The following is a 110,658-nucleotide window of genomic DNA, read 5'->3' as shown; positions in this document are numbered from 1 at the left end:
TCCTGGCTCTCAGGCCAGACAGAGGCTGAGGAACAGTGACCAGGACCACAGATGGACTCTTTAGGAGAGCAACCACTATTCGTGGTTAGGCTAGCATGGGGGGGGGGGGGGTCTAGATGCCCACATTCCTCACACTCAGCAGATGGGCTGGGAGTTCCCGCCCTGTCATTCACCCTGTGCGTTTTGATCTTTGCTCTTTACTGGGTATGGTTACCTAGCTGGGGTCAGGAGGGAAGAGCGGGCACACAGAGGGAGGGGGAGAGTGGAAGACTCTGCTGCGGCTGTTGAGGGCGGCACATCTGTTACTCTGTGATCTCTGTGCTCCTTCCTTCGTGCCCGCCTTTCTGCGGTTCTGATTCTATTTAGCTGGGCTTTTCTTCTTCATACGACCCTTGAGCAGTGAAACACTGAAATGGCACAGTGCACATCCAAGTCTTTTCCTGCCCGGAATATGCCTGCTTCCCTCCTCTTCTGCTCTATGACGTACTCTTATTATTTTTAATTATTATTTTTAATTCTATGTATATGTGTGTGTGTGTGTGTGTGTGTGTGTGTGTGTGTAAATATGAACACATGAGTGCAGGTCCTAGGAGGCCAGTGGCATCGGATCCCTTTGCAGCTAGTGTCAGGAGCCCTCCGACACCGGAGCTGGGAACGGAACTCAGATCCTTTGGAAGAGCAATGAGCACTGCTCTTAACCACTGAGCCATCTCTCTAGTCTCTCCCCTTCCCCCTTCTAGATAGAATTTCTACATTTAGTTCAGACAGGCTGGAACTCCCTGTGATGAAGCCCAGGCTGGCCTCAAGTTCATGATGATCCTCCCGGGACACCCTCTAGGTTCCCACCCGACCTTTTTGAGACAGAGCATCAATCAATCCACGGCCCTGGCTGGCCTAGAACTCACCACGCACTCTGTGATGACCTTCAGCTCACAGAGATTCATCTACCTCTGCCTCCTGGGTGCTGGTATTAAAAGTAGTTAATTAGCTGGGTGGTGGTGACGCATGCCTTTAATTCCAGTGCTCAGGAGGCAGAATTCTGTGAGTTCAAGGCCAGCCTGAGCTACCAAGAGTTTGGGAACAGCTGAGATTACAGAGAAACCCCCGTTAAATAACAAGCAAACAAACAAGCAACAACAAAAAAAACAATAAAAGAGAGAGAGAGAGATTAAAGGAGGCTGGAGCGATGGCTTCGTGGTTATGAGCATACACTGTTCTTCAGAGTTTGCATCTCAACACCCACACTGAGGGCTGATAGCAGCCTGCAACTATAGCTCCAGGAGATCTTGGCTCCCTCTCCTGGCCTCCCACTGCAACTGCACCCATATGCGCATGCCTCCCACCCTCCATACACATGTAATTAAAAATTAAAACTAGGGGCTGGAGAGATGGCTCAGGGGCTAAGAGCACTGACTGCTCTTCCAGAGGACTCAGGGTCAATTCCCACCAGCCACATGGTCACCCAATGCCATCTCATGCTGTATCTGAAGACATCGACAATATAACCACATATATGAAATAAATAAATCTTTAAAAAATAAAAAATAAAATTAAGTCTTTGAAAGCAATTAAAGGCAGAGCCACCATGCCCAGTACAGTACTCACATTTATATTTCCTTCCCTCAACTCCTTGCCCCTCACTTTATCTTTTTCCAAATAGATTCTCTTGAAACCAGGTATGGTGGTTTATGCCTGAAATGCCGGCACTTGAGAGTCTGCGGTGGAAGGATTGCTGCAAGTTTGAGGCCAGCAGGGGCTACTGAGGGAGTTCCAGGCCAGCCTGGGCTAGAGCGTGAGATCCTGTCAACCATCATCACCAAATAAACAACCTCCCCTTCCTACAGAGCTCCACCTTACTTCTATGCTCCTTCCTCATACTGCTCATTTCCACGTCCGTCCTCCCTGCGCCTGCGCCTGCGCTCTGGCATCCTTATCCCTCTCTCCACCTTTGCCTCTCTTCCCCTCCACACTTTCATCTATACTGAAGCCCATTTTGGCAAGCGAAGGCCGTGATAAAATATGAATGAGCTGTCTATGCGTGGCAGGCTTTCTCACCAGGAGAGACAGAGTTGGTGGGACAGCTGCGGAAAAGATGCCACGCAGAGCTGTTGGGAAAGCGGGATGCACTGCACCATGTCAGGTCGCCACACACACCAAAAAGGATCTCCTACCAAAAAGGCTCAGGGTGGAAACGAGAGAGCTGGCAACCCCTGAAAGTGAGGAGATTTGGTGCTCTTCTGTCTTAGTACCGACACAAATAAAAGAATGGTTTAAAGAGGGAAAGAGAACGAGGCATATGATTTGCATCCCCAGTAGCATGGGTGGATCAACCATCCTGGGCGTTACTCACCGGGTTGAGCAGTGGGGCTCCATCTACCCCAGTCAGAGTGCATCCTGGAAGGCGCGCATCTCTCTGGGGGGCTGCGAAGAAGCCCAAGGGCCCCTGGCCCACGGTGGAGGCAGCCCCCAGCTGCCGCAGCTCCTCGATCACCACCTGCACACCACTGCCCACGCTATCACACTCCTCCTCCGTGGCAGGCAGAGTCTTGCAGGCTTCTCCTGGACTCCCCTTGAGCACTCCGGGCTCTTCGGGTGGTGGGCTGCGGGCCCGGCTCTCCCCATCTTCATCAGGGGTGCACACTTTGCCCTGCCGTAGCTCACCCACTTCTTCCTGGAGCTGTTTTAACAACTCATTGTTGGCCCGTGCGAGCCCCAGAGCAGCCTCAGCCAGACCCACTGCCTTGTCCACCCGCTGGTAGATAATGTGCAGGAGCTGTTCAGAGCTTTGGACCGCCAGGCCATGTCCAGTCACTGTGATGGGAGTACCAGCAGGAGGATTCCCGCCCTGAGAACCCGTGCTGCCCTGGCTGGTCTCACTCTTACACGCACAGCAGCAGCATCTGGCTTCACTGCCACTGGGAGGGGAGAAAAGAATGGTGGCACTGAAGGACATCTTGGACGGGCGGGCGCAGGTTAACTGCACACACTGACAGACGGCTTCACAAGTGCTCCAGAGATAACTGGCCTTCACGAGGCAAGCGCTTGCCTCGAGATTCACTTTCCTTTCTCAGAGAAAGGTGGTCAGAAGAGCTGCGGCTCCAGGCTGTGGGTTCTGTGGAGGCGTAGGCTAGCAGGTGAAGACACGCAGTCCATGGCTGCTCCTCTTCAGCTTTTCCACTGGCAAGTCCTGTGCTCCCTAAGCACACAGCACAGTGGTGTCCCAAGGCCTTCACTGAAAGAGTAAAAAACAAAACCAAAGGTCTTCCTGATGTGTCGTGTGAGGGGATTCAAGGGCCAGAGAAGAGAAGTGCAGGGACGTTGTAGACCCTTTTTATGGTAAAAGAAGAAAGCAGAACCTGGTTATTGCTGTTCTGTCTCACACACATTTAAGCGGATACCTGTAAATGCCCCTTGTTTCCCCTGATGAGGTGAGGAGAAGGGAGCCAGACCCCAGGCTGTGCTGATACACGGCCCAGAGTGTTTCCTTCTCTGTCCTAACTAGCCCTGGGCCTAGGCCGGAAGCCTCTCACCTCGGAACAATTCAATCTTCCAGGCTGACTGATGACCCAGTTTCTCGCAGCTTCTGGCCCCACTGCTCTGCCTGACCTCACACTGCACACCTTTTCTCTATTTTCTCTTACATAGCCTCTTTCCTGCACTCTCATGAGAGTCGGACATACCCTGTTTCTGACTCATCCTATCAAATCTTTCCCTGATTTGTCACTTTGTCTGCCCCTCAATTAGATGTCACTTCCTTCTACGAACTAACAAACTGTTACCTTCTTTGTTAGGAATTAAAGGTATGTACTAAAGGTGTGTCTAAATTCCAGACAGACCTACTGGAATCTAGGGCTAGATCTCTGACTTAGAGACCAGCCTGATCTACAAAGTGAGTTCCAGGGCAGCCAAGACTACACAGAGAAACCTTGCCTCAAAACAAAACAAAAAATTCATTGTAACAGGAGCTGTTCTTAAACATAGGATAACTCTTGCCTCTACCTCCCAAAGGCTGGGATTATAGGTATTTGCCACCACACCCCTACTCTGTTTAATTAGTAGTTTGAGATAAGGTCTCACTACAATAGACCAGGCTGGCCTCAGTCTTATAGAGATCTATCTTTCTCTGCCTCCTTTCTTTGCCACTGGGATTAAAGGCGTGGCCACAATGCTGGTCTGCTTCTGTTTTGCTATGCGGTCCTGGCTAGCCAGGTACTCATCAGGAAGTCAATCCTCCTGCCTCAGACTCTTGGGTGTGTTGGGATCATAGGAACATGGCGCCACCTCCAGTCAACCTCACAGTATTGCATGTTCAACGCTAAGGGGTGGGATAGGGAAATGAACTTCAGTATAGGTCTAGGAATTGGGGCTGGGCTGTCCTTAGAGCACTCTCAGAACTACAATCCTGGAACTAGGCCCAGGGCAAAAGAAGCTAGATGTCAGCAAGCCCTAGAAGTCACTTCTGCCATCCCTCATCTCCATTTCTTGGGATCCGTAAAGGAAGAGGTGGTGCCCAACAGAAAGAAATAGGGATGGACAGCCAGGCGGTGGTGGCGCACGCCTTTAATCCCAGCACTTGAGAGGCAGAGGCAGGCAGATTTCTGAGTTCGAGGCCAGCCTGGTCTACAGAGTGAGTTCCAGGACAGCCAGGAATATACAAAGAAACCCTGTCTCGGAAAAAAACAAAAAAACAGGAAGAAAAGAGAAAGAAAGAAAGAAAGAAAGAAAGAAAGAAAGAAAGAAAGAAAGAAAGAAAGAAAGAAAGAAAGAAAGAAAGAAAGAAAGAAAGAAAGAAAGAAAGAAAGGAAGGAAGGAAGGAAGGAAGGAAGGAAGGAAGGAAGAAAGGAAGAAAGAAAGAAAGAAGTAGGGATGGCAGTAGTAGACCACACTGCCTCTCTTTGGAATTACTCTATTTAAGTAACTAAACTTCTATAGGAGCAGAGGGCTGGGAGCTAGGAGGTTCTGAGTCACTGAGAACACGCCAAGGAACTTAAATATTGTTATTTTCTAAATGATGTTTGATTACAGAAAAAGAATGTTTCAGCCTGAAGCTCTGTAAATGACAAAATCTTAAGTGTGTTTACACTTCCCTGACAAATACATTTCCATTTTACACTGTAATTTATCATAACATCATAATTAAAATGAACTTTCTACATATTGAGTTTTGGGATTTTTTTTTTAAATCAGCCCACTCACTTTAGTTTATTAGTTCTAGTTTTCTTATTATTATTTTCTTCTATGTGTATGGGTGTTTTGCCTGCATGTAGGTCTGTGTCTTGGGAGGGCACTGGATCATCTGGTGTTACAGAAGGCTGTGAGTCTCCATGTGCGTGACAGGAACCAAGCCTGGGCCCTCTGCAAGAACAGCCAGTGTTCTTGACCAATGAGCCACCACCACAGCACGTTTTTGTTTAAGACTGGGTCTTGCTATGTAGCCATGGATGTCCTGAATTCACTTGCCCAGTCTGACCGTGAGCTCATCCTAGCCTTTGAGTACTGGGATTATAAATCAGGTAGCAAGTGCCACTTAAGAAACAAGAACTGGGCTGACAGTGCCTCTGAGATACTAAAACACAACTGACAATGCATTTTAACTATATTTAGTTACTAAATAGGCCACGTCTAGGCCAGACGTGGTAAAGCAGCCAGATCTCTGTGAGTTCAAGGCCAGCCTGGCCTATATAATGAATTTCAGGGCATCCAGGGCTATGTAGTGAGACCCTGTCTCAAACAAACAAAATAATAATTAAAAAGTTTTAAATTTGCTCTCCCTTGGGGGCTGTTGAGATGGCTCAGTGGTTAAGAGCACTGACTGCTCTTCCAGAGGTCCTGAGTTCAATTCCCAGCAACCACATGGTGGCTCACAACCATCTGTAATGGGATCCAATGCCATCTTCTGTTGTGTCTGAAGAGAATGACAGTGTACTCCAATACATAAAATAAATAAATAGATCTTAAAAAAAAACAAAAAAAAATTTGCTCTCCCTTTATATTGAAAAAGTAGCTTTCCTTGACTACATATTCACTATAAAAACTTCAGGGGCTGGAGAGATTGTGTATCCATTAAGAGCATGGGCAGCTCCTCCAGAGGTCGTGAGTTCAACTCCCAGCACCCACATAGCACTCACAACGGTCTATAACTGAACTCCCATGGGATGCAAAGGCCTCTTCTGGTGTGCAGATACACATGCAGACCAAGCAACCATATACATAAAATACATAAATAGTCAATTTAAAGGGGAAAAAGAAAGAAGGTGAATCCATTTACAGCTTTCCTGCCATCAGAGTCCCTAGAAAGCCCAGATAAGGCTGAAGGCTAGACCAAATTAAAGCTAAAGGAGACCGAGAAGCAAATCCACTGACACTGGTGGACGGATCATCTACCCAACGTATTCTTTCTCAAGATCTATCCTGGGTGTGCATTCGTGAGTGTGGTTTATGCGTGGTGTTCCGGGGACCAGAGGAAGACGGCCAGCCCGGCTCCAACATACTCCATCTTTTTGTTTGTTTTTTTGTTTTTGAGGCAGAGTCTCTCCCTGCAACTGCACCAGCTAGGGTGTCAGATAGCAAGTAAGGCAATCTTCCTGTCTCTGCCAGTCTCTTCACTCCTGAGGCGCTTGTTTGCTTGTTTGTTTAGTTAGTTAAATTTTTTTTTGTTTTTTTGTTCTTGTTTTTTGAGAGAGAGGGTTTCTCTATGTAACAGCACTGGCTGTTCTGGAACTTGGAACTCCTTATGTAGACCAGGCTGGCCTTGAACTCATAGAAATTCCCCTGCTTCTGCCTCTAGAGTACTGGGATCAAAGGCATGTGCCACCAGGTCCTATGAGATTTTTTTTTTTTTTAAAGCCAACATGCTGCAAAGATGTTAAATGTGGATCTTGTGAGAAAAAGAAAGTTATAAGGTTTTGTTTGTTTTGAGAGGTTCTTGGTCTAACCAGGAAGCCCTGGCTGGTTGGCTTGGTACTTGCCATTTAACCCTCCACGTACAGCAATTCTCCTGCCTCAGCCTCCTCAGGGCTAGGGTTATAGGCATACACCAGCATGTCTGAATTGTAGGGTGTTGATTAGTAGGCTGTCTTGAAGTCAGTCTCACTTTCCGTTCCCAGGCTAATTTCAGAGCCGCTCTGTGGTCTCGGGTACCTGGACCAGGCTCCTCCTGCCTCAGCCTCCCTAGGTGAGGGTGCACGGGCGCACCACCAAGCTAAGACTGCACGGGCACACCACCCAGCTGATCTAAAGGTTCCAAACCCCAGTTTTCTCATCTCTGCCTGCGTTATTTGTATAAAGATCATCTCTCACAGGGACTGAAGAGGGCTCAGAGGTGAAGCGCTTGGTGCTCTTCCAGAGGACCCAAGTTCACATCCCAGCACCCGGTCAGGCAGTTCACAACTAACTCAGCTCTGAGGGTTCCAACGCTCTCTTCTGGTTTCCAACATACACACGTACACATAAAAATAAGAAGTTTAAAACGATTGTCCCTCTATAGAGTCCTATAAAATACTGACACCGGGTCAGTGCTCCACAAATAGCAGCTGATTATTATTTATTATACTCATTACTAAGAATTGTAGGCCTACCATGAACACCCCCCTCTAAATATGTATATATATATATATATATATATATATATATATATATATATGTGATATATATATATATATATATATATCACTTGCGAGCATACACACAGTGAACATAAACCCTTGCAAGCACAACATGTGAAAATAAAAACTCTTTTTTTCTTTTTCTTTTTTCTTTTTTTTCTTTTTTTTTTTTTAGGAGGGGCTGCAGACAGGATCTCTCTATGTAGTCCTGGCTATCCTGGAACTCTGGTTACAAAGCTCTAGCTATTTAGACCAGGCTAGCCTATTTAGACCAGGCTAGCCTTGAACACACAGAGATCTGCCTACGCCTCCAGTGTGCTGTAATTAAAGTTGTGCACCACCAAGTCCAGTCAAAGTGATAAATCTTATGACCAACCAACCAACAAAAAACCCCAATCTAACGAAGAGTCAACGACATGAATGACAAATGTCAAAATGAGGCTTTACTAAGCACATTTAGGAGTGACTTCACTATCGTCTGATCTTATGTGTTTTGTTCTTTTATGCGACAAGATGTCATGAAGCCGGGGCTGGCTTTGAACTTGCTATGTGACTTTGTGCTGACTGATCTTCCTTCTTCCATTTCTCCAACACCCAGATTACAAGCATTTGCTGTCACACCTGATAGTCTAATCTTAATACATATGAAACGAATTTGGAAACTGTACTTTTCAGCTAGGCATAGGGACTCACACCTGTCACCCTAGCACTCCCAAGTCTGAGGCAGAGCAACTACTACTGGCTGGAGAACAGCTTTAGCTTTAGCTGTTCGAGTTTGAGGCTGGAGTGATGTACACAGCAAAACTCTAACACAAAAAAATTAAGGCTGGTCATGTGGCTCAGTGAGCGGATACTTGTCTAACGTCCCCGGGGCCCAGTCCTCAGCACTACATAAGACTACTCTTAGCCCCAGTTAACCCAGAACCTAGGGGTGGAGGCAGAAGGATCACAGTAAGGTGAAGTCCAGACAGAATAAAAAACGACACACACATAAACACACCACCAACAACAACAACTATAATAACCATCAAGACCACCACCACCAATAACCACCACCACCAAAACCAAAACCTACAAAAAAAAGAAAGTTCCATCTTCAGGGACAGGCTGTCCATAATCTAAACTATCCTGCTTCTCCTAAGTCACACTTTTTTCCCCAAGACTAAATACATCATTTTCTTGGCAGTTTCTTTTCTTGCTTTCAAGCATTCTGAGTGAATTTTCTGCATGACTGAGTTTACCTCTAAAGTATGAAAAATACGTTTTCTTATAGTTTACTAGATAGGTGTGATACGGTATTCTTCAGATGTGTGTTCTCACAATGGGCCTTTGACTCTTTAGGGTCAGGATAGAAATTCTTTACTGTAATAGGCAATTCCTATCTTCCTTGGAAATAAAAAGAAAATAGTCCCTTAAAGCTCCCAACTCAGCCGCTCAGCCCTGTTTCCTCCATTTCAAGGTACAAAATGGCTCGCTTGTTAGAAAGTCTTAAAACCTATTTCGATCAGAAATGAGTTATCACACAACAGCAAGTGAGCAGTTACCATAAAATATGCTTTCCCTATATTGCAGGAGTGACCGGTCTAGGCTGGGCAATGATGGTAAATGCCTTTAATCCCAGCACTCTGAAGGCAGAGCCCCTAGGATCTCAGCCAGTTCAAGACCAACCTGGTCTACAGGGCTAATTCCAGGACAGCCAAGTCTACACAAAGAAAGCCTGTCTTAAAAATCAAAAAGAGTGACCTCATGATCTGCAGAACACCTAAGACCTCATTATCAGGTATAAAGCAGAACTGCCCAGACACTGGGCAGAGTGGGCTCGTGAACAAATGCCTTCCCTGTAATCAGAAAATTACACTCCCTTCCTTTCTTCCCTCCTAGGAATAGGGATGTGTGCCTTCCCCCTCCCCCCTTTGTGACAGTTCAGCATGTAATTCTTTTTAGTTTTTTTTTTCTTTTTTTGAAGATTCCTTTTTTACATATATGGATATTTGCTTGTATGCATGTTAGTGCAACTCAGGCAAGTGTGCAGTTGCCATGCCTGGTGCCCAAGGAAGTCAGAAGTGGTTCCCGTGTGAGACTGGAGTTATGGAAGGCTATGAGCCACCATGTGGGCACTGGGAACTGAATCTGGGTCCTCTACTACTGAGCCAACTCTCCAGCCCTCCCAGACCTGGAACTATGTAGCCACGGCCGGCCTCAAAAATCGTGGCAATCCTCCTGCATTAGCCTCGGAGAACCAGAATTACACGTGTACACCACCATGCTCTATTTGTAACAGGTTTTCGGGGCAATATGGCAGTATTTTTAAAAATTAACTTGCTAAAGTGCAGCTCGGTAAGATTAAGATTTCTGTTTTCCCAGACTATACCTGATATACTGCATTTGTGAAGACACGGGAATATGTAAAACTAAATCCCAGGGCTTTTATCACACGTGCACGGCGCCCCCAGTTAAGGTTGATTATTACTCTAAGGTGACTCAGATGGGCGCCAGGGACTGCATCGCATTCCCAGTGAGATGGCTGCTCTCCGTCTACAGGCGGCGCAGCTGCAGGCTGGCCCCTGCCCTCCCTCGAGGCCGCGTCCCACCGAGCAGGAAGGGGCCCGGGTCCTCACGAGTGGACTTCAAGCACAGCCGCTCGAGCCCACCCGGAGCAAAGACAGCCGCACCCGTGTGCCGCAGCCGCGCGAGAACACGGCGCCCGTGTACCCGGCGGCGCGCGCAAAGGGAGCGGCACCGCCCCGCTTGCCCTCTGGCTCGTGCTGATAGGCGGTTGAACCAAAAGGATGCAGGGCCAGCGACGCTATTGGCGTCCGCTCCCAGTCACTCAACGAAGCGGGAAGGGAGGGGCCTCCTCAGGGAGGGACACGACCAAGGGAGGCTTTTTCAAGGACGCCGGGCGCCATGTTGGTTTCCTGTTTACTCGCCTTTGTGACCTGGCGCTCTACAGTCGTGTGTACACGACTATAAGTACAGAGGCCACAAAGCGCGTTCATATATTTGGTTGGGCTGATTTTACCTCAGTTACCGAGCTTTCGGGTACTAGTTGCAAAGTAGCAGTTCCTCCTTAATTCAGTTTGCATCATTTACTTTTGGATTCTCAGCAAAATCAACTCAGTATTATAGATTTGCTCCTCTTTGGAAAAACTGTCAAACCAACCGAGACAATTCATGGGATGGACTCCTCTATCACAAAATAAGGCGACCTTTCCGACGAGCCTAGATTGTGAGACTTAGTCTAAGCTAGCTGGCAACTAACTACTCTTGAGGGTGCTTTCTGTTGTCCTAGGACTTAGAAATTGTGTTAGTTAACAGCCTACAATGGTGCCTGAGGCTTCAAAAGGATAGCAAAAATTGCCATCACTACTGGGATCACTGAAGTCGCTAGAATATAACTACATTTCAAAGATAGGCTTTATCTAAACTTGTGGAAGGTCCACCCTGGAGCCAGTATTCATGTGCACCAATCTGGCTTGTATTGTTGGGAAATAAAAATTCACTTACTATAAATAAGAAGTCTAGCGAACCCGAGCCAGGGCATTTTCCTTATTAGTACAAATTATACTGCGAGTGTTGTTTATGTGTCTTTAAACGCTGTCTCTACACAACACTGAACTAAGGAGCACACAGGTTTGGTTGTAGTGAAACCTTGCACTTTTCTCTCCCGGTTACAACACTGTGACCGACCCTGATGGCCATCCACATACACTAACGTTTTCACTGAGTCTTCAAACACAGACTGGATACAGGTAAATCCTGTCTAACTCCTAACCCAGCTCCCACAGGTAGGGGAGTCTCGGCCCCAGGCGGCAGTGCTTCAATGCACGCACTCTTTCCCAGAAATTTGACCATATGGGGGGAACGTTTGCATTTACAGAATGCAAAATAACAGTCACGTTGTATTTCTTATCCCTCCAGAGGTCTGCGTTTGCCTCCTCTTGGCACTATGCCAAATTCAATAACCCAATACTCCAGTTCAATAACTGGACTAGAATATTTTCACGCACACTCTCCCAGATGTGGAGTTTTCCAAACAAATCCCAACCAATAAAAGACCATTTTCTCAAAATGCCAGAAAATTCCCTTCTTGTACCTCCCCCAAAAACTACTCATAGAGGCTAAAATATACACAGCTGCACATTTAAGAAGGAAAAACAAAAACAAACAAACAAACAAAAAAAACCAAAAGCACTTAAAAGTCACTAACAGAAGCTCTGGACACACATTCATTACCCCCTCCCCCCACTTTCATTTGCCAAGCACACTGACTGCAGGCTTTGGGATAATTATTTAATTATTCACTAATCTGATATCAAAAGAAGCAGAAAATAAGGTAAGCTCCAATAGGATGAAAGTTCTGAAGTGCAGGATTTCCTCTAGGCTTTACTTTGCATTTGAAATCCTGTTTTGATCACATTTGGGAACACAGAGTGGAAAAAACGACATCCTAAGGTCTATTTTACACACATAAAATCAAAGGAAAACACTTTAAAAATAAAATTTGATACAACACATATACACATACTTTACATATACACAAAGAATAAACCCCAGGATGAATCCATACGAGATGGTTATGTCTTAAGCGCACAAACACATAAATGTCCTCATGAAACTGTGTGTGCAAGACACTGTGAGAAGGCTTGCCTTCTCTCCAGGGAAACGAGTGTCCCAATTAAAATAACCCAGGACATTTAATCTACTGGCCGAGCACACCTGCCACATCCGCAGCACTTGGTTTTGGTTCTGAGGGAGTGTGTCTAAAACGCACGCCAAAGGCTTTGTGAGGGCGCCTCAAATCTCTGTTGCCTGTGGTAGAAATTCACATTATCGCTTTAACCCGATTAAAAACAAATCTATACTTCCCCAAGCGACTAAAATTTAAATCCTTCAACCACAAAATTTACCAATTCTTAAAATGTGATCCAAAAAGAAAAAAAAATAACTCTGTAAATTGGTCTGGGAACAGTTGCACACGGCTTCTCAACTTGGTATATTTTTAAAACCTCGACCAGGAAAAAGAAAGAGAAAGAGAGACAGGAAAAGAAATGGGGAAAAGAGCAAATTCCCCTTAGCAACAGTTTCCTCACCCCAGCACTGCCACAGATCTCTATTTTTAAAAAAAATTGGAAAACGCACACAAGATGAAGGAGGAAAAAAAAAAATGGAAAAAGGATACCCGAAGGTCGTATGGCTCTTTGTATTCGTGTGTGTGCAAAAAAGGAGGACTCGCGGAGCCCGAGCTCGCAAGCCCCGCCCCTTCCCGGCCGCCCGCCCGGATTGGCCGCCGGCCGCCCCGCCCGCCAGCACACGCGCCGCGCCCGAGGCGTCCGTCGGGGGGGCCCCCGAGGGCCGCAGGCTCCCGGACCCGGCCGCTGCGCCCACTGCCTTCCCTTTCTCGCTGTCCGCTCATCTTTCCCGTCTCGTTTTTTTCCCCTAAAGCCAGGCTCAGAAGAACAGCCCTGTGAGTGAGCGCCCTCTGACTTTGACAAACTGGGCGAAATAGCGCGCTTAGGACATGCTAGACTGGGGTTGAGCGCCAAGATTGGGGGGGCATAGGCCCCAACCCTTGGCTTCCCAGGGTTGTATCTCTGGGTCACACATGTTGCCTAGCAGCCCACCTTTACATGAGCATTTATGAGTGTAACATTGTCTAAGTGAATGGCCAAGTAGCCTTACAGTTTGCGCTTGTTTTTGCATGGCCTGAGCCAGCACCCCCTCCCCCCAGGCTAAAACCACATTCTGAAGAAACCAAAATGTCTCCCTGGCACCCCCTACATATAGACCATTGCTTAAACCTGGGTTTTAAGCAGCCCATAAACTGGTGTCACTGCACCTTTTTATTATAAAATGTGCTCTCGTGAACACACACACACACCATATATCTTTTGGTGGGGGCACTTGTGCAATAACGCAAGTGTTGCAGTTAGGAGACAGCTTCTAGGAGATTCTCTCCACTTTGAAGGTTTGAAGGACCAAACTCAAGTCCACAGGTTTGGCAGCCTTCACCAGTGTCCCTGCTGGACACTTAAGTTCTGTGTGTGTATATGTGTGTGTGTGTGTGGTTTTCCAAAACAGGATAACTGTGTATAACTCTGGTTTTCCTGGAACTCACTCAGTAGTCCAAGCTGGTGTGACAACTCAGAGATCCACCTGTCTCTGCCTCCCTGGTGCTAGGATTGGGATTAAAGGTGTGTGCACCACCCCAGTACCTCCTTGATCTTGATCTCCAAAGAGAACATAAAATCCTACTTATACCTATTTATTTCATTTTTTAGTATCTGAAACCCATGACCCTTTCCAAGTCTTCCAGGGATTTCCTGGCTTTCCCTCTTCACTCGAACCCCTGACCAATGAGTTTATAAAAAAAACCCTCTAATGATGGTGATGCATGCTTTAGCCATATTTAAAAAAAAAAAAAGGATATGTTTCCGTCTCTTTTTCCCTCATTCTGGAAGCAGTTTCCGTATGATTCTGTGGCCTGGCTGTGTTGAAGAGACTGCAGACCTTTTCAGCTTTGCACAAGCAATGTTGACACCACTTCTTACAGAGGGTAAGCGGCTGTGACAGTACAGGGGCACAGCACACAGAGGCATGTGTCACGATGTGTGGCCGGAGGATGGATCTGTCTGCAGGGGAACAAGCTTCGCTTCGCTGTGCATTAGCTTTCGCTCCCGGTCACCTCGGTCTCCTTACGCCTCCCCAAAGCCTCCTGGTCCAGCTCTGCCTGTCAGCGTCTCTGTCTGTCTTTCCCTGCTACATCCAGGTCCCCCCCTACCCCTCCACGTGACTTTCCTGTTCCTCTCTCTGGTCTGTCCCTCAATCTTTGTAGCGTAGTGCCCTTTCTCACACTTATTGCCTCTGTGATACCAGCTTTCTGGGTACCTGACAGCAAGTGATAACTTCTCCTTGTTACATGAAAATCCATAAGCAGCACATGGTTTATTGATTGGGTTTTTAATTATTATTATTTAACGTTTGTGAAGTGGGCCTGGGAAAATAGCTCACTCAGTAAAGGGCTTGCTGCATGAAGGAGAGGCCCTGAGCTCCATCCTTAGCACCCAACACAAAGCTGGACATGGCCTTGTATGTATAACCCTGGCTTTTTGAAGGTGGAGGCATGCAGATTCCAGGGTTGCTGGCCAGCCCCAGGGACCTAATCTCTGAAATACTAGTAAGAGAGGGCCAGTCTCAAAAAAACCAAAACAAAACCCAAAAAACCCCAAAAACACCATCACCACCACCACCAACAACAAAAACCCCACCAAAATGGCCGGCTCCTGAGGGATAGCAGCTGATGTTGACCAAACATTCTGTGAACTAAAGAAAACTTTTTTTTTCTTTCTCATGGCCTCGTTCACACTAAGCAAGTACACTCTCTCTGACTGAATTACACACTTCCAGGGCACAAAGAGGATTTTCTTTTCTTTTCTTTTTTCTTTTCTTTTCTTTTTTTTTCCGAGACAGGGTTTCTCTGTGTAGCCCTGGCTGTCCTGGAACTCACTCTGTAGACCAGGCTGGCCTCGAACTCAGAAATCCACCTGCCTCTGCCTCCCAGAGTGCTAGGATTACAGGTGTGCACCACCACCGCCCGGCCGAGGATTTTATTTTCAACTGGGGGGGGGGGGAAGAGTAGTGTGGAGAGGTGGCTCAGCAGGTAAAGGAACCTGTCAGTAAGCCTGATGACCCAAGTTCTATCCTCAGGACCCAGATGCTGAAGGACCAAACCAACTTCCCAGCTGTCCTCTGACCAAGTTGTTCTCTGATCGCCACATGTGCACTTTGATTCTGGAACACACACACACAAAGGCCTGCAAGTTGCCCTCTGACTTGAAAACACACACACACACAAGCACAAAAACACAAATAGGTAAAGAGATACTTTATATTTATTCTTGATTATTTATTGTATGTATGCAGAGAGTTGGTGTGGAGGTAAAGTTATTTTTATTTGGGGGGAGGACAGATCCCCTGGAACTCCCACATGCATGTCTGTAAGCTACCATCTAGGGAATGAAACCTGGATCCTGTATAAGAACAAGTGCTCTTAACTACTGGGCCTTCTTTCTGCCCCTGAACCCATGGTATCTTATTTCTCTTAAATAAACCAAATCGGCAATTCACATGTAGTGACATATTAACCTGAATTATGAAGGGTTAAGTACTGAGTTATGTTAAGCGCCTAACTCAAAGGCAATGGCTTTTGGGAGAAATGAGTTGAGTTAAATAAACCCAAGAAGCTGACATGAGTAGAACTTCTTCTGCCTGACCTATTAACAAATGCAGAGCAGATATTTTAGGATTTTTTTGTTTAAGCTTAGGTTGGGCATAGCCCCTGGAAACCAGAGCTTGGCTGGGAGGCCGAGCCTGGCGAGCCCTGAGGGATGAGGACAGTCAGCAGGCTAAGAGAAAGGAGGGGCAGCCTGGGTCAGAGAGGAGGCCGCAGCTGCTCCTGGGGGCGGCTCTGGTTGCTGTGTCTGCGATTTCTTCTTGCCCACTGTAATTAAAGCTTTCCCAATATGATCCTGGCTTCCTGAGGAAAGTAGAATTTATTAAAACAAGCAAGAAACAAACACAAAACAGTGGTGATGCTTGTTGCAAGATTAGTATATTTTAGAGCATAAAGCCCTTGTGTCTTAAGGTCAGTGCTTGCTGGCCACTTTTCTTCTTGTATTATGGCCCTAGCAGGAGGGGAATCTTCTAAGAAAACAGCAACAGAAGAGGAAAAAGAAAAGACCCCAAGCGTGTACACTAAGATACATTCTGACTGGCCCACCAAGTCCTCTTCCTTTTTTTTTTTTTTTTTTTTTGGTTTTTCGAGACAGGGTTTCTCTGTGTAGCCCTGGCTGTCCGGGACCTCACTCTGTAGACCAGGTTGACCCCGAACTCAGAAATCCGCCTGCCTCTGCCTCTCAAGTGACTGGTCTTTGTTTTGTTTTTTAAGATTCATTTATTTTGCCTACAGCACTCTGCCTGCATGTATGCCTCAGGCCAGGAGAGGGCAGCAGATCTCATTACAGATGCTTATGAGCCCCTGTATGGTTGCTGGGATTTGAACTCAGGACCTTTGGAAGAACTGACAGTGCTCTTAACCTCTGAGCCATCTCTCCAGCCCTTGTTTTGTTTGTTTTGCTTTGGTTTTTGTGTTTTGTTTTGACTAGTACCCAGGCTGGCCTCAAAACTGCTACAGAGACAAGAATGGCCTTGAACTCCTAATCCTACTGCTACCTCCTTTACCTGTTTGGTTTTTCCAGACAGGTTTTCCCCTAGTTCCCTGGGAATAGCTCTATAGATCAGGCTGGCCTGGAACTCAGAGATCTACCAGTCTCTGCCCTACAGTGATGAGACTTGAGGCCTGTGCCACCACCTCCAGGGGGGTTATGGTGGGGTGGGGTGCACAGTGGTTCCAGGACCTGGGGGTGGGGAGGGTTATGGGGGTACAGCGTTTCCAGGCTTCATCTCACCTCTTAATTTTTTCCAACCTGCCACATGGAGTCTATAGGCCAGAATAAATCAGTTGCTTCATTTCCCCTCAAAAGCTGTGACCTTCCTTTCCCCACATGGCTTTGACAGTTTTCTCATTTGCTAGCTGAGGATGATATTGAAGAGACAGGGACCTTCTGGTCTTGCCTAAGAGGGAACACTGAGTAACTATCCTGCTTCAGCCTCTGATGTGCTCAACTGTCCTCTCCCCCTCCCCCTCCCCTTCATGCCCCACCTACCTCTTCCATCTCTTCACAAACATTCTGCTCACCCCGCAGCACTTTCTACCCCCATAGCCCCCCCCCCCCCACCTGTCACATATGGAGATGCCTTCTGGCACTGGCCTTTACCCACAGTGCTCTCTGCCCGCAGGAGAACTCAAAGCCTCCAGGAGCGCTTGCTTTTTTTTTTTTTTTTAAATCCCTATTAGTCCCCAGAGCAGAGGAGTCAGATTCTGGTGAGTCTGAGCTGTACATGGAGGGAGGGAAAATGTCAGTCCTCCCTTCAAGAGCCTGGTCTCTTGGAAACGTGAACCACCACGAGAAATCAATCTTTCAGCTATTTAAGGCAATTTCTTTTCCATCATCCTTTGTCAAGACCACTGTATTAGGAATGAATCTGGAGAGTCCCTGACCGGGTACATGCCACTCAGGGGCTGCCTCCCCACCACCTGGCATCCATCATCACCTTCCCGAGGTTTGCTGCCGCAAAGTCATCCCCCACCAGTGAGAACTTACAAACACAGGGCAGCTACTGATGGCCTTCCAAGTCGCAGGTTTTTGCTTTTTGGTTTTTTTTTTTTTTTTTTACATTTATTTTATGTGTGTGACTGTTCTGCCTACATATGTTAAGTGCAGGTGCTGGCAGGGGTCAGGGGCTGGGTCTCCTGGAACTGGTATTGCAGATGCTTGGTGGTTTTTTGTTTGTTTGTTTTTTGTTTTTTTTTGAGACAGGGTTTTTCTGTGTAGCCCTGGCTGTCCTGGATCTCACTCTGTAGACCAGGCAGGCTGGCCTCAAACCCAGAAATCCACCTGCCTCTGCCTCCCAAGTCCTGGCATTAAAGGCGTGCGCCACCACTGCCCAGCGCAAATGCTTGTGATCCCCCGCATGGGTGCTGAGATTTGAACCCAGGTCCTCAGCAAGAGCAACCAGTGCTCTTTAATACTGAGCCATCTCTCCAGCTCAGACACTAACGACCAAAAAAATATTTCTATTCTTTTTTGGTTTGGCTGGTTTTGTTTTCAAAACAGGGTTGTTCTGTGTAGCCCTGGCTGTCCTGGGACTCACTCTGTAAACCAGGCTAGCCTCAAACTTGCAGAGATTCACCTGTCTCAGCCTCCCAAATACTTCGCTAAAATGGATAAATGACCACACCTGGCTAATATTTTTTGTATATTTGTGTCTATGTGCATGTAAGTTTAGGAGCCCTCAGGGCCAGAGGCACTGGACTCTCTGCAGTAAGCTGTGAGCTGCCTGCTGTGGGTGCTGGGAACTGAACTGGGGTCCTCAGGGGGAACTGCAAACTGCAAGTCTTCTTAATCCAAGTTCTATCTCTAGCCTCACAGACACTAGCAACCTTTCCTTACCTTTATCCTAATTTTTTTTTCCAGAAAACCCATCACACGTTGAACCTTATTAAATGGCTTTTGTACCACAGACGCAGGTTAGATGAATAGGAATATACCAGAAAATTATAGGTCTGCGGGAGTCACATCTTCTCTCCTACAGGACTGCAGAGATTAGGTGTTTAAACAGACCACTGCTGAAGCCGTGTGAGGAGGAACTGCGGCGAGCCCATCATCCCAGCTTACATTCAGAGGCCCGGGAGTTCCATGCTCTCTGGAGAGATGAATCTGTACTTTCTGCCTTCAAGGCACAGAGCTTTCAAATAGTGTTCGTTCTTTGGGGTCCCAGGGAATGTTACAGAGGCTGTAAAAGGACAATGGTGGGGGCTCTGCACCCCAAAACTCCACTTCAGTCTCTTATCTGGTTTCTATCAGGTATAGAGATTTCTCCTTAAGAGTGAATCTGTCTGTCCGTCTATCTATGCAATCATTTTTTTCTTTTTTTCTTTTTTTTTGGTTTTTTGAGTCAGGGTTTCTCTGTGTAGTCCTGGCTGTCCTGGAACTCACTCTGTAGACCAGGCTGTCCTTGAACTCAGAAATCCACCTGCCTCTGCCTCCCAAGTGCTGGGATTACAGGTGTGCGCCACCACTGCCCGGGCCGCAATCATTTTTCAAAACAGGGTTTCTCTGGCTGTCCTAGAATTCACTTTTTAGATCAGGCTAGCCACAAAACACAGAGATCCACCTGCCTCTGTCTCCTGAGTGCTTGGATTAAAGGCCTGTGCCACCACCACCCAGCCAAATTGATTTATTTTTACACATTCTAAATTTATTTTTAAGACTGGGTCTCAGGACTGGAGAGATGGCTCAGCTTTTAAAAGCATTAAAAAACTCAGCCTGACTTCCAATTTATTATGTAGCTGAGAATGGCTTTGGTTTGAACCTAGGGCTTCCTAAATACTAGATATGTACTCTGCCATTTGAGCTATATTCCAGCCAGCCAAAAATATTCTAATTTTTAAAATGTACAGTCTGTTGGGTCCCTGCTAATGGGTCCCTGGCTCCAGAGCGTTACAACAAAATGAATCTCCTGAGGCAAAAGAGTAATTTGTTTTCCAAACTCTGTCCTCCAGGCTCACTAATCCACAATTTCCCTGCACTTGACAAATGCAATTAACAAGCCTCGATCAGTTCCCATGGACAACCTCATCCATCACACACAGATCGCACGGTGCTGAGAAGGGAGCTGCAGTACAGGGGAGACGGACCCGCCTGACTTCTACAACTCGCCTCAGTCTTCCACACCACCTCAGGCAGGGCGTGTGAAGTCAAGGCTGGGTGTGCTCTGTGGGGACCTCTGGGCTGCTTCCTGCCCAGGAGGCCAGCAGCCCAGCCCTTCTTTCCCCCAGGGGCAGGCCTGTCCACACCCTGAGAGCAGAGGACCACCCGGGCTTCCGCTTTCTCAGGCTCAGGCCTTCCCTTCCCATCTCACTCAAGACTCCAGATCTGGCCCAGTTGGATGGCACGTACCTTGAATCATGGGGCTCAGGAGGCAAATGTGAATGGATCTCTGTGAGTTTGAGGCCAGCCTGGTCTACAGAGTGAGTTCTAGGATTTCCAGGGCTACCCATCTCAAATGAAGAAAAAAATCCCAGATTTCTCCTGTTTATCATTCTACACTGCATGTGTCTCCTCCTACCCAGACACAGAGCCTTCCTTCCCTCTGCAGCCCTCCCTGCCCACAACATCCTCGCGCATCTTTCCACCTCATCAACTTTTCATCTTTCCAAACTGAAGCAGGAAGCCTCCCCTCCTCCCCGCCTCTCTCTCCTGCGCTGCTGTTAGCTTCAGGACTGGGGACACTAATGTATTCACCAGACTTTGTCCTCACACCACTGTTTCCTGTCATTACAGTGCCTTCTCTCCCACTGTCCCGGCTTGACTGTCAAGGGCTTGAAGGAGGGGGGGGGGGAGAAGATGACAAGAGGCTGAGAAATAGTACAATTTTAGCACCCAAGAGCGCGAGACAAACAGCCAAGCATCAGGAGCTTCAACTGGTACCATGCAGACCCACACTTCAGAGCTTTACGAAAGGTGCTGGAATAACTGGACTCCACTATGGAACGGGCACTATTATTTATTATAACCAGGGAGAGCCGCGCTGGATGCAAACAGCACACCTTCCCTCAGGGGACACAAACACTACTATACTTGTCATGTAAATCAGCTACATTGTCACTGGAGACCCGGATCCAGCCATCCTCCCGCACGTGGTAGAGGTTGACTGCTCCCCCGGAGTAGGCGTCTCTGTAGGTGGCTTGGTAGATGGCTCGGCGGGCCAGATCATAGGCCTCTTCCACTTTTAGGTCATAGGAGTAGCCTCGATCCATGACGCCGTAAGCATACACAGAGCCAGACCCCACCGAGAAGGCAGTCCCGGAGATCCTGTTCCCCTCGCTGTCCACGTAGTAGAGGCCTGAGGGAGAGGAGGTGAGCAGGTTATTTTATTCATCTGCCAAGACGTTTTTTTATTTTCCTTAACAGAGATATAGATCTATAACAGAATACCCCACCTCTCTCTTATACCACCTGCCCCACCCCCACAAAAATAGGATCTCAGCACATTTGGGAGGTGGAGGCAGGAGGATCAGGAATTAAAGGCTAGACTTAACTATATATTAAGTTTGAGGTCAGCCTGGGCTACATAAAACCCTGTCTCAAAACAAAACAGGGGCTAGAAAGACTCCTCAGCAGTTCAGAGCACTTGCTGCTCTTGTCTAGGAACCAGGTTCGGTTCCCAATATACACATGATGGCTCATAACTGTCTGTAACTCCAGTTTCTGGGGATGCAATGCCCTCTTCTGTTCTCTGTGGGCACCAGGCATACAAGTGGTACACACACACACATGCATGCAAACACTTATATATGCAAACGGAAGATAAAATTTAAAAAAATTGGAGATAAAGACAATTTTTTTTTTGGAGATAGACAAATTTACTCTTGAGATTTCTAGATTCCAGAATACCATACCCACCTCGCCTCACAGTATGTAAACCATCGCTCCTGTTCACACCACCCATCTCTCCTCACAGTATGTAAACCATCCATCTTGTTCACACCACCCATCTCTCCTCACAGTATGTAAACCATCCATCCGGTTCACACCACCCACCTCTCCTCACAGTATGTAAACCATCCATCTTGTTCACACCACCCACCTCTCCTCACAGTATGTAAACCATCCCTCCCGTTCACACCACCCACCTCTCCTCACAGTATATAAACCATCCCTCCTGTTCACACCACCCACCTCTCCTCACAGTATGTAAACCATCCCTCCCGTTCACACCACCCACCTCTCCTCACAGTATGTAAACCATCCCTCCTGTTCACACCACCCATCTCTCCTCACAGTATGTAAACCATCCCTCCTGTTCACACCACCCACCTCTCCTCACAGTATGTAAACCATCCCTCCTGTTCACACCACCCACCTCTCCTCACAGTATGTAAACCATCCCTCCTGTTCACACCACCCAACTCTCCTCACAGTATGTAAACCATCCCTCCTGTTCACACCACCCATCTCTCCTCACAGTATGTAAACCATCCCTCCCGTTCACACCACCCACCTCTCCTCACAGCATGTAAACCATCCCTCCCGTTCACACCACCCACCTCTCCTCACAGCATGTAAACCATCCCTCCCGTTCACACCACCCATCTCTCCTCACAGTATGTAAACCATCCCTCCCGTTCACACCACCCACCTCTCCTCACAGTATGTAAACCATCCCTCCCGTTCACACCACCCACCTCTCCTCACAGTATGTAAACCATCCCTCCTGTTCACACCACCCATCTCTCCTCACAGTATGTAAACCATCCCTCCCGTTCACACCACCCACCTCTCCTCACAGTATGTAAACCATCCCTCCCGTTCACAACACCCACCTCTCCTCACAGTATGTAAACCATCCCTCCTGTTCACACCACCCACCTCTCCTCACAGTATGTAAACCATCCCTCCTGTTCACACCACCCACCTCTCCTCACAGTATGTAAACCATCCCTCCTGTTCACACCACCCACCTCTCCTCACAGTATGTAAACCATCCCTCCTGTTCACACCACCCACCTCTCCTCACAGTATGTAAACCATCCCTCCTGTTCTCGTGGCAACTCCAAAAGGCAAGTATGCTGGGCAGTTCATGCATAGGACTTCAGGAATGGTGGGAGATAACTAACACTTAAAATATAACCCCAGGGCTGCAAGAGTTGTCTTCTTTTAGGTCAAAAAGGAAACGGAACAGAAATGGCAACTCTCTAGCTGAGTGTTGAATGTCACACACTGGCTAGCGACTGCACTTGAAACTGACACTTGAAATGGTACTACTGCCAAATACTGAGAAATAACTTGGGCATTTTATATAAAATTAACTATAAACCGACTCCACTAGCTTTATTCACGTCTGAGATACAATGTCTCTGTGTGCTCCAGGCTATCCTACTGCTGTATAGCTTAGGCTGGCCTTGAACTCCTCACCCTCCTGCTTCAACCTCCCTAGTGCCTAAGGATCACAGTTGTGCACCGCTTGGCTTACTATCTGTTTTTTTAAATGAGGGCCAGTGCCAGTGAGGTGAGTCAGTATATGACTGTCGCTTCCACTAGGCCTGATGTCCCGAGCCTGACCCCCAGACCAAGAGAACCCACTCCCACAAGTTATCCTGAGCTGCAGGCGTGGATATGCGCTTGTTTTCTCTCTCTGTCTCTCTCTCTCTCTCTCTACACACACACACACACACACACACACACACACACACCAAACAACTAGATAATTTAAAAACAACTTAAAATTTAAAAAGGGGGGGGGTCTGGAGAGACGGCCCCAGGGCAAAGGAAGGGGACTGGCTGGTCTCTCGTCTCTCGGAGGACCTGGGTTTGGTCCTGAGCGCCCACGTGTGGCTCACAACCATCTGTAACTGTATTTTAGGGGATCCAATGCCCTCTTCTGGCCTCTCCAGGCACCAAGAATGCACTGTGGGGCACAGACGTACATGCAGACAAAATACCCATGAATATAAAAGAAAACAACTTTTAAAGTTTAAAAGGTCATGAGAATTTTTTTTTCTTTTTCCATTTGTTTTGTTTTGTTTTTGAGACAGGGCCTCTCTGTAGCTCTGGCTGTCCTGAAACTTCTCTCTACTCATGTGTGCAGCTCATAATTTGTCCTGTTAGAAATTGCTGGCTAGTTTATCTATCGGTCAATTTAATTCTCAAGTACAAATGTTTTCTAGTCCTTGTCACTGCATGGGAAAGGAGAACTGGTGAGCCCGACATTGTGCTGGTTGCTTTAAACGTACCGCACTCAACCACTGTGATGGTTCACTCAACCTTTCACAGATGAAGAAATAGGCCGATCAATGACACAGCGAGTCCAACTCCGTGCCCTGTCTACTCAGTACAGTGCCTTCCTTGGAAAGGAAGGAAGAGCTAAGAACCTAATAACACATCCATTCTCAGCACCCATTAAAAGCCCTCAATTCATCTGTCCATTTAGACCCTCCCCAACATGGTGTCAACCCCAAGGATCCCAGGACTGCGCCACAACTCACCAGGGCCTCTCTTATCCCAGCCACAGATCATGGTGCCCATGGACAGCCCCATGCCTTTGTACTGATACACCATGTTAGCAAGCAGTTTGGAGGCGGCTGCCACAGAGATGCGCTCCTTGTTGCGTAGCTCATAGATTCGACATTGCCGTGCCAACAGCCGCTCCCAGAAGCTGCAATCGGCCGCACCCCCAGCCATGGTGCCCAGAAGATAGGGGTTGATCTCTATCACTTTCTTCACTGTCTGGGAAGCAATATAAGCACCTGCTGTGGCCCGGGAATCCGCTGCAACAATGACTCCATGACGAAACTAATTAAGGTCAGAGAAAACAAAAAGAGGCCACATAAGACCACAAATACTCTCAATACTTATTTTTGTATAGATACAGAAAGGAAGCCGGGGGTGGGGGGTGGGGGTGGTGGTGCACGCCTTTAGTCCCAGCACTTGGGAGGAGGCAGAGGCAGGCAGATTTCTGAGGACAGCCAGGGCTACACAGAGATACCCTGTCTTGAAAGAAACAAAACAAAACAAAAATAAAACAAACAGAAAGATAACCTGGCTTTGCATCTTTTTGGATTTTGTAATCGACTTCATATATTAAATGTCACTCGGGTTTACCGGAAATTCCTGATTTATAAATAGCCATTTTATTCACTTTAAATACGAAGTCGCAAGTTTAGTGAGATAAAGACACCCCTAAGGGGACTGGAGAGATAGCTCAGTGGTTAAGAGCACTGGCTGCTCTTCAGAGGTTCTGTTCCCAGTGCTCACAAAGGTCTGTAACTCCTTTTCCAAGGAACCCGACGCCCCTTTTGGCGTCTGAGAGCACTACACACGGGGTGAATATATATATGGGCAAAACACAAAAATAAGAATAAATCTTTAAAGACTAGCCTAAGATCCAGAGTTACTGTAGAGGTGGGACAGGGACCCTAACTGTTTGGTACCCACTTCAGTAGCCCCTGGACGTCATCTAGCTCCCGGGAGGGGACGCCCAGTTTATACAAACTTTGGAGAACGGCAACAATAGCTTTCTTTCCCTCCGCTACGGTCCGCTGTTCCTGAAGCTGCCCTGTTCCCAGGTACGGCTTCTGAATAGGGGCAAACTGGGGTCGCCAGGAGCCCACCCACGCTGTCCGTCTCCTGCCCTCACTGCCCCCACCTCCGCGCCCCCCTCTCCTTTCTTAGGGTTAGGAGACAGTGAGACCGCCAAGGTCGGGATGAGAGGACCGAACCTCCTTCCGACTCGGTTCCGGCTGGGATGCCGGAGAAGCGCAAACTGTCTAAGCACCTTGAAGGCCAGGGTCGTGGTTCCGTGAAGCATTTCGATTCGTGGCTCCTCCGGGACACCCCAGCTCGGCGCGGCTAGGCTCAGCCCATCACCAGAACTCCCCGGACCCAGATCCAACAGATCTGCACGACCTCCGAGTCCAAAAAACCCATGCTGATTCACCGGCATCGGCCGCTGCAACACGTTAGCCAGCGCCATGTTTAGTAAGGGCAACAGGAACTGCCTCCGAGAACAACGCCCAAGAATGGACTGGAAACGCCGCGACGTCACAGCTTCACGTCCAGTTAAGTCTATGCGGGGGTAGGGGAGGCGCCATTTTTGTTCCTGGCAACCACGCCTCCAAATAACAGTGCCGGACTGTTTTCACCTAGGAAGGGCAGAGGAGAACGCTAAATGGTTAAGATTGCCATTTTTATTTTGGCATCGAAGCAGTACGGGTAAGATTAACTTCAAATTTCTAAGAGAGTGGTTGGACCGTTTTCGGCGAGTGAGAGAAGCAAGTTCGGCCATCTTTGAGAAGGGCGTGACTGCTTGAGACTCTTAACTGGACTCCAGTGTGTGGTCACCGCCCAGGCCCAGGCCCAGCTTACAAGCTGTTTCTCTATTTCTCAAATCCCTATTAAGAAGACTAACGTTGCCATTTTCTTTAAGGTCACCCATCCTAATCCTGGTTAAAATAATTGTTTTCAGGCCATTTCCATGGTATTAATTCAGCCGCAATAGTTTGTTGTCAACAACAAAACCCCCATCGTCTCTTTTTTGGTAGCATTTATATAACATGGCTTGGGTGGTGGTAGTGTGGCATCTTGGGTTTTTTTGTTTTGTTTTGTTTTTTTCTTTTAAGATGGTCATACTCTGTAGTGGCTATTCCTGGTTGTCAACTTGACTGTATCTGGAATGAACTACAGTCTAGAATTGGAAGGCTCATGACTCTAGGGAACCCAAACTAATACACTCTACAATCCAGATTATTATTAAGTTCACTAGTAGGTAGGCCAGGCTACCCTCTAACTAGCCAGGTTTTCCAGCCTTGTTTCAGACTAATGAAAAGGCAGGCCTGAGCCACACCCAGGCTCACTGCCCCTAAAAGGTTTTTGTTTTGTTGTTTCTTTCTAAGATTTATTTATTTTATGTACATGAGTGCTCTGTCTCCATTACTCCTGCATGCCAGACGAGGACATCAGACATTAGAGAAGGCTGTAAGCTATGGGTGCTGGGAATTGAACTCAGGATCTGTGGGAGAGCAGCTGGTTCTCTTAACCACTGAGCCATCTCTCGAACCCACTTGTGTCTTTTGTTGTTGTTTGTTTTTGTTTTTTGAGACATAGTTGTGGCTTGAGCTGGAATTTGCTTTGTAGTCTAGGCTGGCCTCAAACTGGGACCCTCACACCTCCTCAGGCTCCAGAGCACTGGGACTGAAGGTGCTTCACCACTGTAGAGATCAGCTGGTAGCCACTGTGTAAAAGCATTCACCTGTCAACAAAGAGTCTATGGCCGGTGAGCTGAGGCAGGATTAGAAGGTGGAGTCCAGGAGAGAGGGGGGGCGGAGAATTCTGGGAAATAGTCAGGCACTCACGGGAGATGGGAGATTCCCCCTGAGCTCTGGAGGAGATGGTCACATGAACCTGGGAAAGGTAACCAAGCACATGGCTGGCCTTACACTACTTTACAAGGATAATTGAGTTAGGAGTCTGGGAACAAGCCAAGGCTGCTGGCCTAGGCAACTAACTATTCAGAAGTATTGGAGTTGTTATTTCTAGGGGGAAAAGCGTGGGCTGCATACCTCACCCTGCTAATAGCAACCAATTTTTGAGATTCTCTTCCACCCTCTAGTGAGAATTTTAAGTTAATAAATTGCCTGAAAGGCAAATAAAATAAAGAAGAAAAACAAAGGCTTGGTTGATTGGAAAAGTAGATACTCAGCTCAGCACCTGCTTTTTTTTTTTTGTTTTGTTTTGTTTTTTTGGATTTGGTTTTTCGAAACAGGGTTTCTCTGTGTAGCCTTGGCTGTCCTGGAACTCACTCTGTAGACCAGGCTAGCCTCGAACTCAGAAATCTGCCTGCCTCTGCCTCCCAAGTGCTGGGATTACAGGCGTGCGCCACCACCGCAGCCGCCGGGCTGTCCATCCCTATTTCTTTCTGTTGGGCACCACCTCTTCCTTTAAGGATCCCAAGAAATGGAGGTGAGGGATGGCAGAAGTGACTTCTAGGGCTTGCTGAATGGTAAACTTAGAAATCCGCCTGCCTCTGCCTCCCCAAGTGCTGGCTGGAATTAAAGGCGTGCGTCACCTGCCCAGTTTCAGCACCTGCTTTTTTGTTTGTTTGCTTTCTGTTGTTGTGTTGTGTTGTTTGTTTTCAAGACAGGGTTCTGACTGTCCTGGAATTCTCTCTTTTGGCCAGTCTGGCCTCCAAGTCAGAGATCCTCCAGCCTCTGCCTCCCAAGAGCTGGAATTAAAGGTGAGTGCCACCGCCCCAGGTTTAGCACCTGCATATTTAAGTCAATAAAAATTGTCCTCTGAGAAGCTGCAGGAGAGGTTCCATAAAGATGCATGAAGAGACTCCAGCTGTAGCCTGTCAAGACTGGGCACCTCATGGGGAATGAGCACCTCACAGGGAACAGGAACCTCGTCTCTGATGGCCTTTCTCCCTTCACCCACCCTCACCTCTCAACACTTAGTGAGTCAGGAAATTGGCATACATATGCAATGTTGCTTCCTGCTGTGTGGGTCTATGAAGTCTGTGTCTAGCATTGCTTGTTGATTCACCTCTCAGCTTCTAAGTCCTTCCGACACCCAGCTCGGTCCCCGCCCCTCTTCTCCAAGCGCAGATTTTGCATGGGCAGTATTTTCCATGCTGAAATCTGGCAACCTTTTCCAAGTCTAACCACCAGAGTTAGGAAGTTTCTATCTGTGTCTCACACTTTCATAGTGTGGAAAATGCAAGGTAGGACTTGGGAAATGATACAGTGAGTAAGAGTGCCTGATTTTACATCATTTTGGATCACCACACTTTGGAGCTCCTTGAGTTCAAGGTCAACCTTATCTACTTAGCAAATTCAAGGCCAGTTAGGACTATAAAGTGAAACAAAGTGAAACCCAGTCTCAAAAACAAACAAAAAATTTCACTTCACTTACATTCTCTCTCTCTCTCTCTCTCTCTCTCTCTCTCTCTCTCTCTCTCTCTCTCTCTCTCTCTCTTTCTCTGTGTGTGTGTGTGTGTGTGTGTGTACCAAAATAGAGTTTATACCAAAATGGGGTTGGTAGTCAGATACAGGGAACATTTCTGGCCATCTACCGTGTCGGTCCTGAGGATCAAACATGGTGTCTCTTTGGTTTGGAGGGAGTGCCAGAGGGGTAGGAGAAGAGAGAAGGCCTTTTTGGGAGTCTTGGTGTTACAGCCCTCCCTATGGCGAACTTTAACGAAGCAGCTCTCTGAGGTGACCTCAGCTTGTTCGTATTTCTTTACTGGGGTGGATGTGAGTGTATACACTTTATTCAGGTGACCCAGGGATTATATTGGAAAGGGGCGCAAGACTATCCAAGAAAAGAATAAATATAAAAGTTTTGTGTTGGCTGAAGGCCAAGGCTAGTGAGATGCCTCATCGGCATGGAAGGCGGGCGTTCCAGGTGCTCCTGACTGTCTGTGGTCACCCGGAGGGCCCTGACTAAGTGTTCCAGAGCAGACATGGAGGCAGGGAGGGAGCAGCCCCATTCATGCCAACCGACGAGATCTCTGTGATGCTTGGGGTTTGAGCCTGCCCCGCCTCCCCACTTTGATGCCCATCGGCTGGCATGGTCCCCAGGCCCTACAACTGGGGGATGGAGACATAGTTCAGCAAGTTAAGAGCACTGACTTCTCTTTCAGAGGACCTGAGTTCACTTCTTAGCTTCTACATGATGGTTCAGAGCCATCTATAACTCCAGTTTTAGAAGATCCTGTGCCTTCATCTGACTTTCAGGGACATCATGCACGCATGTGGTGTGCATACTAAATGCAGGCCAAATACACGTCAAATAAAATGAAATTAATGAAAAAAACCCACACAACCCTCAAGTGCTTATTTATCTCTGGGAGGGGTGGGTGGGGCCTGGTGTGTGCTACCTCATGTGTGTCTTGAACACTGTCCTCTTTCCTAGGGGACATTAGAGAGGAGGTCTGTGAGGATCTTGTGTGGATGGTCACATCTGCTCTGATTTCAAGAAGCAATGGCTCTGTCCTACCCAAAAGGCATGTTCCAAAACATGACACATGTCTGTAATACCAGCACTTAAGAAGCAGAGGCAGGAGAACAGTGATTTTGGAGCAAACCTGAGCTACAGAGGGAGTTGAAGGCCAGCTTAAGCTACAAAACAAGATCCTACCTCAAAAAAAATAAGACAGCATCCCAAGACTCTTTTTGTTTTGTTTTGTTTTATGGGTTTTTTTGGATTTGTTTTTTTTTTTTTTTTTTTTTTTTTTGAGACAGGGTTTCTCTGTATAGCCCTGGCTGTCCTGGAACTCACTCTGTAGACCAGGTTGGCCTGGAACTCAGAAATCCGCCTGCCTCTGCCTCCCAGAGTGCTGGGATTACAGGTGTGCCCCACCACCGCTGCATCCCAAGACACTTGAAGCAGAGGCAAGCAGATCTCCATGAGTTCAAGGCTAGCCTGGTCTACATAATGAGACCCTGTCTCAAAAACAAAGAAACAAAATGCTCCCCCCAAAAGAAAACTCAAACAACAACAACAACAAAAAGCGTGGGGTGTGATGGCACACACTTGTAGTCTCAGGACTTGAAAGGAGAGTTCAAGGTCAACTGAATTAACCATAATGTGGTGTTTCATGCTAGCCTGGGCTACACAGAGACACCTTATCTCAAAAATAAAAACCAAACAAACAAACAAAACACTGAAATAATATTGATGAGGATGAGGATGGTGATGAGGAGGAGTATGGTGGTGGTGGTGATGAGGAGGAGGATACCAAACTACAGCCTTACCTTTTAAGCCCCATACTGAGGAAGGATTTCAGAATATGTGGTACTTAAGCCATACACTGGGGGATAGGATTTAAACGCTGAGGACAGGAGGCATAGAAGTGGAAAATGTGCTAGGAATAGAGAGAAAAGAGGCTGTGGTGAATGGATTTGAACCTGACTCTCCCGGGCTCCCACAGGAATGCTGCTTACAGATGTGTGTCACTGTCTCTGCCTTTTAGTGTGGTTCTGAGGGTCAGACTCTGGTTGTCAGGCGTGTGGAGCAAGTGCTCCTACCCACTGAGTGACGGTCCCAGCCTGGGATTACCATCTCGGTGCACAGAGAGAAAGACCCCCCTCTTCCCTAAAGCAGAAGGGAGACTCTCGAGTTCTGGCACTCTTTCCCCTCAGTAACCTGCTTCTCTGGGAGGGATCTGAGTGCATCTCCTTCTCCCGCTTACAGACCCTCTTGCCCTTTTCTGTGTTCAGCACAGTCCACACGTTATGTTCCCCCATTGTCCTGTGAGCTGGAACTCTTTCTATGCCTAACATCCCACACAGCCAGACTCCGGAGGGCCCGGCTCTCCTCCGCTTGCATCCAGTCACCCCATCCCCCCTCTGGGTGGATGCCGGATGACAGACAGGAGACTCTGTCAGTGACTCTTCCGTGTATCACAACAATGGAAGGTCAGACTGACAGGTGGCGTCTTCTAAGTGTCGGAGCCTCAGCAGACTTGTTCTGTCTCCCCTTGGCAGTTCTCTGAGGTGGGTGGAGATCCTTCACCAGCCAATTCCAAAGCCTGAGGAGAAAGGAAGCATTAGCTCCCAGGTGTCACTTACTGCTTCTGGCTACAGCCCAGCTTCTCCACAGCGTCCTCCTCCTTCCCCCTTCCCCCCCCCCCCCCATGGCCCAGTCCTCAAATGCCGCCTGCTCCTTCCAACTTTCACTCAGCCTCAGGGATGGCTCTTCAGGACGTGTGCAAGTGGCAGGCCCCCGACACTCACGGACCATCCGTTCGCTTGCCTCAGGCCAGTGGCTGGGCTGTACCCCGGGGCTGCAACCCTCAAACCTTCCTGCAGACCCATGGTCCCAGGCTGGCTCACGGCACCACCACTCTGGCTTTTCGCTTCCGTCATGGTGTCATCGCTGCGGCTGATACGCGTTCCTCCTGCGGCAGCTATGTGGCATGTCCAGCCTCACGGAAGGTCATTCCTGTGCACCAGCATCTCCTGGGTACCACCTCTGGAACCTCTGCTGACTGTGCCACGTGGTACCGCGTGCTACGCCGGGAGCTGCGGCTTCGGGAACTGAGGGAAGGCCGGCTGCCCAGTGTGGCAGGCACAGCCAAACTCTTGTCAGCTATGATGTCCCGCTATCGCGGTCTGGATCTATGTGTGGCCACCGCCCTGTGTGGCTGGGACCACTCTGGCCCCGCTCTCTTCTATGTCTACAGTGATGGCACCTGTCTGCAGGGGGATGTCTTCTCCGTGGGCTCCGGATCTCCCTATGCCTACGGCGTGCTCGACCGCAGCTACCGCTACGACATGACCATCCAGGAAGCCTACACCCTGGCCCGCTGTGCTGTGGCCCATGCCACCCACCGTGACGCGTATTCAGGGGGCTCAGTGGACCTTTTCCACGTGCGGGAGAGTGGATGGGAGTATGTATCCCGCACTGATGCCTGCGTGCTGTATAGGGAACTGCGGGAAGCCGGGGCCTTGGAGCAGGAGCAGGAGCAGGAGGCGAAAGCTACTGAAGTCCATCCTGAGGCCGCCACGCCACAACATGCTCGAGACAGTGGAGAGGAGGTGACACCAGAAGACTGCAAGATAATAGTGAAGACGGAAACAATGTAAGAAAGGACAGGACTTGGGGACCGCCAGGACAAGGGGGCTTAGGGAACAAGGCTGCCTTGGCAGGGTTAGTTCTGGGAGCAGCCTCGTGGCGTCTGGCTCTGGCCCTTCTCCATTGCCTGCTTGGTTTAAGTCCCCATCCTCTCTGCCCCCAGAACTCCTGATATCTCTGTTCAACATGTTCTGACAATGCCCAATGGATGGTAAAACCTCCTTCTGCCTCTAAAGTGACTCAACAAACCCCCGTTGCATGCCTACTGTGTGCCAACTATCATGCTGTGTGCTGGGCCCTCTTCCTGGCCATCCTTCCCAGGCGCTATTCTCATTTTGGTCCTTATCTGGTTTGTTTTCTCTTTTGGTCGGGCTGGACAGCCAGGAGAGAGCCTAGTGTGGTGATGGCGGTGATGGGGTGATGGGGTGATGGGGTGATGGGCTGGTCCCTGCTGGCACCCTTCCCCCAACCCCTGCCCTGCCCTGTGACTGAAATGGCTGTGCCGATTCCACCTACTGAGTACAGTTCTTGTGACAGCTTTTGAAGCACGATTTCTTAATGAAGCTGGACCAGCTTTCGAGAGTTGTGGGACTCGCCCAGGTTGCAATAGGTGACAGTGCTGTGGGGTTTGCACACTCTCAATCCTTCCCAGCTACCTGCATCTTTCCCTCCCAGCCCCCACTCTCTTGCTTTTTTTTTTTTTTTTTCCTGCCTTCCTTGCAGGCTTCTAGGGAATGGGCCAAACCCCTGCCTGTTGTCTGGAGATGAATGAACTCCAAGGAACTCATGATTTTGGAGGGGTGAGCTCAGAGAAACTGCCTGTTCCCGTTCCCCCTGTCTCATCATCTTGCTGTGCTGGCCTGGGTCTGAGTGCACACAACCCTGCTCTCTACCCTGCAGACTTCTCCCTGTTTCTCTGCTCCAGCCTCTCCTGGTTGCTCCTGCTGGAGAGTGACCAGAGGAAGGGTGCTGTGCCCCTGGTGCCAGCTAGCACGGCTGGCTTTCTTGGCCTGTTCGGGCTTTCTAGGGAGCCTGCACTTGGACATCCAGGATTTCACCTTCAGGAGCACCACTGCCCCTTCCCAGGGCTGGGCAGGAGGTGGGGTCTGGAGAAAACACCAAAGAACTTTTATCTCTCCTGAAGCCTCCAGTGCTAAGAGTGATAGCTGCTTCTCCTTCCTCAACAGTATGCAGTTCCAATTAAGAATTCCTTGAAATCAGACTTAGATTTACAGATTCTGATCGGGATTCTCCAAACTCTGGAGAGTCAAAAGAAACGTTGGGGACCCCCAGAAAGAACAGAAGATGGGTAGTGGTGGCCTATAACTTTAATTCCAGCACTCAGTGGTTAGCAGTAGGTGGATCTCTGAGTTTGAGGACAGCCCGGTTTACAGAGTGAGTTCCAGGATAGTCAGGGCTATAGAGAAAAACCCTGTCTAAAAACCAAAACCAAAACCAAAACCAAACCAAAACAAAAAAACAACTAAAAAAACAAACAAACAAACAAACAAAAAAAAAACCAAACCCCCAAACCCAGAGGACTACAGAAAGGTTCCCAGCACATGGGGGCTAGCTTGCAAGCCAGTGTGGAAATCTGGCTATTGGCCATTAAAGTGACCTTCATCCCCTGCAAACTCCCCAGCCTTGGGGAGGAGATATGGGCCTCCAGGAGTGATGGCCAAAGGTAGGGACACTTGGGACATCCTAGTCCTGAAGAAGCAGATGAGGAGAGATCACTTAAAAAATAAAAAAAAAAAAAAAGACAACTGGGCAGTGGTGGCGCACGCCCTTAATCCCAGCACTGGGGAGGCAGAGGCAGGTGGATTTCTGAGTTCGAGGCCAGCCTGGTCTACAGAGTGAGTTCCAGGACAGCCAGTGCTATACAGAGACACCCTGTCTCAAAAAAACCAAATCTAAACAACTACAACAACAACAAAACAAACAAACAAAAAGATTTATTTATTTTATATATGTAAGTACATTGGTCCTGTCTTCAGACACACCAGAAGAGGGCATCAGATCCCATTACAGATGGTTGTGAGCCACCATGTGGTTGCCAGGAACTGAACTCAGGACCCCTGGAAGAGCAGCCAGTGCTTTTGCCCGCTGAGCCATCTCTCCAGCCTGAGAGCTAACTTTTACAAAGGCATGGGAGGGTCAGATTCAAGGCCATTGATGGGGTTCTATGCCCAGCTATAGGTGAACGATTTAAGATGGGTATCTGCACTTCAGTGTGGGGGGCGAGGCCTGTGTTGTTCTCCTGTGGAAGAGAAAGGAGCAACACTTGAAGAAGAGCAGCCACAGCAGCCTGCCATCTTGCATGGTAGAGAGCCATGGAGAAGAGATGGTGGGGGGAGCTGGGGGGGAGGGAGGACGGACGGACGGACAGACAGACTGTATAGGAGCCTATAGCTACTCCTCACGCTCCTGGTCTGCTCTGAGGCTTCAGGCAGTGAACAGAGGCAGGGGCAGAGGGGGTCTGGGCCCTGAGATGGACATCTGAGACTAGCCAAAGGGCTGCTGTGTAACTCAACCCCTGAGGGGCTTGTGCCTCCTCCCAGACTGGACAAGGAGGCTAGAACCCTGAAAGGACAGAACTTGCATCAACTTGTCTCCTCCTCTCTCCTCTCTCTTCTCTCTCCCTACCTCCGTCTCTTCCTCTCTCTTCTCTCTCCCTACCTCCGTCTCTTCCTCTCTCTTCTCTCTCCCTTCCACGGTCTTATCTGCCTTCACTCATTTCGGCAGGTGATGAGTTATTTAAGCTTACAGGTTTTGCTGATAAGCTTGTTTCCCCAACCCCTGTAAAATTTTCAAGGAGCTGAGCGATGGCTCTGCAGAGAAAGGTACTTGAGCCACCAAACCTGATGACATGAGCACAGTCCCCAGGAAAAAGATAGGAAAAAGATACACAATGTAAATACTTGAACACGTATTAAATAATTAAACAGTGTTTGAGGAAATAAGTATTGTTGTTTTTACACATGAGTGTATACATGTATGTATGTGTGCCACATGCATGCCTGGTGCCCACAGAGGTTAGAAGAGGGTATCAGGAGAGATGGCTCAGTGGTTAAGAGTGCTGATTGCTCTTCCAAAGGTCCTGAGTTCAAATCCCAGCAAGTACATGGTAGTTTACAACTATCTGTAATGAGATCTGACACCCTCTTCTGGAGTGTCTGAAGACACCTATAGTGTATTCACATATAATAAAAATAAATAAATAAATAAATAAAAAAAGCCGGGAGGTGGTGGCACATGCCTGTAATCCCAGTACTCTGGGAGGCAGAGGCAGGTGGATTTCTGAGTTCGAGGCCAGCCTGGTCTACAGAGTGAGTTCCAGGACAGTCAGGGCTATACAGAGGGTATCAGGTCCCCTGGAGACAGATTCTGGATGACTGTGAGCCACTATGTGGGTGCAGGGAATCAAACGGGGGCGGGGAACCTCTGGAAGAGCAGTCAATGCTGTCATCTCTCCAGCCCCAGGTGCCTCTAAGTGATTTTGCTTTCCCTTTAGACTCATGTTCCACGTACACATTGTATCACATATTTGCCTGCCCCCTGCAGGTCAGAAGAGGATATCAAATCCCCTGGAGTTAGAGATCCTTGTGAGCCACCATGTGGGTGCTGGGAACTGAATCCAGGTCCTCTGAAGAGCAGCTAACGCCCTTCACATTGAGCTATTGTATTCCTCCAGCCCCAGGTTCCTTTTTAATGCGTTGTTGGAGTGCTGCAGCATGGTTGGTGGGCCTGGGCGAACCTAATGTCCCTCTTGAGAGTCCCCTTCTCTCCCTGAGCCTGGCCCGTGAGTGCTCACTCACTGATCCGATACTTTTAAAAGGTTGACGCAGGTGTCAGTGAGACTAAAGAGCCTTGCCTCAAGTGCAGGACCCTGCTCTCTCTGGTGCCCTGCTTTGGTCGCTGCATCTTCAATTTCTTAAGACCCTGGAGGAATCGACACCACCTGCTCTTACACAGGACTTTTAATGCAACTTCAGCAGAGAAAATAACTAGCAATGGAGAGAGGGCTCTCGGTCTCCCTGTATCTGGGGTTTCTTACCCCACTTTAGAGAATTTATTTCCCAAATAATAGATGTAAATCTTTATAATAAGCCTTAAACACTAGAGCTGCGCAGATAGCAGCCCTCTGAGCTATTTTGCCTACATTCCTCTCAGCACTCACTTGCCATGTTCCTCCTGGGCCGCTCCTACTCAACAGACTGGTCCTCATGGCCATGCGCTCGCGATCCACCTACCCCACGGTGGCTTCTTCCTTTCTTCCTTTCTTATCCTTGGTCCCCACCTCAGACTTCAAGCCTGAGAACCAAAGTTCTGCCTACCTCTCTTCTGCCCAGCCACAGGCTGTAGGCATCTTTATTTGATTACAAGCAACATTTCATTACAAACCCCAACACATCTCCTACCACCTGCTCATTCTAAATCAGCAACTGTGGAAGGCATGGGGTTTGCTTCCAGCTGTGTGACCTCAATCTCAGCCCTCAGGAGAGGCAGGCAGGAGGCCTGTTGTGAGTTCAAGGCTAGTCGGGGTTCTACAGTGAGGTCCAGATCAGCCTGAGCTACACCATGAGACCCCCGTGTCTCCCATCAAAGCAGCTTTCTCCAACTGTCAGCATTATACACATTGAGTATGGAGGGTCACAAAGACTGGCGAGGTCCCACCTGCTGCTGGGTAGACACAGGCCCACCTGGAGAAGAGGCCTGAGGCTTATGCTATTCCCAAAGCACACGTCTCCTTTGCCTCGGGAAGTAGGCCTTGGGGATGCTGGCAGTCCTGTCTAGCCGGTACCCTACCTGATGTAGTCTACCCCTTAACCACTCACATCCTGACTCTTCTGTGCTCCATGAAGACCAAGACCTGTGTGCTGGGGAGTATGTGTAAAAGAGGAAGTGGCACCGGGTGGTGGTGGCGCACACCTGTAATCCCAGCACTCTGAGAGGCAGAGGCAGAGGCAGGCAGATTTCTGAGTTTGAGGCTAACCTGGTCTACAGAGTGAGTTCCAGGACAGGACAGTCAGGGCTACACAGAGAAACCCTGTCTTGAAAAAATCAAATCAAAAAAAAAAAAAAAAAAAAAAAAAAGAGAGAGAGGAAGTGTCAGGTCCTGGTCCTGGTCCTGGCGGGCATCACTGGTCTGCCACAGACCACCCTGTGTTAGCGCTCCAGGCCCACGCCCGGCTTGCTGCCTTCAGTCCTCTGCCAACCCACATCTGTGTTGCTGCTGTTATAGCTACTGTGGAGCCTCTTCTTGGTCTCATGTCTTCACAGGAGCTCTTGCCCTGAATTCCCCGTGTTCACGCCTCTCTTGCCAATTCCACAGACCATCTGAGACAAATGAAAGTGGCACTGAAGAGTCGGTGGTGGGCATGGCGACGGCCATTATCCTTCTGTTTCTCAGATGGAAGTCCCCACACTCCTCCCTCTGAGAGAGTTTTAAAGTGGGTACCTTCAAGGAGAAGGAATGAGGCGGGGGTAGAGATGCTTAGACTGATTCTACCCTGAGCACAAAGAAAGCTCTGTCCAGAAACTTGAGTGCAGAAACAGAAGCAGGCTCCTACTTTACAAAATAAAGTGTTTATTATGAAATTAGAGATGGAGGCCCCTCCTCTTCCTCCCTTTTCCCTCTTCCCCAGCTGCCTCCCCTTTCTCCCCCCCACCCCCACCCCTTTCCCTTCCGGGGCCTGAGAAGCACACAAGACAATGCCCAGAGCTGGGATGCCCAGGGCAGGCTGACAGCGGGGCAGAGCTCCAGGGAGAACGCCGCGTGGGGCTGAAGCTCTTGCCCGAGGAGGTGGGCTGACTGCCTCCTTCCTTCTGCTAGAAGCCAGTGGAGCCAGGATGAGGCCATGACTGATGGATGGAACCATGCGGGCAGGTCTGGAAGGAAGAGAACTGCTTTAGGAGCAGGATTGGGAGAGCGGCTCTGGTCCACCAGACTCCTCCGTAGTCAGTCCCTGGCCACTGACCTGGAGCAGAGCATCTCCTGCGGTAGGGTGGGGCAGCAGTGGCTGGAAGATTCTCTTGCCTTTGGGATGGATAACAGAAACAAAACAAAAACACGACAGACAAACCAAAAAGCCAGTCACGGGGACTAAAAGAGAAGGGAGGGGACATGGGGGCAGGAGACAGACAAGCGCATGTGTGTGGGTAAGGGAGACAGAATCTGAGCGATTAGAATTACGAGACAGAAACAACCACAGAGTCACAGTGAGAACAGAGGTCGGGGCAGTTATAAAACCCAATCCCCCCGACAGTGGAGAGTTACAGACAGGGATCTCTGGAGAAACACACAGACTGAGGAGTGGGAGGTAAGAGGGAGGAAGGGAAAGGAGGGACACATCGGGCGAGCCCCCCTGGGCTGCCGCCGCCTGCCTGGACCCTGTGGGGCTCACTCAGAGGGCCTGTGTGCGTTACCCCACCGCAGCGCAGCGGCAGGGCCAGGGCCGGCCTCAGGGGGCCGGGGGCTCCTTGGCCCCATACAGCTCTGCCAGAGTGCGGAAGAGTGGACCCCAGTCGTCCAGCGGCTCGGCGGGGCCGGGGACACCGCCAGCCTCGCTGCCTGAGCCCAGGGAGCTGAGCGAGCCGCAGGACGAGCCCCGGCCCTCATAGCCGTACACCTGCACCGAGTCGTACGGGGGCACGCTGGGGTCCTCGTCCGCCTCCCGCAGCCGCAGCGCCAGCAGCTGCGCCACATCGGAGGGACCTGGTGGCCTGGGCTGGCGTGGCGCTCGGGTCCGCGGCAGCACGTCGCGGCGCACCGGCGGGCCGGCCGCAGCAGGAGCGGCCCCGTCCGGGTTCTGCAAGGCTGTGATGTCGAAGGCCTCGGTGTCCTCCTCTCCGCCACCCTCGTCATCGTAGGTGATGATGTTCTCACGGACGTCCTCCTCCTCCAGGACCATCAAGGCTTCCTGCTTCTGCCGCCTCAGGGCCACGAAGAGCACCACCAGGGCTGCAGAAGAGCACAGGGGCCACGGAGCCAGCTGGTTCCCATGCAGGGCCAGATGAAGGCTAAGGCAGTGGCCAGAGTCGACAAGCCCTAGATCTGACATTTGGCAATCCTTGTTTGAATCCTGCCTTTGCCCTTTATTTGCTATGTGTGAGAAGTTTATGTGGAAAAATAAGTTTCATCTCTTTAGGTGTTTGAAAGATGAAAACGAAACGTTTGTGTTGTGCCCAGCACCACGCCTGGCACAGAATCAGGGCTCCATCAATTTTTATGGCTAGTTACTTTTATGGATTTGCAGGTCTAGTAATTATGAGGGCAGACGTTTTCTCTTTGGACCTATCAGGTGTTAGAAAAATCCAGGCCTGGGGGCTGGTGAGATGGCTCAGTGGTTAAGAGCACTGACTGTCCTCCAAAGGTCCTGAGTTCAAATCCCAGCAACCATGTGGTGGCTCACAACCATCCATGATGAAATCTGACGCCCTCTTCTGGTGTGTCTGAGGACAGCGACATAATAAATCTTTGGGCTGGAGCGAGCTGAGGTGCTGAGTTCAATTCCCAGCAACCACATGATGGCTCACAACCATCTGTACAGCTACAGTGTACTGTACTCATAGACATAAAATACATAAATAAATATTTTTAAAAGAAAGAAAGAAAGAAAGAAAGAAAGAAAGAAAGAAAGAAAGAAAGAAAGAAAGAAAATCCAGGCCTGAGGAGGTCATTCATGTTCTATAGACCTGCTTTCTCCCTCCCCAGAGAACAGGCCCAGATACCACATGGCATCCCACTGTAGGACCGACTCACCGAGAAGGGTGCCCATGCAGGTGACAATGGCAAGCAGGGCTCCAGTGCTGAGACCGGTGGGCGAGAGCTGAGCCTCAGGCCAGCAGGATGCCATGGAGCCATCGGGCCGGCAGCGGCACACACTCACAGTCACTGTGGCTGTGCTGCTCAGGGCTGGTTGTCCCCAATCCCAAAGTTCTATGGGAATCAGGTAGGGGGCCTGGCGGGGTGGGGCAGGGCGGGAAGACAGCAGCAGGCTGGCAGAGCCATCTGTGGAAAAGGGAAGATGGCTGAGGTACCTTCCTGTAGGGCTGGGTCCTGCCTTTAGTACCAGCTTCCCAGGGAGGAAGGCTTATGGAAGGAAGATGCACAGTACACAGACATGTGTAACTGCACACCTACCTTTCCTGATGGGGCTCGGCCAGGGGTGGGAAGGAGAGGAGGGAGTTTGGCATGGGTGTGGATGCAGAGGCCACCCACCTCTGTTGTCCCGGACTGTAAAGTTGGCATCAGGGCCCACAGGACCTTGAAGGGAGACTTGGCTACTGTTGCCAGCTTCATCTTTGTCTAGAGCCCGGATGACCTGAATCAACTGAGAAGAAGATGGAAGCTTTCAGAGGAATGGCTGCCGGCGGCTTCCAGATGCCAGCCCATCTGTCTCAACGGCTTACCTGGCCAGGGGCCGCAGAGTCGCATACAAAGATGTCATAGGGCTCGGCCAGCTGGGGAGCGTTGTCGTTTTCATCCAGGGTCTGGATGGCCACTTGCACACGGGAGGACTGTGCAGAACTATCTGAAGCCAGAATACCAACATATGTACACCATACACGCACATACAACATACCTGGTCAGAGGCATAGATGCTACACAGCATGTGCATAGAAACAACGTGAGCTAGTGTGTGATACACGAGCAGCAAACCATGTTTTAAATGGGTGGAACTATACCAAGAACATGTGTTCACATAGATATGTTCACATAAGATATGCATATTATACAGTACACATGCAAATACAAAACCAACGATTTACACACACACACACACACAGCAACTCATGCAAGATAAGCACAGCACATGCATACATGAAGGGTAGGTAGAAGGGACATACTAGGTGTGTAAATAGAAACCATAAGATATATAAAGCCATACCATACATATAGCATGTGGGTATTGAGAACAAATCAAACAAATATGAAATTATCCTACCTTGGCCCACAGAATGCATTTTCATGCACATGAAAACTCTCTCTCTCTCTCTCTCTCTCTCTCTCTCTCTCTCTCTCTCTCTCGCTTACACACACACACACACACACACACACACACACACACACACACACACACGCGCGCGCGCGCGCGCGCATGCATGTGCCATCAAAGATCTGGGAAGGTGTAATAACCGTAATTTGTATCTTAGAGTTGACCTTGTAGGGGAAGAGCTTCAAGGTCTGCAGGGTGTAGAGCCTCAGCCCCACCCTAGGTGGCTCCCTACCAGGATCTAGCTTCGGTTCTCATAGCCACTTCTGGGTGGAGGCCAGCCAGCTGGCCCTAGTGAACAGGGCTGAGTTCACAGCCTGGGACAGGCAGGCTGTGTGGGCTGCCTGGCCCTGAAGTAACGAGAGACAGAATGACTTGAGCCCAGTCTTTCACTGCAGTAAGGGCCATGAGCTACTAGCCAATGTCAGGGCGGGGATAAGAACAGGGTTTGGCAAGAGTGTGAGGAAACAGTAGGGCTCCTTGTTTGTCTCAACATATGCAGAGTCACATCTAAAAAAGCCACCAGACCCAAGGTAGCAATGCATGTAACACACACCACACATGTACACACAGGGTCATCTCTACAGATATGCTTGCAGCTACAGATACACAGTACTGCGAGAGAGGACACAGCTGCACAGTCAGAAACACACACACAGATCTCTTTAGCAGAAACAGGAAGGTAGAGGAGCAAACAGCGTGAGCGTGAGACTGACTGACTGACTGACTGACTGGGTCAGATACCTCTGCCATTTATTTTCTGTGTGACTCTGAGAAGTCACTTAACTTCTCCTTATGTCTTTCCTCACTGGGAAACAGGGAACTAATCATATCTGCCTATCCGGTTCTGAAGACTGACTGAATAAGTCAATCTGTTTTTGGTACTTAAAATAGTACCTAATACACAATAAACTCATCTGTCAAACTGGGCATGGTGGCACATGCCTTTAATCCCAGCACTTGGGAGGCAGAGGCAGGCAGATTTCTGAGTTCAAGGCCAGCCTGGTCTACAAAGTGAGTTCCAGGACAGCCAGGGCTACACAGAGAAACCCTGTCTTGAAAAAACAAAACAACAACAACAAAAAACTCATCTGTCCACAAACATACACAAAGTATCATCTATAGCTACTCTTGTACACCACTGTACACATCCAATCACACACACAAATACTACAAATATAATTCTATGCAAACACTCAAATGTGAACATATATCATCATATCTAAGTCATAAGTATATGTGTGTATATGCACATAAATTATTTTTTATATATAGGATCTCATATACCTCAAGTTGTTCTTGAACTGCTGATTGTCCTGCCTTAGCCCCCTAGTGCTGAGATTACAGGTGTGTGCCACACAGCTGTACGTGTCACACGTGAACTACACCCATTCCTGAGTACATGCCCATGTGAATGTATACCTACAGCTCTTTGCTGACATGCACTGATAACTATATACACAGCCATACTGCTAGTGTACAATTTAAAAACAGCAGGGATGTGAAGGGGGGGCAATAAGGTGCTACTTACAGAAGGGTGAGGGTTTCCCTGTCTTGCCAGGGCAGAGAACTGAACCGGGTGCTGCTGATGGTGGTGGGGGGCACAAGATGGGCTCCACACAAGGGACTGGCACACTTTCCTACTTCAGTGTGTGAGGACAAGTCCCTGCAAAGGCTTCTAGAAAAGCCCCCCTTTGAAGGGTTGCTGACACACTCCTGCAAAGTCCTTTTCTGGCCCTGGCAGTTTGTTAACACTTGGGTTGGGAGGTATGGCTCTGGGTTTGAGCAAATCAAGTGAAGGGTGAAGGGTAAGAGCCTGCTCCCCCACCAGGCAGGCCCCCCCCTGCTCAGGCAGGCTCCCCCACCAGCCCGAGGATGCCTGCTTCGTGGGCTGAGGGTCAGGAACTGAATACAGATGGGGTCGTGGCTGTCGCTACCCTTCCCCGCCCGCACTCAGGGATAGCTCTCTGCCAGAGTGATGCTCCACAGGGCCCGGGACTGCTCACCCAATTCTGTGGCCAGAACGGTGAGGTTGTGCCAGACCCGAGCCTCGCGGTCCAGGCGCACTGCTGTGCGGATAGTGCCATCTTCGGGCTCAATGGAGAAGCAACGCTCAGGGTCCGAGTGGGGGAGGATGGAGTATCTAGGGAAAATGGACTGATCCGGGAGTTGCCCCCTCTTCCGCCGTCCCTACTCTCCCGTCCGTTCATCTTGCTAGAGTGTCCAAATGTTTTGAGCAGAGCCTTTCCAGCCACTCAGAGCCGTCAGTCAGGATGGAGTCCCTTAGAAGCCCTGTGACTTAAGGGACCTGGATGCCACAGGAGTGGTAGAAGGAGAGGCACTCCCCGTGTTCCAGACTTGCAGGCTCAGCTCTGGGAAGCCAGGGACCTGTGTTTCGTCCCTGCTCTGCCTCAGACCACCTGTGTGACCTTGTGTGTGTGGGGGAGGGTTCATTTGACTTTGTTTAATCAACCGCAAAATGGGAGTGACACCAGCACCTCCCTCACAAAGCTGTGTCAGGGATGCTGACCAGGAAGTTGGAAGAGTGAAGGTTCACAGGGTGGACCACTCCAAATCTGAACATCAGCTCTGTCGCCCCACAGTGGGCAAACAGTGTAACCATTCACAGTTGGCCCGGATGATGATACCCACTTCATAAGGACATGATGACAATTAAATGTTATCGAGTGAGTAAAATGCGAAGCACTTAGGGCATGATCAATATAGATCCATTTATCAGATGAGCATCCATTTGCTTGTACTGCCACTAGGAGGTGCCACTCCAGTCTCATCAAAGAAATAGGTGGCGAACTGGGCTGTAGTCAGGTCGGCCAGGGTGCCTCCAGCACTGAGGCCGGCCGACCAGCAAGCGGGCATAGGAAGTGAGAACTCTGCTAAGTGATAGGCTTTGTCGTGTAGACGGCACATCCTGTGACTAACTAGCCTCCTTCAAGGAAGCCTTGTCCCTCCCCAGATCACAGCCCAGCTAACCTGATGGGGCTGGCTGGGGAGTCCAGGTCGCTGGCTGAGATCTGACCCACCAGGGTGCCGGGGCTCTTGTTCTCAGGCACTACCAGGTGGTAGGTGGCCTGGGTGAAGGCAGGTGGCTCTGGAGCGTCCTGCACAGCCACTCGTACCGAGGCCACATCCTTGAAGGGACCTCGCCGTAGGTAGGCTGGGTCGATGAGTGTGTTGGTGGCTTCCACACGGAAAGTGTAAGAGCGACGAGTCTCGAAGTCCAGGGGCTATGAGGAGGGGAGATAGAGAGTGAGGTACCGAGAAACTGGGGTGGGCCCAGCTCAAAAGGAGTAAACTCTCTTATTCATGTGCATCCAGTGCTGAGGAGAGGTGGCCCTGGAGAGGTACGGCCTTGGAGAGGTATGGCCTCAGTGGTACCTACTGCGAAGCTGGTAATTCTAAAAGGTAAGATTGCTGTGACCCCCAAGCTCCAACACAGGGGTCCTGAGTATGGTTCTTGGAAATTAGCTAAAAGTATTGGCAGTGGCAGGGCAGGAGCAAGGCATAAGGGAGCCAGCAGTGTGGAGGTGTGGGGGTGTGGGAGGGGCTCCTCTGTTCTTGTTGCTTTCTGGTGCTGGGAATGGAATCTCAGCCTTGGTGCATGGTAGACAGGCTCTGACCACTGAGCTTTTCACCCCCAGCTGAGTCTGCAGGTACTAACAGGCAGAAAGCTAACCTTCCGGACAGTAAGGAGCCCGTCCTGACCCTGGGAGTCTGTGCTGATGCTGAAGGCCTCTGATCCTTCCCCATCAAGGATGCTGTATGCCGTTAGGGCATTATCCCCTAGGTCTGGGTCCTGGGCCTTGAGCCGGCCCACCAGGGTTCCAGGTCCAGCTGTCTCCACCACTGAGAACTGGTATAGACCTCAGGGGAACAAGGAGGGAAGATGGGTTCTTAAGAGAAGTCTCCAGTCCTCCTCCCTACCCCAGTACTTCCTTTTTCCAGGGTCGGTAGGTAGGGCATCAAAGGATTGTCTGGGCACAGAACTGCTCCCCTTACTCTGAGGGAACTTGGGGGGGTTGTCATTGACATCACTGAGGGTGACTGTTACTGTCGTGCTGCCTGACAGCCCCCCCATGTGGCCACCCATATCCTTGGCTTGAATCACCACCAAGAACTCCTCTTGGGTCTCCCGGTCCATGTTGGGGATGGCTGTGCGAACCACTCCTAAGGGAGAGACACTGGGTCAGGGGTGCTGGTCCCCATGGGTGCCCTGTAAGGCTCCAAAGTTCGTTCTTACCGGTCTGGGGGTCCACAGAGAAGAAAGGCAGTCCGTCCAGCACCGTGTATACAAGCTTGGCACTGTTTCCATAGCTGGGGTCATCAGCATCGTGAGCCGTCACTTGGATTACAGACGTCCCTGTGGGAGATCCCCGGACCCCACTCAGCAGCAGCAAGGCCAGAAAAGAAGAGTAGACTGAGGGACCCCGGATGTGAAGGAGGCTGGGGTAAAGGAGGTGAGTTCTAGGGTAGATAACCAAAGCGGATGGAGGAGGCAAAGGGCCCCAGGTAAGCTAGGGCGTCCAGAGCTGGGGTGCTCACCCACGTTAGACATCTCAGGCACGGTGGCATGGTAGGGCCCAAGGGGAAACACGGGTGGATTGTCGTTGATGTCTTGCACTTTGATAATGAACTCAGATGGGGGTTCCAGGGGCCGGTTAGAGGCACGGTCCACAGCTTGGGCCAGCAGCACGTATTGTGCCTTCTCTTCCCGGTCCAGGCTCTTGGTCACATGGATATTGCCAGTGGCCTCATCAATCACAAATACAGTGCCTGCCCCCTCCCCAGTCAGCAGGTACTTGGTGCGGCCCTCACCCCGGTCAACATCTGAGTGCAGCTGCAAGAGTCAGAGGAAAATAGCAGAAAGCTCCAGGTGCAGAACCGCGAGGTCAGAGCCCAGGTTCGGGTGGTGTGTGAGGAATGCCAGGGGACCAAGGTCATTGCAGACCGCTGAAGTTGCTGGGCAGGGCCTAAGGGTCTGACAGACTAGAGTAGTCATGGAGAGGGTGGATCCTTACCTTGCCGATAAGGACAGGCTCTGGACCAGAATATTCCTCAATGACAAAGAACTGGTTCCAGACCCAGCTCCTCCGGGTCCGTAGCAGTGTAGGACTCGAGTGTCCCCGGGGCCCTGCCCAGGCTGGGACGGGAGCTGCCAGGCGCCCCATGCAGCCCCAGCCACCCAGCCAGGCCAGCAGGAGCCTCACAAGGCCCCACATGTTTGTAATGCAGCCAGGGCTCTTGTTCACTGGCCACGGGTGCGGAGCCTGGGCAGGGCCAGGTGGCCCATGAGCTGGCTGGGGAAGATGCGTCGAGGCTACCCCATGGATTCACACCTGTAGGACAGGTAGCTGCTCAGGATCAAGGAAAGTCTAAATCATACTCCCCTCCCGAAACCTAGCTCTCTAAGAAACCAGACACCCCACTGCCCAGAACCCAGTCCAAGACAGACAGCCCCAGCCTTCCACCCAGGCTCTGCCTGGATTCACCTCCAGCCCCTCCAAGCCCATAAATCTCAGGTCAGTCAACTCTGGAAAGCTGGGAGGGAAAAGGGGAAGAGAATGCTAAAGGGACTTGGAATTTCAAATCCTGTTCCTGTTCTACCCAGGGTACATAGCTAGGGGACTAGAAAAGGTAGATGGGCTGACAGGGACAGCTTAAAATTGAGAGGTTGGTTTTCACCAACTCACAGCCTTCCTTATCCATAGGGTCAGGCTGAAAGACAAGGAGGGCAGTCTGAATCGGCTGGACTTAGGGAAGCCTCCCCTGCCCCCGGGGGGAACCCCACCTCTCCAGACTGTCTCCAGCTCACCCTGCCAGTTGCAGTCTTTAAGGGGAATTGATCTAAAGGAGCAGAGTGGTGCTGCAGCTGGACGAATTGGGAACAGGGTTGCAGGCAAGTGCAAGGAGAACGAGAGGGGTGAAGTAGAGGTTGCCCCAGGGGCCAGAGACAGTGTGATTGAGGGCTCTGGATCAAGAATCAGGGAGGGTCTGGCAGATGGGGAAACAGACAGACCACGGAGAAAGAAGGGCAGCAAGAAAGAAGCAAAGACATCAGGGAAGCAGCCAGAGTGTCTGAGAGGCAGATAGGAGTCCTGGGTATCAGGCTTGGAACTGGTAGGGGCAGAGGAACCCTCTTCTCTCTCTCTCTCTCTCTCTCTCTCTCTCTCTCTCTCTCTCTCTCTCTCTGTATGTGTGTGTGAGATCAGGCCTCGGAACTTCATTCTGGTAGAGTATGCTACCAGGAGCAGTAGAGGGAGGGAGGGGCTGCGGGAAGGGAGCTGGAGAGAGAGGACCCTTCCCATTTCTCTCCCTCTTGAAGGGACCCGTGCTCAGGTAGCTGTGCCCCTCCTCCTTCCCCAGAGCAGACACACACCTGACAGGCCGTTTGCTCCCTAGAGAAAAGAAGCCAGAGGGCAGCAGGGGGACCAGAGAGGTAGGCGGGACGAAGAGGGGAGAAGGAAGGAAAAGGAGGAGTGGGGTAGCAGGAGGGAACGAGGAGAGGAGAAGAGAGGAAGGCAATGGGAGAGGAAAGGAGAGCGGGAAAGGGAAAAAGAGGAGAAAGGCAAAGGAAGAAAAAGGCAGAAGAGGTGGGAAGAGACAGGACAAGAGGGAGAGAAAAGGGGCAGAGAGGCGGAAGGGTGAAGAAAAATCGGGAGGCAAAGGAAGAGGTGTGTGAGAAAGGAGAGAGCAGAGCGCGGGAGAACCGAGCCGGCACGGCTCGCAGCCAGAGCGCACCGCAAGCTGCGGGCCCCCCGCTGCCCCCGCGAGGATTCCCGACCCGGGCAGGCGCCCTTACCTGGCACTACCGAGGGGCCCGGGACCGCGAGCAGCGCCCTGCCCGCCTCCGTCGCTGGCTCCCGGGGGCGCAGCGCCAAGCAGATCTAAGCCGGCGCCGCGGCTCCGCTGCAGGTCTGAGCGGCCCCGGCGAGAACAAGGGAGCGAGACGGAGGGGGCGGGGGAAGGAGGCTCCGCCTGCCGAGGAGAGGCGGCTCGCGCGGGAGAGGAGAGCCCTGCCTCCGACCCTCCCCAGCCAGTCCCCGCCCCCGCGGCTCCCGGGCTGCTGGGCGCATACAGATGCGGGGCCCCTCCCGGGCCGGCCCGCAGCGCAGCACGGTACAGGGGCAGCACTGCCAGGTTATTACGGCCAGGGCCTGGCGGAGGGGACCCGACACCACCGGCCAGCACAGCACCTGCGGAGGCACACCGTGAGGCGGGGCGCTGGGAGAGCACTGCGGTGGACCCGGCTTCATGCTCTGGGTTCGGGTGCGGCTGCGAGGCTACCGCCTCAGGATCTTGTGCGGGTCACAAGAGCGAGTGGAGTCAGCTAGGATGAACTTAAGGACGGCAGGGGAAGCAGGAGTCTAGGGAGCTCGCCAGGTACAGGGGCACGACATCGGTGGGCAATGAGAACCTTTTTGGGGGGAAGCTCTTTGCAAGAACTAAAGATTGTTTGCACCCCCTGGTGGCAATTGTGGGAAGCACCTTGAAGGGTGACCAAATGCCTAATTGTGCAGGGGGACCCGGAGGCCGACCCTGCCAGCTGTTGGGGGTACTGCAAAAGAAACAGGCCATCCTATTTCCCAGAGTAATAAGACATACAGCTTTGGGCTGATTAGAGACAAGGCGGGGATGAAGATTCCTGAGGCCGCTGCTCCAGAAGGACTCAGTTACCCACCTTCACACTGTTCACCTTCCCCTTTCACCCACACTCTTCCCAAGGAAAGGCACTCAAATGCTAGTTAAAACTAAGTCAGATTTTTATTTTTCTCCATAGACCACATCATTTAATAATAAAAAAAATAAAAATAAAAATTGAACAAAAGGAAAAGGTGGATATAAAGTGGAACCAGAGGGCGAGGGCACGAGGCTGCAGGACAGAGAGCCGGGAACGGCGGGGCCTGGGACTCAGGAGAGGCTGATTCAGCTCATAGGTGACCTAGTCCTGGCCCCAGCTGTTCCCAAAAGGCTGTGGGAACCAAGGGAGGTGGAACGCAGGCTGGAGGGAAATGAGTCTGGGTTATTCCCGCGTACGGCCACACCCTCCCTCTATAGCCTAGCTCTCCCCTCTCAGACTGAACAGGAAGGAAGGAGAGAGCCAAGCTCCAGGAGTTAGGCTGGGGCACAGGGGGGCGCCACTGTTCCATTTGGTATGTATGTGGGGATGTGTGGCAGTTATAGTTCAGCACTGAGCAATGGTGTGCGACCCTTGGTTCCAGGGTGGTGGTGACTGTACCTATCCCTCTGTGGCCTTTCCCCTCCCAGGGCCGAGTGGCAGGTACCTGCAGCGCTCCTAGTGTTCTCCTGGCTAGCGGCGCCCACCCCGGTCCCGTACAGGTGTGCTCCGGCTCCGGCTCCTGCTGTGGCGCTTGGTGTCTCTGCGGTCCCTCTCCCTGCCTCGGTCTCGGTCTCTTTCCCTGTCCCGTTCGCCCCTGTCCCTCTCTCTCTCCCTGTCCCTCTCTCTCTCCCTGCTGTGCTCCCTCCGCTTCTCCCGTTCTAGCTGTCGGTTCCGTTCCCGCTCAGCTTCCTTCTCCCGTTCCTTTTGTTCCTCTTCTTCTCGTTCCTTTCGCCGTTTCTCCCGCTCCTTGGCCCGTTCAGCTTGCTCTGCCTCCTTCTGAACAATCTGTGGTGAAGCAGGAAGGACAGGCAGAGAAGGGGTCACAGTCCTGTCTGAATTGACCCCAGTTTGTCCTTCTGGCCTAGACCCTGAACTAGTGTTGTCAGGTCACTGTCAGTTTCGTTATTAAACAGGGAAAGGGGCAGGCGTGCAGGATTAAGGGGGAGGTGTGCCCTTAATACATGGCAGGGGCTGCTGGCACCAGTCTGAGATTTCTCTAGTTTCCATCACTCTAGATGCAGACAAATCTGAGTAGCATTAAGCCTAAAATTCTCCCAGATTTTAATTCACATCAAGGGGCCACCAAGATGACTGGGTAAAAGCCCTCGCCACAAATGGTAGACAACTTAGTTCAGGCCTGGGGTCCACGCAGAGTTGGAAGCAGAACCAACTCCACATAACTGTCCTGACCTCCACATGAGAGAACATGGCAAGCATGTCCCTTTCCTGACCCCAACACACACACCACCAACACACACTGACAACACTCGTAGAATTCTATTAGAAGTGAAAATGTAGCTATTAAGGCAGCTTCTCAGACCCACAAGCTCAAGAGTTGCTGCCTCGTGGCCACCTGCCCCTTCTCGACGCCCCTCCTAGGCCGACTCCAGGGCTTCCCTCTTGCTTTCCTTCCCTAAGCCCATGGCAGGGCCGGCTGTCAGTGGTGCTCTTCTCCTGGCTGCAATGACCAGCTCTGGCCACTGTTCAGCGGACACTACTCACCTGGCTCTCCGTCAGCGGGAGCCAATAGATGCAGGGCGCCGCCTTGGTCTTCCGGAAGAGGTCATCCAGCAACTTGGCAGGCGGCTCCTCCTGAGCTTTTTCTGAGGTGAGAGGAAGAAAACCGGGTCTGAAACACAAAATCCTCTGACCCAACCCCTCTGGGTGCCTGACCCTCCAGCCCCGAGACGGGCATACCCTGCCCTCTTCCCTGCTAGTACCTTTCTTCTCACTCTTCTTTTCTTTAGATTTTGCCCGCTCTTTGCGGCGGCGGTCACGGGACCGTGATCGGGAGCGGGGCCCCTCTCGAACTTTGTCCCGATCCCACTCTCTCTCAGACCGAGTCCTCTCCCGCCGCTCCATCTCCCGCTCCCGCTCTGCCCACTGCTCCCGCACAGCCCTTTCCTGCTCCCGCTGCTCGGCCCGGGGGTGGGGTGGGGGCTGCACTGGGGGCGGGGGTGGCGGATGCAGGGGTCTTGGTGCTCCCTGTTCCTCTGTCTTCGTTTCAGATGGTCGATCTAACAAGAGTCCCCGGTGATAGTCCAGCTGTGGGCAGAGGGACAAGGGCAGTCAAAATAGGTTACGATTATATTATTCCCAACAAGGGAGCCCAGGTACCAGGGGCACAGAAGAGGAGGAAAACCCAGACTTTTAGTGACTGCAGGTCTGGTGAAGGTCCCAGGATTGACCGCCTTGGACCATTCCCTCCTTTTCTGAGGTGTCTCACCTCATCTTGCTCAGCATAGTCAGCACAAAGGAATTTGGGGTTGGACTGGGGCCACTTGACCCCGTGCAGAGCTGTCCGGGTAGCGACGGCTTCCTCTACTGTGGAGTACTGGTAGGAAGAGGCAGGGGAGGGGGGCATGCGCACCTTTAGTCTCCCACTGCTGCAATGCCCTCCATGAGCCCACACTGCTCACAACAAAGTGTGCCCTGAACCAGTCAGCCCCTCTGCCTCACCGTCACAAAGCAGTGAGATTTGATCTTGTCAATCCAGAAGGCCTCCTCCACCAAAGTCCCTGTACGCCCCAATAACTCCTTCAGCTGGCCTAATGTGAAGGGACGGACCTGCCAATGAAAACCGACTTTTAAGGTCTTAAAGAAGTTAAGAACACCTATACATCTAGCATTAAGTCTCCCCATGTGTGCGGGGCGATGATGGTGCATGCCTTTAGTCCCAGCACTTGGGAGGGTGGCAGGGGGATATCTTGAGTTTGAAGCCAGCCTGGTCTACACAGAGAAACCCCATCCAGGGTTGTGGGGCTGGAGAGAAGGCTCAGCGACTATGAACGCTGGCTTCTTTTTCAAGAGGACCCAGGCTTGAGTCCAGCACTAAGTGGATGCTGAGAACTGACTCGAGCCTCCTCAACAGCAGTAACGTTCTTAGTCACCGAGGCTTCTCTCCAGCTCCCAGCCACAGTGTAAACCGCAGTGCAGGCGCCTGCGCTGTGGGAATGACAACTCACCAAGTTGGAGATGTGGACAATATTACTGATCTTGCCCCTGGGTGGAGAAGGCACCTGGGCAGTTCGGACTGGGTCATCAATTGTAATGGAAACTCCAGACTTCTGTTGGCTAATGGATCTCCGGGTTAAGGTGTCTCCTAATGTTACTAAAGAGAGCACAAGGAGAGCTTTCAGTCACAGCACTGCTGGCTCCCTTCCTTTTGTTCTCCACCAAGCAGCCAACTACTCCCCCATCCAGATGTGCCAAGTATCCATGATGTGGCAAGGTGCAAGGGCAGAATCTCACTGTGGCGACTTGGGCATTGTAAGATTCAAACCCAGTTCACAACAGTGTCTAGGAAACACCAGACACAGAAAACTTCTGAAATACCAGGCAGAAGGCATCAAATGCTCAAATGGGTCCAAACGTAGGCCTCAGAGACTTCAGACAGCTGCGCCCTCACCCACCTTTCTTTACTTCATGCTCCACAGGTGGGGGCAAGGCGACCTCCACCGACACCTGGGGGGGCACAGGAGGCTCGGCTTCAGGCTCTTTCTCTTCCTCCTCTTCCCTCTGCCCATTCTCCTGGCCCTCTGAGGGCACTACCTGTAAGATAGTAGATGACAGTGGTGGTCTCTCCCCACACAGGCACCTTCTCCTCTGACCGGCTCCCAGAGAGACAGCAGTCACAGTAACCTCTCCACTGGTGGGGGCTATGCTCCTAACCAGCACCTTTTGTTTTATGGTTTTCTGAGACATCGTCTGTGGAGTCCTGGCTGTCCTTGACCTTGCAGAGGTCCCTTTGCCTGTGCCTCTCTGGATTAAAGGCATGTGCTGCCATGCCTGGCTAAAAATTGTTCTTTTTTTAAAATTGAAAATAAAGCAAGCATTAATTATTTGCGTGTTCTTCTGCATCTCTGTGTGGCCATCTTTGGAAGCTGGCTCTCCCCGCCACACGGGTCCTGAGGATGGATGGGCATCAGACCCCGTTACACACAGAGCCATCTTGCTGGCCTCAACTGTTTTTCTGAATGAGGCAAGATGTTAAACTATGAGGCTTTGTTGACTTTGGTTTTCAGTTTTGGTGCTGTGGTACAAGCTGCTGAAACAGCACACACACACCGGAGCCGCCGGGATCTAATAACACCTTCTCCACACCTGGCAGTGTTTGACATAACCCGGCCCTCGGCAAAGGAGTTCCCTTTCAGGACATTACCTCGGCTCCTCGGCTGTCCGCGGTAGCTCACTGCCTCACCCCTGATGCTGGGGCAGCACTTTTACCTGAGTGACTGTCCGGCATATTTTCAGTCCTTTGTCATGGGTCCCATCGTCGCCATTCCTCTCTGTCTCGTCCTCAGAGATTCGGGAGTCATCAGCATGAAGATCCACAACAGCCTCCTGCCCCGCCAGGGGTTTGATGTCGGGGATGAGGCTCTGGGACACAGACACCCCCGCTACCCCGTTACACTGGGCCCATGTCTACTCCCACCTGAACAAATCTTATCCTCCCTTCCCTGGCTCCGCCCACCTCACCTTGAGTGACTCAGTGGTGATACTGATAGAAGGTTTCTTCTGTGTCGTGGCAGTGCTGGCTCCCCAACGACGTTTTCGACCAGGCTGGCCCCCCTCTGTGTCACTGTTTCCAGCTTGCACCCCCTTGGTAGCTGCTGTCCCCAAAAAATAGGACCCAACAGTTAGATGATCTAGGTTCCTAACTAGCTCACACCGTAACACTTACAGGTCGCCTTTGGCTGGAGTGTGAATAAAAGGTTTGTAAGAGAAGACTGGGGGAGTGGGGGTTGGTAAGCTAAGGCTTAAAGAGTGAACAAAAATGATGTTGTCTCTTCATTTCGGATGGGAATTTTTACCCACAGAAAAGAGAAAGTGGGTAACCAGTTCAAGGAACACTTTAGACTGAGTGCAGGAGAAGCGGGACACACGACTACACTGTGCTCCTTACTGGGTGTCTGGGCATGGTGGCACACGCCTTTAATCCCAGCACTTGGGAAGCAGAGGCAGGCGGATTTCTGAGTTCAAGGCCAGCCTGCTGGTCTACAGAGTGAGTTCCAGTACAGCCAGGGCTACACAGAGAAACCCTGTCTCGAAAAAAACAAAGAAACAAAACAAAACAAAAACAAAAAAAATTGCAGGTAAAATCTCTGAATTTAAGACCAGCCTGGTCTACAAAGCAATTTCGGAGCAACCAGAAAACAAAACCACTACCTGCTTAAGTTCCCCAGTGGGCAACAATTATTGTATGTTTACTGTTTTAAGAACACTGACTGTTCTTCCAGAGGTCCTGAGTTCAATTTCTAGCAACTACATGGTGGATCATAAGCATTTATAATGTGATATGGTGCCCTCTTCTGGCCTGCAGGCATACAAACAGGCAGAAGGCTGTATATATAGTAAATAAATCTTTAAAAAAAAAAAGTTACCGTTGTCAGTAGCACATTCGTTTCCTAGCTGTGTTAGAGTACAGTATAAAATGGGAAGCATCACACAGGTGTCTCCAACTTCAAACTCAAAGTTAGACACCGGAAAGGATGCACGCCTCGAAGAGTTGGGTGTGCAGCACATGCCTGTAATCCCAGCTACTTGAGAGGATGTGGCAGGATTCAGTTTTCAGTCAGCCTGGTCTACATAGCAGAAACCTTGTCTCACAAATAAATAATAACAGGAGAACAGAATGGAAACAGTCTGGGTGGCAGTTCTCCTTTAAGTGTGCTTGGGACTGAGGAGACGAGACTGCTGTGGTGTATGTGCCTAGCAAGTGCAAGGGTGTGGGCTCAATCCTTGGTAGCGCATGCACACACATGCACTCACACACGGCTGGAGAAACAGGATTGGTTCAAAGTAAAAAAACCAGAACCTAGATATGTAGGGACAGCCGAGACTTGCTGGGGGGTTGGGGGGGGGGAACTACACCCCAAGAATGCTACTGGGAGGAAATGAAACCCTACTTGTCTGTGAACAGTTTTTATAACTTTTACCAGGGATTTAGGGCTAGACTTACAGACAACGGAGATTTTCCTCTTGAATGATTTGGGCATCGAACTCTGTATGGAGAAGATAAGGAAGAGAGAGAGAGACACCCCACAGAGAGGGGGGAGGAGGTTAAATCAGGCAATCTTAGCAGACATGCCAAAGACACACAGAGACAGAGAGAGGGAAAGAGACACTGACAGATAGAGACCAAAACAGAAGCAGCAAACGGCAAAAACGAAGCAGAGTCAATGCAAGTTAGAAGAAAACTAAACCAAACGTCACGGGGAAGGTCATCTACGTCACCTCATACCAGAGTATTAGCTTTACCAGAAATAAGATGGGGAGGGGCTTAACAACCTCCAGCTACTTAAGTAGTTTTTGGGTTTTTTGAAACAGGGTCTCACTTTGTAGCTTAGGCTACATCATCAAACTTTTGGTGATCCTCCTGCCTCAGCCTCCCAAGCACTGGGATTACAGACATGAACCTCCACGTCTGGCTCAGTCTCAGCCCTTTAAAGTTGCTGATCATGCCCTCACTGTATCTAAGGGATGAGCTACACCCAGACCTGGGTAACTGGGTCCTCCCAAGTCCTTCCTCGCCAATTTGAAAGATATGAGAAAAAAAAAATTCAACTCTTGAGATGGCAACTTCAACAATCTTCCTTTACTTAGTTCCCAGTCTGACATCTCGACAGGAGGTGGGATACTTGAAGACCACCCGGAGCAACACCAAGGAAAATTATTATATTAGGTTCACTGCAGATGAAGCACCCAAGCCGACAGGTAGCAGAGAATTTACAAGCATCTCCTGTGTAAGGAGGTTTTGGTAAAGGACGGGCTGCCCCAAGGGACACCTCAACCTTCCCAGCCACCACCTTTACTCCAGCAGAGCCTTAATGCTCCCCCTTCAAATAGGGCTCAAATCCAGGGGCTCTGGCCAAGCACCAAAACCAAAACAAATCCAGGAAGACAGATTTGGGCAAGCCTCTTTCCAGACACACAGCGGGAGTAACAGCAGACAGAGCAGGGGCATGGGGTGACGGGCACTTCTAGATTTAGGTGCTTATTTCTGGAAAAACTAAGACCACCCTACCACCCTTCTAAAGGGTAGGGCAGAACCCTCTTAATCTCCTTTTCCCTCCCACCCCCAGCCCCACCTGCGTCATCTAACCAAGTCTCCTTGGTCTGTGTTAAGGGCCAGCCTGACCCCTAGCTAGGTTGCTCATGATGGGTAAGTTAGTGAGAAAAGGAAAAAAACAAAAACCAGAAAACAAAACAAAAAAGAAACGAACAAAAAAACAACCAAACAAAAAAAAAGTTAATTAAAACAAGAAAAACACGAACCAAATAAATAAACCCAACAAAGAAATAAAAAATAAAAATAAAAGATTAAAGAAGAAGTGGAAAATAAAATAATAAACTAGGAGTATGACAAATGTTCCAGGTACCATCTCACACCTGGGATCTTCAGTTCAGCCAATCGCACCTCACTGTGTACTGTATCTAGTCAACCGCCGGTCCAATCAGAATGAGCCCTCCCTGCTAGGCGTTGTGCAATTGGTGGGGGGTTGGGTTGGCAAAAAAGGTGGGCGCACGGCGTGGTAGTCAGCGTGGCACTGCCAGAGTCCTCCCAGGGGCGCAGGGGGGGCGGGAGGGAAACGTGTGGGGGAACGCTGCCCAGTTTCCAAGATGTCAAAACAGTTCACTGGCGATGGCCAGCCTCAGCGAGGGGCAGAGGGGGGAATGGGGGCAGAACATCAGTCCTGGCCCTGTAGGGCGTCATCTTGCAGTCCCTGATGAGATGGCCTGTGAGGAGCAGGTACGCATGCTCCATGCCTTCCACGAGGCAGGCAGGACCCTATGTCCACTAGTGGCAAGCTGCAGCAATACCACCACCCAACATTTGGGGTCCAGGCGATAACTCCAAAGTCCCTTCCTCCTCTGAGTGTAACTGGGGAGAGGTCCTGTCACTGAGGAGGATCATGGAGCCTCTGATGAAGGTAGCCTGGGGCGGCAGTAGTAGGTCAATTTCCCCAGGGCCTGGTACACATTCAGCAGCGAGGTCAGAGTATGTCTCCTGGGTTGTTGTTGGCATCTCCTAAGGGACTCCAGCTGAGGCAGGTGGATGAGTGAGTCCCTGCCTCCAGGGACAGAGGAGACGTTGGAGCGACCAACATGCTGCTGCCCTTCACCATGGACAGCAGGGACCAAAGGACAGTCCATTCGATGAGCAAGCGGCGACACACGGGCTGGGCTGTCGTCAGCTTTAAGTTCCTGGGTACAGACCCTAGACTTCTCTGCAGGGTCCCTAGTCAGCAAAGCTTAGGCCACTGGCCCCACTCAAGTGTTTACAGCACGGCACCGTCATCACAAACATTTGACTCTCTTAGGTTTCTTGGTCCCTAGATGGGGATCCCAACAGTCTGTAGCAAACAAGGCAACCCAGAGTCTTTGATAGGTAAGGGCATGTGGGCAGGCGCCCCAGCACTGGCACAAACTCTTCTTGGGGTGTCCCAAGTAGGGAGATGATTCAAGTCCACCCCTTCCAAATGCCTTGTGTTGTCAATACAAGTCTCTCCACAACAGTGCTCTTCTTAGCCCCCTGATGTAAGCAAGACAGGGAGGCAAAAGGGGGCCATCACAGAAGCCCACAGACACGCCCCCTCTGGCCAAGACACCTGGAGAGCAGACTCGGCTCTGATTGGGCGGCTCAGTAGCAGCGGGTGGGTCCAGAGGTAGAGGCGGCATCAGCGATTGGCCAGTTGGGGTTATATTTTACGGGCGGATTACCGTACATGAGGTACTTGGACAAAGTTTTACGGGGAAGAAGGACCTTGTAATAAATAATATTCTGCACATCAAATCACTTTCACCGGCCCCCACCCCCGCAACACACACCAGAGAAAGGCTACACACACAACAGCCCCTCCCACCCTGTAATAATACCACTCCCAAACCCAGCTAATTCTATTTCTTTAAGGGCCAATAAGACTTCGCTGGCTCCAATGGGGGAAGCCTCTTGAATTGGGTACAGGAAAATATAGTAATATATGTGCCAAAAACAAAACAAAACAAAACCTAAGACAGAGGGCCTTCTGGTTCACCCCTTGGGTTTCTACGAAGCTACACTTCCGTAATTAGACCACTGGGGGGCAGAAGAGCAACAAAAAGTCCTCAGCATGGCTGACTTGGTAAGGGACCCAAAGCCCCACTAGGTGGCGTTGAGTGCCATCAAGATTTTAAAAAGGAGGGAAAGCTCAAGGAGTTAGCAGCAGCAAGAAAGCTGCACTTGGTTTTTGCTGCTGTTTTTAAGAAGGGCCATTAACAGACTTCCAAATAGGAGCCTGGTCTGCACTACTACTTCTCGGGTAGGGAAAGGAAATCAAAGACCATGTCCGTACCACGGAGTAGCCATTGCTGCGCCAGCGAAGTCCCCCTGGCCCTATCCTTATCCAAGGCCCTGCCTTGTCCCCTTAAGTCACCCCTCGGTGTAGAGGGATCGCTGAGATGGTCTGTCCTCCCTCGGCCCGCTCTGCCCACCCTCCCCAACAGGTGGCTTGGCTAGTTACCTCTTTCTTCTCCTCTTCTTCAGCACTGCCCTCTGGGCGGTCGTCACTGCCGGCTTGGTCTGCAACAGGCAGAGGGGGCTCTGGCACCTCATTCTCAGGTCTGTTTTCACTGGTGTCCATGGTCACTTCCTCCTTCTCGTCACTGACAGGATGGAAGAGGTTGAAGGAAAGGGAGGGAGAGAGTGAAGGGAAGAGAGAGCAAGGGTTAGCTTTGGGGCGGGAAAGTCCCAATGGCTCCTTACTTGGGTGGGATTGTAGCTTTTTAGCTCAGACTAGAGCTGTGCCACCATGGGAAAGTGGGCATGTTTTCCTTGGGGAAAAAGCATCAATTACAGTGGTCATGGCCACTCAGTACCAGACGTGACAGTGCTGCTACCTGACGTGGGCGCCCAGCACTCAGGGTTCTTAGGGACTAACTGCACAGTTTTCTTGTACGAAACCAAGTCTCCTCTGAAAAGTCCTTCAAAAGTGACCTCAAATTGTCTATAAGGCTGTAGCCTTTCTATTCACTGATCAAGGTATTTTAACACAGGAACCTAAAGGAAGCCCGCTCCCTTTATAAAACAAACAAAAACCCCCAAAAACCAAACCCAAGGCTTTTGAAAAGGCATAGGTGTAGCAAATGATCCTGACCTTGTGTTTAATCAACTGTTAATTAGCAAGTGCCTGATGATCCACACGCTCAAGACCCCAGGACCAGGGAGGGGGTGGGGGCTGCAGGAGGACAGAGTATGGGGTGGCCAGTGTGCCCACTTTTCTCTCACCCTGGGAAAACCTCAACTACTAAAGTATGAAAACTTAGGAATGGCCACTTTCACCTGCTCAGAGCAGAAAATGGTCTTATATTTGACTCTTACCCAGTCACTTTCATTCCTCATTCCAACTTCCAAGAGATAAAGAGAGCAGGCCTCCCAAGTCAGTAATACCCTCCCCCACACCAGACAACTCCCCCTAAACATGGAACCCACTCGCTCACAAGTTAGCACTCACTTCAGACAAAGAAATCCAGAGACTCCATCACATAAACTATCTTCCTACCTTTCTGCCACCATCCCTAACTTCTAATCCTGACACCCCCAAAAACTAGATTAAAAAAAGTATCTAAATCAGGATGATCAGGGGTACAAGTGACAGAAAAGGGAAACCAAGCCTTTCCAGGTCAGGAACTTGTACCAGAATTCAGCATTCCCACCAGGCTGGGTGACACCGAGAGGTCAGAAAAGCCTCCCCACAGTGTGGGCAGGAGAGATGCAAAGCCGAGGGGGAGGGGAAGCCAGGATTGGGCCCCCAGCTAACAGGACCCCACAGAACACGTGATTTTCTGCTTAAATCTTGAAGAAAGGCTTATCAAAAACCCAAACCAAAACAAACAACCTATTGCTCAGACAGGGCAACTGGGGCCAATTAGAAACCGAGCAGGAAGGACAAAGGGAGAAAGCGGAATGCCTGAAAACAGATCAAAATGAAAGACAGTGAGAGCCAGGAGGAAGCTGAGGAGGCGGCGGCGGCGAGGTGGGGCAGGACACATGGGGATGCGAGGCTCTCACCCTGCTCTGCTGTCTGAGAACATCATTATTTTTTCTCCCCCTGGAAGTGCTGTTTATCCCTTTCTGGAATGGAAGAAATAACAAAAACCAAACAAAAAAAATCCTAAAAAAATCAAAACGAAAACCCCTGAATCAAACAAACCACCTTCCTTGCCCCGAGATCCCACCACCTCCTCCCAGCCACCCGATCCAGAGAGAGAAAATCAAGATGCAGCAACTGGGGAATCCAAAAAAATGGTAAATGGAAGGGGAGGTGGTGGTGGAGCGGGGAGGCTAAAATAGATCGGGCGTTTAAGAGATAAGCGTTTAAGTCCTCACGGCAAACCCCGAGTTCGGCTGGACTGGTCTCTCTGGAGGAAGAGGAGGAAGAGGGCCAGGTTGCTGGTAGTAAGCTGACTCTATTGTATTGGCAAAGCGGCAGCGATCAGCCGGAGACATGCAGGGGAGCCATCTTGCCACTTACCCAGCAGCCCGTGTGTGCGGATGGGGGAGGGCCCTGATGCAGCAGGGGAGGGGAAAGAGGGAGGGCGCTGAGTGAGCAAGGTTCTTATCCTCTGGCAGGCCACGGGGAGTCAACTGGCTCCAGAGGCCAGGCCTTTCCCCTCTTCTCTCAGGTTACAACAGCTACAGAGGGCCAGTGCTACAGGGCCAGGGGGCTTTCTCCCAGGCTTCCCAGAGGGCCAAGAAGGGGCCAGGTGGAGAGAACACAGTTACAGCTGCCTGACTGAAGACCCAAATTAAGAGAAGGCGAACAGCAGAGCTGGGAATGAGAAATGATTAATGCCAAAACAGGAATATTTTTAAAGATACCCAAAGCTTCTATATACCCTCAGAACATTGGGACAGCATTTTCTTCTTATGTACCCATCACTGTCCCACCCAGGGTAACTAACTCGCAGCTCACCTCGGCCAATGATCACATGTAACCTCTCTGTTTTCTAGAAAACTTGGAGGGAAATGGGAAAGTCTGGGAGGGTTTCTTTTCCAAAATAGAGGAAAGGGTGGGTGTCTCTGAAGAGAGCCACTGTTCCTGGTCCTTAATAAGCTCACTCAGCCCTGGAGTGCCTGCACCCACCAATAAGGAGAAGGCAAGAGGACTTCGCTAGCTAAAGCCTGCAGGCCTACACTGCAGGGATGGGGAGGTGTTCCTGGGCAGGGCCGGAGGAGCAAGACCAGCTGTGAGGTTGCGATCATGGGCATCTCACCAATCAGGTGTGAGTGCGAAACAGACCTTCACAGAAGATGCAGTCCTGCCTACAACCCAGTACTTCAGAGACTGGGGCAGGAGGATTGCTGCCTGTTACAAAACAAAACAACAATAACAACAATCCTCAAACAAACAAACAAACAAGAAAACAACTTCAACATCAACAACAACAAAACCAGCAATAGCAACAAAGAACTACAGAGACTCAACAAGATCATCTGCCCACTGAAATGTCCTCAGCTCCTTTTCCTAACAGCAGACTGAACCCTCTCCAGAGAATCCAGAGGTACTATCAGATAAACTATCTTCCTACCTTTCTGCCACCATCCCTAACTTCTAATCCTGACACCCATTCCCCAAATACTAGACTTAAAAAAAAATAAAAATAAAAAATCAGGGGGGCTGGAGAGATGGCTCAGCACTTAAGAGCACAGACTGCTCTTTCAGAGGTCCTGAGTTCAGTTCCCATCAACCACAAGGTTGGTGCCTCACAACCATCTGTAATGGGAGATGGGATGCGATGCCCTCTGGTGTGTCTGACAGTTACAGTGTACTCATATAAATAAATCTAAAAACAAACAACAACAACAACAACAACAAAACTCCCAGGATGATCAGGAGTACAGGGTATAAGTGACTAAAAAGGGAAACTAAGTCTCTCCAGGCCAGGAACTAGTACCTGAAAATCCAGCAATCCTACCAGGCTGTCTGACACACAGGAGGTCAGAAAAACCTCTCCCCTGGGGTGGGGGCAGGGGGGGCGGGGGAGAGACAGACAGACAAAGAAACAAAGGTGAGGGTGGGGGAGGGACAAGTTTCTAGAACTTGTCTTCCAGCTCACTCTCTTGAGGTCTGTGTGGGTGAGGATGGCCTTGAACTAAGATCTGACTGCGTGTATGTGCCTTCAGAGTGCTGGGATTCACCCAACCTCATTTTGATCAGAGCTTTTAGACAGGAATCAAATTTTGTCTGTGCTGCTTAAAATCCTAAACTTACAAGCCAAAAAGTGTATGCTAAAGTTATGTTTATACATTAAGTTTCCTTTTACATAGTGATTCTTGTCTGCTCAAAGTTAAGGCAAGATCCTGTATGGGGTTAAAGAAAGACGAGAGCCCAGGAATGAGCCTGGCCCTACCTCTCACAAATTGTGTGATGGTGACCATATTTCAGCTCCTCTCCTATATTCTGTAAGTGTTGATAACAATAATACCCACCTCAGGGACAGTGCTAGCTCTGTGTAGTCTGGTGCTGATGCAAATGGAGTTGAGAGTGTACAGGAAATGCGGGCACAGGCAGACATCACTGCAGCTTTTTTTTTTTTATTCAAAGGGTAGACACTTTCTCTGCTGGTAAAATATTCTTTTCAGTAATGGGGACGATAAGTTTTGACAATGCCCTTATCACTCTGAATAACAGATAATCATTAGGTTACCTGCCACGTACTTCCACTCTGCAAAGTTCCTAAGGGGTAGGGACGGTGTCTCTTAGCCCCTAGCTCAGACTTTAAGACAAATAACTATATATGTACTTCTTAATTACAATATAATGGCGGGTAACAAGTCGATACTTAATATAACATTGTTGATCTGAAAGATCTTTTCTCTTTGTTTCTTCATGTATGTATGAGCAGTGGATTCCATTCATGTATGCATGTACCTGTGTGAGCCTACATTGTGGAGGCAAAAAGGTAATGTTAGGAATCATTTTCCTTTTCCACATTATTAAAACAGGGGCTCTCCCCAGGTGGTGGTGCATGCTTTTAATCCCAGCACTAGGGAAACAGAGGCGGGCAGATCTTTGTGAGTTTGAAGGACTACACAATCAGTTCCTGGACAAGAAACACTATCTTGAATAAACAAAAATGAGAAACAGGGTCTCTCAATGAGACCCAGAACTGGATGATAAGGTTAGTTTTGCTGGCTAGCTGTAATCCCTGATTTACAGGGAGATGGGACTGCAGATGGGGATCTGAAGCGGGGTCCTCAGAACTTATACTTGCTGACAAGCACTTTAACCACAGAGCCTCAAGCCATGAAACCGTTTCTGGAAAAGTATTTTGTTTTTCTGTTCTGTTGTTTTTGAGACGGTCTCACTGTGTAGTCCCAACTGCCCTGAAGCTTGATAGGTGGTAGATCAGGCTGCCTTGACCTCAGAGATCAGTCTGTCTCAGCCTCACAGGCACTGGGATGAAGGTGTGCACCACCACATCTGACCCCTACACAGAGTTCCCACAATATTATCCCACAGAATGTACACCTACTGTTCTAAAGTACTTCCTGCTGTTAAAATACCTCTAGAAGTCTTTGTAGGAAGAATTTTGGTTCCTGGAAGTTTTTTGCTATGGTTTCCAATAGTCTCCCGGGTAAAGAATGCCCGGTGGAACTCACTTGTCGCTTAGGCTATTTCAAATCAGTAGCCTTCCTCCTGCTGAGATTACCACAGAACCTCCAGGGCAGGTTTCTGCTATGGCATTTTTTTTTCTTTTTCTTTTCTTTTTTCTTTTTGAGAAAGGGTCTTAAGACGCATCCCTGGCTGGCCTGGAACTGCTTATAAAGGCCTTGAGCTCATAGAAACCTTCTTGCCTCTATTGCTTGCTATTGCTGGGATTAAAGGTGTGTGCCACAACTACCTATAAGCTATAGCTCTTAAAATAAAATTAATAATACCATTTTCTTCTTGGCTTTCATAACATAGATTTGTGCCTTCTATTTTCCAACACACACACACACACACACACACACACACACACACACACACACACAGCATGTAACAATTTATGAAAAAAGAGGCATGCATTTGAAAGAGAGCAAGGAAGGGCATGTGAGAGTGGTTTCACATGGGGGAAAGGAAAGGGGAAAATGATGTAATAATCTCAAAATTAAAAAAAAAGAAAAAATAGATTATTTTATATGTATGAGTGTTTTGCCTGCATGCATGTATATGCACCATGTGTGTATGGTGTCTGCAGAGGTCAAAAGACAGTACTAACACCCCTGGAACTGGAGTTACATGTGGTAATGAGTTACCACGTGAATACTAGGAACCAGACCCAGGCCCCTTGCAAGAGGAGCCAGCTCTCCCAACCTGAGTCGTCTCTCCAACCCCTTCTATTTCCCTTTGATGGAACTTTACAGGATCCAAGAATTCCTAAGATGCTATTTCCAGAAGATGGCACATTTCTCCATTTCATTAGCTCTTGAACAAGTATCTCTGGCCTGTCAAGTTGTACTGGGAACAAGAGATAGGGGTCTCCACGTAAGCTCCCCACCCCCAAGCAGCATTACTTGGAAGAGCAGAATTACTTAAACATTAACATTATATTACAGTATGGATGATTTAAGAAACACTAAAGAAAAAGGCAATTTCTATAGGCATGTAAGTTAAAAGTTTAGTTAGTATTGAAAGTCCTAAGACCCCATTTGAAAACTTAGTAAGAAACTCTGAACCTGATCCCCAGGAGCTTAGTTACGGGGCAAACACAGTAGTGATCAGTTAATCCTTTACATACAAACTGCTTAGAGTAAGCAAATGCTGATAATAAACTAGGCTTTGGTTTGTTTGTTTACGATAATGTACCATTTGGGATACTGGCATCAAGTCCCCTGAGGAGCATCGGACTGCAGGACCAGTTTAAAGAAGTATTTCATTCCTGTTCTCAAGGCATTAAGACAAGAGAGCACAGCATCAAGAGCCTGAAGCTGCTGTTGGCCACTAGGCTGTGCATACACAAGGCTGTGTTTAGAAAAGGTTGGGTTTAAGAATTAACTGCTGCCCATGAACAAAGGCACCTACAAAAAAAAAACCCTAAAACAAACAAACAAACCAACAACAAAAAACCCCAAGCTTTTCACTGCTACTACTGTTTTTTTGGAGACAGCCTCATTATACAGTCCTGCCTGTCCTGGAACTCTCTATGGAGACCAGGCTGTCTTCATATCCACAGAACCCTCACCACTACCACCACCTCTGCCTGTGTGTTGGGATTCAAGGGTTATTGCCATAGCTGGCTTACTTTTTACATTTGGAGCACTTCAGACACAATCAGAACCAAAATAGGTTTAACCAACCTATTTAACATGATCTCAAAATGATCCTTAAAAAGAAATTGTAACTTTTTCCTGTTAACAACATTTTATTGTTGTTTTAGTTATGTGATATTGAGATAGGAAGGATAAACAGGATTTAAGCCACCAATATTATTCTTATTTAGTATTTAAAAATGAGCTTACTTTTAAAAGTTGGAGAGAGCTCTAGAGGGCTACCAGGCTGTTAAGACTGGGAGCCCTGTCAATCAATCAGTTGAAATATAGGAAAACCACAAAGATTTATTTACTAAATTCTTTGTGAGAACATGGGCTTAGGCCTTTGAACACATCTTTTTGTTATGTTGCTGAACAGACTGTCTACCATAGACCAAGGAAGACAATTTCAGTATTTGCCCAAGCTTTTACCTTGTCCGAATCAATATACCTGGATTATCTTAGCCATAAAGTGAAGGTCAAAATCACCTCTAGCAGTTAAAAAAAACCCTCTGTATATAACACTAAGTTTCATATATCCCAGAAATGAATGGAAAAATCCAGAAATAAAGGCCTTTCCAAACAACAAGCTAAGCCCCTCTCTTGCTATGATTTTACAGACCAATCATTTAAAGGTTTGAAAGGAACACTGCAGGCACTACTACTGCTTAGCTGGACAGGAACAGTTCTCCAAGGTGTCAACAACCTTATTTCTTTTCCTTTCTTTTTTTCTGTTTTTTCTTTTCTTTTCTTTTCTTTTTTTTTTTTAAATTATTATTTGGTTTTTTCGAAACAGGGTTTCTCTGTATAGCCCTGGCTGTCCTGGAACTCACTCTGTAGACCAGGCTGGCCTCGAACTCAGAAATCTGCCTGCTTCTGCCTCCCAGAGGGCTGGGATTACAGGCGTGTGCCACTGCCGCCGGATCTTTTTCTGGTTTCTGAGACAAGGTTTTTCTCTGTAGCCCTGGCTGTCAGAACTCACTCTGGCCGGGCAGTGGTGGCTCACAGTCCCAGCACTTGGGAGGCAGAGGCAGGTGGATTTCTGAGTTCGAGGCCAGCCTGATCTAGGCTACACAGAAAAACCCTGTCCAAACAAACAAACAAACAAACACCTCATTCTGTAGACCAAGCTGGCCTCAAACTCCACCTGTCTCTGTGCCCCACAACACCAGGCATGAACAACCAGTTTAAAGCTGCCAGTGCAGTGTGCAAGGCTGTGCTGTACCTTCATGGACCAGGGATGGACATATTATTCTGAATGACATACAAAGGAGCTTTTACCCTTCATCATAGATGGTGTGAGCTGGCGACTCTCAACACCTTCCAGAGTCTCTGAAGTTTCATTTCATGGTCCTAGAAGAAAAACCCTTTCTCAAATGATAATAAACTTGTCTCACAACAGGAAAACTAAATAAACCTTTTCAAAGGGAGCAAGCTTCTGGTTTGTGAATCAAAAAATATAATGGCCACAAGATGGCAGCAGAGGCAAGACTATGAGAAAACTAGCGACAGCAGAGCACACCATTAGTCACAAGAAAAGGAGACCATGCCATTTGCCCACCACCCTCCAAATTACTTAAAAGACAGTTGGAACCTCTCCTAAGTGTGCAGACTATCACACAGAGGGAGGTAATACTGGTTGCATAATTTAAGAACACACAAGTAAATACAGAGCAATACAACATTTTCCAGAGCAAACCAGGATTCCTGATGTTTAAAGGGTAAGCAATCTCACTCTTTCAATACTTATATTTTTTCATTTTTCATGAGTTTCAGACTTTGAAGCCAGGGATTCAGAGTAAATAATTAAATTAATGTTTAAAGACAGAGTTTCTCACCGTAGCGGGTCAGCCCTGAAACTTACTATGAAGCCAAGGATGACATCTGATCCTCCTGCCTCCACCAAGTGTGTGCCACCATGCCCTTTTTCTTTTCTTTTGGGAGGCAGAGTGTTGGTACTTATCCCAGGCTAGCCTTGATCTTTCATTGGTCCTGCCTCAGCCTCCCCAATCCTGGAGTTGTAGGAGCGTACTGGGCTTACGGGTATGTGTGTGACCCTGTAATACTCCAGTAACTTAATTTATAATACAAAACTCAGAATAACAAGTATCTATCTACAAAATTAATTAGACATAAATATTCCTCTTACAAATTAGGTACTAAAAAGCTCACATTAACTGTAAGAACAGTGTCTTAAGAAATGACTTCTGATTCCAGGACCCCCTATCTGCCATACTGTGCTTGCTCTTAACTGGTATAAACTGATTAATGTAGTGACAGGCAGCAACCAGGGAAAGGCAAGCGCCTATGCAATTAGATTTAATCTCTTTTGCTTGTTTTGAGTAGTACTGCTATGTAGTTCAGGCTAACTCTAAACTCACAATCTGCCTGCCCTAGGCTCCAATACAGTGTTACCATGCTCAGGTTTGTGGTATTCCTGTTTTTGTTATTTTTAAGAGAGGAGCCTCTCTCTGTTGCCCTAGCTGTCCTATAATTCCTCCAACTAAGCTATCTGCCTATCTCTGCCTCCCAGGGCTGAGATTAAAGGCATATGCTGTGAAGCCTAGCCAATAAAGGACTTGATATGCAGCACTGGTGTGGAACTCGTCACCAGGGCTCACTTCAAATCCGTGGTAACTCTCTTGTCTTGTCTTCCTGAGCATTCTTGTGCACCTATTGGTTGATTCTGCAACGGACTTTTCTTCATCTAGCTGCTGTTGATCTGCCCTGTGCCCACTGGAGTTTAACCCCCTCATACCTCCCTCACAAATGGGGTTACAGGCACAAACTGCCACGCCTCGCTTGTACACCCTTCTTTATGAACCCGAGTTCTTGGGCTCAGCTATGGTTACGACACTGAGTTCGGATTCTGTTTTAAGTAGCAAGGTTACACTCAGGTGCTTACTGTTTAAAGCAGTTTCCAATTTCAGCTCAAAGATTCCACATGTGTTTTCACTAATTTCCAAACCACCTTAATGTTCTGGGAGTTGAGGCCCTACCATAGCGACATTACAATCTGGCCTCTATCCATATAAAACATTTCTTTCATATTTTAAAAGTAAACTAAGACTACTGAGTAAAAGAAACCCTGTGGAGCAAAGACTGAGCCCGCACCAGCCGTTCCTCGTCATCTCCTTACTCACACAGTGCGATGAGTCCCTTCTGAGTCTGGGAGATGAGAGAGCTGAGCCTCTGAGGTCTGAGGCTGTGTGGCAGCTGGTGGCTCTGCCTCTTCAGCCTCATACTTCTTAGGGCTCCCCTGTTAATAGAGAGCACAACAAATAAAACAAACAATTTAATCCTGTTACATTAATTTTCTTTAACTTGAAGCTAGTAAGACAGTGCAGGACATACATAGAAGCGGTTTTTGTTATTTTAGAATGTGGAAAGGAATGTGGCTTAAGATCATTCCTATACATTTTTTTTCATGCAGGTTCTCATTTTGTAGCTCTGGCTGGTTTGGAACTCACTATGCAGACCAGGATAGCCTTGCAACTTACTAAAGTCACATACTTCTGCCTCCTGCATGCTGGGATTGAAGATATAAACCACAACACAATGTCTGGCTAAAAGGTAGGTACTTGAAGACTCTCTAGGCCAAGGCTTGTAATCTCATCACTCTGAAGCCTAAGGCATGAGGACTTGCAAGGTATGAACAAGACCCTGGTTTTGTTTTTTTTCCTCAAGATAGGAATTCTCTAAGTGACTCTGTAGGCCAAGCTGGCTTTGAACTCAAATTTGCCTCCTGAGTGATGGGACTGAAGGTATGAGTCACCACCACCACCACCACCTCCCATAACCTTTTTGAGACAGGGTCTTGCTATGTAGCACAGACTGGCCATGAACTCAATGTAATTCTCCTTAATACTAAAATATAAGCCTGTGCTATTGTGCCTGGCTCTAAAATTTGGGGGGTGAGGTGGTACATGCCTTAAATCTCAGCACTAGGGAGGCAGAGGAGACAGATCTCTGAGTTTGAGGTCAGTCTGGTCTACAGTTCCAGGATAGCCAGAGCTACAAAGAGAAACCTTGTCTCAAAACAACCAAACCAAATAAAAAAGCCACAAGAAACTGGGACTCTATTATACAGCTCTGGCTGTCCTGTAACTCACTATTGTAGACCAGACTGGCCTTGAATCTCAGAGATCTGCCTGCTTCTCTGAGTGTTGGGATTGAAAGTGTAGGCCACCACATCCAGCTTAGAATTCTTTTTGAAAGAACCAGAGAAAGGGCATCCAGCACTCTGGGAGGCAGAGGCAGGCAGATTTCTGAGTTCGAGGCCAGCCTGGTCTACAGAGTGAGTTCCAGGACAGCCTGGGCTACATAGAGAAACCCTGTCTCGGGGGAAAAAAAAAAGAACTGAGAAAGGGCCTCCCTTTGAGGGCAGGTAAGTGGAAGGGCTCTGAGGAAAAACATAAGCTACCTGGAGATGAGAACTTTGCTGTTCAACCTCACACAAAGCTTTGACTATGCAGGGTGTTAAGGTCTATACACACGCTATGGGGTATGTACGTGTTAAAAAAAAGAAAAGGCAAGGCAGGGTGACAGGAGCTGAGGATACAACTCTAGGCTTGAGAGCACATGCTGCTCTTGCAGAGGACTCAGTCAGTTCCCAGCACCCACATAGCAGCTTACAAGCACAGTTAACTGCAGTCCCAGAGATTCAATGCCTTCATCTGTGTTCTACATTCACACAGTTCACACACATTCACATAGGCAAACATTCACACACATACAATAAATCTTAAAAAATAAAAAAAAAAAAAGAAAGAAAAAAATAAGATATCAGCGCAATGTTTCAGTAGCTGACGGCATGAATTCTAACCCTGACAACCACATAGTGGAAGAACTTGGCCTCTGACCCACATACACACTGGCCAACCCTCCAGCAAACAAACAAACAAACAAACAAACAAACGTGTTCTCAGCTGTCTGTATTTCCTGACCCCCGTCCAGACAGATGTTTAAATTTTATGGATGACAAAAGCTGATGCACCTGCACACAGTCAAGGCCAAACCATTAGTTTGAAGTTGGCCTGAGCTATACAGCAGGACCTGTCTCAAAAACTCTAAACCAGCCGGGCGTGGTGGCGGATGCCTGTAATCCCAGCACTTGGGAGGCAGAGGCAAGTGGATTTCTGAGTTCGAGGCCAGCCTGGTCTACAGAGTGAGTTCCAGGACAGTCAGGACTATACAGAGAAACCCTGTCTCGAAAAACCAAAAAACAAACAAACAAACAAACAAACACCTAAACCAATGGGAGAATCAGGCCTACCTGCTCTGGCTGTGACCTCTGGGTCCCGTGCTTTTGCTCTGGCTCAGGCTGGCTCATATGCCTCCCCTGGACAGAGGCTGAGAATGTGGGAGCCTTCTCCTTTGGTTCAAGGACCTGCAGCTGTGGCCCAGATGGAGCTGCAGCCTCCTGACCACAAGAGGGATCTTTGGTTTCAGCGTAGCTGGTGTTGCTGTCTCTGGAGACTCCAGGGCTCAGAGACTAAAATCACAAAAGGAAACACAAAAGGGAAATTATTTTGGAGAGGAGAGGATGAGTAGATGCTGCGAATACAGGAAACCACCAGGCTTTTCCCAGCCTTTGATAACCCAATCCACAGTCCGGATCTGTTTTATCTTTTTGATACAGAGTTAAGTAGAACAAACAGGCTCATTCCCAGGAGGGTGGGCGTGAACTTGTGCTAGGGCTACATCACTCAGTGTAGACCTTGGAGAGGACTGTGGGCGGGGAGCTGAACTGTCAGGAGACCTAGATCTGGAGCTACAGCCCAGGATGACCTTGAACTGATCCGTTGGCCTGCACCTCCCAGTATTGGCAGTACAGGCTGGGTTACAAACACCTGGCCTTCCTTTAGATTTGTCTCATGTGTATACTCCCCATTAAGTGAATAATCTCCAATTACCTACTCAACAAATTTACGAAGTTTCATCCAGTGGCTTACACTCTCAAGAAGCTTGTATTAATGGAAGAGGTGTATTCAATATGCTTTGTAATCAATCACAGGGGTTCAGAACGGGCAGCGATCCAGAGACCACTGCAATGACTCTGTGATGAACGAAAGTGAACAGTGGAGACTACAGGACTCTTCTTTTCCTGTTAGAAATCATTAGAGGTTATCCTGAGTTTCCAAGCCACTAGAGGCAGGACTCTCCATACTCACTTTTCTGCTGCTGCTTGATGCAGACCGGGACCGAGACCGGGAGCGTGACCTGGACTCTGATGCTGACCTGGAGCCCATCTTGGGTCTGCCATGAGGGTTGGCAGGAACTCGTGCTTGGGCTACATCTCTCTGTGTAGACCTTGGAGAGGACTGTGGGCGGGAAGCTGAACTGTCAGGAGACCGAGATCTGGATCTAGAGCTGGAGGATGAAGGTGAGGATGATCGGCTGGAGGATGAGTCGGGCGACTGTTTCAAACTGTGGTCTGGGAAGAGAGTGTGGGAAGCTCTTCTGCCCTCCTTCTGTTCCAAAGATTGTTTCTTCATAGGTTCCTCAGCGATCCCTTTAGCGGGTGCTAACTCCTCTACTGTTAGAGGGAGGAGGGGAGCAAACTTTTCAGGCTCAGTTTCAACATCCTTCTGGGAGGAGTATTCGGGGAGTATGCTTTTCTGAGCCAGAGGCAGGATGCTCTCATCTGACACCCTCTCTGCTGGAGACTCTGCTTTGGTGTCTGTGGTACTTGACAAAGGAGACAGGCTTCTTACCAGCTGCACAGTATGAGGAGCCGCTATTGACTCCCTGGTTCCAGCATCTGTGTTAGGAGGAGATAACTGAATGAGGACAGGGGGTGCTGGGCCTTCCACTGGCTCTATCTCTTCCTGGAGCTGTAGATGAGTTGGTGGAGACGCTGCTTCCTTGGTAAGTAGAGGTGGGGGTGTTTCCTCTTCACTGACTGTTTGTTCTGGCTGTAGCACAACAGGCGCCTTCTCTAGGTCTTCAGGAAGCGGAGGCGGGGAAGGAGACTGGGATTTTTCCTCCAAACCTTGTGAAGATTTTACCTCATTTTCTTCTTGAGGGACAGAGACCCTCTGTGTCTCTCTCTCTTGCTGCTGTCTGGCCAGATGACTTCTTCTAGCTTCTTCCTGGGACCTTGTCACTCGCCCTCCTTTCTCATCCTTTTCCTGGGATCTTACGATCGGGGGCTTCTCATCCACCACCGTTTCTGGTTTTGCTCTGGTCATCTCTTCCCCCTCTTCATCCTCAAACTGTTTCAGGATTGGTGCCTCAGCCTCTCTAGACTTTTGTCCCTCATCTACCTCCTCTTCCTCTTCATCGTCATCATCTTCTTCTTCCTCTTCTTCCTCCTCCTCCTCTACTTTTAAATTTCGATCAGCTCTGACCCTCAAGTTTCTAGATGGTGTCTCTTGATCCTCTTCCTCCTCAGCAGCCTGACTGTACTCGGGGGGTTTAGTTTTTGCCTGAAAGAAAAGATACACAACTGTTTGAAGTAAACAGAGAATAAGCATCTTTCAGGGCACTCTTGGGAACATGAAGTAGGTGAGATATAGCCTCTGCTGAGATGGGCTCGTCAACAAAATCAAAGCCGAGGAAACTAGGGGCACACCAGGCAGTTGCTTCCTGCTTGTGCCTTAGCTTCCAATCTCTTACGTTTTAAAAAAGGTTTATTTTATTATTTATTTTGTTATCCTTGTGAGCACAAGTGCCAGCAAAGACCAGCAGAGGCTGTGAGCTGTCGTGTGGGTGCTAGAGCTATAGCTTGAGTCCTCTGAAGAGCAGCCAGTGTTCTGACCTGCTAAGTCATCTCTTCAGTCCTGGTTCTAGGTCTTTTAAGGTTTATTTCATGTGGATGAATACTTTGCTCACATGAATACAGGTGTATCATGTATGTGTCTAGTGCCTGAGGTCAGAAGAGGTCTTCACCACTGAGCCAATTCTCTACAGACCATGACTTAATTTTAAACTTTTAACATTAATATGGACAGAATATCTACAAAGTAGAAGGGAGAACTAACCTATAGTTACTTAGCATTTCTTTATCACCTTGGCATTTGTGGTTTGTATATGCTTGTGCCAGGGAGTGGCACTATTAGAAGGTGTGGCCTAGTTGGATGAGGTGTGTCACTGTGGGCGCGAGCTTAGAGATCTTCCTCTTAGAGGCCTAAGGATGCCCAGTCTGTTCCTGGCTTCCTTTGGATAAAGATGTAGAACCTCAGCTCTTCCTGAACCATGCCTGCCTGGATGCCGCCATACTTCTGCCTTGATGACAATGGACTGAACCTCTGAACCTGTAAGCCAGCTCCAAATAAATGTTGTTTTTTTATAAAACTTGCATTGGTCATGTGTCTGTTCACAGCAATAAAACCCTAAGACAGAAGTTGGTACCAGGATTGGTGTATTGTTGTGATAGGCCTGACCATGCTTTTGTTTGGAAGAATGTGGATTTTGGGACTTTGGATTTGGAAAGCCATGGAATGCTTTAAGTGGGGCTCAATGGGCCAGCCTAGTAGGAATATGGAAGACGGTGCTGAGGGTCATTTGAACTGTGTAGGCCTGATGGCCAAAGAGGTTTCAGTGGAGGAGAACTTTAATATGTGGCTGAGAGATTGTTTTTGTGATGTTTGGTGAAGAACATGGCTGCTTTTAGCCACTCTCTGAAGAGATTGCCTAAGGTAAAGAAATTTATATTAATTGCATCAACAAAGGAAGTTTCAAAAAAGCCCAACAGAAACTTTGTTCTCTGATGATCATTTTGAACAAACATAGCAAGCTGAAAAAAAAATACAAAATATATAGTTTGAGTATTAAAGGGGCTCAAAGAAGTGAAATGGAGCTGAATTCAAGGATATTAAGTGGAATTAAGGGAGTGATGACCTTGGGGCAAGATTCCAACGAGCTGAATTTAGGTGCGGGCTTGGTAGTACAAGCCTTTAATTCCAGGAGGCAAAGATAAGCAGATTGCAGAGTTCAAGGCCAGCCTAGAACAGAGCAAATTCTAGGTTAAGAAAAACTTAAATCAAAGCTTGGTGGACCACACCTTTAATCCCAGTGTTTAGGAGACAGGCATGCAGATCTCTGAATCCAGTCATTCTAAGGAACAAGATCCTGGACAGCCAAGCTTAGGCAGTGAAGGAGTTGGAATAAAGGAAGCTAGTGACAATAGTGATAATGTAATAGAACAAGGGGGCCCAAGTTCCAGCTTCGGCAAACAGCAGAACTCAGCAGCTGAAGCCATGTGTCTCTGGCTTTATAATCAAGAGAAGGAGACTACTGGGACAGTTGATGCTGGTTAGCTGGAGCTAAAAAATTAGCGGTGATTAAGAAGAGACCAGCATCATTAAGGTACAATCTTCTGGGAAGTGTTTTCTGAGAGCACAAAGAAGCTGTGTTCCAGAGATAGCCAAGGTTGTACCTCATGCTGCAGCTGTACTTGGTAAATATGTAAGAATCACCCAGGTGGTACTGGTTTTGAAGGCATCATGAAGAACAGCTGAGGTCTGGCTCTGTGAGAGGCCATGGAAGGCCACTGGTGAAAGTGCACCCTCAGTTGTGATTGACAGCCCAGGACTGAAAGGGTCATACAAAGGAGTTGAGGCTTGGTACCACAAAGAGAGCCTATGAGAGGCTTTGGTAAAGCCTAGTTGCAGTGGAAGACCCCGGCATATCGGAGATACCACCGAGAACAGTAGTGGCAGTGGAGTGGGTCAATCTGAACTTAGAGTGATACTGAGAGCAGAGCAGGAGAAGTGACATCAGCCCTTTGAAGATGCATAGATGATCTCATGTGTGGATCTCAGACATTGGAAAAAGAAGCTGTGAAACTGAAATTGACTTGGGGACCCCAAGATGTTAAAGACAGTATGCCTGCCAGGAAAGCTGCTAACAGGGAGTGGAACCAGCCCAGGAGAAAGAACCTTGTTGCAGTCAACAAAGATGAAAAAGGAGTTGAAGATCTGAAGACCTCTTTGCCATCAGACATGGAGATGCAGAGTTTAGAGTTTGCCCAATTGGTTTCCTGTCTTGCTTTGGGGATTACAGTTAAGTGACTGGATGAATCTCAGAAGAGAACTTGAACTTTGGACTTTTAACGCTGCTGAGACTGCTGTAGACTGGGGATTTTGAAGTTGGACTAAATGTATTTTGCATTAAGCTATGTTTAGGTATGGCCCCCAAAGACTCATGTTTGAACAAGCCTCTAGGAGCCAGGGAGTGGAATAGTTTGTATATGCTTGTGCCAGGGAGTGGTACATTAGAAGGTGTGACCTTGTTGGAGGAGGTGTGTCACTGTGGGCACGGGCTTGGAGATCTTCCTCCTAGCTGCCAGAGGATGCCCAGTCTGTTCCTGGCTTCCTTTGGGTAAAGATGTAGAACCCTCAGCTCCTCCTGCACAATGCCTGCCTGGATGCTGCCATGCTGCTGCCTTGATGCTGCCATGCTGCTGCCTTGATGACAATGGTCTGAACCTCTGAACCTGTAAGTCAGCCCCAAGTAAATGTTTTTTATAAAACTTGCATTGGTGGTGGTGTCTGTTCACAGCAATAAAACCCTAAGATAGTATTTCCCCCTTTTCTCTTTGAGATGCAATACCACACACACCCTGCTTCTCATCTTCCTTCTTCTTTAACTCTTTGAAATAGGGTCTCATGTAGCCTAGGGCAGCCTCAAAGGCAGTCCTCAAACACAGTGAGCAAATGTCTATGTTCCCAAGTGCTGAGAATCAAGTGGATCACACCCAGTACTGTCACAGCTTTGCACAGTCAATTACCCCAGGCTACACTTCTTTCTACACTGTTCTTCCTTCACATAGGGTCATACAGTTTTAATTTAATAACCATGCCAAATCTTGTCTTATTATACAGCTAAGAATATAGTATAGCCTATTGACTTTCATATTCATTTTTTTAATATGCAGTGTGTGTGTGTGCGCGCGTGCGCGTATGTGTGTAGCTTGAAGACAACTTGATGGGAGCTGTTACTACCCTTCTGTTGTGAGGGTCTCAGAGAAATCAGCTCATCAAGCGCCTTTACTCACTTAGCCCTCACAGTTAAGTTTTAAAAACCCACATATATGTTTATGTCAGCCATAGTAGCATATATCTGTAACTCCAGCATGTAACAGGATCCAGTGAGACTGTCTCAAAAAAAAAAAAAAAAAAAGAAAAGAAAAAGTTTAATCAGCTTGAAGGCCAGAGCAAAACCAGAAAACAAAACCAGCGACTGACATTAGAAGACAGCCACACAGCCACACAATGACTCTAGACCAGCCTGAGAGGCAGAGGGCAGCAGCTGCACTGGAGGGTGGGTTACCTGTCTAACCCTGGATGATCGTCTTTCTCCTTTCCTCGGTTTCTCATCATCAGATTCACCCTTTTCTTCAGAAAAAGAGGAGCTCTTTCCTATCAAATGAAAGAAAATCAAGTCATACTTGTGACACGGAAAGCCTTGATTCATGACTTTCTAATATCCAACCAATTATTGCCTATGAGGTGTTGAATAAAACAGTTCCACATTTTTTCCACATATATGCTCTAGGCTATACAAAGGTTCTTTTTTTAGTAATGCTTGCTATGAGGCTGGAGAGATGGCTCAGTGGTTAAGGGCACTGACTGTTCTTCCAGAGGTCCTGAGTTCAATTCCCAGCAACTGCATGGTGGCTCATAACCATCTGTGATGGGATCTGATTCCCTCTTCTGGTGTGTTTGAAGATACAGCATACTCACATCCACTTAAATAAACAAACAAACAAATAAATAAATAAATAAAATCTTTAAAAAGCAAAACAAAACAAAAAACCTCTTGCTATGCATTTTGAAGAATATTTTAATATTTCAAATAACTCAAAAGTAAAATAACTTCCCATCAGGGGTACAGAAAAACAAAGCATACCTAGTTCTATAATGTCTTTTCACATTCTGAAGCAGAACTTGAGACTTTACCATTCTGAAGCCAGGAATGGTCACTCACACGGACCATGTCAGCCCTCCAGAGGTTGAGGCAGGAGCACTGCCGAGAATTCCAGGCCAGCATGAGTTTCTGCATGTTGAGTTCCAAGCCAGCCTGGACTACAATGTGAGACTTTGTCTCAAAAACATAAAAGCAAGAAGTTTCCACTGAGTTGTACCCACGTCCCAAAGTTATTTGATGAGAACGGGCCCTTTGCCTGCATCTGCGTGCAAGCATGACTGTTACCCTGTGCCTTCCGAGGCCACACGAGAGTATCAGATCCCTGGAGCTAGAGTTTCAGATTGTTGTAACCCCTCATGTGGGTGTTAGGAATCAAACTCAGGTCCTCTGGAAGAGCGGGCAGTGCTCCCAACTGTGGAGGTACCTCTCTAGTCCTATCACGTCTGAAGAATGTGTCTAGTACTATGATTTGTTAGTCCCTCTTACCCCAACACTGGGAATTAAAACTCAGGGCCTTGTGCATGCTCAACAAGCACTCTAGGGGGCTGGAGAGACGGTTCAGCAGTTATGAGCACTGGCTGCTCTTTCAGAGGACCTGGGTTTGATGTCTCACACATACATGGTCGTTCAGGACCCTCTTCTGGCCTTCCTGGGTATAGGCAGGTACAAGGTGCACAGACACACAAGTAGGAAAATACGGATACATTAAATAAAAAAAAAAAAACAACAACAAAAAAAACCCCAAAAAAACAAAGAACAAAAACCACACTACCATTAAATCTCAATCTCTTGCCTGCCCTCAATCTCTTGTTTTAGCTTGAGATGAGGCACTGCTGTCCTGGACCCTCCGGCCTTTGATTCCTGAGTACTAGAATTTACATGTGTGAGCCACGCCCGCTCTACAGGCTAGGTTCGACCAAAATGTAACGATTAAATAGACCAGTCAATCTGTACAATCATAAACTCAAGAAATGAGCAAAAACAGGTTTTGTTTGTTTCTAAATGAAGTTAGGAATACAGCTCAATAGTATGGAATGTTTACTTAAAGTGTTAAAGACCTGGGCCCAAACTCCTGGGGATAAAAGAAGGTAAAAGTTGGGTTATGGTAGTGTCGCACACCTTTAATCAAGCACTTGGGAGGCAGATGCAGATGCAGGCAGATCTCTGCTAGAGGCCAGCCTGGTCTACAGATTGAGTTCTAGGGCAGGCAAGGTTACACAGAGAAACCTTACCTCAGAAAAAACAAACAGTTGGGCGGTGGTGGCCTACACCTTTAATCCCAGCACTTGGGAGGCAGAGGCAGGCAGATTTCTGAGTTCAAGGCCAGCCTGGTTTAAAGAGTGAGTTCCAGGACAGCCAGGGCTATATAGAGAAACCCGGTCTCGGGGCAGGGAGGAGGAGGAAGGGGAGTTGTTTGTTGTTTGTTTACAAACAAACAAACCAAAAAAGTGCACAGACAAATTAATTCATGCTAAACGAACAGGGCTTTAGAACTGGGTCCTCCTAACTATGTGCTATACACTGGTGTTCAAGATGGAAAGGTTTTTTTCTTCCCTTCAGGGAAAAGAAAGCTTGAGAATTATCAGTCTAGACCATTCAAGTCTAGAATGTTTCACTAGAACATTCTAATGCTATACAGAAGGCCTGAGCACAGCTCGGTGGTGGAACACAAGCTTATTCAAATACATGTGGTACTACACGTGGAGGTGTAACCCTCACTGTGGGCAGAAGTGATACAGAATGGCAATATATGGCTAAGAATTAGTTTAAGAAACAGCAGAGGGATGGGGAGACAGATGGCTCAGGTGCTTAGAGCACTGAGTACTCTTCCAGAGGGTTCCACTTCTAGCCACAGTAGCTCACAACCAGCTGTACCTCCAGTTCCAGGGGATCTGATGCCCTCTTCTGGCCTCCACAGGCACTGCAGGGTGGTACAAAGACAAATATGTGGAGAAAACACCCAAAAAAATAAAATGTAAAAACTGGCATAAGGACAGGAGGCACTCATTAGGAGAGCAGGTGGTTTCTGAGCAGAGTGCTCGTCTAATAATGCTCAGAGCTTGGGTTCAATGTCCGGGGAAGGAGAGCAGTACAAGTCATTCTATTCTAAATACTTAATACAGCTCAGAAAGCGTCAATCTGGGCTAGAGAGAGCTCAGATATTCAGTAGACACAAGGCCCTTCCTTCAGTCCTGAGCACCAAGAAGTTTAAAGCATTCACAAATCCTGACCTACATGAGCAGTAGTTAAGCCAGTGCACACACTCCTGGTTGTCCAGGCTGACCCAGGACCTGCTGTTGTTCTCCACATACCAGGAATTTAAAACAAACTAGGCTTTGCTTTTGTAATAAACAAAACCAAACTAAAACTAATAAAACCAACTAGCAAGATTACAAATGTTTTATACATTTTTAATTCCATGATCACTTGATTAATATTCTCTGAAATGACTAATTTCATATGAGTAAATAAACATCTGCATCACTTGCATTAAGATTGTTTATACAGGATCTCTGTGACATGCAGTGACAATTTACACTCTCACAAGCATCCTAAGATGCTACTAGCTGGCCGGACAACAGTGGCACATGCCTTTAATCCAGGCAGAGGCAGGAGGATGTCTGTGAGTTCAAGACCAGCCTGGATGACTGAGTTCCAGGATATCCAGGAAACAATATCTTGAAAAAACAAAAACAAACACCTCGGCTTGCCCCAAAACAATACTACTGGCTGAATGACACAATCTCATAATTCACTGAACAGAATTAGGTTACATTACAAAGTAAATAAAGCTTAAACTTAAAGAAAGAAATACTATTCTCCATCAATTTAAAAACAGAGCACTGTTGCTGGGTGTGGTAGCCATGCCTTCAATCTCAGAAATAAGGCAGTGACAGGCAGATTTCTATGAATTTGAGGTCAGTCTATATAGTGAGTTCCAGGACAGCCAGAGTCACTTAATAAAGAGACCCTGCCTCAAAACAAACAAACAAGCAAAAACAACACCAGGTATGGTAACACACGCTTATTATCCCAGTCTGTGAGAAATAGGAGAATAAAGAATTCAAGGCCACCCTAGTGACTTCAAAGCCATCTGAGATAGTAAAAGCCATCTCATCGAGAGAGTAAGATAATGTCTCAAAAACACAAGGGTCAGAGCCATGAGGTGGTCACCATTGCAGCACTTATAAAAACTGGTACAGCTCTTGGTTCAATCCCCACGTCAAAATACAAAACAAAGCAAAGCAAACCACTAACAAATAAAAAAATAACAGAAAAAAAGGCAATAAAAAAGTTGTATAGTTGGCCAGAGATGAATGTCATTAGGCCAAAGGCAAGTTTTATGAAGTTGTGATTTAAAAATTAAATATGCCCAAGTTTAACAGATTCATTCCCCACCCACAGTAAGCTATAGGTTGGTCTACTGTACAGTTTGGATATCATACCCTATCATATCATACCATAAAGTCTCAGTAGGTTTCTGGATGATTATTTCTTTGGAAGCACTAAGTAAGAGATCATCAAAAAGATCTGGGTTGCCAGGCAGTGGTGGCGCACGCTTTTAATCCCAGCACCTGGGAGGCAGAGGCAGGTGGATTTCTGAGTTCGAGGCCAGCCTGGTCTACAGAGTGAGCTCCAGGACAGTCAGGGCTACACAGAGAAACCCTGTCTTGAAGAAACCAAACCAAACCAAACCAAACCAAAAAAAAAAAAAAAAAAAAAAAATCTGGGGACAGGAAAACTGCTCAGGGTTTTGACCATCGAAATTAAAAAAGCTGGATGGGATTACCAGAATGAAGCAAAGAATCATAACAATACAAACGTGAGGCAGAGGATAGCTTTCTAATTAGAAATGATATTATGGGATCCATGTTTGGGATAGCATGTTACCACATGAATGTCTGAAGTCAGGTATCATTAACACTGAGCACTTTGCCTAAAGGTGAATCCAATGCTAGCAATGGGCTAATGACAAACGGAATCACTCTTTCAAGCTTGAGTTCTAAAAAGTCCAAAACCAGAAGAGAAAGGAAAGGTAGCTGTGGACAGTGAAGGGTGCATTAATGGAGAATGGAAAGGGCATTTAGGGGAGAAGTTTAGGATTGTTGTTTGAGACAGGGAATGGGTATGTAGCTCAGGCTGACTCCAAACTCTCCGCACTCCTGTTTTAGGCGCTTCAGTGCTGGGATTATGGGAATGTGCCCCCACTATCTGCAAAGTAGTTTATTTCAAAGACAGATTTGTGGAGAGGGTTTAGAGGACCCAAATTAGGCAAATTTGAATCACAACAAAGACTACTAACAAGGTGCCCTTTTACACAACACACACACACACACACACACACACACACACACACCACACAGCAAAAATAAACAGATCTAGGGGTGATGCCAAACCTAGAATCCTCAGCCTTCTAAGGAATGCATTTGCCACTTCCTTAGATTCCCAGCAACCTGAGGAAAAAAAGAGAGCAAGGGAGTGAGCAGGGTATAGTGCTGCGGTGAGACCTGAGTAAGGCCACCGTGGGCTCTGTGGGATACACGATGGGGAGCAGGGAAAGGGAAGGGAAAATCCAATATTCTCGGCACTCACCCTCATAAAATAAATCTTAAAAAAGTAACAGCTATCTTCCTGTAGGGGTTTCCTTTATAGCATTTAAGTGAGAATTTGCTAGGAGATAAGCGAAAGATCCTAATAAAATACAGCCATGAAAAACTATTCTGTGGTTAGTCATTTATACATCAAATTATTTGAGAAAACTAACTGGCAAAATAAAACGTGGAATCTCAGGACTCACGCCCTCAAGGTTCACAGAGGACCCAGGAACTCATGGTCTTAGGCGTTCTACAAAAAGCACCTTAGGTGTCACTAGTGATTAGCAAACACTACTACTAAAGAATAAAGCAGTAAAGTCAAAGGCAATGTGGCATTTTTCCTGGTACCAACATGGAGGGGTGGTGTGGAGTTCCAGCAGGGCTGAGCCCCAGCAGCCCTAATGCACTCTGTTTCGGGGATGGAGAACGGCAGGCAATCTGTCATAGGTCAGTAAACTGGATTTTTCTTTTCCTTTTGCAGAGCTACTTAGCAGCGCAGCACAGGCTGGCCTGAGACTCATGGCCTTCTCTGCCTAGCCTTCCTAGCCTGGGCACACATGGCTTCAACACTATGCTGGCTTCTTGCTCACTTTTCCAAGTATCTAACTGTGTGTAGGTGAGCACATATACACTGCACGTGCAGAGGACAATTTGTACTTGATGCTCTGTTCCACCACCTGGGTTCTGGAGACTGATTTCAAGTTGTTGGCCCTGCAGCAAGTGCTCTCGTAGTCTCCCTCACTGAGCTTATCTGATGTCTTGCCCCCCACTCACGTTTTTTTTTTTTTTTTTTTTTTTAACAGTACTTGCGTCTAAACCCAGGACCGCATGTTATTAGGCAAGTGCTCTGCACTGAGCTGCATCACCAGCCCTGGTTTATCTCTTCATCTTTTTTTTTAATTGTTGAAAATTAGATTTTATGGCCAGCCTGGTCTAGAGAGCAAGTTCCAGGTCTGCTAGAAATCATGTTTTATTTATCAAATATATGTTTAAGTATGTGGACATGCACATGCCACTACATGTGTGGAGATCGGAGGACAACCTTTCAATATTCTTTCAAGTTTGGCAACACCTATCTTTACCCACCCCTCAGTCATCACCTCATCACCATCCCTGAGACAGGGTCTCTCTATTCTGGAACTCCCGCCATAGACCCTGTGGGCCTGAACCCGCCTCCCTCCGCCCTCTGGGATTAAAGGTGTGAGCTGTCACACCCAGCTTTATTTTTTTACTATTGGGTCTCGATAAATTGTCAAGTTGTTCACAACTCTGAATCCCCCTGCCTCACCCTCCTGAGTAGCTGGGATTGAACACATGCTGCACTCTACGATGTCTCACCTCTCACCTTTTCCTCTATCAATTATAATCACAGGTAAAGTCCTGCTGAGGATATAAAACACCAGAACTGGCATTTTTTCAAAGCCTTTGCTTTTGAAACCTATTCTATTTAAGGATACACTGTTCATTTTCATTTCAAGTTACATTTAGGATGGAGAAGATGTGTGTTTGTGTGCATGCACCTATGCAGCAGAGGACAAAATGTGAATGTCTGAGTGCCATCCACCCTGACTTTCAAGAAGGATCACTAACTAGTCAGGAGTTTGCTAAGCAGGCTGCTCTGGTTGGCCAGCAAGCCTCAGGGATACCAGACCACAGTGCTGGGACACAGGGGCACCACTGCATCCAGCTTCTTTTTTTTTTTGGCATGAGTTCTGGGGCCCACACTCAGGTTTCAAAAGCACTTTATTGACCAACTGCTGCCTCCTAGTCCCCAGAAGAACTTCCTCAAAAACCACAAGTCATTACCCTATGAGAAAATGTTTAAAATTTATATTTACTGGTTTGGCACTTGAAGTCTTCTCCAAAATTATTTCAATCTACCTTTTAAATTGTTTTCTAAGTATTCTTGAAAATTAATAATTGCTTTGGTGATATTAGTCTAAGCCTACTATACCTCCTTTAAAAATAGTACAGGGGCTGGAGACATGGCTCAGCTCTTCAGAGTACTTGCTGCTTTTCCAGAGGACCTGAGCTTGGCTCCCAGCATGCAGGCTAGGAGGCTCACATACCTTCAAGCCCCAAAATGGCTCCTTCTTCTGGCTTCTACTGATTTCTAATGATCATCTAAATCTGTACCTCTGCCACGAGGCTTTCTCTAATTACTGCAGTTGTGAGATAGCTCATTTTTTAAAAAAAAAATTTAACTTTATGTACATAAATATTTTTGCCTGCATGTATGTCTACATACTATTTCTGTGCCTGATGCCCATGGAGGCCTGAAGAGGGTATCAGATCCTTTGGAACTAGAGATACAAATGGTTGTTAGTTGCCTTGTGAATGTTGGGAATCAAAGCCAGATTCTCTGGAACAGCAATCCAAGTCTCACTCTGATGAGATAATGGATAACTAAAACACTAGCACTGGAAAGCAAGGAAGCTAGACCTCAAGACTGAGGTTAACCTGCAAAGGGCCACACAGCAAAGCAGCCTGGCATGGTGGGGAGTGCCTTTAATCTCAGCACTCGAAGGCAGAGGCAGGTGGCTCTTTGTGAGTACCAGCTTGGTACACAGCAAGTTCTAGGATAACAGAGAGACCCTGTCTCAAAAAAAAAACCAAAGTCAAAATAAAACAAAGGGCAGACAATATTGTTCAGTGGGTAAAGATATCAACTTGTCGAGCTGAATTCAATTCTCAGGACCCATCTGATAGGAGGGCAAACTTAAGTGGCTGTCTGACCTCCACATGTGAGTCTTAGCATTGGTGCATCCGAACACACACACACACACACACACACACACACACACACACACACAAAATAAATGCAATTAAAAAAAATCCCATGGTAGAAGGCTAAAGAGATGGCTTAGTGGTTAAGAGCACGTGCCACTCTTCCTGAGGACCCTAGTTTGGTGCCCAGCATCCATGTTAGATGGCTTAGACACCTGTAATTCCAGCTCCAGGGATCCAATGCACTCCTGTGAACAGACCCACACAGATACACATAATTAAAAATAAAAAATAAAAATTTTAGAACAATCCTACAGCATGTATGTGCATCATTTGTATCACACACTTACTATCTACCATTTTTAAACTTTTACTCTTCACCAACAGACATAAAGAAATATGTCTAAAGGAGTTAAATGCATATAGCAGGAGTTAATGTCATATTCATGACATTTATTTGAGAATGTCAGTAATTCATGTATAATAGAGTACCCTCTTTCTTCCTCGCTTTCTGATCTGAGGACAGCAGAGCAGTGAGGGCAGAGTGGGCCAAGGGAGCGTCCTACTCCTTGCCTATCTGGAGAAAAGAGAGGTCCCTGAAGGGCTCTTTCATCATTCCAGAGTTGTCAGTGTTAACTTTAGTACCCGGGGGCTGGCAACACATACACACCGTAAACACACACCCTACACACACACACACACACACACACACACACACACACACACACACACACACACACACACACACACACACAGAGTAAAAAGAATTGTCTGTAACCAGCAAGCCGGTAAAGGCACTAAGACTAAGCCTGACAACCTGAGTTCAATTTCCAGGATCCACATGGTAGGAGAGAGCTATCCTCTGACCGCCATACATGTTCTGTGGCATGCATGTTCTCTCTCCACCACTCCCTATGTACCCCCCAAACAAACAAAAGTATCAAAGGGAGGTGTGCTAGAGAGATAGCTCAATTCTTAGGTGTGCTGGCTGCTCTTCCAGAGGAACTGAACTCAATTCTTGGCACCCAAATGGTGGCTCACAACTGCCTGTAACTTCAGTTGGAAGGGAACCAGACAACTTCTAGCCTTATGGCCATGAGGCATACAGGTAGTGCACAGACATACAAAAAGGCAAAACACCCAGATGCATAAAATTCCAAAGGAACAGAGTACCTGCCTAGCATGTGCAAAGTTCTGGGTTTGATCCATATGCAAAGGGGAAAAAGAAGGCATACTCATTATCAGCAGGATTTCCAGGTAGGGCCATAGCTCAGTAGGTGGAATGTTTACTCATCATGCACTAACTAAGTCCTGGGTTTGATCTCTAGCACTGAATAAATTAGGATGTGATGGAGCATACCATAACTTGCAAGTTGGAAAGCTGAGGCAGGAGGATCAGTAGTTTAAGGCAATTCCTGGTTATTTAGTGAAGAGGAAGCCAGACTAGACTACACAAGACTCTTTGTCTCAAAAGAAACAAAAAACAAACAACAACAACAACAACAACAACAACAACAAAAAACCCAAAAAAGGTGGCGGCGGCTCAGTGTTTAGAACACTTAGTGCTCTTACAGAGGATCCATGGTCAGTTCCTAACACCCACATATCAGTGGTCAGTGCACAACTACCTATGACTCCAATTCCAGGGTATCTAATATCCTCTTTCAAGTCCCCATAGGCACCACATATATGTAATGCATATTCATATACACAGGTAAACAGTACTCATACAAACAAATAAAAATAAATAATAAAACTATTTTCAAAAATTTCCCACAGGGACTCAGACTAGGATCAAGAAATATAGGCATTAACTAGTCTTAGATCTTAAAATTAGCCTCAAAAGTCCTTCATTTTCTTTTAACCTCATAAAATTTCTCTCTCCAATAAATATCTCCAAAAAACTTAACCTTTTCTAGGAATTCTATGCTAATCAAAATTGTTAATTATATTAACACTCATTTGTGCTGGGCAAGTGGTACATGCTTTTAATTGCAGCACTAAGGAGGCTGAGGAGGTGGATTTCTGTGTTTAAGGCCCATATAGTCTACACAGTGTGTTTCTGGACAGCCAGGGCTCTATATCAAGACCTGTAAGCAAAACAAAATTAAAGTCTTTCCGAACGACAAAGGCTATATTTATAACCTTTTACATGAGATACTACGGAAAATTAGGCACCTAGTATTTCCATGAAATATAACATGAAAAAAATTAATCTTGCTTGAACCAATTATATAGAGGTCTTTATGTTCACAAAATGATGCACGGTCTTTAAGGGTACTTAGCATAACTGTAATTACACAGTCATCTTATCAAGGGCTCACTTACTTACTAGACCGCCAAGCTCCTTATGGCAGACACCTTCTTCTCTGGCATGTCCTGGGGTCTAGCACATATCTGGTATACACCAGGCATGTAATAAAAATCTGTTGAGAGCTGGAGAGATGGCTCAGCAGTTAAGAGCACTGGCTGCTCTTGCAGAAGTCCTGAGTTCAATTCCCAACAGCCACATGGTGGCTCACAACTATCTACAGTGGGATCTGATGCCCTCTTCTGTCTGATGCTCTCTTCTGGCATGCAGCCATACATGCAAACAGAGCTCTCATATACATAAACACATTAAAAACATTGAATAATGAGACAGTAAATATCAAATATGGGAGTCGTGGTGACTAGATGTATACAGACAATAAGTAAATGAAGTAAGTTGTAACTTGCTAAATTCAGAGCTATAAAAGACTGAAGAGGTATAGAGAAATCATACTGACTTGTAAGACACCGAGCAATTAACATGTTAACAAAATCACATTTCAAAGAAGGCATCTCTAAAATCAGACGCCAAATATCAGTTTCACACACTTCTCCTCAGACTTTCATGGAGGCTAAGCATGAAAGGAGGCATCACTACCTCCCCCACCAACTACGCAGGCTTGACAAACAGCGCAGTGGGGAGGGAGATACGTACGGGGTGAATGTGTGCTGAGCTCCAGCTCTGGTCTGTCCAGGCTGCTCTGAAAGTCAGGAGGCAGCAGGGAAGCCACTCCCTCAGGATGGGTCATCTCGTCCTCCGACTCAGCTGAAGCTTCTGCAAAGTACACATTGGGTCGGGGCAGGGAGGGAGTGAAGTGCTCAGCATGTGGGAAGTCCACAGGCGGAAAGGATGGCAGGCACAGTCATAGACACAGAGATATATACTGTGAAAAAGACAGCCTTCCCGGAGCTAAGCTCCCCTCATCTAAAGGAGCCAGGACTTCCGTCTAACTCCTCCTCTCCTCACACTCAGACTGAGCATCTCTCTCTCTGACAAGAGTTAAATTGTAACTCATCTGGCTTCACAAAATACAGGAAAGCAAATGAACAGCAGTCTCACCTGACCTCTTCCTGGAATTAGTTAAGACACATTTGTCACTTGGTGACAGAAACGAAAACAAAGGCCTTGTTAGGAGTAACAACCTGGGCTTACCTTCAAGTTCTGCAGCCTCCCGTGCTTCCCGCTCCAGCCGCTGCCTAAGTAGCTCCTGCTGCTTTTCCAGATACTGCTTTATGAAACTGTTCTGGCTCATTTCCTCCCCAATCTGTAGAGGCAACAGGACAAGAAAGTCTAAGGAAGGGCAACCACTAGGTGATGAGGAAGGTCTGAATGCAGGTTTAGTTCTATATTTTGTTTTTGACATGGATATGTGCATAAAAATACACTTACACAGTGCCAGTATAAAATCCAACATGTAGCTCTACAATGTCAGAACCGCTGTTCTAAGCACAGAGTAGTTCATGGTGATAGACACACTTTGGTTCTGCTTAATTTAGCCACATAATGTTTTTATTTGAAAGTTCTTTTTATTCAACAACAACAACAACAAAAAAGAAAGAAAGAAAGAAAGAAAGAAAGAGAAAGAGAGAGAGAGAGAGAGAGAGAGAGAGAGAGAGAGAGAGAAAAGAAGCAGGGCGGTGGTGGCAGATGCCTGTAATCCCAGCACTTGGGAGGCAGAGGCAGGTGGATTTCTGAGTTCAAGGCCAGCCTGGTCTACAGAGTGAGCTCCAGGACAGCCAGGGCTACACAGAGAAACCCTGTCTCGAAACAACAACAACAACAACAACAACAACAGAAAGTTCTTTATAATAAAGTTTTTTTTTACTTGAAAGATTTTTTATTTATTTATGTGTGAGTGCTTTGGCTGCAGGTATGTCTATGCATCACCTATGTAAAGTATTGGGTACTGAGACCCAAACCTGGGTCTTCTGAAAGAGAAACCAGTACTCTTTAATGACTAAGCCATTGCTCCAGCCAACCCCCTTTAAAAGAAAAAGAATGCTTTAGAAATGGTTATCACAAATTTAAGCTCGAAAATGTTTTAAAAATAATTACGAGGATGAGAGAGATGGGTTAGTAGCAGCCCCGGTTGTTCTTCTAGAGTACCTGGGTTCAATTCCCAGCAACCACGTCAGCTCAGAAAGGTCTGTAATTTCTCAGGTCCCAGGGGACTCAATATCCTTACAGACACACAGGCAGGCAAAACACCAGTGCACATAAAATAAAAATAAGTCATTAAAAAATTTGCTCCTTTAAAAAAACTTAAAATGAAGCTATGTGTTGGTGCCACACACCCTTAATCCTAGCACTTAGAAGGCAGAGGCAGACAGATCTCTGTGAGTTTGAGTCCAGCCTAGTCTATACAGAGATTCAAGGACAGTCAAGTCTGCACAAAGAAACCCTTTCTTGAAAGGCCAAAAAAAAAAAAAAGAGAATAAAATTAAAAATAACTACAAAACATTTTAGTAAAAGCAACAAAGGCAAATTACCTTATAAAGAAACATGAATTTAAACAATTCCTATAAACAATAAAATCTGATAGTTTCTAAACATAAGACTTTAGTCTTTAGAGATTATAAAAAGAAAACCTTGTAAGAAAGTATACCAAGGAAAGAGAGAGCAAATCTACTCCATGTATCTCGACCCAAGAAACACAACTCTTAGAAGGCTCTTTCTGTCTGTCTGTCTTTGTTTAAGACTTTTCAAAAGACAGTTTCTCTGTGTAGCCCTGGCTGTCCTGAAACTAGCTCTGTAGGCTGGATTGGTTTCAAACTCAGAGACCTGCCTGCATCTCTGTGTGTGTGTGTGTGTGTGTGTGTGTGTGTGTGTGTGTGTGTGTGTGCGCGCGCGCGCGCGCGCGCGCGCGCACATGTGCTAGACTTGTACCAGTAAGCTATATCCTCAGGCTGAAATATTATGCCTTTTCATTTAAATGTTTTATTATTATTTATCTAAAAAGAATGCACTGTTTGTCTCAAAATTGAGAAGAGTCTACATGGTCCATATCTTTAATCTCAGCACCAGAGAAGCAGAAGCAGTTAGATCTCTGTGAGTTCTGGGCCAGTCTGGTCTACACAGTGAGTTCCAGACTATCCAAGCTACGCAGTGAGTTCCTGTCTCCAAAAAAGATAAGTGCTAGAGAGATGAATCAGCAGAGGAAAGCAACTCATGCCCTTGCAGAAGACCCAGGTCTGGCTCCCAGAATCCAAACCATTCGTAACTCCAGGTCCAGGGCATCTGACACTCTCTTCTGGCCCCTGTGGACCCCAGGCATTGATATAGAGCACATGCATACTTGCAGAGGAAACACTCATACAAACAATAAATAATAAAGAGAGAAATTAAAAAAAAAATCAGTAACTATGAGAAGAGAAAAGGACTAGTTTCTCCAAAAGATCAAGCTCCACCAACCCAGGAAAACATTTTGTCATCTATCTCAAAAATACAAGTGCAGAGAGAGCGATGGCTCAGTGGCTAAGAGCACTGGCTGCTCACTCTTACAGAGGACCTGGGTTTGAGTACACAGTGGCTCACAGTCACCTGTCCCAGGTATCCAATGCCTGTTTCTGACCCCTGAGGAGACCAGGCATAAACATGGTGCATATACACAATTGCAGGCTAAACATTTACATGCATAAAGTATAAAATATAAAAAACTACTTAGCTATCTCTCCAGCCCCTTAGGTAGCTTTTTAAAGCTGTGTAACCTCGCAACACTGACTAGATGATGGGTCTGAGGGATTAATGGGGTATTAGCAAGGGAACAGGGAAGCACATCTTCCAGTGTCCTGGGCCCACACACCAATGCATTCTCAGTGTGTGACACATTAAATGAAGGGTTTAAAAGCTGAAAAGCACCATACATGATGATATAGTCTAGAAACTTGTATTTTGTTTTTAAACTATAAAATAATGTCAACTTGTATTTTGTTTTTAACTACAAAATAATGTCTTCAAAATAAAACATTTATAGAAACCTGGGGGATGGAGCACAAGCCCATTACACCAGTGCTAGGGAAGCTGGGCAGGGGGACTGCCCTGAGTCTGAAGACAGAATAGTTTACACTGTGAGTGCTAAGTCACCATGGCTCTACATGGAGATGATGTTTCAACTCTACAACATTAACAACAACGACAAGGACAGCAAAAACATTTATGCAGAACCTTTTAGAAGAAAGGTTTTTTTCCTAAGACACCCCTGCAGAGCAGTTACAAAACCATGAACTAAGTCACACTACTTTTCCTATTGCAGGCAAAGAAACAAAGTCCTCCAAGTGTTAAGTACCTCTCCTAAGTAATCAAGGTTTTAAGGATGTTTAAGGGTAACTACAGATAGTTAAGCAGTTAGTCCTAGAAATAGAGGGTTACTTATAAGGTATGAAAATCTTTAAAATAGATCTGTATCAAAAAAGTTCTTGATGAAAAAGTATTTTGTTACATCTATATTCAAGGATAACTTTCCCCCAAACTGATGACAAATGACTTAAGATTCTTGTGGCAGATTTAATCAGAGTCATACCTTTGATACAGTCTACTCAAAGAATTCAAAATTCACTCAGAGCACCTTTGAGATGTGTGTGTGCATATGTTTATATGTGTGTGTATACATATATATATATATTCTTTATCTTTCCTTTTTTTTTTAAACTCCAGGTCTTTATGCAACATTGAGGTTGATTAAAATTCAACTGTCTTGAGGGCTGGAGAGATGGCTCAATGGTTAAGAGCACTGGCTGCTTTTATAGAGGACCCAGGTTCAATTCAGCACTCATATGATGGCTCACAGCTATCTGTAACTCCAGTTCCAGAGGATCTGATATCCTTTTCTGGCCTCTGTGGGCACCCGTTGGGAGGCAAGTCACCCATACACATGAAATAAAAGTAAACCTTTAAAAAAAAAAAGACAGCAACTGTCTAGTATGAGATCACTTGCAATAAAAATAATTTAAGAAAATACCCCTTCTGATAAGCATGGAAGACAACACCACGTCTTCCTATTTACTACTTTCTCCAAATAGCCCAGTCTCTCTAAACAAACCTTTTTTCTTACCTGTGAATTTGGCTGGAATGCAGCATGGGGTGTTGAGTGTTTTTGTAAGTTTTCTAGCATTAGAGCCTGGTATAAAGAAGAGCAAAAATCAGAAACCAGGAGGGGGAACAAAAAAAGCAATCCAGACTCTATGGCTCCCACAGCCTTTTTACTAAATTACTTAGATATACATTTATTGTATTTTCCTTTCACCGAGCCGAAAAGCCCTTTATTAATACTGTTCTCATTCATCTTTATAAGTCTCTTAAAGGTAGCCATGGTTACTACTCCCAAATGTAAAACACAGGCACACAAAGAATGAGTGACCTGGCTATGTCACAAAAATCAGCAAAAGTGACAGAATCAGAACTAGAATCCCTATTATTGTCTGCAATTTTGACTAGGAGCCACTTCTAAAACTGGTTATAAAGACAAAAAATACTCCAGGTACACAAAACAAGTTTCAAACCACATGAAACCAACACGAGGCTAATTTGGATTTGACTATTATTTGATTAGTTTTTCAGAACTAAAACTACTTAAGTGAACTTGCACAATGTCCAGCAGTGTAACACCCAGACAAATCAAATGTACTAAAAATTTCACTGAGAAACTAACCGCAGACCTTGTAACCTGTGGTCTGACCTAATCCACTCCCACCCACAAACTGTCAGCTTCGGAATAAGCAACGGTCTGTCAACTCAAACCCTGAACTGACCGAGTCCCCATCTGTATTACGAGCCACGTACCCTAATGAACTCTAATTATACTAGTCCAGCTCACCTTCCTTCCCTCCATTTACACCACATTTACAAACACAGTATGTATACCTCATGACAAGCTCATTCTCACTACTCAAACCGATACAAAATCCCCAGCCTAAAGCATATCTGTCTCACCTCTCGCACCAATATTCACCAAATTCTTATCCAGACTGCTGCTCGACTCCCTATAAATTAGACACCCGTCTCTGACCAAGTCCTTCTATCGAGGTTTCCCTTCATCTGAGGTCTTAAATCTAGTCAAGCGGACATTTTTACCCTATCCCAAACGTACTACTGCAGTCACAGACAACAACCCCATCCGCCCAACTGTATCCCTAACTCGGACCCAGCCCTGCTCGCCCCCTTAAGGCCAGCCACACCGGTGGTTGTAGAGGGATTTAACTCCTTCTGCAGCGCATGCGCCGAAAACACAGACACAAACAAGGAGGGGGTGGGGGAAGAAGGAAGGAGCTTAAGACACTCCAGGAGAGTAGCGCGCACTCTCCCATTTTGGGCTCGCGCCGCTGCCGTTAAGGCGGGAACCGGCGTTATCTCTATTCCAGCGCCAGCCACACCAACCACCGTGCGCGTGGATCTGCAGGCTCGCGCTGGCGGCCTGAGAGAGCTCGCGCCGAGCCCGGACACTGCGCCTGCGCCGCAGCGGAGACTAGTCTCTACCGGGTCCGCTCCCCTCCGACACCTCGGCAACGCTGACTTCTCACCCCTTTGAGCCGCTTGACCAGGGCACTCTTCTGCCCGCTCTTGGCTAGGCCTCGCTGCTCCAGTGCGGCCTTCAGGTCGGTCACCCGCAGAGCCTGAAGAGGCTTCCCGTCCAGAGTCACCTCCTCCAGCTCCGCCATCTTGCGTGAGGTACTCGGGTCCGTCCCGACGGCTTCGGGCATCTTCGGTAATTTCCGCCAACGCCCTTCGAACGGACCGAATTGGCCCCGCCCACTGCCATAGTCTACCCCTCTATTACCGCTCAGAATTCCCCGGGTTTCTCCGGAACTGTTCGGTCGTTTCCGTCTCCACTTCGGTACCAATCGGCTTTTTCCATCTGCCTAGCGGCTGGCCCCTCCCATTTTGCTTTCAGGCTCGTTTGTTTTCGTCTTGCCGAGGCTTTGAATCGAATCTATTCGGAAGCCCTCGAATCTGGCATACCCATAATCGGAGATATTCGGCTATCTCCGGACCTGGGGGTTGAGGCGCTGGGGCACTTGGGTACTTGGGGCTGGTTCCGGACCGGAAGTGCGTGGGTTACTGGGGTTGGCTCGGCTTAGGGTTTTCAGGAAACATGGAAGAGGCTCCGAGAGTTGGAGCAGGAACTGAAGGACTTTTGTGATCTCTGGGAGCTTTCCAAGGGGAGAAGGAAGGTAAGAAGAAAAGAAATTTCTCCTAGGCCAGATAAGACTTGGTGTCTGCAGGTTTTCTTTTGGGGAACCCTCCTGCTTCCTAGCGAAGTCTCTGTGGTTCCCCATCTTCTATATCCCGGCCATTCTGTCTTCAGAAATACTTTGTCCCATGGGGCTAAGAAATAAGAGACTTGCGGCTTCCAAACGTGGGAAAAAGTAACATCGTGTCTTTGATCCCAGACAGTGAATTTATTAATGACAATAATCATGGAAGCCATGTAGCAAGACCGTGGGTTGAAAATTCCATGTCTTAAGTTTTAGGAGAAACTTGTCCTTGTAGAGCCACTTTGAAACTGGCAGTCACCCTAAACCGGGACTTAGAACTGACGTTTAGGGATTTTATTCTTTGTCGATACAAATCTTCCAACTTGGAGAAGTAGGTACAGAAGTAGTAATTTAGGTCCTAAAGAGTTGAAGGTTTTCGTTGTTGGAGATACAAACTGTAGGACTAAAACATTTCGGAATAAGTTGGCTTACACTTGCATCCATAATGCAAAATCAGTGGCACTTGTGGGTGTATAAAGCATTAAGGAAATTGTTCAGAGATGTGCATCAATAACACACTTTTTAGGCCACCTAAGTCAAGAAAGGGACTTTTTTCAGAACCTTGATAGTGTGGCTTCTGATTTTCTGTTACCTTATTTGAGACAAGATCTTTATTTAGCCTGCTCTGAAGTTTACTGGTGTGGTACAGAACTTAATAAGGGGGTCATAGAACAAAAATTTTTTTTGACAGATTTCAGAGGCTGTGTATACATTGCACAGAAGGTTCTTGCATTGTGTCTCTCCTCTCCAACACACACACACATACACTTTATGTGGAAATTTGGAACAAATTGTTGGGGCCAGTTGCTTGTACCAAAGTTTGGAAAACTGTACACTTTAATTTTAGGTTTGTGATCAGTTCACACTGTGTTACCCAGGCTGGCCTCAATTGCTTGTTTTTCCTAATTATTTGTTTGGTTTGGTTTTGCAAGACAGGGTTTCTCTGTGTAGCCCTGACTATGCTAGAACTCATTCTGTAGACCAGGCTGGCTATGAACTAGAGATCTGCCTGTGGGTGCCTCCCGAGTGCTGGGATTAAGGGCATGCTCCACCACCATCTGGCTTGTTTTTATTCTTTTGTGTATATGTGTGTCTGTCTATGGTATGTGCTTGTCTCATAGAGTTCAAAGTTCAGCCATAGTTCAGCACAGGAGCTGAAGCTACAGGCGGTTTCAAGTCACTTGATGTGAGTGCTCTGGAGAACAGAAAGTGAATTTAAATGCTGACCAGTCGTCTTCCTAGCCCCTCAATTGGTTGTTTTTAAGGTCATTTATAAGAAGTAGATGGGGGATATAGCTCAGTTGGTAGAGTGATTGTTTAGTGTGCCAGAAGCCCTAGGTTCTGTCTCTAGCATCACAGAAATGGTGTGGTGACATTTCACAGTTCATGAAACTAGTGTAGTGTAGGCTACACGAGACTGACTATAAAGACAGAAGGAATGTGGGGAGAGAGGCTGTGGGTATGTGGCATGCCTGTAATCTGTAACATCAACACTTCAAGGCTTCGGTAGGAGAATTTGAATTTGAGACCTGCGAGATTTTTCCCTAAGAAGACTCTAGGTAACCTGTGAAAATGATTACTCTTTTCTTGATGCAGAAACTTCTGCCCCCAAACCATTCGAACCAAGGCGTTCAGGTGTCTGTCACCTATGAAATTGCCAAGGTCATTAAGGCTGTATGTACCTAAAAAGCCACCCAGTATCCAAAAGATGTCCTTTTAAAGAAGAGGTGTGAGTTGTAGGCAGTATAACAGTAGAGTTGGTAAATGTGCCGAGAACAAGCAGTAAGTATAGACATATGATTGGTAGAAGAGTGCTGGAGTTTTGCTGCCCATGCTTGAAAATGCTGAACTTACAGGTTTTGATATAGATTCTGTCGTCCCTGACAATAGCCAGAGCGAAACACCCAAAATAGAGTCAGATAAACTCATATGTGAGCTTGTCTGCTACATTGAAATGTTCCTCACTGAAAGCTGTTTCTAAGCCTGAAGAGGAGGCTTCTAAGAAGAAAAGACATCTCAGAAGAGACTGATAGAACAAAAACTTCCAGCATGTGAATAAATGTAACATCAAATAAATGCAAATAAAAGTTAATGTGCTAGAACAAAGGCAGGAAGGCAGTGGTCAGGTAGGGTTTTTGGTTGGTTGGTTGGTTGGTGTATTTTTTTTTTTTTTTGACCTAGAATCTCAGACTGGCCTGGAACAACTACATAACTGAGGCTGATCTTCTAACTTATGATACTTCTGCCTCCAACAGGTCTGCCTTGTGTGCCCCATGCCTGGCTGTGTTCTTTGTTCTTTTGTTGTTTTGAGATAGCCTCACTCTGTAGGCTAGACTGGCTTGGAACGCACCTATGTAGTCCAAGCAGTCCCTCACCCCAACTTTCTACGTGCTGGGATTATAGAGCTGAGCCACCACACCTGACTTAGGTCAGTGATGTCGAAAAGGAAATAAGGCTGGCAAATACCAGGTGAAGTTATTCTTGGGTGGCTTCCCTAAGGTAATTGTATAGAAATAAAAATAAAGGATCTTCTTACATGTGGGTGTGGCTAAATGCAGGAGGACCAAATTCCCAGCCAGTCTGGGGTTACACATGCATAGTGAAGTCCTGCCATAAGAAAGGGTCCTGTTGTTTTCCTGTAGATTGAATTGGTGGATGCTGATTAGGTGCAGTAGGGTTTATTGCTTATAAGGTTATGTTTTGGCTGCTCACCACCGGAGAATGTATTAACAGAGCTTTGTTTGTTTCAGGATGTCACTGGACTCATCTTCCACAGCAGTGCCGCCCTGCTTCCCTTCTGTGTTACCTTCAGTGCCTGATGACGTTGCCAGCTCTTCCCCTCCTCCAATGTCTTACATCACTTCCCAGGAGATGAAGTGTATTCTTCATTGGTTTGCCAGTTGGTCAGGTCCCCAGCGGGAACGCTTTCTACAAGACCTGGTAGCTAAGGCAGTGCCAGGAAAGCTGCAGCCACTGCTGGACAGTCTGGAGCAGCTCAGTGTGTCTGCCGCAAATCGACCACCTTGTATCTTTGAGTGTCAGCTACGTCTTTGGGATCAGTGGTTTCGAGGTTGGGCTGAGCAGGAGCGCAATGAATTTGTCAGGCAGCTGGAGGTCAGTGAGCCAGATTTCGTGGCAAAGTTTTACCAAGCAGTGGCTGCTACTGCTGGTAAGGACTGATAGGCATTCAGTTCAAGAAGAGGATGACATGTGATCAAGCCATGACTATAGTGATGACTCAGTGCAAGTTTGTCACTTAAAGATTCACCTGAACTGCCAGGGTAGTGGTCTGCCTTTTATACCAGCACTCAGGAGGCAGCCTGGTCTACATAGCAAGTTCCGGGCCAGACAGCACTACAAAGTGAGACCCTGCCTTTAAAAAAATTTTTTTTGCATGAACTTCCTATTGAGTGATTGTACTGTTTTTATCCTAGCAGTATGTCACCTGGACTCTCTCCCATTTTAGCAAATCTGATTGTTTACAGATGTCTAAATCTCAAGAATGCAATGACTGCTTTTGTTAACAATAACTAAAAAGAACCAATATCTTGTAACTCAAGCCTACAGCTGGCTCAGATGTGACTTGTTTTGCCATATTTACTCAACTTTAGCATAATTACATGATTTCCCAATTGATGGATGGATTTCCCAGGAATGATTTAATAAAATTAAGGAAAATTGAGAGAAAGGAATAATTACTAATCATTCACATTGTTTGACTCCAAGCAGCAATGAGAATCAGATAAGTATCAAATAGAAGCAATCTTTTCTAAAGCATACGCAGCATCTGTGGGGCTAGTGGCAAATGTGCCTGGTCTGCTGTTGGTCTGCAGCAGTCTTCACAAATTAGACTGTTGATTTGGGGGAGAGGGTATCAAAATGAAGACTAGATCTTTACCATGAGACTCCACATTTTATACATGACAAAGCTATTATAAAGTTAATAACCTAGCAAAGACCAATTCTGAAGAAAGTAGAACAGGGTTTAAAATAAACCCATCCAGAAATCTTTATATTTACATGTATTGTGAGGGCCTGCATGTTATGTATATGTACCATGTGCATGCTAGTGCCCACAGAGGTCAGAATAGGGTGTTGGATCCCCTGGAACTAGAGTTATGGAAGGGTATGAGCCACCAGTGTTGGTGCTTGGGTCTCAGTGAGAGCAACTCTGAACGTGTGCATTGCATCGGTATGAGTACTCAGCAGCCATGGTGCACGTGTAGAGGTCAGGACATCTTACAGAGCCAATGTTCTCCACATTGTGGCTCCTTAGGAATCAGCGCAGGGAAAGGACTTTACCCAGTGAGCCCTCTTGCTGTCTGGCATCGCAGTTACGTTCTTAGTGGCATCACACCGGCTTTATTTTAATCTGATCTCTTGTGCCATGGAGCTCTTGTGTTGGTTAAGTGGTAGATGGTGCCACTTGGAGCGTAGCCCGTTTCTGATAAGCCAAAGTTCCCAGTGTACCAACCAGAATTAGCACCAGCAGGCAGAATCCAGTGGGCAGAAGTAGCTCAGTCATTGATGGGTTATGGTCCAAGGAAGTCCGCAGCCTAGGAACATAGAAAGCACCGTTTGTCCTGTAGTGGTGCTCGGCATGGAACTGAGACCTGTTTGAGTCAAGCACTAGAGCAGACAAATCAGTGAAAGGGAAGGTAAAACCCAAAATGTAGGGACAGGACTAAGATCCAAGTTCCCAGCCGCTTCAAGTACTGAAAGATCTGATAGTAGTAAGGGCAGGATAATGGGAAGAGACTGTCTGGGCAGCTAGATTCCCTGATGCTGTTTGAGAGAGATGTGATGGCACAATTACCGTGTGGCCCCCAGTACTTCAGGGGTGAGACCTTCAAGATCATCCTCAGCTGTATAGTAAATTTGAGGTGTCAGTCTGTCTGGTGCTCAGTAAGTAAAATATAACTGGGGAGGATGCAGATGGATCTCTGTGGGTTGAAGGTTAGTCTGCTCTACAGCAGCTAACTTAGTGTATGTGTAACTTACTACAGTAAGTTGTAAGCTAACCAGGGTTACACAGTGAGGCCTTGGGTTGACCCTTCCCCCTCAAAAACAAAACCCAAAGCCATGACAACTGAAATCCCTAAGTTCCAGGGATGGGGCCCTATTACTGTGTGATGGACCTAAGGTGATGGCGGGCATCTGTTTACTGATCTAGTCATCCTGTCTAGAATAAGGTACCCTCAAATGCATGCTTCCCAAATAACCATTTCAGTTGTCTGCACAGCAGGGATTCAGATGACAAAGTTTACTGTTTGGGACTCAATCTTACTTGCTGTATTCTGTGGTAAAGATGGCTTCTCCTTGGTGTACTTGGAGGGGTTCCTTCTGAAGCCTCAGAGCCAGGGTCCTATGCAGCATAGTAGTGGAAGGCCCTTGGCAGCCAGGAGACTTCCACAAACTCACAGTGAACAGCAAGCTTGTGGTGATGGATGGGCTGTGGAAATAACACCTGAGCAGACATTGGCATCTCATAATGGAGGAGTGCTTGAGAGAGCATCTAAAGAGCTAAGTGTAGTTTCCAGGGTTGGATGAACAGGGTGAGAGCACTGTGGCCCACTGTCTAAATAGGTGGGACTGTCCCTTTACCTGCTAGTGCCAGCTCTTGTCACCAGGGCCTGCAGAACTAGCTCAGCAAGCTCTTCCCTCTGTCCTTTCCCCAGAGAGTGGCCTGGGATCCCCGTTAACTTTAGAGACATCTGGAATAGCAGCAGGTCTTGGTGTGTAAAGCTCATCGGTTGAAAAGTGGCGGCAACACTGGCACCTGCATCACTCAGACACAGTCGGCCTTGGGGACAGTAAAGAAGACCATCGTACCCAGGAATCTGCAAGAGAACACCAGGGTGGGCCACAGCTTCAGTTACTGTCTCAGGAAAATGGCATATGCTTAATCAGTCATGGGCTAAGGAGATGAGGAGGAGAAGGAAGGAAGGTTGACAGGGGCAGAGAGTGCAGATGAGCAAAAGCCCGGGGTTGACCCTCGGCGCTGCTGAGTAGATGCATAAATAGGATAAAAATAAGACATTTCAAAAGCAAACTGTACATGAGGCTTGGTGGTTCCTGTATACGAGAGGCAGAGGCAGGAGGATTGTCACAAGTTTGAAGTTGACCTGGGCTATATAGGTAATTCTGGGCCAGTCTGGACTACAGAACAAGACTGTAAAGAAGCTAAACAGTAATTGCCAGCCAAGCATTTCCCAACTTTCCTGCCTGTGTGTTCGCTCTGACTACTCATAAGATTCTCACCCGAACAGCCTTTCCTGGAGGGCAGGGGATCCACGGTGACCCCTGCACTTGCACCTCGTAGGCTCCCTTGTGGGTGCATTGATGTAAATAGCAACAGCCTGTGGGATCTTCCTCAACATACAGAGCTGTAGAGGGTTGGCTGGTGTTGTCTTTGGAGAGCACTTGGGAGGTAAGGTTGGCAAAGAAGCAGCGGCTGTGCACATGGTAGATCTCCCCATGGGGGTTCTCTGCTCTGGTGTGCAGTCCGTTCTCTTCCTTCCAGCATTCACTCTGTGGTTCAGGGAAAAGGGCAGAACAGTGTGATGCTGTTGAGGTTGACACCTCCTGGGCCTGCTCCATGGTCTCTTCTGTGGTGCACTCACCCCATTGGCTAAGGGTTTGTACATGTGGCAGCCTTCCAGCTTTGGGTCCGAGGAACAGCTTCCCTTGTCCAAGTGCAAGTAGTGGCAGCCCAGCCCACTGTGTGGAAGGGATAATGCAGAGTTGACACTGGGTTCACTGGTAGTTGTATTGCTCCCTGTCCACTCAGCACACACCTGCCTGTGCAGAAGAAGTCTGAGGATCCAGTCTTGCATGTGCTCACCAGGCCGAAGTCTGGGCCAGAGCCTGTTTGTGCAACAAGACAGGAAAGCACACAGAGATGAAACCCTGGGCTGGGCAGAGCGGCATGGCACGGCACATGCCTTTAACCCTAGCGCTTGGGAGTGAGAGCCAGGAGGAGCTCCGAGTTCCAGGACAGCCTGGTCTACAAAGTGAGTTCCAGGACAGCCTGGTCTACAAAGTGAGTTCCAGGACAGCAGAGCTACACAGCCTGGAAAACAGACAAAACCATGGAGATCCCTCTGCACCAGCTCTGCCCACAGTTTGAATTATACCTTAGTAGCAAACAACTCAGACTCACTTCCCACAAAGCTGACTTGGGTTCCAAGTGTCTTGTAGCTCGCTCTTATTCCTTACCCTGGCCCCAGAGAAGTTCCTCTGAAGCACTGTGGTTGACCTGATACCAGCCTGAATCTTCGAAGGCAGCAAGGGTTATCGGGTCAAGTCGAGTGTGCTGGGCACCATGGAAGGTAGCAGTCATTATAGAGCCCTGAAGCAATCTGGACTCCCAGTGGGAAGACAGAGAGCCCTGTTGGATAAGGGAGCAAACAGCTGGTTGCTATTGCCCCACTCCCTCTTTCTCCCATCATTCCAAAGTTATTCTCTCTCACTCACCTCTTCTTCCAAAGGAACTCCCAGTAAAGTCCCGGGCACCCCCAAGTGTTGGGCTAGGCTGTGGCTGACAGCTGGAGTGGTGAGAAGCAGCTGCCCCCGTTCATCTCGTCTGGTCACCTGTTTCCTCGTCGAACAATTCTCTCTAGCTGGCTTCAAAAAGGGAAGAAGGCAACACGAGGAGGGGAAAACTTAGGAAGGGTGAAACAGAACTGGAAGGTAATGAACTCCCTCTGGTGACATCATAGGGTGGCCATTCCCACTCATTTACCACTGAGTCCTGAGGGACAGTCTCGCCACATCTTGAAGAGCTGTCCAGAAAAACCCAGGGCATGTAGCAGTTCATGTAGTGTAACCTAAGAACAACAGGCTTCTAAGCCAGGGCCTGGGTCTGTAGCAGAACCCTGAAGCCCTTCCACATAGCCAGCTCTTCGTAGAGCTGAAGACATCCTGTCTCATTCTCAGTCGGCCCGCCCACTTAATGGGAGACTGCCACCTCCTGCCCCAGTCCCCATTCGGCCTGCAGCAGTCACCATGACAATGTCATCATGGCTGAGGCTTGGGCTGCTGAGATGGTGGGCACAGTAGACGATGGTACCAGCGAGGGGCCTGTCTTCCGAGTCTAGCTGGCAGCAGGCAGCATAGGCTATGACAGAGGGCTGCAAACAGACCAGGAGAAGGTAGGGTGGAAAGGAAAGTGAGCTAAGACAGGTAGATGGAATCTTCCTGAGAAAAAGAGGAAGCAAGGGCTCTATAGAGTTCTGCTGGGGTAGCACCCACGGGTAGCCCGGGAGATTCTTAGCCCTTACATAAGTCAAGCTTTATCAGACTGCCCCAAACTGCTCCCAAAGAAGTGTAATTCAGTAAAACTGCTATTTCCATCTTCCTCCACAAAGTTTGACATTAAGAGCAACAGAGCAGCCAGGCGTGGAGGTGCACGCCTGTAATCCCAGCACTTGGGAGGCAGAGGCAGGCAGATTTCTGAGTTCAAGGCCAGCCTGGTCTACAGAGTGAGTTCCAGGACAGCCAGGGCTACACAAACCCTGTCTTGAACCCCCCCCCCCAAAAAAAAACCCAAAAAACAAAAAACAGCTGAGCAAGGGAAAAGATCTGCTTTGAACCTCACCTCTTTGTGACACTGGGAAGTGTGGGCCACCCGCACATACAGGAGAAAGTCGGTGTTTTGGACTCCAGGGCCATCTGGTTGGATTAGTTGGGGCAGACCATGCTCTGGCCACAAGGAATAACCACGCAGGTGGGCATCTGGCATCTGTTAGGGAATGAAATCTAGTATCAGCTTAGCTGATGGATGGAAACTAGATACTAATAGGACGGAGATATCTTGGTGGGCTGCCTCAGTACCACCCAGGTAGCAAACTGGAATCGGATTTCTAGCCAAGTAGTTCTAACTCAGAGCCCTTTGTAGCATGCTCAAGGTTCGAACTTGAGTTTAGAAAACCTAAGAAACAGAGTTACACCTCTAGCCTCCCCCCAGATCTCTGCTTTAATATATTTTGAGGAGCATTGCTGCAAAGGGACTATAGAGTGTGCGCTCCTCTGAAGAGCCGGACAGGAGGACAATTCCACACATCTGAGGTCCTTCCTTTTATGTGCGGAGGTACTGGGGGGGCGGGTCTAAGTAGGTTAGAGGCCTCCAGATCCTGGAGACTGGACAGTGGATCTCACCTTTGCCCCCAGGCAACTCTCTCCTTTGTACCCTGGGTTCAAAAGGCTGCACCTGTCAAAACGTATTGAAGTGAGCTGGAGACTTAAGTCTTTGAAGAAGACATTGTTAGCATTGCTGGCTCCACCCAGCAGTTATCTGGCAACTGCCAGGTAGGCCTACTTGCTATAAAAGGGGATGTTTGGCCCCTCCTCGCTCTCTCTGTCCCTTTTCTCTCTGTGACTCTCTTCTTTCCCTGACCCCTTTCTCCCCTCCCTCCACCTCTCTCCACCTGTTCCTGCCCCCTCCCTACTCTGCCTCTACTCCCTTCTCAACTCCCCTTTCCATGCCCTAAATAACTCTATATTTTACACTACACCCTTTGTATGACTGGTATCTCCCACCACACCATACCGTGCTCTATAAAACATATACTTGGCTTTTTATAAAACAGAACATTAATGATAGGTTATTTGTCTGGTATCCGTGAAATGGGCCAACTTGAGCTAGATTAGGTTAGATTAAAGGCAGGTTTATTGGAGAGCTGCACTTGGGCGAGTTCACTGGCCCGAAGGACCAAGGCCAAGGAAGTCGCCATGGGGAAAAGGGAGGGGTAAAGGAGGGAGAGGGAGAGAAGGGAACTAGCAGGCAGAGAGAGAAGATGAGAGGGAGAGGGAGAGAGAGACTGAGCCCCTGGGGAAAGGCAGCTCAGCCCTTGGGCTGGAAAGTTCAGGGTTTGGGGCAGGGTGTGCCAGTAGGGACTGAGGGATGCTGGGAGAACCTGGAAGCCATGTTTACTTTGGTGTGTAAAACGTGCGCCTCAGTCCCTTATCCCGGGTGCAAAACCAATCAACAGTAACAAACTCACCTTTGGTAGTTTGGAGTATCTGGGTCTCCCCAGACGGCATGGCAGTATTGTGTAGGGTCTCGACTCAGAAGCAGAGGTCCTTGTACTGGGGGCACTTAAGACATGAGAATAGATTCTTCACCTGATCATCTCAAGTTCAAGTCCTTTGCTGTGAAGGACTCTTCCCTCTGCCCCTCCACCCTCTCTGATACTTTTTGTCTCTCCACTTACCTGCTAGGATCCCCTGAATCCTTCGAGTGGTCTCTGTCACCGCAGCCAGGGCTCGAGGTTCCCCCGCAGGATCCCAAGCCTCACTGGGTACAGGATCTCTCGTATAGTAGGTATGGATTCTAAGGGGTTGAGGCTCCTGGGAGCCAGGGAGAGGAAGGGTCAAGGAGCGGAAGTGTGTGGGCATTTGGGAGAAAGGCCTAAGAAGGCGCACGGACTTCTGGGTCTCCTCATGCAGACATCGGCTTGTGGCTGCCCCAAGGAGGAGTAGGCGCCACATCTTCATTCCCTCAGCCTTCCCTGGGGCCAGTCTGCTGTGGCAAGCTCACATACTTCTGCCCTCTCTTTGTGTATACTCCCGCCACGCCCCCTGCACCACTCCTAGTTCTGAGAAGATTTCAAAGTTGTTGACTGAATCTACAGTTGCCCACTAGGAGCTCAGATATGAACCACAGGGGTTGAAGCCATCTCCTCTAGGGTGCCTGAGGTGGGGCTGGAGATGAGGAGGAGTGTCACCACATTCCCAGTCCCCCGTCTTTTTCAGTAGGAAGCCTTGGGACACCCCCACCCCCAAATCCCAACAAAAAAGCGTTGTCGGAGCAATGGATGAGGAATGTGAGGGGGTGGTGGTACTTTTTGTTTTTGCTGGTTTTGTTGGTGGTGTTCATGGATGCCTGCTATCTCCTGGGTGGTGAGCAAACAGGTCAGCCTCTAACTAAGCCGAGAGACTTTTAGGAATGTTCTGCACCTGTGTAGTACTGTCAGCAGGTGTGCAACAGACTCGTAGGTTGCCTGCTATCTCCTTTTGGGGGGTGTGGGATGGGGCTAAGAAGCTTTGTAGAGTCTGCCTGCTGATTCGCAGGAGAGGGAGGATGAACTCCCAGATGGAGTTAGCAGAAGTCTGAAGTTCTTTGAGAAGCCTGGAGACACTTGGCTTTCTTGCCCCCTACTGTGCTTTTCTCTGACTGCTCTCCATCCTTCCCCAGCCTGGCTAACTCCCGCCTTTCCTGTGGGAAGTTCCCACCTTACCCTGGGAAGCCATCCCTAACATCTCCAGCCCAAATTCCACACCCCTCGGAGGTGGGAGGGAGGTGGGAGGGAGGTCTCCCGAAGCCTCTCAGATCTGGACAAGACCTGCTTTTCCCGTAGTGCTCACTGGCTCAGGCTCTTCTTGCTCTCCCAAATCCCCAGAAGAGGCCTATGTCCTGTCAGGTCTTCAGAGCGGGGGATTACTACCTAACTATTGTAATGTCTTCTCTTGTTGAGTAGCTCGGGCCTCGAACTTGTGGCCCTCCTGCTTTTGCTTCCCAAGGGCTGAGATTCCGTGCCGTGGTGCACTCTCATGTCGGCTTCGCTCATTTGCTTTGAAGGCAGGGAATAAAGTGACGTATGTTAAAACGGAATAGCTAGTAAATGCTAGAGTTTATCTTTTCTTTGTTTGTGGAGACAGGTTTTCTTTGTGTAACAGCCCTGGCTGTCCTGGAACTTGCTTTCTAGACCAGGCTAACTTTGTACTCAAAGAGATCTGCCTGTGTCGGCCTCCTTAGTGCTAGGCCTAAAAGCGTATGCCAACACGCCTGGTAGAGTTTATTCCTATTTTTATTTTTTATTTTTTGAGGCAGGATCTCACTGTATAACTTGGGCTGACCTGAAACTCTCTGTGCAAACCAGGCTGGCCTGGAGCTCACCCAGATCTATCTGCCTGAATACTGGGGTCCTGGGGTCAAAGGGTTGCATCACCACAGTTGACCCAGGACCACAGTTCAAAGGGAACCACTGGCTTCTCTTGAAGGCAAATATATTTTTACATGTGACAGCTGTGACAAGGGGAACTTCCCACTCTGCCGATTTCTATTCCTGTCATTGTGATCAAGTGCCATAGCCTTCCCATTTTCAGGATGATCATACTGTAAGGATCGCTGTGAAGGGTAAGTGAGTATCTGTACCGCACTAACAGTGCCCAGGGCACGCAGAGACAGCTCCGCAGCTAAGAGCATGCGCTCACTGTGCTTCCAGAACCCATGCTGGGCGCCTCACAGCCACCTGGGATCCAGTGTTTCAGGCCTCCATTGGCACTCACCTGTACATACCCCACACCGACACATATTCATACTTAAAAATAATAAAATTAGACTTTTGGAAAAGAAAAAGAGCAGGGCCCAGCTTGTGATAACTGATGAGTCAAGAAAAGAATATATAGTATGCGGAGTAGGGCAAGGACCTGCCTTCACGCTCACCAGAAGGAAAAACAGTTACACACACATTGGAGTTAGAGAATTTAGGATTTAAAAATTGATTATTGGGGCTAGAGAGATGGCTCAGCGGTTGAGAGCACTGGCTGCTCTTCCAGAGGTCCTGAGTTCAATTCCCAGCAACCATATGGTGGTTCAGACCCATCCGTAATGGAATCTGAAGCCCTCTTCTGGTGTGTCTGAAGACAGCTACAGTGCACTCATACATAAAATAAATAAATCTTTAAAAAAAAATAAAGCTGGGCGGTGGAGGTACATGTCTGTAATCCCAGCACTCTGGGAGGCAGAGGCAGGTGGATTTCTGAGTTTGAGGCCAACCTGATCTACAGAGTGAGTTCCAGGGCAGTCAGGGCTACACAGAGAAACCCTGTCTCGAAAAAAACCAAATCCAAAAAACCAATAAATAAATAAATATTGATTATTAACAGGTGTGTACGTTTGGAGGGGACTCCTGTTATTTCTCTAAAACAAATACAGCTTTCTCCAGGTGTCTGAAGACCCTTTTCCCTGAAAACAAAACAAAAACAAAACAACAGAACTCCCAAAAAGTAGCACTTATGTGATGAATCCAGCTGGCCTGGCTCTCCAGGTTCCTGGCTCTTCTGTCCCCACTCTTATTCTTTGCTGCCTCCTGGTGGCCATGCTGAGAAAGGCATGGCCCTGCTGGAGTAGGGGGATTCTTAACTTCCATGTGAGGTGTGGGAGTCTGGAGTGGGGGGGCAGTGGGTGGAACTTGCCCCATGTTAGCATAAGGAGTTGCTGCCTTTTCCTCCACTGCATGCCTATAAGCAGATTATGCGACACCTCCCAGGTCTAATATAGCCTACCATAGGAAGTGACAGCTGGCTCAAGTGTATTCCTTTAGAACCCACTGCCAGCCTTGCACAGATGCAGGAAATGCCTGGAAGAAATCCCTTGCTCCTGCTTTGCACAAGATCCAGCTTATCTGCCCATTGTTTACCAGACAGAAGAGATCCTGTTTTCCAGCAGCAATTCTTTTGCATCTTTAAAAACAGCTTTTCCAAGAAGTATTTTTGTGTGTATTTTACTTTTGTGTGTATATGTGCACCACGCACATGCCCAGTGCCTATGGAGGTCGGACAAGGGTGTCAGATACCTTGGACTTGAAATCACTGTTAATGGTTGTCAGTCATCATGTGGGTGTTGGGGACTGAGCACAGCTTCTCTGCAAGAGCTACCACTGAGCCATCTCTCCATGCCTCCTTGACATCTTTTAGAAGGACTTATATGTTACCCTGGCTTTTTCCTTTTTTTTTTTTTTTTTTTTTTTTGAGATAGATTTCACTTGAACTCAGGTTCCCCCTTCTCCCCTCTACTGAAATCCAGCGAAGAGCTTGCCCAAATGTACTATTATGTCCAATTCTATCTTTTTACTTCTTTTTCTTTCTTTCTTTCTTTTTTTTTTTCAAGACAGGGTTTCTCTGTGTAGCCCTGGCTGTCCTGGAACTCACTCTGTAGACCAGGCTGGCCTCGAACTGAGAAATCCGCCTGCCTTTGCCTCCCAAGTGCTGGGATTACAGGCGTGCGCCACCACCACCCAGCTTACTTATTTATTCTTAATTTTTGTTTTTAAGATTTATTTATAGCAAGGAGGTAATGGGGCACACCTTTAATTCCAGCCCTTGGGAGGGAGAGGCAGGTGAATCTCTGAGTTCGAGGCCAGCCTGGTCTACAGAGTGAGTTTCAGGACAGCCAGGGCTATACAGAAAAACCCTGTCTCAACACACACACACACACACACACACACATCATTTGATGTGTATAACGTTTTGCTGGCATGTGCATGTGTGTGCACATCACATGTGAACCTAGTGCCAGACAGCGTGGAACTAGAGTTACAGGTGACTGTGAGCCACCAAGGAGCAGAGAACCCAGACAGCGCTGGCGAGAGGACCAAGCACTCCTAACCACCGAGCCTCTCGTGTCAACCCCAGCTCCATCTTGACTTTTGTGTGACTCTGATTTTCTACCAGACTTCAGACAGAAAGTAACTGTAGAGGGATGGGGGAGGGGAGGGAGTGAATGTGAAGCAAAAGAAGGAGGTGAGGGGTTCCACTAGGAACAGCCATTGTCTGACCAAAGAAAGTTATGTGTCTGACATTGCTCCATACATTATATTCCTATGATCCTTCCACAAACCTTAGGAGAGTTAGGTGTCATTTATACCTAACTTCACAATTGAGGTGTGGCAGAATTAGACAACAAAACAGCTACATGGGCTTTCAAGCCTCACAGACTCCTGGTCCACACCTACTGTCCAGTACGGCTTCTCAGATCCACCCAGGGAAGTGGAAGTCCCATTGGGATGAAGAGAGAACCGGGGGAGTTGAAGGGAAACCAGAGAGGAGTTGGAGAAGGCGAGGGTTGCTAGTGGGAAACCAGAAGTCAGAGGATAGTGAGAGAAGACGTGAGGGAGGAAGGGAGGGAGGGAGGCCTGAGGTGGTGAAGTAACCACGTGCAGCTCCCTCAGCAGGATCCTCTCAGAGCCGGCTCCTTCCACCTCTAACACTCTTCTCCTCCGTCTGAGGGCTGCGCCCAGAGCCTTATCATCAGCAGAAACTGAAGCATCTATGAAATAACGGAATCCAACACCCTTCTCTGATATGATCTCTTTTCCTTATGGTTCGTTGCTAGGTTGGCTTCACTGCAGCTGTTGGACACCGGCCGGGGAACGGTGACCCTCCTTTTCTTTATTCTCCCCTTCTCTGTCTCAGGGTGTAGACTCTCCACCAGAATTCTTTCCTGAATCACTTCAACTCCCCTCTCTCATCTATCCTAACCACCCTGCCTCCCTGGTTAAGCACCAGCCTTAGATGGATCCAGCACTTACCTGCATTTGTATTTGAGCAGCTAAGGACCACCAGAGGAAATCATTCCAGCAGACAGACTATTGCCGCTCTAAAACGCTTCTCATCAACTTCAATTGTATGCTCCCAAGTCAGAAATCTCAGCAGCCGGCTCTGTCTTCCACCCTTAGCACCTGGGATTTTATACCTTCAGGTTGCAGCCTCCAGTGCAGCCCAGCCGCTTTAAGCGCTGCTTTTTCCCCCAGTGGAAAATACAAGCTGCAAGACAGGAGCACCCTCTGTCTGCAACACGCCTTTTATTTTTGTTCAGATGGGGTCTTGCTATGTCCGCAAGGCTGGCAGACGGCCTCCAACTTGCTCTTGTCTTTCTTAGCCTCCCTGAGTGCCTGGGTCGCTTCACCATGCTCAACCAAAGCTTCTTTTGTTTTATTTTGTTTTGTTTTTAATTACCATTATTTTTTGGTGTTTTGAGACACGATCTCACAATGTATAATCCCTGGCCTTTACCTCTCTATGTAGACCAGGCTAGCCTCTTCCTGCCTCTGCATACTAAATGCTGGGCTTAAAGGCATGTGTCACCATGCCCAGCTCAAACCTATGTGTTTTAAATTATTTCTATGGTTATATGTTTCTAAACATATAAGCATACGTGTTTTAATGTATTTATTTTGGAGGCTGGAAATCTGGCTCAGCAGTTAGAAGCACTTGATGCTCTTGCAATGTTCCTAGGTTGGATCCCAGTACTCCCAGGATAGCTCCAGAATTTCAGTTTTTTGGGGGGGATGGGGGGACCCTCTGACCTCCTTGGCACCAAGAATGCATATGGCGAACACATATATATGCAAGCAAAACTATCACACAAAATACAATAAATAAATCTAAAATTAAAAATTTTAAAATAGTGGTGTGTATGTGTACGTGCATGCAAAATGTGTGTGTGTGTGGCCATTCATGCCATGGTTTGGGGATCAAACTAGTGTCATTTTCAATAGTAAGTGCCTTTGCCAACTGAGCTATCTTGCCAGCACCCCGTTTCTATTTTTTTTTTATCTATTTCTACGCTTTCCCTTTCTAAGACAGAGAGGAAGAGGGGGTTCTCTTCTTTTGGAAGGGTGGTC

At 47.9% G+C, this 110,658-nt stretch overlaps 7 protein-coding genes and 1 long non-coding RNA gene across 31 annotated transcripts in view; 2 read left to right on the top strand and 6 right to left on the bottom strand.

Moving 5' to 3' along the window:
• C8H14orf93 (chromosome 8 C14orf93 homolog) overlaps positions 1–12,830 on the bottom strand; it is a 23,562-nt gene extending 10,732 nt beyond the window's left edge. The window contains exons 1-2 of one of the 3 annotated variants that reach the window (XM_052191501.1): positions 12,698–12,830; positions 2,351–3,232 (exon numbers count right to left, since the gene is read on the bottom strand). In XM_052191501.1, the coding sequence (XP_052047461.1) occupies positions 2,351–2,953 (603 nt within the window). In that variant the 5' untranslated portion in view covers positions 2,954–3,232; positions 12,698–12,830. Of the gene's footprint in view, positions 1–2,350; positions 3,233–9,975; positions 11,139–12,697 lie in introns of those variants that run through there. The other 2 variants (XM_052191503.1, XM_052191502.1) reach the window with 2 other exon arrangements.
• Positions 12,831–20,774: 7,944 nt separating this feature from the next.
• Positions 20,775–25,794, bottom strand: Psmb5 (proteasome 20S subunit beta 5). Its single transcript, XM_052191499.1, has 3 exons — positions 25,563–25,794; positions 24,274–24,580; positions 20,775–21,131 (listed from the first exon to the last, which is right to left on the bottom strand). The coding sequence occupies exons 1-3, from the start codon at positions 25,758–25,760 to the stop codon at positions 20,842–20,844; spliced, it is 795 nt and encodes a 264-aa protein (XP_052047459.1). The 5' UTR covers positions 25,761–25,794; the 3' UTR covers positions 20,775–20,841.
• LOC127691558 (uncharacterized) lies at positions 21,628–23,027 on the bottom strand. 12 transcript variants are annotated; one of them, XR_007979301.1, is made up of 4 exons: positions 22,612–23,022; positions 22,474–22,565; positions 22,014–22,243; positions 21,628–21,691 (listed from the first exon to the last, which is right to left on the bottom strand). It is a non-coding gene; the product is annotated as an uncharacterized LOC127691558 (long non-coding RNA). The 12 variants fall into 12 exon arrangements; XR_007979295.1 differs by having other exon boundaries at positions 21,687–21,783; positions 22,612–23,020; XR_007979296.1 differs by having other exon boundaries at positions 21,687–21,737; positions 22,612–23,019.
• A 5,682-nt stretch (positions 25,795–31,476) lies between the features above and the next one.
• Positions 31,477–32,373, top strand: Psmb11 (proteasome subunit beta 11). Its single transcript, XM_052191737.1, has one exon. The coding sequence runs from the start codon at positions 31,477–31,479 to the stop codon at positions 32,371–32,373; it is 897 nt and encodes a 298-aa protein (XP_052047697.1).
• Positions 32,374–38,045: 5,672 nt separating this feature from the next.
• Positions 38,046–48,317, bottom strand: Cdh24 (cadherin 24). 2 transcript variants are annotated; one of them, XM_052191497.1, is made up of 13 exons: positions 48,179–48,317; positions 46,398–46,715; positions 45,922–46,216; positions 45,620–45,739; positions 45,379–45,546; positions 45,056–45,243; positions 44,353–44,606; positions 43,368–43,504; positions 40,778–40,899; positions 40,587–40,698; positions 40,128–40,376; positions 38,344–39,326; positions 38,046–38,254 (listed from the first exon to the last, which is right to left on the bottom strand). In XM_052191497.1, the coding sequence occupies exons 2-12, from the start codon at positions 46,596–46,598 to the stop codon at positions 38,827–38,829; spliced, it is 2,346 nt and encodes a 781-aa protein (XP_052047457.1). In that variant the 5' UTR covers positions 46,599–46,715; positions 48,179–48,317; the 3' UTR covers positions 38,046–38,254; positions 38,344–38,826. The 2 variants fall into 2 exon arrangements, with proteins under 2 accessions (XP_052047457.1, XP_052047458.1); XM_052191498.1 differs by having other exon boundaries at positions 45,922–46,102.
• Positions 48,318–49,121: 804 nt separating this feature from the next.
• Positions 49,122–93,700, bottom strand: Acin1 (apoptotic chromatin condensation inducer 1). Of its 7 annotated transcripts, none has more exons than XM_052191488.1 (19): positions 93,515–93,700; positions 92,050–92,115; positions 88,152–88,263; positions 87,654–87,773; positions 76,770–76,858; positions 71,666–72,922; positions 70,768–70,986; positions 68,636–68,751; positions 58,720–58,861; positions 55,179–55,221; positions 53,696–53,829; positions 53,444–53,560; positions 52,630–52,768; positions 52,183–52,328; positions 51,677–51,784; positions 51,444–51,551; positions 50,938–51,262; positions 50,720–50,820; positions 49,122–50,002 (listed from the first exon to the last, which is right to left on the bottom strand). In XM_052191488.1, exons 1-19 carry the CDS (start codon positions 93,692–93,694, stop codon positions 49,688–49,690), a joined length of 3,837 nt encoding a protein of 1,278 aa, XP_052047448.1. In that variant the 5' UTR covers positions 93,695–93,700; the 3' UTR covers positions 49,122–49,687. The 7 variants fall into 7 exon arrangements, with proteins under 7 accessions (XP_052047448.1, XP_052047449.1, XP_052047444.1 ...); XM_052191489.1 differs by having other exon boundaries at positions 53,696–53,826; XM_052191484.1 differs by having other exon boundaries at positions 53,444–53,596; positions 93,515–93,699.
• Positions 93,602–97,937, top strand: C8H14orf119 (chromosome 8 C14orf119 homolog). Of its 4 annotated transcripts, none has more exons than XM_052191493.1 (2): positions 93,602–93,699; positions 97,000–97,937. In XM_052191493.1, the coding sequence occupies exon 2, from the start codon at positions 97,001–97,003 to the stop codon at positions 97,427–97,429; it is 429 nt and encodes a 142-aa protein (XP_052047453.1). In that variant the 5' UTR covers positions 93,602–93,699; position 97,000; the 3' UTR covers positions 97,430–97,937. The 4 variants fall into 4 exon arrangements, with proteins under 4 accessions (XP_052047453.1, XP_052047452.1, XP_052047455.1 ...); XM_052191492.1 differs by lacking the exon at positions 93,602–93,699 and adding an exon at positions 93,744–94,165; XM_052191495.1 differs by lacking the exon at positions 93,602–93,699 and adding an exon at positions 96,510–96,677.
• Positions 97,938–98,032: 95 nt separating this feature from the next.
• On the bottom strand, positions 98,033–104,746 carry Cirop (ciliated left-right organizer metallopeptidase). The gene is made up of 14 exons (XM_052191496.1): positions 104,464–104,746; positions 104,254–104,347; positions 103,409–103,460; positions 102,849–102,992; positions 102,256–102,381; positions 101,994–102,078; positions 101,726–101,871; positions 101,468–101,639; positions 101,047–101,116; positions 100,873–100,969; positions 100,511–100,780; positions 99,854–100,089; positions 99,537–99,716; positions 98,033–98,805 (listed from the first exon to the last, which is right to left on the bottom strand). Exons 1-14 carry the CDS (start codon positions 104,744–104,746, stop codon positions 98,655–98,657), a joined length of 2,106 nt encoding a protein of 701 aa, XP_052047456.1. The 3' UTR covers positions 98,033–98,654.
• Positions 104,747–110,658: the final 5,912 nt, after the last annotated feature.

This window comes from Apodemus sylvaticus, chromosome 8, assembly GCF_947179515.1.
Source record: "Apodemus sylvaticus chromosome 8, mApoSyl1.1, whole genome shotgun sequence".
In the NCBI taxonomy this organism is placed as follows: domain Eukaryota; kingdom Metazoa; phylum Chordata; class Mammalia; order Rodentia; family Muridae; genus Apodemus; species Apodemus sylvaticus.
This window is presented reverse-complemented; position numbering and strand designations above follow the sequence as displayed.

Coding starts and splice junctions, on each gene's coding strand:
- Cirop (XM_052191496.1), bottom strand. CDS start 104,746: ATGAAGATGTGGCGCCTACTCCTCCTTGGGGCAGCCACAAGCCGATGT. Junction 104,348..104,463: donor GATTCAGGGGATCCTAGCAG/GTAAGTGGAGAG, acceptor TCATGTCTTAAG/TGCCCCCAGTACAAGGACCT. Junction 102,079..102,255: donor GCCATGATGACATTGTCATG/GTGACTGCTGCA, acceptor TGTTGTTCTTAG/GTTACACTACATGAACTGCT.
- Cdh24 (XM_052191497.1), bottom strand. CDS start 46,598: ATGTGGGGCCTTGTGAGGCTCCTGCTGGCCTGGCTGGGTGGCTGGGGC. Junction 44,607..45,055: donor GGCTCCTTACTGTCCGGAAG/GTTAGCTTTCTG, acceptor CCCTCCTCATAG/CCCCTGGACTTCGAGACTCG. Junction 40,377..40,586: donor TACAGTCCGGGACAACAGAG/GTGGGTGGCCTC, acceptor CCTTTTCCACAG/ATGGCTCTGCCAGCCTGCTG.
- C8H14orf119 (XM_052191493.1), top strand. CDS start 97,001: ATGTCACTGGACTCATCTTCCACAGCAGTGCCGCCCTGCTTCCCTTCT.
- Psmb5 (XM_052191499.1), bottom strand. CDS start 25,760: ATGGCGCTGGCTAACGTGTTGCAGCGGCCGATGCCGGTGAATCAGCAT. Junction 24,581..25,562: donor CCACGACCCTGGCCTTCAAG/GTGCTTAGACAG, acceptor GACCTTAATTAG/TTTCGTCATGGAGTCATTGT. Junction 21,132..24,273: donor CTGGGATAAGAGAGGCCCTG/GTGAGTTGTGGC, acceptor CCTCTCCCTCAG/GCCTCTACTACGTGGACAGC.
- Psmb11 (XM_052191737.1), top strand. CDS start 31,477: ATGGCTCTTCAGGACGTGTGCAAGTGGCAGGCCCCCGACACTCACGGA.
- Acin1 (XM_052191484.1), bottom strand. CDS start 93,694: ATGCCCGAAGCCGTCGGGACGGACCCGAGTACCTCACGCAAGATGGCG. Junction 88,264..92,049: donor CATTCCAGCCAAATTCACAG/GTAAGAAAAAAG, acceptor TTGCCTCTACAG/ATTGGGGAGGAAATGAGCCA. Junction 72,923..76,769: donor GATCATCCAGGGTTAGACAG/GTAACCCACCCT, acceptor CTTTTCTTTCAG/GCAAAAACTAAACCCCCCGA.